At 38.2% G+C, this 144179-nt stretch overlaps 4 protein-coding genes across 6 annotated transcripts; 2 read left to right on the top strand and 2 right to left on the bottom strand.

The window, feature by feature from the left end:
• Positions 1–10835: 10835 nt before the first annotated feature.
• Positions 10836–50087, bottom strand: TEK (TEK receptor tyrosine kinase). 2 transcript variants are annotated; one of them, XM_059873925.1, is made up of 23 exons: positions 49697–50087; positions 37709–38020; positions 32201–32311; positions 28836–28988; positions 27804–27935; positions 26518–26658; positions 26178–26306; positions 25068–25222; positions 24669–24810; positions 24141–24302; positions 23199–23333; positions 22113–22406; positions 20570–20869; positions 19914–20071; positions 18445–18655; positions 17401–17511; positions 16872–17062; positions 16314–16427; positions 15353–15423; positions 14732–14772; positions 13538–13634; positions 12943–13042; positions 10836–12801 (listed from the first exon to the last, which is right to left on the bottom strand). In XM_059873925.1, exons 1-23 carry the CDS (start codon positions 49746–49748, stop codon positions 12727–12729), a joined length of 3387 nt encoding a protein of 1128 aa, XP_059729908.1. In that variant the 5' UTR covers positions 49749–50087; the 3' UTR covers positions 10836–12726. The 2 variants fall into 2 exon arrangements, with proteins under 2 accessions (XP_059729908.1, XP_059729909.1); XM_059873926.1 differs by lacking the exon at positions 22113–22406.
• A 7600-nt stretch (positions 50088–57687) lies between these two features.
• Positions 57688–94509, bottom strand: IFT74 (intraflagellar transport 74). 2 transcript variants are annotated; one of them, XM_059836533.1, is made up of 20 exons: positions 94356–94509; positions 93713–93862; positions 93120–93255; positions 92562–92610; positions 91694–91792; positions 91466–91526; positions 90976–91035; positions 90008–90069; positions 79262–79400; positions 78143–78205; positions 77353–77496; positions 76187–76227; positions 74917–74996; positions 71822–71875; positions 69264–69361; positions 68211–68337; positions 64203–64366; positions 63488–63613; positions 61067–61127; positions 57688–59404 (listed from the first exon to the last, which is right to left on the bottom strand). In XM_059836533.1, exons 2-20 carry the CDS (start codon positions 93833–93835, stop codon positions 59289–59291), a joined length of 1803 nt encoding a protein of 600 aa, XP_059692516.1. In that variant the 5' UTR covers positions 93836–93862; positions 94356–94509; the 3' UTR covers positions 57688–59288. The 2 variants fall into 2 exon arrangements, with proteins under 2 accessions (XP_059692516.1, XP_059692517.1); XM_059836534.1 differs by having other exon boundaries at positions 93713–93859; positions 94356–94500.
• An 85-nt stretch (positions 94510–94594) lies between these two features.
• Positions 94595–111381, top strand: PLAA (phospholipase A2 activating protein). The gene is made up of 14 exons (XM_059836531.1): positions 94595–94796; positions 96775–96968; positions 97907–98007; positions 98091–98211; positions 98546–98713; positions 99738–99873; positions 100358–100527; positions 101974–102131; positions 103861–104080; positions 105823–105891; positions 107474–107545; positions 108370–108471; positions 109053–109217; positions 110664–111381. The coding sequence occupies exons 1-14, from the start codon at positions 94648–94650 to the stop codon at positions 111227–111229; spliced, it is 2391 nt and encodes a 796-aa protein (XP_059692514.1). The 5' UTR covers positions 94595–94647; the 3' UTR covers positions 111230–111381.
• Positions 111382–116434: 5053 nt separating this feature from the next.
• Positions 116435–133792, top strand: CAAP1 (caspase activity and apoptosis inhibitor 1). The gene is made up of 6 exons (XM_059836535.1): positions 116435–116731; positions 117698–117898; positions 119422–119506; positions 120135–120210; positions 127915–127988; positions 131879–133792. Exons 1-6 carry the CDS (start codon positions 116450–116452, stop codon positions 132220–132222), a joined length of 1062 nt encoding a protein of 353 aa, XP_059692518.1. The 5' UTR covers positions 116435–116449; the 3' UTR covers positions 132223–133792.
• Positions 133793–144179: the final 10387 nt, after the last annotated feature.

Raw genomic sequence — 144179 nt, 5'->3', positions numbered from 1 at the left:
ACTTCTGGTCATTGCTGAGGCACTCATTTGCTCTCAGCTGGTGTATTCAGGTTTCCTTGGTAGCAAAGGAACTGAAGTATTGCAGTGCTGGGGAAGGAGGCCTGCAGTGGGGCTTGAAGAACATAACAAAAGCAGTCCCTGCCAAGCAGTTCTAGATTGATCTATGAGAAGGTGGGAGCTTTGTGGGAGCTGACTGTGACCATCCGAGGGTACCCGGCTTGTCCCTCCTGCCCCTCTCTTAGAGGTTTCTGCCAGCCCAACGGGGACAGCTGAGCAGGATTTGTGCCAGCCCCATGAGGTGCCTGGCCCGCTCAAGTAGATGAGAACCGCTGCAGCTTTGCTGCCACGTTTTGAGGCAGACAGGCAGCTGGGGACCGTGCCACTTCCTCGGCTCTCCCTGCTGTGAAGGAAGATGCCAGCCAGCCCAGGAGGAGGGGGGCATGCCAAGGCAGACACTGCTCTCCTTGCAAGCCAGAGCTGAGTCCATCTGCGCTCTGCTGCTTGTGTCTGTGTGCTTGTGGGTGCTAGAGGAGCCCAGCTTGACCCTGTTAGAAGCTCAGTTTGGAAAATAATGGCTCATTTTCCCTTTGTCTCTTAATTTGGTTGCTTTTGTTTCTTTTTCCCTTTGGGCAGCATCCATTTCTCAAGCTAGCGGAGCCTCTCTTCAGCCTCTTCTGAGTGCCTGATTGCTGTCATCCCTGCAGCAAAGCAATGCAGGAAGCAGAGGACATGACAGGGACCACTTCAGCACGTAGAGAATGGAGCCTCTGAGAACAGGCAGAAATCCTGAGGAGAGAGGGCCCAGGAAACAGGCAGACTGAGACACGAGTAGGAAAAGAAGGTGCCATCTCCTTTTCTCCCTTCTGCTGATCCTTCTTCTAAATTTCTGCTTAGGACAGCATTGCTGGAGGGCACAAAGTCACTCCTGATGTGCAGATTTGAGGAAGGCAGGAGTGGCATTGCAAGCCTGAAGAGAATGAGAAGGCCAGAGCTGTGTCTCAGGAGGAGGGAGCTCCCACAGGAAGGCACCTGCAGAGCCAGGCTAGAGCTGTGGGAGAGGGCTGGATGTCAGGCTGCTGAGGAGGTGCCTGAAGCTGCTGGGAACATCCTGTGCATTCCTTGTCCCATCGAGCAGTGGACTGCGTGTGTGCTAGTCTGGCCAAATTGATCAGAATGGTTGGCTTCCTGGATTCCCTTTAGACTCCTGCCTTGTCAGCAGTCATTGGAGACAAAATACTTCACAGAAATGGATTGCCTTTGGGGCTGGTTTCATACTGCTCTTGTTTCATGACTGTTTCATGACTACTGCTATTCCTTCTACAGATCACCTGGGCCCACACCATGGGAATCTCCACTTGAGGTGCTTTTCCAAGGAAAAGGAAGGAAACTTGCAGTGATTCAATTGCAGAAGTGGAGGAGATGACCAGGAGCACTTCAGGATTACTTTCTCCATTGCCAGCTCGGAGCCAGACTCAGAAGAAAAATCAAAGAAACCCTCAAGCCACTTGGAAGATTCCCTTCCTGGACCATTACAGGCAGATCTCTGTGGCTCACTGGTGTACCCATGACTGGCAGCAAAAAGGAGGAATGTCCAGTGCCACACCCAGGTTGGGCCATGAGTGGTTGATCCACGAGATGCCTGGACCGGGAGCAAAGCCCTGGGTGGGCTCACCTACAAATTGTGTGCAGACTTGGAGGTAGGTGCCACAGGCAAAGTCCATCAGTTTTGCCTGTCCGTAGCCAGGTGGAGGAGGATGTTGTCTGCTTTGATGTCCCTGTGCAGGACCTCACAGCTGCTGCAGAGTCTCACTCATGGCCTCCAGCATGTGGTGGAACAGCCCCTGCACCTGTCTTCTGACAGCAATGCCCACACAAGAATGAAATCAAAGAGGTCCTGGAATCGCTCTGGGCGCTTCATCACCAACAAGAAGTTTTGGCAGAGCTCAAACCAATCCAGGAGCTGGACAAAACCATGCAACCCAGTGTACACCTTGTCCAGCAGCTCGATCTCCAGGGGTGTGCGTGTCTCAATGGGCTGCTGGAAGACCACAATGCCATCAGTGTGGCCGATGCTGTGCCAACGGTCTGGAAGCCCTCCAGCCTGGGATACTCTGTGCCCTCTCCTAATCTCACTCTGCTCTCCCTCGAGGCGTCCTGGAGGCTTCCACCCTGGCGGTCCTTGGCTTACCCCGCCCAGCACGTCCGGGTTTCTGCTGCTGTCCCCACTCCCTCACGAACTCACCCCAGTGATGAGTGCAATCCCCTTCCACACAATTGATGGCCACCTGCTAGCCAAAGGGAGCAGCGGGCTGAGCTTGCCGCCCGCTCTGCCGAGCCCCACTCCGCTCCGCCTTCACCCTCGTCTGCCCCCCGCCACACCCCCACTCACCGGGGCGCGGTCCGCCAGCCACGTCTTTGCGTAGACGCTGCCGAAGCCGCCGCGCCCCAGTAGAGAATGCAGCCGTCTTCGCCTCTGCAGGATCACCTGCACCTTCCCTGCGGGCCAAAAGCGGCTGGCGGCGCTCGGCCTGGGTCCAGGAACGGCCCCCGACCGCCCCTCAAATGCCCCGGGACATGCATCGCCGTCTGAATGGGGCACCGGCGGCTCGGGCCCGGCGGCCGCAACGGGCCGGAGAATCCGCAACGGAGGCGGCGGGAGCAGCCGCGAGTGTCCTCCGCCCGCCTCCAGAGGAGTCCTAGAGAAGACACGGCCGAGGACGCAGGCGGGGCCGGAGTCGGTACAGGCGAACCCAAGGGATGGCCCTTCTGCCCGGGACCCAGCTACTGATGCCCGCCCAGCAGCGCCACAGGCAGTACGGCAAGGGCCGGCTGAAGGCGAGACCGCGGCGGCAGCCCCGGCCTAGTGAGGGTGCAGCTCCGCCCGAGGCTGGGGCGGACCGGAGGCGTGGTGCGGCTCGGCAGGTGGACGGAGAGACCGGGAAAGAAGGGGGTAGATGAAAGGGAGATCGGGAGAGGGTGCGCGACAGCGGGAGAGGGACAGAAGGAGCTAGAGCAAGAGACGCAGAGGCTCAGCAGAGTTGCTGCCGGTGAAGTGCCGCGACCGTTTGTCCGCAAGTCCGTTTGTCGGTTCCCCGCTTGTCCGTTCCCCGTTCAGCCCCGCGCGCCCCACGGCCGAGCCCCGCGCGCCCGGGGCTGCGCTGGCCACTTCGCTCTGGGGTCGAACCGGGCTCGGCCGGAGTCATGGAGCAGCTCTCTCTGCCCCTCGTGCAGACGCCAGAATCACCTTCTCGTTTAGCTTCACTACTTCACAGCATAACTGTTATTTCCGGCAAACCTGCCACTTTCCTCTGGTGCTCGCATCCCCCGGGCCTCATCCCGCCCACTCGCCCCGCGGCGCCATCTCTTCCTCCCAAGCAAAGCGCTCTCCGGACTTTCCCCTAGACCATAAGAAGGTGCTGAATGAGGAGCCTGCCTGGCCGCACTGGCAGCGTGGGAATGCAAAGCAGCAGATGAGGAGGGAGAAATCCAGCCCCTTCAGGACAGCGCTGCTCTCCCGACCGCTCGGGGTGGGGAGATGGGGCCGCGCCCGCGGTGCTGTGTTCTCGTCGCCAGGGCTGTTCGTGTTTTATTGTCCGGTTCCAGGTGAGAATCGGAGAGTGTGGATAGGATTAAAAGAAAACAATTAAACCGCTATTCTTGCCGCAGTTTGGATGCCAGTCCAATGTAGCAGCTCACCTCTCACCCATCTCCCTCCTCCCTTGCCAATCCAGTACTGTCACACTGGAGCAAAAGTCCTCTTTGCAAAGAAACTCTTGCTGGTTTATTTCTCCTGCTCTTTAGTGACACAGATAGTAAACCAAACCAGGTTGGATCCCTAGTCTGTTTAAACACGTTAACTTTGCCATGTTCATCTAAGACAAAGAATCTTGATCTCTGCACAATGTCATACTAATCACCTTTGTTGCTGCTGTGTATTTTCACTGCTGAGGGTAAAATACTATCAGAGCCTATTCCCTGTCTCTAGAGCTCACACTCGACCGAAGCACTGTACTCCAAGGTCTTACATTTGCATGTTTCTTGTGTTTCCAGCATTGCTCTCAAAGAAAAACAAAAGGAAGGCAAATTGTGTGTAGCTAATGATTGAGTCTAAAACTTGCTGAGTCGTGGATCTTTAGCGGTAAGATGAATTTGGAATTTATGCCATGTAGAACTCATGCAACACGGAAAAGGGGAGCATATCAATAAAGGATATCAATATAGGAAAAAAGCATATCAATAAAGGAACAATCAATCAATAAAGGAACAATGTGGTCATGTAGGATTCTTTCTTTCCATTTTCATTTCACTTTGGGAAAGCTGTTCCAGTTTTCCAAGAATCTTTTCCACACTCATGTTTACTCTTTTCAAGCTCTTTATTGGAGAGCTGCGTTGAGCTTCTGTCACAAGATGTGCCACCAATTACAGCTTCTCTTGGCTTTAAACACTGTGTATGCAGCAGGACTCTTGCAGCAAACCAGGACAAATGGTTCGAGAACTTGACAACTTGTCCAATGGTTTCCTTGTGGACTTGAATATGGTGTGCCATTGGCTAGGTTTTTATTTAGACTATTGTGCCCCAAGAAAGCAGGAGGTGGTACCACGAATTGTTAGGGAATACAACCCTGGATGAACTCAGAGAGGAGCTCCAGAGCCAGCAGTCACAAAGGCAGAGTTGAGCAATAATCCTTCAAACACCTCAATGTACATCTTGAAAGTGATCTAGAATATGAAGATGGTCTGACAGAGGTAGTTTGTTTCTATGTTCAGTTTAGATGATTCTACACCTTGTGCTTTTGGAGAAATGTGGGGAAATACTTGTTTTTATCTGTAAGAAAGTAAACTTTTCCTAGGAATTTCTAATACATTCCCTGTGCTTTTGACCTTCTTAACAAGGCCCTTTGCATCACAGATTTATCAAGAAGTGAGATCCCTGACCTTCTGCAACTGCAGGAAAGACAACCTGTTCCTCTGCAGTGACACTCAGGTGGAAAGAAAAGCAGGGTGCCTGAGCTCTTTCAGCATGTGAGAGTGCAGACCCCATTTCCCACATGTCAGTGGCTGGGCTGAAGCACTAAGTCATGGCAGGACTCCAGCCCTCAGCACCTTTAGCCACAAAGGGCAAGTTCTGCCTGCTCAGAAACTTGCAGCTCTGCACTGCACCAAAGCTTTGCACTGAAGCAACCAAAGCTGCCACTGATTGGTGCAGGATGCTCAGGCCCTGGACTGACAACATGTGGAGATTTGCTGACCTTGGCTTCCCCTTTAGCCTCTGGAGGAAGAGAGCGAGCCAGAGCAGGTTCTGCTGCTGTGTTGCTGTGGTGCTCTGCAGGCAGACAGCAGCGTGAGGGACAGGGTGTAAGCTGTCATAGAGAGCCTTATTTCTCCTGAGCTCCATCACCAGCTCTCCTAAGGAGAAATAATAAATTTTGAAAAAAATTGAAATCTAAGTCTTTAAAACAAACTTCAAATGGGTTCATGAGACCACTTAAACAGTATTAGGTGTGCTTCTAAACTAGATATTTCACCCTGGCTCCAATAAGCAAGCAATCTTCTGTATAAAGTTTTATACCTTTATCTGATTAAAGCCTCTGAAATGGAAAATTTGAAAATAGACTATGATCACTTTATTCCTACCGATGCGGACATTGATGTTTAAGAGAGGCTGCTGGCTTCCCAGGTGAAGCCAAGGCAAACGCCGCTGCTGCTTCTGCTGTGCCAGAGAGCCGGGGCTGGGCAGGGATGGCACCACTCTGCCCGGGCTGTTTCTGCTTCCAGAGCTGGGCAGTGATTTTGAGCAGCTGGTGGGAAAACGAAGGGGACTTTTCCTGCGCCAGCACTTATGGACGTCCTAGGGCCACCTTCAGGGCAGAGTTCCTGCCCCAAAAAGTAAAGCAGAGGGACACAGTTAGAAAATGCCTCCTTTGAAGCCTTCCTCTCTCTTGGAAAGGAGGGAGCCAAGGCCCAGGCCGAGCAGCAGAGCCCGACGCCGCCTCCGTGCCTGCAGTGAGGGGCGGCTGCTGCTCGGCGGCACCAGAGGAGGGGAGCGCCCCTGCGCGGGAAGGGCGGGGCGGGGCAGCCGCCAGGGGGCGCCCGGGGCGGGGCGGGGCCCCTCTGTGAGGGGGGAGAGCCTCGGGCAGCTGCGGAGCCACGGACGGGACTGTCCGGCCGCAAGGCACAGCGCCAGCGCGATGGACAGCGCCAGGGCTGGGCACAGCTTAAGCGCAGGCTGACCGGCAAGGGAATGTTCCCAGCGAGTGCAGCATTTAGGCCAGTCCTTCATGCCAACCAGGTGATCCACAGAGACATGAGACATCAAAAGCAAGTTGGGTGGGTATTCCCGGTCAGGCACAGCCCTCTGGTGTGGGGCTGCTTTGTAGTGGCTGCAGGTGCAAAGCAGTGGCGCTGGTGAGAGTGCAGGGAGCATTCCTGCAAGATCAGGGCACAGCTGTAAGGTGCTGAAAAGTCTAGACAGCAAGAGGGTAACAAGAATAACTTTGGTTTGTGTCTGTCCATTTCAGAGGGAGGGAGGTTACAGTGGAAAATTTTAGTGTAAATGAGGAAAAGCCACCACCCTGAGAATGGTGGTGCCTTTGTTCGATGGAGAGTTCCAAGTTTCCTTGGCTGCAGCCCAGAGGAAAGAGAGCACAGCTGCTTTTCCAGCTAGATTTAACACTACATTCTGAGACTTTGAGTGAGGAAATCTTTTCCTTGGTTTCCTACTTGAAGCTGTGTTTGTTTTTCTCCTCAGCTGATTTTGGCCTCTGTGCTCTGCTCACACCTGAGCAGAGTAAGCGGAGGTCGGTGGTGGGGACAACTTGCTGGATGGCACCCGAGGTGGTGAGAAGAGAGCCATACGGCCCCAAAGTGGACACCTGGTCCCTTGGCATTGTGGGAGTAGAAATGGCCAAAGGAGAGCCTCCCTATGTTTGGGAGAGCAGTGACAGGGTAAGGGGCAAATATGGTCTCATACCGGTGCCCTTCTGGTCTGTCTCCATTACACTAAATCCCATTCCCACAGCTTGGAGGAGTTCCAAGAAGGCCCACTTCTAAAAATGTCCCTGGGGCTCACATCAGCTGTCAAGGCAAGATCTGTTGCCCCTTGGAAAAGCTGGGCTTGCACTGGGGCCTTTTTCCTTTTGGGAGAGAAGGCTCATCTCTGGCTGTCTGCTAGGCAAGAAACTGCTGCTGCAGCCTGGAGCTTAAAAGCTGGGGTCTAGGTGAGCCCTGAAGGATATGGAAGAATCACGTAGAGTCTCGTGTTTCCTTTCACTTCAGGCTAAAGAGCTGATAGCCAAGCAAGGCGTACCAGATCTGCACAAGCTCAGGCTACCCCCCTGCTTGTATGACTTTCTGGGCTGCTGCCTGCAGATGGATGCGGACAGGCGAGGCTCTGCCAAGGAACTTCTGCAGGTACGAGGCAAAGCGGCTGCAGGCCAAACAGCTGTTCCTGTCAGGGTTTGCTCCTCGGCCCATCTCCACGCCATCAGATGGGCCCCCCACATAGTAATCTCCCCTCTGGCCGCTTTTCAAATGAGAACCAAGTAGGATCCAAGACTAGTTGAGGTTAGAATGGACTGGTGAAGGTCATTTAGTCCAAAGCCCCTGCCACTGGCAAGGACATCTTCAAGTAGATCAGGCTGCTCAGAGCCCCAGTGCACCTGACCTTGAATGTTGCCAGTGGTGGGGCACCTCGCAGCTCTCTGGGCAGCCTGTGCCAGGGTTTCAACACTCTCCTCATAATGAGTTTCTTCCTTGGAGCCTATCTGAATTGTCTCTCTTTTAGTTTGAAACCATTCTCCCTTGTTCTCTTGCAATTGGCCCTGCTAAGAGATGTGTCCCCATCTTTCTTCTAAGCCGCTTCAAAGAGTGAAAGATCTCCTCGAGAGACCTTGCCATTTTGCAGGCTAAACAAGCCCAGTTCTCACAGTGGTTCCTCAGAGGAGAGCTCCCACCTTCTGGTCATTGCTGAGGCCCTCATTTGCTCTCAGCTGGTGTATTCAGGTTTCCTTGGTAGCAATGGAACTGAAGTATGGCAGTGCTGGAGAAGGAGGCCTGCAGTGGGGCTTGAAGAACACAACAAAAGCAGTCCCTGCCAAGCAGTTCTAGATTGATCTATGAGAAGGTGGGAGCTTTGTGGGAGCTGACTGTGACCATCCGAGGGCACCTGGCTTGTCCCTCCTGCCCCTCTCTTAGAGGTTTCTGCCAGCCCAATGGGGACAGCTGAGCAGGATTTGTGCCAGCCCCATGAGGTGCCTGGCCCGCTCAAGTAGATGAGAACCGCTGCAGCTTTGCTGCCACGTTTTGATGCAGACAGGCAGCTGGGGACCGCGCCACTTCCTCAGCTCTCCCTGCTGTGAAGGAAGATGCCAGCCAGCCCAGGAGGAGGGGGGCATGCCAAGGCAGACACTGCTCTCCTTGCAAGCCAGAGCTGAGTCCATCTGCGCTCTGCTGCTTGTGTCTGTGTGCTTGTGGGTGCTAGAAGAGCCCAGCTTGACCCTGTTAGAAGCTCAGTTTGGAAAATAATGGCTCATTTTCCCTTTGTCTCTTAATTTGGTTGCTTTTGTTTCTTTTTCCCTTTGGGCAGCATCCATTTCTCAAGCTAGCGGAGCCTCTCTTCAGCCTCTTCTGAGTGCCTGATTGCTGTCATCCCTGCAGCAAAGCAATGCAGGAAGCAGAGGACATGACAGGGACCACTTCAGCATGTAGAGAATGGAGCCTCTGAGAACAGGCAGAAATCCTGAGGAGAGAGGGCCCAGGAAACAGGCAGACTGAGACACGAGTAGGAAAAGAAGGTGCCATCTCCTTTTCTCCCTTCTGCTGATCCTTCTTCTAAATTTCTGCTTAGGACAGCATTGCTGGAGGGCACAAAGTCACTCCTGATGTGCAGATCTGAGGAAGGCAGGAGTGGCATTGCAAGCCTGAAGAGAATGGGAAGGCCAGAGCTGTGTCTCAGGAGGAGGGAGCTCCCACAGGAAGGCACCTGCAGAGCCAGGCTAGAGCTGTGGGAGAGGGCTGGATGTCAGGCTGCTGCGGAGGTACCTGTGGGTACCTCCTGGGAACATCCTGCGCATTCCTTGTCCCATGGAGCAGTGCACTGTGTGTGTTCCTCAGCATGTGCTGTAGCACATGTTCCTCCTGTCTTTGGTTTCAGAGAGACATTTTGGACTCCCTACAGAAGCCATTGTTGTGCTTGGAGGCAGCCAGGGAGCACCTTGGGGCTCTCCTTTTGCATCTGAGGGCAGCTGGGAGTGGTCAGGCTTTTCCTGAGTTTCCCTGTGCAGTAAAGGCAGAAGTCAGCATTGTTTCCTGAGCAGAAGGCTGCACACACACCTTCCCTGCAAATGAGGCAGGGAAGGTGTGTGTTCTAGTCTGGCCAAATTGATCAGAATAGTTGGCTTTCTAGATTGCCTTTAGGATCCTGATTTATCAGTAGTCATTGGAGGCAAAATACTTCACAGAAGTTGATTGGCTTTGGAGCTGGTTTCATACAGGTGGTGCTTTCATCATGACTGGTATCACTTCTACTACTCCTTCTACAGATCACATGGGCACCCACCATGTAAATCTCCATTCAAGGTGCTTTTCAAATGAAAACAATGGAAACTTGCAGTGAATCAATCGCAGAAGTAGAGTGCATGACCAGGACCACTTCAGGATTACTTTTTCCATTGCCAGCTCAGAGCCAGACACAGAATAAAAATTTTAGAAACCCTCAAAAGGTCGAAAGATTTCCCTCCTTTTCACCCAGGGAGTAGTTCCCAATGTTCACTTCTGAAGTGCCCATTCTTTCTTAAAAATAGAAAGTCTCTCCTGTGGCTGTTCTGGTGTGGCTTGGAATTGGGAACGGTCTCCTTCCTTTATCAATTCCAGTCTACACTGCCTTTGGAATACAGCCCACTGCCCCATCTTTGCCCTGGCAAGGACTTCTGGATGAGGAAGAAAGTGCCCTTTTTATAAAGGACAGAGAAACTAGTTAAAAAGTAAGACAGCAGGAAATGATGGTTCCAAATATTTGAACAGTTGTGGTTTCTCTGTTTCCCTAAGCCCTTCTTCCTGTAGCCTGTCTAACTAGTCTCTGCCTCACATCTCCCATTTCTGATGGTGCTTGTCCATTTTGAATGAGTGGTTTCCTAGCACCACCATTTACTAAGTTCCACATTCTGTTTAAACTGTTTTGTCTGGCTTTCTTTACATCGATTACAGCCAGTTCCCTACAGATATGTCCAGGGAAGAAATGTAGAAAATTGTTACGTGCTACACTGTAAAAGAATATAAGAAGAATATTTATAAGGAGACCTAATTGTCCTTCAGGACAATTTACAGTGAGACTTAAGCACTTAAAATGCAGGCAGTATTAAGAGCTATTGAGTTGGTGAATGACACTCTGATGCTTTAATTATGTGACATAATGTTCCAGGTAAAAATTTCCCACAGATGCCAAAAATTTGCCACGTTCACATCAAGTAGCAAAACAGTCATTTGTGTCTGCTTGTTAGAAATGTATAAGAGTATGAGGCAAGAACCTCTTTGTACCTCTGAAAAATTCTGTAAAGGAATTGGAGCAGTTCCAGCAGATAGTTTTAGAGGTACATTCTTAGTCACCTCACTGATTGGTAAGAATGTACTTCAACTGCAAATTGCAATGCCCACACTTCAAAAACCACTGGCCAAGTAGTCTATTTTGAAAAATGTGGTGGAATTTTTTTTGTTTTGGTTTTTTTGGGGTTTTTTTGTTTGTTTGTTTGTTTTTGGTTTTTTTTTTTTTTTGAGCTGTGCTTTGGTTCAGTGAATCTGTTTGCTCTGTGTAAACTTCAAAGAAGAGACCGGACCCTGGATTCTAAGGCAGAGTTGGTTTATTTCAGTTTGAGCTGGGTGCCACCAGAGAGGGACCCTGACCAAAGAAATCCCTGGGCCTTTATACCCTTACAGTCTGTGCACCCGACCTTCACGCATTTGTCACATGCCCTGAATGAGCCTCTTAGTCCTATGGGGATTTATGGTCTGGGGTCTTAGAATACCTCATTGGATTGTCCATGTTCATGTGCCATTAAATGCTCTTATATTCCAGCTTGGGGCAGTCTTGGGACCCTCCAGGGTCTCAGCCATTATCTGAAGATAACCAGTCTTTCTCTGTTTTCTCCACTGCTTAGCCATTATGATAAGAGTTCATTTAAAGTTCCCCTATGTTAAGTTTTGAGCAGGGCCCTCTCATGCCAAGGTGAAAGCAAGTTACAATTAAATTTAAAACTACATAGATAATTTCTAATATTCTACAAGTAAACTTATTTTAATCCCCAACAATAAACTCCTAGTTTACATCTAGCACCTGGTTTACAGTGCAAGTTCTGCCTATCTCAAGGCCACACAAGTCATCTCAGCACCCTTGTTTGTTGGCTTATTCCCTTTTAATAGGGAATATTCTATTTGAGTCAGTCTGGTGTATGTCATTAATGTTACTCTATGCTCTGCTGTGATACCCCCACCTTGTAACCAATCACATACCCATCCACAAAGTAAGAATCAGGAGAAATCTTGCACTCTGTCACGCATCTTTCTCCAAGTCTGAGGGGATGACCTGTTGCACCCAACTGGGACATTGTGGTCTGATGGACAGTTGTGAGCTGGTGAGTCAAGGGCAAGAGGGGGGCATATGTGCAAAACATGAAGTTGTCTACTATGTGAAATTTGGGTAGGGTAATCCACCAAACCCCTTGTACTTGGCTTGACACCAGAAGTTCAAACCAGTCCTGCAGTTATTTGTCTTACCTAAGGATTGGGAGCTTTCTGGCAGGACAAATATCACTGTTTTGAAGCATTTGAGTATGATATTTTTTAAGAAGCCATACCACACTACAGACAGAATGAAAGGGTAAAATAAACAAAAGTAAGTAAGCCCTGCTTGTATATAGTAGGTAGTAATTTATAATTATGCATTGAAATTATTAAATGAAATACAAATTGAGTAAGTCTCATGTATATCCAGGCAAGTTGTAAAAATGTGGTTTACAATATGTAGTATGCTCCTCAACACTGCGCTTCATGAATATTGCCGTATGGCTGCCACTGATAACATTAAGCACTTCAAAATATTTGTATATTTTGTATATGGGCAAAAACTGACAGTCATGATAGACAGTGAAAGAACAATAGCATGCCTTTTAACTTACAAGTGTCAACAGAGCTTTTGACTAGATTACTTCTACTAGCTGACTTTTGCATTCAAACAGGAGTCTGTCTTAATTATCCTTGTTGAGGACACTGGATTACAATTTCCATTGTTGCACTGCAACTGCCCAGCATTTTTGTTTCAAACACAATGAAATGTATATGGAATACTGCAATAAGTTACCACTTTGCTATGAGTAGCTCTTCGAAAATATAAAAAAACCTCTAAGATGTCAATATCTAATGCATTACAATATGTATGTAGACATTATATCTACATATATCTAGGAAAAAAGAAAACCCTGTGAATGAAACAACAGATTTCATGATTTTAGTCTATACCTGCTTTGGACAGTATATACACTTCTACAGCCTGTGAAGGCAGAGGTGTATGTCACTGTGTGATATACACACGCATAACTGCGGTAAAACAGTATTGCTGTATTATATATAGTTAGAGCTATACACAGTTCTACACAGCACATCACATTTTGGGCTCCAGCAGATTGAATTTTGGTTTTCTGTAATACATCATTGATGAATGAAGATTTTTTTTCTGTCTTAAGCAGCTTCTTCAGCGGAGCAATCAATGCCTGCATAAGTAAATTTCTCATATAGTGTAGTATTCACATAGGTCTGGAAAGGAAATAAGGAGAGAAGATGTGATGCAAGGTGCATTACCTCAAGAACCCTAAATAATATTGAAATTATGCATAGCCTAATTATTTATATCATTGTAAGAATATATATTTTCATAAAATTGAGTTTTATTCTTACCTTCCTGTCTTCTAACATCCTGTTCAGTGAGACCAGTATCTGAGCAAATGATGGTCTTTCATATGGTTTCTCTTTCCAGCACTGTCTCATTAGGTCATACCTTTAAAAATCCAACAACAGCATTTGATAGTTTAGATACTTACATTAAAGTTACAAATTTTTGATAATTTAAAGATTGTGTACATTCCACTTTTCAGAAGGAAATGGATTTCTACATAGCCAAAGTTACATTTTCCATAGTTGGTTGTTGTCACAAAAGAACTTTCTTTTACTCTGGAATAATCAAAAAGCTCTCTTTGAGCTAAAACCCTGGTGCTTTGTGCAAACAACAGGATAACTGGCTGGAACAGAGAGCCTGAGATAGTGTTCATGGCAAATTACCATGTGTATGTTGTATACAAAAGAACTTATGCACTTTTTAATTTTTTTATGTAGCCTTTTTGTTTTGTGTACTTTTAAAAATTTTAATGTAGTTTTTATTTTTTCCAGTAAAAAAAAAATGTTTGCTAGTTTCTAGTAGAAGTCATGTATTTTCTATAGCTAAAGTTGCTGTTATTCTATTTCTGTTTTGGTATTTTTCTGAGGCAATACTCACACTTCATCGTCACAGTTGAGAGGCTTTTCCAGTCGGTACCCTTGAGGGAGTTTTTCATATAGTTCTGCACATGTCATTCCACAATATGGTGTTCCACCTAAAGTTTAACCATTGTCATGGATAGAAGCAGGTTTTAATAAAAAGAAGTTTAATTTCATAGCAGAAATTGAAATTACTAACATAGTAACAGCTAAATTAATCCAAAATTAGGGGGTATTTTGCAGCTACATTTTTGTTGTTAATGCTTCCTTACTGCATGATGCACAATATGGAGGAGAAAAATAAAATTGTCAATTTTCTCATCTGTGTGGCTGGCCTAATTTTCTGTACAAGTCTGAGGGCCAGGATCTGATAGTATTCAAAATATTTTTTCAATAGCATTGATGTCACTGGGCAAGTCATTCTTTCATTAGCATCATAGTGATAAGATTTGGTATGGACTCAGAGAGCTCTTACTATCAGCTGGTTTGGCCCCTTTCTGTAGGTATTTGGTTGCTTAGACTCTTGATTTTCCACACTGCATCCATATCTAGTGCAAACCCATTTAGTAAGGAAAGCCAGGAACAAATCAGAAATCCAGAGTCCAGTTGGCAATGTGCATCTCAGTCAGTAGCATCTCCTGGCCAGCAAACCATGGGCACATCTCCCGGGCAAATCACAAGAGAGGTGTAACACAATGATTTTGAGTGGTGCAAGGCTGTATCACAATCATGATGAGTAGAGGTATCTGCAGAAATGAACTCTAAATTTTATTTGAAGGTTAATGTTCAAAAATTTTCTTCATGAATTTTGGAGTAGGAGGTGATTACTTCCCCACCCTGCAATATCATTAAAATATAAGTCTTGACTTGAAATGCAGGAAAGCTGAGGAAAAGCCACCCACCACATTCAAAACATGTTGTACTTGAAGGCTGTATATCATATGATATTCTGGAATTTATATTTAGGTTTGGCTTGGGTCTTACAGTGTAATGAAAACATGGTCATTATGGTTCTTTCTCATTTAAAATGGTATCTGGATTGAAAATTTGGTAATTGCATTTCCAAGCATACTGAACCTAAATAAAATGTAGCAGAATAAAACAGAAAGAAAATTGAAATCTATTGTGAAGCAATATTTTTTAAAAGACTGAGTGAATAGAACTGCCTTGGTGCAGATTGTTTATTTGTGCAATACATAATTCAGATACTTACCTAAACTAACAATTTCCCATAAGAGGACACCATAGGACCATCTGCAACAGAGGGATATTATGAAGTGCAACAAGACTTAATATTTTAAAATGGTAGGTAGTTTTGCTAGCATTCAGGGAACACAGGGAAGAGTGATTTTTTTTTTCTGGGTTTTTTTTTTTAATTTTGTATAATGATGGGGCTTGTAGAATCAGAAAGTAGGAAAATTAGCAAAATTAATTCAGAGTCAACCAAAGACCTTTATCAGATTGTGAGCTTTCAGCAAATACTGAAATCACAGAATTTCTTTTCCAAATACAATTTCTAGTTTCCTAAATAAAATACAAATTTCTTCTGGGTTTCCCAAATATTCATCAGGTCTCCAATTTTGAATAAGAAGTATAGCTAAAGTAGCAGGGCACATCCAAGGTTGTGAACACAGAACTTGATCAGACCCTGAGAAAGAAATATAGGTAACTCTTTTGTTATGGGTTTTATTTTTTGCTTCCATTGCTAACTTATGCTGACATTACTGCTGAGTATTTTGAGTTGAGTGGATGTCTCATGCTAGTTGTCAAACTTTCCTTCATATGGAAAAATATATGTATATATTTTTTTAATGCCACTTGAACACATACTTACACATCACTATTTGTGGTGTAAACACTGTAATTGAGAGATTCAATTGCCATCCATCGCACTGGAAGCCGTCCCTAGAAATTATTTAATGAAAGTTTATTTTTCGCTTGCTGGAATAGCAATTTTGCAGTTTGTATGCCAACAATCATTCTGTTGCCTTAGTGAAAACTGACTTGGTGCAAGTAAACTTTATCAAGTAAATGAACTTACTAAACTTGAGCAGTTTTACAGAAGAAATTCTTTATTGTGAGCGTGGTGAGACACTGGAACAGGTTGCTCAGAGAAGTTGTGGATGTGGGAGTGTTCAAGGCCCAGCTGGATGGGGCTATGAGTAACCTAGTGTAGTGAAAGGTGGGGTAGGAACTAGATGGTGTTGAAGGTACCTTTCCAAACAAATCATTCCATGATCCTATGATTGTATGATTTGCTTCCCAAAGGAACAGTTCACATGAAAGTTAATAAAAAAATTATCCAATCAGCATCAAGGTGAAATGTAAATAATGCCTCAGATGATGCCTCTGACCATCATGTTGCCTTGACAACACAGTGCTATTTCTGGTCTTTAGCTACGTGATGCTAATAGCATATCTTCTTTCAGATTTTCCAAAGCATTAGTTCTGATTAGTTACATCCTCATGTACATCTGGTTACCTTCTTGCTAATTTTGGCCTTGTTCAATAGAATTAGACCAGCTTGACTCATCTATTTTACTGTCATTGATATTCATATAAATAATTTTAAATTCCATTTTATATTATAGACATGGTATAGGATTTTTTACAAGTAGATGCATTCATTTGTATATTAAATAAGCATGCATATTTTACATGGTAATTACTAAAATTTAAATAATCAGTTTTGTAATACCCATAAGTTTGCATTTTTGTTCATATGAAAACAGAGATTAAGAAATAAGAAAGCAAAAGTAAGGAAACAGACTGTATCAGTTTGTTTTGATCCTTACCATGGTCTTCTTAACGTAGACTTCCTGACCTCTTGATAAGCCAAAGTCAGCTATTTTTGCAACATAATTTTCTCCAACCAAGATGTTTCTTGCTGCCAAATCTCGATGAATAAACTAAAATAATGATGATGATGATGATGATTATGATAACAATAATAGTAGTAATAATAATAATAATAACAACAACTATAATGTAATAATGTAATAAAATAAGATAATTAGTATAATTGAGTTTTACATGTATTACTTTACTGCTATATTGAAAATTGCAGCCCTTTGGAATCAGAACATAAAGAAATTGGCTTGGTATGTCACTACCAAAAACATTTAAATTTTATCTGAAAATGAAAGCAGTTAACCACCATGTTGTTTTAAGTTTTAATGCCTCTTCCATGATTCCCCATGACATAGTATTTGATAAGTTTAAATAAAGACAACAAAATAAATCTCATTCAGTGTGTGCTATAGAAGCTGAAATGAAAAGTTAAGTAATTAAAGGGCATATTCCCTGGAAAAGTATTTTCCATGCTTTCAGTGGGTAGAGAGTTGAAGACTGACCTGTTTCTGGCTCAAGTAGTCCATCCCTCTGGCAACATCTGCTGCAAAATGCAGAAGTTGCTGAGAAGAAAGTGTAGATGCAGTACTGTTGGCAATAGCAAATGCTGGGTCTGTCTCTAGTACTCTGCTTTTCCGAAGGAAGTCCAGTAAATTTCCATGGGGAGCATATTCAATAGCAAGGTAAAGATATCCTAACAAAACATCAGATAGTGAGCATATCACCAAGTAAGAGATGATCGGTAATAGTCTTGGGAAATTTACACTACCTTGAGTGAAAAAAGGAAATAAATGCTGGAGGGAAATGTCAAACAGGCTAATTTCTAGAAGTAGAGGAGAATTTAGAGCTAGTGTTGAACATCATATCTGGAGTATTAATGTGGGCTTGTAGATCTAAACACAAGTTTATCTGACCTTTTAACAAATGTTGCACAGAGACCTGCTAGTGTTTCTCTGGACTGTGTGGGCTGTATTGTGAGAGGGTTTTTTTTAAAACTAATTTTTAAAGTAAATACATTCAATAGCATCTTACCCCTATGTTCACATGCTCCCAAAAGATTTATGATGTTGGGATGATGACCAAGTTTACAAAGAACTTCAAGTTCTCCAGCAAAATCTCTGTGATCATCTTTTGAGGCATACTCTGAAAACCAAAAAAGCACACATTTATGTTTTAGTTTGAACTGAATTTATAACAATGTATTTTTTTAATTATGAGGACTCCATGTTGATTGGGTCGCTACTGTTCCACTCCAGTAAAAAGAGAAAACCTGTAAGGTATTTTATTATTTACAGAAAAAAGTAGGATTTTTCAATCAGAGGAAAAAAATGTGAGAAACAAGTGTCTGTAGAAGCTATCTGCAGAGAAAGGAAATATCTTAACACACCCTGTCACTCTCCTTCTTACCTGGGAGTGTAAAATGTTGTAGCAGATCTTATGAAAAGTAGCTGCTTAAAAATCCTTCCATATGTGTGCTGTTGGTCATTTCTGCCTGTATGCAGATCTTGGTTATTTTTAAATTAACCATCACACTTAAAAGTATTTTTCAGTTTGCCTAGGTAATTACCTGGTGAATTACAATAAAACATGTACATTCTTGCAGTATTGTATATTTTGTAGCTCTGTCTGGAATGTAGCTGTCCTGACCAGTGAAGAAAAAGAAAAGCAATGATCCCCATGGTATGTGCGTATGTAGATGCTTAGATGCAGTTGTCTCTGAACAGCTATAGTGAACAAGATGAGCTAATGCTGTGCCCCAAGACTAGCTCTCTGCTGCTATCTATCCAATGCATCTTGCCTTGCAGATGAACTCATGTGAAGCTCATACTGATCTATGAATGGAAAAATACAAGATAGTTAATCATATCAACCACTGAGGAGAAATGGAAACCAACTTTACCCAGCAGAAATACAGTCAAATCTTGGCCTAGTGACACCTGATACAATTTAATTAGCAATTTTGAATATTTATTTTATCTTTAAAAGAGGGCTACTAAGCATTTTGTGTAACAGAGAAACATTTGAAATACACAATCAAGAAAACTCTTTAGTCACAGAATCCCTGGTTTTTACTACCTTTCATCCTTTTTATTGCAGCATCCATGCGTAAGCCATCTTTCTTAATGCGTGCTTTCAGGACTTGCCCAAAATTACCTTCCCCAATCACATCTTGAAATTTTATGTCATTCCATTCAAGAACTGGATAAATAGTAGGATCTGGACTGTTTTTGGCTTTCCTGCTCAGAGTGAGAGTACCAGAGTTAAACTGCAGAGCTGGCTCTTCTCTCTGCAACAGAATTAAGAAAATGATATTAACTGTGATTTCTACTTCACTGAGCAATGCAATGCCCTCATCATATTTCCCAAATACCTATGCTCATTCATCTATACAAACACACACACACACACATCCCCACACAGAGCTCAATCCATCTCTTACATACTCCAGACTGGGTACCTTTAACAGTTACATCTACTTTACCTGCAACAAGGAGTTCTGCTCAGATCCACAAAATTAATCAGGCTTCTAATTTGTGTGTAAGTACCTTTTAGATCTGGACATCCTGAACAGTTTATAACAATTTTGAAGATGAAGGACATGGGTAAAAATAATGGGATAAAACAAATCTCAAAACCAGTTATAAGTCTCAGATTTAAGCTTTATCTCATATTAGGCTTAATTAAATCTTGTGTTGGTCAGGCTCAGCAGGAAAGATGATCCAAGAAGCAAGAAAATAAAAAGAGCAAGGAAATTATCTTCCTCCATGCTTAAGGAGACATCTCCTCTTCAGTTACACATTCTCATGAAATACTGCTGTGGGAAAAGTTTTAGGACTAGAAGACAAAGCTATTCTGTGTGGCCTGCAGACTGATCATATCACTGGGTGAACCCCCTACCCCTGTTTCTGAAACAATCTGTTTAGATATGAAGGACCTCTTTAGACCAGCTTCATTCTGCCCCACAGGTTCCCCTCTGAAGGCAGAGAAAAGCAGCAGAAAGCAGAGTGATTTAGAGACTGCAGCAGGGTACAAATAAATATGTGTGTATAGAGAGATATTTCCATGTGATGTTAAAATCTTCAGCAATTTCCTCACAGCCAAAACTATGATGTTGCCGTTGATAGATGCTGTTGAGGATCTGCGGTTGATAGATCCCTGGTGTACTGTCCCCAGGCTGAAAATGGATGAGCATGTATCAGCAGTTGCTGATGCTCAAAAGCAACATTAAATATTTGGTAGTTTTCAAAATCAGCATGATTTCATAGAGTCAGAACAGGCTCCTCTGTTCTGTCTGGCTTGGTATTTGTCAAACACAAATGTGACAAAGCAGAAGAGGGAGCACAGCAAATGGTCTGCGAACTTTTTTTCAAGTCAAGTTTTCTACCTCCTTACCTGTAACTGTGACAGCTTTTGCTTTGGGGTCACTAGTAGAGAAGCTTTACAACAGTGTTTGGGAAAGCCAGGAAAAAGAAATTGGAAGAAAATACAGGAAAAGATGAGCTTAAGTTAATAACCAAACTGACACAGGAAAGCTAGAAACCCACCACCACATTTTGGAAAGCCTGAGCCATTCGACGCTGGAAGTTGGCTCGCTTTAACTGCAGCATGATGAGAAAGGCCAGGAGAATTGTTACACAGGTCATCCCTGCAGATCCAAGGATAGCAATAAGCAGCATTTTGCCTCCTTTTGATTCATATGGAGCTGTTGAGGAAGGACATAAAAATTCATCATCATTTTCAGCTTTTCTGAATTTAGCAATACATTAGCGATGTGTAACTGAATACTCCTCTCTTATAAACTGTTTAAAGAGCTAAGGATACATCCTTTTGTTTTCCAAAAACATCAGAAACATCGGATGCTCTAAATTTCAGGTGTATAAGCACCTACATATTCTATTGAATTCAGTCAGAGCAGAGATGAGGCCACATTCATTGATCTAGTGGTCTTGCTGTATGCAGCTCTTCAATTTTTGAGTCACTGGGCCCTTTTTAGTGCATATACACAAACGGCGCATTTTGTCACTTCATCAATACCATGCAGTGAAATAAGAATTAAATTTTGGTGGTGCTGTGCTGTGAGTCAGAATTAATAGCAAAAGAAAATTCAGATTAAAACATTAGTATTATGACAGTGCCTTAGCTAGCTAGTTTATACAACCAGTCCTGGTTTGTGGAAATCCAGTGTGGTGAATTAACTAACCTTTTGTTTCTGGAAGGGTCTTCAGTTCAAACGATGTGTTTGGGTTGCTCAAGCCAATGTTGTTCTGAGCATTAATCTGAACCTGGTACACAGTGTCTGGCTCAAGGCCCTTGAGGTGATATTGAGTAATGCTGGTGTTCTTTATGACAATATCAATGTGGTTGTACTCAGCCTTGCCATAAATTTTGTAGCTGATGATGATGGAGGAGATGGAATGACCCTCGGCAGCTGTCCAAGAAATGACTGAGGATGTGTCTGTGGTGTTAGAAAACCTGATGTTGTTCGGTGCAGGAGGGATTCCTGAGAACAAACACAAACACACAAGGCATTGGCGTTTCTCCTTTCCACAGAGAACAAAACATTTTCCTGGGTGCTTTTGCTGTGCTAAACAGAATTTGTTGATGAGCTATGGTAACTGAATGTAATAATTTTATGATCTTGATGTGCGGTCATCCTTGTAGCAGTATTCCGTATTTCCAGCAGAGGTTGGAGTGGCATTCAATATACTGTCTTGGATGAAGATACACATCCTCTGAGCTGTATGCAAGTGCACCATATTTCCTTTCAGATTAATGCAAAAAGGATTAATTTCTTCTATACTGTATCATCATTTCCTTGTAATTCCCATGTCCTGTACTTTCACTGCTTCAGAGAACAATTACCTGTCAGGCTGTTAGAAAAAAAGGAAATTGATACCAACACTTCCAAAAATCTAATCAGAAAACTACCAGCAGGGTTGAGTGCTACACTTGTGGACACAGCCATGAATATTAAGCTAAGTACCTTCTCCTGGGAAACAGTACCCTTATGTGTTTCTCAGTGCAGTTTGGTGTCAGAGCTCAGGAAAGTGGAGAGTCCCATGACAGCCATTGATACTTCCACTAACACATGTAGGATTTCAGTGAGGGCCTCCTTACATGACCTATAAGGAGGAAGAAGCCAACCTTTCTAGTGTGTGGAAAGGGCAGTGTCACCCCTCAGCCATTCAGATGGACAGCTGTTCACATGGTACTTCATTCAGATAGGGCATTTGTTGTGGTGTTGTGAAAGCACAGTGCTCACACTCAGGGATTTCAAGGGCAGTCTTCAGTGTAGCCCACTTAACTACTCTTTGCTCACAGGTGTTTTACCTTGCATTGTATCTTCTCTTCTTTCAGGGCTGACTATTTCTGTATTGTCATAGCCGAATTGAGTAACAAAAGAGCTTGGAGTAGTGAACTCTGATGGCTCATCATTCTGAGGAGGAAAAAACGCTACTTGTGTCAGAAGCATGAGTTGCACTGAAATGAAGATGTGGGTTCTCGAGCTTGTTTTTCTCCGTTTAGAAGAAACCCACATTAATAGTTCCTGAAAATTGCCAGCAGAAGAATTCCTTTGGATGCTGAGCTTTCCAAATTATACCAATAACAACCATAAGTGATCATCAGGAACTAAGCATTACCAAAATAAAGGATTACATTTAATGTAGTCATCAAGTGACAATTAGTCTGATCACTGAGGGTAACATGAAGAATTAAACAGAAGGATGTGAATCAGCACTTACTGTCACTGAAAGTCCATGCATACAGATAGTTGCTCCATTCTCCTTGGGACCTGGTGTTCACCCGTACCCTGCACATGTATTGCTGTCTAGGCTCAAGATCTTTAATGATCAAGGTGGACATATTTCCTGGCACTTGAGTAATAACACTGCTCTCGTCACCGTTGTCATTCACGCTCTTCCTTTCCACTTCAACACGAATATCATCCTCTGTCCTCAGTGTTAAGGGATGCCATGACAAATTCAGTGATGTCATACTTTTTGGAAAGAGAGTGATACCTTCTGGTGGAGGAAGACCTTGGAAAAGCCACAGTGAAACAGGGAACAACATTTCATGTCTGGTATCTAAGCTAAAATAGGGGTACAGTTATTCCCAACCACTTGCCCCAGTTTGGGGTGACATAGTGTAATTCTCTCAGCCATCCCACATATTTTGGCTGAAGTTACATCTAAGAGATGTTGATAGTCCCACAGGATCTTAGCAACAGATGATGTGCCAATAAAATGGCATCTTCAATGAGCTGGTGTTGCAGATGCACTTTTTAGATGTGAGAAGCCAACAGTTGTTGTCTTGCTAGATAGGTCCTGGTGCCATCCTCAATTATTTTGTATGTCTGTATTCAGTTTATTTAGTTTGGGATCTATCCTAAATGAACTAAAAACTTTCTGGCTTGCTAAAACATCTTCAGTTTTAAAGTAAATTGATCTAACACTAAGAGGAAGGACTGCAAAAAAGTGATTCTTATCTCCAACTTTGTTGCATAGCCAGACAAAATATATAATTTTTGCTTTCCTAGATCCCTCATCTCTAAATCAGGGAAAATAATAAGTCTGCCTTTTTCTGGTTTTCTTTACCTCTCTTTTTTGATTTGTTAGGTTTTTTTTCTTTTCCTTCTCTTTTTTTTTTTTTGTTTGTTTTGTTTTGTTTTAAATATCCATTTGCCTGAGATTCTTTTGAAAGAGTCTACAAAGTTTTCAAGTGCAACTTTCTTTGCTTAAGTGAAAGTGTTATGACAGAAATCAGGGAACAGACAGCAGAGAAAAAGAGCTGAAATACCCCATTTGTGAGAAACCATGGTGATCCCTTACCAAGTGCAGCTGTTGTGAAGCTGGCCTGTGGTCCAGGATGGCCTTCCCCACCTTCCCCTTGCCGACTCAGCTGAACACAGAACTGATACTCAGTTTTGGGTTCCAGATTGTCCAGTCTTTTAGTTGTGCCTTTTACTGACAATAAAAGTCAAAAGTAAGTAAAGCCATGGCCCATGTTGAAATATGTTATAGAAGAACATATTTGGAAAATACAAGGTGAGATACACAGGCTCCTTTTTTTGTTGTTGTTCTTGATTCAGTTAGATAAACTAATTTGAAGTATAAAATAACTATTTCTAAGTTGAGCTCCAACCCTGTCCAAAGGTTGCTTCTGCCATTCTTTCAGGACAAAGCAATCCTGGTTGCTTAGTCAATGTCCTTTCTGTACCCAGATCTTGGGTTGTACTGATTTAGTAACAACTGTTGTTAAAGGTCCTGAAATGTTTCCTGTAGTATTTTAGGCTATGCATAAAATTTGAAAGCATAGCTGGAGGACGTCATCTAACTCATAAGCAGATCTCATTTTTCCTATACCATTATTGATAAATATTTTGGTAAGTTTGGTAAGTTTGTCTCACTAGGGCCACAAGGAACACAACGCAGATGGTAGATGCCCCAGCATGTCTCCACACTGCCCACTGCTTTTGAAAATCTTCCATTTACATGGAAGTTTAAAACAGCTGGGCCCAATACTGAGTACACTTAATCCAAAGGAAGGAGGGGAAAACCTTTTGTTCCTGAAGTGAATATACGCTTTCAACAACCATGTAACACATCCACATGAGCATTATGTGTAGTGATAAGCAGTCATACGTCCAGTCACAAAAGGTTTAATTTCTATGCATTGTAGAGTCTTTTGAGGCTAATCAAGAACAGAAACACATGAAGTTTCAGTTGGTAGGTGAAGTTTGTCTTTAAGGGAATTAAAGAACATCCTCTTACCTTCCACAGACATCCAGGACTGATAACGGTTCGCTGGCTTGTACAGAAGTTTTGTTGACACAACAGGTCCATCTCCATTGTGTAACTCAGCATTGATATCAATTATGAGAAAATTATGTCCTCTGTCTGTCAGCCTCGGGGCATACTGTGGCACAGGAGGAACTGAACAAGAATGCATGTATTAAACTAACCTTTTAGCTCCCTGTATCAGTAAGACTACGGTTATTCCTAGATCTGTAGGAAAATGAAAGGTGCTCTTCAAAACTCTCATAAAATAAATGGGCCTTTATGCGCTAAAGCTGACAGTTAAGATACTTTAAAAAAACCCTTGGGTGTTCTTCTAAACCTTATCATCACACTTATTCTTTCAATATACATAATTAGTATGTTACTTATAATGGGTTTCTGTTCATATTCCAACTGTAAATATTTATTCCATCATTTGCCAGCAGTGCAGAGAACAGAAAGCTAGAGTATAAAGCTGTGCTTAAAATTAGAGAGACAAGGACACTTGAAGAAAGCTTTTACCTTTGACTGTAACTTGAAATGGTTTCTCTGCCATTCCTGCTACTGTCTGCACACTGCAAACCCAAGTTCCTGTATCGCCGGGCAAGACTCTATTTATTCTAAACATGGCTTCAGAACGATTACTGGTAGAAATTTCATCAGGCTGAAATGACAAAAGATGTACAGGACCTGAAAAATTTGGGCATTTTGGAATATTCCAATGATGCTTTGAGTTTAGTGATATCGATAAAAAGGATCTATTATGGTCAACTTCATATTTTCATATGTGCTGAGAAGTTCATGAGGTACCCCAGAATACCAAAATTTCATATTATGCTTGAAAACCATAGTATGCATTAACTACAGATAAAGTCAATATAAACATTAGAAATAGCAGAAAGCAATTGATCAGGAGCCTACCCTCAAGATAGTTCCATCTTGCTTCAAGAGTTTGAATTCTTCAGATTTAGGAAGCGGCATCCCTGTTGCTATACAAAATGGCTTGAACTCGACGCCAGAATTGAGTTCCACGGGATCTAGTAAGTTTACTATCTGAGGTGAAAGATCTGCTGAACCTACAGAAGATGTATGGTAGAATGTCACCCTTCCAACAGATATTTTAAAAGACAGGTTTAGGTGTGCAGGTAGTGTAAGTGTCTGGTTCTATCTTCCCTCACATGGGCATATGCAGGAATCACACTTCGCAAAGTCAACATTTTTACATCATTTTATATATAATGTGAGAAGTAACAAGCCCTGTGTTCGCTCTTCTTTTTTTTCTAATCCTTCTCCTCTCTTTGTTGTTGACATTTTAAGCACAAACACTCTAGCCATGGCAAAATCATGCACACATATTGTTCTGAATGTACAGTACCCACTTGCTCTCTATTTTCAATGTTTGTAAGACCAGACAGATTGCAACAGTATAATTTGGTTGGTTGGATCAGAGCCTTATTTCTCTATTCGGTTTTGTTCTTGAAAAGTTTCACAAATCAGCAGTGGATTTGTGACTTTATTTATCTAGCTAAAATAATAAATACTGAGTGCATATTACAGAATACCTTGCCTGAATCCAATGAGACAAGGTGTGTTCAGCTTTGTAAACTTAACTTTCTCCCAGAGAGACAGAGCAGTTTTAAACTCTGGTGTTGTCTTAGTGTCTCAGTCATCACTTTCAGGTCGTGAAGCTCTTGGTACAGGAATGTATGCAGCCAACTAAAAGGTAGGTAATGGTAAAATACCATGAGTTTATACAAAAAGCTGGATGTGCAGCTTCTGTCAGGGATTAATGTTCAGATCAATCAAGTCCTATGGAGTAAAGCTTGAAAATCTAATGGTATCATCCTAATAAATGCAACATATAGGTCAGAGGCTCAAAAATACTGTATTGAAAGGAGGCTGTAGAGAAGTGTCCACGCCCCTGGAAAGTAGTGGGTGGAGCAAGAATACCAGCCTGGAATGGTAATGCTGTGCAAACATTGAGATCTGTTTTAGTTACACTGGGAACAACCATTTAGTACCTTACTTTACCTTTTTTTTCACATTGTGGACCATGCCATCCAAAGGAGCAGATGCAGCCCTTAAATCTGTCGCATGTTCCTCGATTGTGGCAATTACATTTGAGTTTGCAATCTGACCCATAAAACCCAGGTTTGCATTCTGCAAGTACATATGTTGCAGTTAGTGCAAAGGTGCTAGAAAATGTCTTCCAGTATTTTTCAGTCTCATTACAGAAAAAAACCTTTTCACATGACTGTAAAATATATCATCTATTACTCTTCTCTGTTGATTCCCTTCTGTATTTCCTGTGTGTAAAACATTAAGGATTCTCCCATTCTTTTTTTTTTTTCTTTTTTTTTTTCTTTTTTACCTTTATCACATTCCAGTCCCATCCATCCCGTGGCACAAGAACAACCATATGGATCTGGTAGACAGAACATAAAGTTTCTGCAGCCAAAATTTTCTTTACAGGTCTCTTCACATGTTTTGCCAAATGTGTTGGCTCCGCAAGCTGTTGAAGGGAGAGAGGGAAAGAATAACCCAACGGCATTGTCCGTGAAAGAGTTAGTGCTTCTAATGATACTGCATTAGACAAGAGAAAACATGAATTTAAATTAAAAATAGCACTTTGATCATTCAAATATATGAACAACCACAGCAACTTAAGCCACAGTTGTTCTAATAGTCAAGTATAGGCAGCTGAAACAATTTTCTCACTGTGAGGATCTGTCAGCCAAGCACCCTTGCTTTAGGATAGGGACACAGATTCAGCAATAAATTGTGCTTATGAGCCTTTCTAATGTAAAATGGACAATCAGTGCAATGAAACCCAAATGTTCTTAGTGGTGAATGCACATGAAACTGCTGATGAAAACGTTTTGCTTCTGTGATAAGAGCAGTGCTATGCTGGAGTGCTTTGAGTGCCAACTATTCCAACAGCTTAGTTGTAGTATTTTCAGTGCTAAAATTAAGTCAAATAAAAGGATAAATATTTAGCAATGAACCCAAAAGATGCTTGGAGAAGTCAAAACAATGTGATGCCAACTCTAATTTTTCCAGAATCCAAACTACTTGCTGCACTCACAGATTTTCCCAAACAGATACATACACTGTTGATGTCCCTATAGAGACAAAGCATCCTGTGAGCACATTAGAAGCTTCTTCAGAAGCAGCCAGGGAATCTCTAGCATATTTCCTAGTGCCAATGTATTCTTAAGATGTCCACTATGCATTTAAGTTAGTCAGCACCACTGAGCATACTCATTTCAAGGGAGTCATAGCACAGCCAAGATTGGAAGTGACCTCAAAAGACCACTTGGTCCAGCCTTTTGTGAGAAAAGGAGCCTAGGAGATATTAGGTAGCATACTGTCCAAGTGCATATTGATCAAGAAGTGTTGGAAACATTCATCATCCCTAGCAAAATAATCTCTGCTAGGAGAAGAGAAAAAGAGAGAAATTAAATCACAGCTGCAAGAGCAGCCAGAACTTCAGGATTCATCTTACCCAACTCTGTCCTGTCTCTAGCACCAGCTGTAAATTCTGCTGCTTTCAAGTGTAAAACCAGGTACTCCATATGATGCTTCCCTCAATAAGATGCCAATTTCTTTTACTGAGAACAAATTAATAAGCAATTGCTGAAAATATTATTTACTTACCTTTCTCACATGTTTTTCCCATAAAACCTGGAGGACAGATGCATTCCCCAGTATCTTCATGACAAATGCCATTGTTTGTGCAGGAAGGGCAGTGGAAGCTACAGGAAGGGCCCCATTTCTCAGCTTCACATCCTTTCGTGGAAAAATATAATGACATATTTGTTGTCTTCTTATTCAGTAACCCTTCAGGTTGTAATATTCTTTTTAGAGCAAACAGTAAAATACATAAAAGTACAAGATATATGGAACCCCACATGCCAGTCAACTGGACCATTGTTGCTATTAAGGTAGTAGTAACTTCAAAATCCTAATTTGGGGCATTACATTTATTTATTCACAACTCCTGGAACTATCGTGTGGATATTCATCAAAGAAATATGTATTACCATCATAAATATTTTCTTTATAATGTGAGATACTTGAACAGCTATTTTTTCAAATAAATTTTATATTTTATATATTTTCACATATATTTTATATTTCCAAGTTAACAGAATATAATTTTCTTTATATCTGATGGGCACAGCAACATGAGCAGCAAAGTATGTAAAATGTTTGTCGGAAAATATCCCAACTCAATCTTTCATCCAGTAGGAAGTGAACCTTAAGAGCTAATTAAAACTAAGGTAATTTGTGAAGTTATAATAATGTATGCTAAAGATGATGAACCTTAGGATAAGTGAGGTTTGGATATAACCCACCATAGAGAACAGGGAGACCCAGTGAAGAATTACCTCCTTTATTCATTTGTGGTGTTTGAAAAGCTGAGATGCTGACAAAAGAGCTAGCTGTCCTGGCAATAGCTAAGATGAGGTCAACTGAAATATGACAGGGTGCTTTTTTTTCCTCTCAGCTGTTGACATCCATATCAGCTTTTACCAAAGGCCCTTGGTACAAAACTTTCTTCTAACATAATCTGATAGCAGCAAATGTCAAGAAAGATTTTGGTCCTTATTTGGGCACAATATTTTTCATTTCAGATTAATTTTTACTTTTAATTATTAATCATCCTGACGCATTAATGGAACTTACGTCTTACAATAAGCCTCGTGTAAGCAGAAGTAAAAAGGTTTCCTCCAATATATCTGGCAGAGTAAACCCCTGCATCCTGTGGCTGAACTTGAGGATAGGAGACTTCCAGCTCTCCTGGCACTTCATGCCTGGGCACAGAGTGGATGAAAGAGCCTGAGGAAGGAGCACATAGATACCACAGACAGATGTCATTCACCCTCTAAATAAAGACGTGAGCTTGCATTGGTAACTGAAGGACAGTTGGGGCAAGCTAAGCAGCAGAATCTTTTTTTTTAATTAACTAAGAATTTTCTGACAACCTAGCCACACTGGTTTTCCATAACTGGAGAAGTGCAAGTAAAAAGGAAGAGAGATCTTGAGGAGATTTAGTAGATAAACAGGACAAACAACTTCACACTCAGATTTGATCAGAGCTAAGTGTTTAGAAGTGTTCATTTTGTTTCTTGGTCTTTTCTGAAGTAAGGATAACAATCCACAAGGATTCTAGGTTGGCTGGAGTTGAAGAGCAAATGCCAATCAGGTCTAATTCAGTCTGACTAGCACAAAGATTTACTAAGGAGACAAAAGCAGGAAGAACTCAGTATGTCTTTATCTTTTCTTCCCAGATTTAACACATTTCTGTTTCTTCCAGGTTTTTTACCAAAGACCAGTTTTATTTTATCCGAAGATTGTTGTGCTTGGTCATACATGTTTGTTAAATAAGGCAATAGTATTTGGTCTTCTTCCATCCCTCTGGGTCACCAAGGAACAACATTTGAACACTGGTTGCTGTCAAAGAGAAGCTGCATCCATTGAACTGCAGGACCCCCAGGAGTCTTTCCACTCCAGTCTGTTAGAGCAAGGCTGCTGCAGTAGGTTGATGCCAGGTCCAGCTACATCTCACTTAAATATTTGTGCACATGCTCATCCACACTGTACAAACAAAGTCATCCACCAATATACCCACACAGCACAAGTGTGATTTTATGACTACTGCATGTCCATACAACACTCACTAAAATAGCTTAGGTTGGAAGGAGTCTGAAAGATCATTCAGTTTCAAACCCCCTGCCATGTGCTGGGACACCTTGCACTAGATCAGGTTGCTGAGGGGCCCATCCCATCTGGCCTTGAACACTTCCAGGGATTAGTAATGAGTAATCAACATTTCTATGGGCAGCTTTTTCTAACAATTTGTTACACTCACATACAAAAATTTCTTTCTTGTACCTGATCTAAACACACCCTTTTTTCAGATTAAAGCTGCTCCCCATTGTCTTGTCACTGTCAAAAGTCCCTCTCCTGGTTTCCTTCAGCTTCCATTAGTACTGGAAGGCTGCTATAGAGGTCCCCCTCTGCACTTCTCTTCTCCTGGCTGCAAATCCCAACTTGTTCCACATTAACAACCCAGACAGTCTGATCCTGTTCTGATTCACAAGCTTGCATGGCTGAATGACCATTACCAATGGTACTGTCATGAATCAAACTGTTCTCATCTTCTACATTCCCTTACAGTCACGTTGAAAATGCAACAGCATTTTTCCCTTTTTCCCCTTTTTTCACTTTTCTTAAATTATTTAGAAGGTAAACAGCATCAGGTAGGACCTCTGTTGTCTGTGACCATGTATACTATGAATTTGACTGTTGTCAAATTTCAGGCAGCCTAGAAACGTAGAACTTTGCTGAGGATCATAACCAAAACAGGAGAGAGACTGTGGGTCACTTTTGTCCATGACAGAACATGACAACCACTCTCCATGAAAACAGAGCTAAATTAAAAGAACAAATAATTAAAGGGATTTGTTCTGAAACTGTGGGGCATTTTCTAGTATCTTTTGAGTTACATGCTGCATAAAAAACTTGACAACAAAGCGTTAAGAAAGCCTTATGCTTACAATCTGCTAAGCAAGGCTCAATTCTCATTACTTGTTTTCCAAGATGTTATGCCAATGTCTTAAAGCAACCCTGTTTAGCAGAACCATTTCTTTGTCTGGACAGCCATTGTGAGATTCTGTAAGGGGGAAGCAGTACTTGAAACAACTGAAGAGAAAGACTGCAACAGCTAAATATAGTAGAAGCCTTTTCTCTTCTTTTCCAGCTGCTGTATCAGGACTTCTCAGAAATATTGTTTCAACATCAACATCAGCTGGAAAACATGACCTACTGTCCAGAGGCAATCTGAGATTTTTTGCTGCATTTCTAGATGAAATTGCAGCTAAGGGAGTACCATGATGTAAGCAGTCCTGCTCCAATATTTCATCTGGTTCTTTTCTGAGAAACTGGTGATAAGAGATCACAGAATTTTCCTAGGGACCCTTTAATGACAAGTGATGGCAAACTTGTCTGCTGTGCTCTGACACAGCTAAGTCTCTGAAGTCCAAAGAAACAGGTATTTGTGAAAGTCTCCTTTGCCTATTGCCTCTTTAAAAGACACCTTTTATCTATTTAACTCTTCCAGCCTGTTGAGGTGCTCCAGGTAATCAGTAACTGGGGTTGAGGCTGACTCACTACATGAGTTCTTTTGCAGTGTGATGACACTTCCTTACCTAATCCAGCTCTATTTACTCCCTGTTTCCTGGTGGCTCACTGTAAGCTAGACTGTCAAATATGGAGCGGAACATTACAGGTGCTTCTCACAATCATAATTTATTGTGGTTTAACAATTTGATTGTGAAGGTACTGTGAGTTATAGTGACATCTATTTTTGTATTTTTCTACAGAAGGTAGATAGCAACCTCACATATCTCTAAGCGTCAAGCAGGAGCAATACACAGGTAAACAGTGAATACATGTCATTTAGGTGCCATGCTAGATAGATAGAAGATTTGGTGTTGCAAAATGACAAAATTTTCAACCTGACTAACTCTTGTAGTTGAATGAGATAAGCACTAGATTTTGTTCACAGTTTGTTCTTTCTAGTAGCAGAGTACTGGTGATTAATTTCTTAGATTGAAGGGCATTGTAGAAGGTAAATGGCCTCAAAAAGCCTTCTGAAGAATGCAAAGTATCACTTGAAAAACTGTAGAAATGCAATGAAAGATACTCTAACTGGGCTTTCACAGTGGCCCAGAAAGAAAAACAAAGAGACAATCTAAAAACAACCAGGCAAATATATGAAGGGATGTAGAAGGAAATCAGAAATTAAAACAGAAAACAAAGCCGAGATATAAACAGAGGGGGATTGAGCATTTTGGTGCAAGAGAAACAGGTCAGATCAACATATTGGATATGGAAATTCACCCCTTTAGGAAACATTAAATGTATGAGGAATGATGTCTGCTACAGCTGCACAGCAGGGCATCAGCAGCCATAACTTTAAAAGACTTACTTGGCCCTCAACTAAAACAATTATAGCAGAAAGAGAAAAGACAAGAAAGATTGAATACCATTCTTGTAGATCACTGCATCTTCCTCTTTTGATGCCATTCTGATGAAGGAGATGTTCACATGCTCTCCCTTATTTGCTGTAACAGTTAATGCCACTGGGTGGAATGAAGCTGAAAACAGAAGTAAGTGATAAATAGCAGTTACTGTCTCTATCTGGTCTCTGGCCTGATAGCTGAGAATGGTTTGCAGCAGGAGCCTCACTCAAATTTTGATACCTCAATTTCTTTAGAGCATAAAGTGATTCTTTACCATCAGCAGCCTCAATCTATGCTCTGGCAAATACAGAGGACTTGCCTATACCCTGGAACAGCAGACTGCCCCTAGAACCTGAGGCATGAAAAAAAATAATTGGCTTCTGGCTAACTGGAAACAGTTTCTAACTAGGAGCTCCAGCTGGCTGTAAAATCCTTTCCAAAGTTTCTTCATCTCTTAATAAGTTTTTAAAGCAGACTGGAAAAAGTATGGAAATTATACTCTAGGGAACAAGCTGTCACTGGCAAATAAACACCTAAGGTGATTTAAGTTCTCTTCTACTTAAGGTTTATAATGCAGAACTGTGAGATAGTTCAGGAGACCACAATCATGCAGGGCTGGGAGGAGGTGTGGTAGATGTAGCAGGTCTGTGTTTGTGTTAGTTCACCAAATTCTGGAAATACAGAGCGTGTAGGATTGAACTAAGAACCAAAGCAAAAAAGTCATATTCACAGGCTGTGGTACTTCTACCAAAATAGTCTCACCGGAAAATATGGCTTATTGAAAATAAAAATTCTATATGAGAGACTGATATAGATCAGCAAGTTTTCCAGCAGTGAAATTCATTTTCCTACTTAAACAGAAAGGAACTTTTATACATTTGTTTGTAGATCTTGATTTAAACAAAAAGAAAGCAATAGATAAAATTTTTTTCAGAACATTTCTGTCTATTTCTTATCAGTACATCAGAAGATAACTAAGGAATGGACAGAAAAAACTCAAGAAAAAACTCTTTCTTGAAATGGCAGCTTTAATGAAACTAGTGAAATGGTAATTTTAATTACCACATTACATTGAAACAAGACAGAAGTTAAGAATGCTTCCTTTAATTTACTTGGAAAATTCAAAGGGAATGTTGTGAAGTGTTTTGAGGACAAATTCCGGTTTTCTGGCCATTTTTTGCTCTGAGGGTTTATGCCATAACTGTCATTTATATGTCCTATGGAAAAAAAAACTCTTCTAGAATTAGCCAAATTGACTTCCTAACTATCAAGCTCCTTACCTGACGGAGAATTTGATACCTCTGTACTTTCCCTTTCAGAGCACTCAGGGGAATGATGTTTTGATTTAAAACAATCCCTTTGCTCTTTCTAGATTTGAAGTTTTTTAGCCTTAAGTGTTCCTCCTATGCAAGTTCCTTCATGTAAGTCCATCTATCTTTGTTTTTCCTTCTGCTGCCACCTGCCTCCCCAGCCAGGAGTGGGACTTTTTTGACATAAGACCCACCTGAGTTTCAGCTGAAAAGAATCCTTGAAGACCCATTCACACTCCTAGACAGCTCTGCATTTTCAGAGGTTCCATTTCACAGCAAATATTTTCATACCAAATATTTAATTCACAGCAAATATTTTTTAAGGAACATATATGCAAGTTAATATAAACTATTAGACAACTTATTAATAAAAAAAAAAATCCTTTATCTAGAAGCATGCCTCTTTTCTTGGTTCATTTTCACAAAACTATCGATAAAATATCCTTTGGTTCATACCAAAGGATTGGTATGAAATTGGAGAAATTTAATTTCTCCAATTTGGAGGAAAATAATTTGGAGCTTGTGGCTGGCTAAAATTTGGTGGGAAAGAAATACACAGAGATGGGATCAAAAAGCAGAGAAAAAATTATGAAGTAACTTTCTGTCATATTTTATATGTATCAGAACCGTAAAAAATGAGCAGACAGATGCTACATCAAAGTTTCTATGAGGCAGATATTCTGCCACTACCTCCACAACATTATTTTGCAAAATCTGAGGAAGTAAAAAGGATGATATTCTTGCAATAAAAGAAAGAACCCTTTGATATTTTCATTACAAAATAGATTTTTAAGTTAAAAATAAAAATGTTTGTATCACATGATGTAAAACTAAAGAAAGAAAATCTGAGCAAGAATGAAGACATTTTTATCAATCCAAGCCAACTTCTCTCCTAGGATATTATTTCCTTGAAAATTTTGACATTTTAATGTTTTATTTATAGTTGGAAACAAGACAACTAACAAAAACACACAATTCTTTGCAGGATGGAATTTCCATCCCCTGCACAGTTCTAGTGGTTATGCTCTGAGACTCTGCCACACGTTTTCGTTGCTTTGTAAGCTATATACAATTGATTTCAGCAGGAGTCTTCCTGCTTCACATTAAGTACATGCTTTTGTCATTTTACCTAATCATTGGTATCTACTCTTATGTCTTAGAGAAATAGAAAATTCTAATATAGAATGATGAACTAAGTTTTCATTAGTTTCTAATGAACTAGTTCATTAGAATAATGAACTAGTTCATTAGAAACAGGCAGCAAAAACTGAAAGCAATTCCAATAAGTTCTCTCTCAAGACCTTATTTATTAGTAACAAATGCATAGTGAAAAAACATTATCTATTTAAGAAAAAAAAATTCAACAGCTTTTGCAAAAAATTAATTGTTAACTACAAATGATCCTAAGGGGTTTCATTGCAGTCCTTTTTAGACCAAATTTAGTGAGACAATGCTAATTGTTTTAACAAGATATTGAACTTTTTTATTTCCCTCTACTTTTCTTTGCATGTTAGGCTAAACCACAAGACTTTTCTACAGTGTATTGTTGCAATGGAAAGGAATGCACACTCCCTGTTGGGCTCAGCTCCAATGTATTTTTAGATTGTGACTTGTATTACATGATTTCACATCTCAAGTGTGCCAATTCCTTATAGAGACATAACGAACTGAGCTGCAGGACAAGTGCCATAATACTCTACTGCTAGCATTTTCCATTATTGTCCCTTTGACAGCTCTATGGTTGAGTTTCTGTGGGGAAAACTCAATCACATACATGAAAACAAACATTTATTGTGTAGAGAAATTGAATAAATTGTATTTGACTAGAAGGAGAATGCTCTGTGGTGTTTTATTCTAGAGATGTGTACTTACACAGAATAAGGATCACTCCCCATAAGTAGAAACAGCATAAACTGTTCCTTCTCATTGCATGTATGAATACTACATGTGTAACTATAATGTTTCAATATAAAGAATCCAGGAGAATGTACTTGTTACTTTCAGAATAGCAGATAGTAAAATAAATCAGGAAAATGAACCTGTTTCCATATTACACAGCAAAACTCTTCACTATATGTTCATATTTTATAACAGGTATATAATCAGGGAGATGGCAGCTCCCACTGAGTCAGTAGGGCTACCAAAATGATTAATGCTTAGTGAGTGTTTCACCAGCTTATTGCCAGGAGGATGCAAAACAGTGTCTGGGTTTCCAGAAGTGCTGCTTCTTCCTTTGACTTTGGTGTCTCCAATGGGAAACTGCACATTTCACCTCAATTTTTGCTGTTGAAGAACATATTCTGCCTTTAAAAATTATGAAGACAACAACAAGGGTATGTGGAAAAAAGTCTGTTTTCCAGATACATATGCTTTGCCAAACCCCACAATCTTTCCTTAACCTCTTTCTTCACTTTCTGTGCACTTTAATAGCTATGAGGATTTCTGGTGTACCTCTCTCTCACCCATCTAATCTGATTAGATTATATGCTTTCACTGAGGACTTGCTAGCTTGAATGTTGTTAGTGAAAGCTTTAGCAGATAAAATCTGAGAAAGGTATTCAAACCTAGAAATTAATTCAAAACACCTATCAGCTGCTGGTGTGAATGCTACTTCTGTTTAGAGCAACATCTGTCACAAAAGAAGACTTCAGAATTTGTTAACTTGAAATTCTCTGCTCCTAGGCCCACAGATACCAAATGGAAAGAACTGATCGATTCAGAGGACATTTTCCCTCCCATGCATGTTGCTCTACAACAGCTAGAAATGTGCTCAGCTTGCTGGCAGACTGCCAAAGGCAGGGTCACATTGACATTCCATGGACTATTATCTTATCTCCTCCTCACTGCACCCTCCTTTGAAACAATGGAGTTGTCAGTCTGCATCTGCAGATCTTTCTTGGTGACCAATCCAACACTTCAAAGACCACATTTGGTCAGAGAAAACATAAGCCAAAGAAAAATGTATATGTCCTACTAAACTTGCTTCCAACCTACCCATGTTCAAGGAAATAATAAAGGGCACTAGCTGCAGATCTTACAAATGAAAAAAATCTCCTTTTATAAATTTGATATGTAATTTCAGGAGATACCTACAACAAAAACTGCTCTTACTAAAATCTTATAAACAAAGATTAAAATTGTCGAGCATCCTTACAGACCAGTTGCCATGGCACAAAACATTAGCAGTACAGTAAAATCTATTTTAAATTATCTTCAGCTTTGAAAATGTGATTTGCTGCAGAAAATTACTCTAAATTTCTTGTGCCTTTCTGTAGTTGATGGTGATCTCTGCTTTGGAAATTGTCCCAGAAGTCTAATGATGTCCAGAAAGAAGAGAAATTTTGAACATACAGAAATGCAATGTAATGGACCTTAGAAATCTCACCTTCTTGTCCTACTATATCCCTGCACATTTGCTTTTACTATTGTACATAGCCTAAAACCAAAATCAAATGAATAGTGGAATCTGTAGTGGATTTTGTGAATAATCTTCTCAGATTTTGGAAAACGTCTCTGGACTTCCTTTCCAGTGCTGAGAGGAATGCCTTTTTTTTTCTTTTTCCCACATTGACACAGACTATGCAAATCCAGTGCTGCTGATCTGTGGTTTTACTAAACCTTAGGCAAGGCAATTATTTTCTGGGCTCAGGTTGCCCACTTACTTAAGATAGATAGAAAAGTGATGCTTAGCTATGTACAACTCAGACCTGTCAAACTTTAAAAATGGAAGCTTATTTGAAGTCAAGTGTCTGGCATGCAAGAAACCCAGTGCAGGAGTTGCCACGTATGTTATTCCATGGGGTCAGTGAGGCCACTTTAATTGCTGACTTTATGTTCTTGGCAGTAGCCAGATGCAGGCAGAATACTTAGAGATGTCTGACTAACTTCCACAACGAAGTGACTAGCACCTGGTACCAACCAGTTTCTCCCCATTGCAGAAAAACAAAACAAAACAAAACAAAACAAACAAACAAAACCAAAACAAAAAAACCCCAAAAAAACCAAAAAACCCCCACAAAAACAAACAAACAAACAACAAAAAACCACAAAAAAACCCAACAAAAACAAAAAAAAAACCTGAACCAAGTCAGTCCATTTTTATTGACTCAGGACTGCCTTGCCTGGTCTGGGACCATGTTTGTGCCCACTTGTGTCAAACAGGGGTAGCTGCCAGTCTGCAAGCAGTGCCATGGCAAATTCAGATCTGACCACTATACTGTACCTCCCAGTGGCATCTTCATGGTATGTATCCTTGTCACCTCATCCTTGAGTTTCCCTTCACAGTAATATGCTCCAATAGTTTCACTGGCCTGTTCCCTCTTCCACACCACTGTTTTGGCTGCTGCTCTCTTGGAATCTTCATTAACTTCCAGTGGTTCTCGGTGCTGGTTTGCCACATCCTCCTGGTCCCGGCCTATCGTGATAGACTCACGGGAACGCCACTTGGAAGTGACACATATAAGTGATGTCTCGGAATTGCCCACCAGAGGGAAGGAATTGATCAGTATGAGGTCCAGTGCCGCTTCTACTTTACCTAAAAAAAAAAAAAACAAAAACCATCAAATGAAAAAAAAATTTACTGTGGAATATTATGCGGCAAATCAAATCCCCAGGTAAGCTGTGTCGCCCAGTGGTCAGGGTTTCTCTGGCTGGTGCCATGCAGAGCATTCATGCAAAACTGGATGAACACAGAGTAATTATTCTGCTACAATGACTTAAGGGTTTGTTTTTATGACACAAACAGATGGAATTTTCTCTTCTTAGAAAAGGCAGTATGTCTTGCAAACATGTTGAATTTCTTTCAAGAGCTGTTGTAGAAGCCCAAGGAAAACCGTAGGTTGCCAAAGCAGATAGATCCGTGTATATTAGACATGAACATAAATGCCTCAAGTACGGTACTTTTCTGGTTACAGAATTGGTGAATGATAAGGTTGTCAGTTCAATAGTGTTTCCTCAATCTCCTTCACATGGATTTAGTACATATGAACCAATGTAAAGCAGGTATGACTTCAGTTATAGGACATTGTAGTACTTTGAACATTTGGGGTATTTATTTGCAGCTGTTTTATGAATTTGGACTAATGATTTTATAGTCAATCACATTAAATATTTGAAGACCTAACAGACACTGACAAGACCCATGGCACAAAGCAACTTGTGCAAAAACAAAGAGCAAGTGGGCACGGCTAGTTAAGTGAGGTCAGGTTTAAATCACTCAAAATTGCTTCTTTTGATCAATAGGACTGCCAGAAACACAGATAGGTGAAAGTTTCTTTGAAAATTAGAGATACAAGCCTAATTAAAATATCCTCTAGCAGACTGTCACAGTTTTAGCTGTTCAAATGTGCATAGTTGGAGGGAAATTCAGCTCTCCTATACTGAACAATTGGCAAATAATAGGCGTTTCCCTTTATTTTTTAAGTTCAGGGTAAGGAGAAGGGAAACACCAACATTTTTTCCAGCTGAAACAGGAAGAATAATTGATTTCTTTTATTCATCACATCTATTTTCCTGATTTGGATACAAGTATATTTTGTATTTACATAGAGAGACCTAATATTTAGCACCGGTCAGCTTCCAAATGTTCTCTGATGGGAAGGAAGGGGTATAGTCTTAGATAAGGAAGGTCAAAAGGTCGCAGTGCTGACTGCAGTCTTTGCGTGTGTCTCTGCAGTGCTCTGGGCCAAGGGAGGAGGTCCTCCTCTGCTTTCAATGCAAGCAACCACTCTGGGGACTGAAGTATCTTGACAGCACATTGACACTCACCACACCCAACCAGTCTTCCACAGCCGCCACCCTTTCATGTGCCAGCCCAGATAATTTGCAGTTACATAATGGAGAAACCAAACCACCTGGAAATGTTGCAGCAAACATTAAAGTAAATATTGCATAAACGTGCAGGTCAGTAAAGTCAGTTCATCCTGCTGCACATTGCAAACATTAATCAAATGTGAAATTGAACAAATTAAAGAGGTATGTGATAGAAATGAGGCCAATTCACACATTCATTTTATGGGACATTTGTCTCAAGGCTCTTAGTTTCATATGAGGAACATTTGTGCTTTTTCTATGGATCTGATGCATCAGCCAAAGGCCAATATAGTTCAACAATCATCAGCACTGAGAGAAGCTTCAGTTTAGATCAGCAAGGATCACATGCCAGGAAGATATATTCTTAAAATCACAAACTGCAAGATCTTGGTTTCTTCAAACTTTTGCAAAGCTCAGAATCAAATCTGTGAAGCTCAGGATTCAAATTCTGTGACTTGACATGACTTTCTGCATTGGGGTAGGCCCAGTGTTAGAGAGAAGAAGAGAAATATTTTTTTCTGCCTGGCATCCACAGGCCACAGAGCTACAGCTGCCTTTCCAATACAAAGGTATGAGCCCAAGGGCTGGTGTCCTTCAGAGGACAGCTGGTCACCCAGGGCTCCAGTTCCATTTTCCCGAGCATTTCTCCATTCTTCTGACTTCAACCAAAGATTGAAAGGTGAAAAAACCACCTCTTTCCTCCCCTGCATCTCAACCTTTTAATATTCTGAGAAAAAAGTAGTAGGAGAAGCCTGAATTTTGAGGACCAGCTTTCATGCTGCCTTTGATCCATATTCAAAGCAACATTCTACCAAATTCGGGGTATTTGCTGCATATTTTTTTCCTTGTAATAAAGTCAGGCAATCAAGGTGTAGAACAAGGAGACATATTGCTTTTTTAAACTTGAGAATATTCTGGGTGAATCAAAATCTAGCCACCAGGTAATGGATAGTGTTCTGATTCACTGTCTAAAGATAGGTGGCTTTTTGTCATACTAAACACTGCAGGGTAGCCCAGACACCTCAATGAGGCAGATGGAACACAGATGGAGTTTCTTCCCAGAGAAACATAAGAATTTTCTGCCTCTAAAAGGAATTTATATCTATGCATATATGGAATTATATGTCAAACATGACTTTGCAGCTAAGGTTTCATGGCAGGAATATATTGCAAGCAGAATTAAAATAGTGAAAGTTTTGCACTAAGAAAAGCTATGCTTGAGATATTATTCGAAAAAGAAAAAAAAAGGCATTTTAGCAATATACGGCCTTGGAGATGATAGCAATGTTTTCTTTGACTCCCCTTGGTGGGGATTCATACAGCATATCTTTATGATAATGCAATTTCAAATAAAACAACTGCTCTTGCTAGAAAGTAACTTATCTAGTCTGGCAAAATTTAGGTCAACCATGTCCTAGATGTTAATGAAGGTTTTGAGTATGTAAGAACCAAATAGGGCAACAGAATTTAGCTCTGAGAAAATGACAAAAAATAGAGACAGGAAGCAGCCTATCTCAGCAGCAGGGACAATCCTCTGTGCTGGCTGGAAAAAGTCTTTTCACTCCTGCCCTGCTTCTCGAAGAACAGATCTTGTCAGGAAGGCAATTTGCTGTGTGTGCAAATAGATTTTGAGAAGAGAAAGAGCTTGCAGAAGGCTAATGCTGTAAATGGGAAATACCATGCAAGGAAGACCCGTTGCCAAGTATTTATGACACATCACTCGCTGTGATGCAGTGCTTTGAGTCTTTCCAGCACAGTGAAAATGGCATCCTCTATAGACGTTTAAATAACAGCTCACTGACTATGGCCCAGGCAGAAAAATAAACCGAGGGAAACACTTATAGTTCCTCTTAGCCCACTCCAAATTACAGGATTGTCCTCTCTCTTGCTGGGTGATACTCAGCTGCATCTTTCACATCTTTTCTAGTACAGATTTCTGCTGCCCAGAGAGCTAATTGTATCCTGTGCTGCATCCAAAGCAGCGCAGCCAGTAGGGCAAGGGAGGGGATTCTGACCCTCTGGTCTGGTGAGAGGGGAACCCTGCATCCAGCTCTGGGGTCCCAACTCAGGAAGGACATAGACCTGTAGAAACAGGTCCATAAGAGGCTACATAGATGACAGAGTGCTGGAGCACCTCTCCAGTGAGGAAAGGCCGTGAGAATTGGGATTTTTCAGCATGGGGAAGAGATGACTCCAGGGACACCTTATAGCACCTTCCAGCTCCTAAAGGGGCTACAAGAAAGTTGGAGAGGGACTTTTGTCAAGGGCAGGTAGTGATAGAATAAGGGGTAATAGCTTGAAACAACAGGAAGGTCAATTTAGATTAGATATAAGGAAGGAATTTTTCACAATGAGGGAGGTGAACTGCTGGAACAGGTTACACTGAGAAGTTGTGGATGCCTCATTCCCTGGAAGTGTTCAAAGCCAGGCTGGATGGAGCAGCCTGGTCTAAATGAAGGTGTCCCTGTCCATGGTGAGGAGGTGAGATTGGAACTAGATGACCTTAAAAAGGTCCCTTCAACTCAAATTATTTTATGATTCTATGATATTGACCTGGGGAAATTGTGCTGAACAGAGAATAAATTTGTCATGCTGTGTCTGTAGTCCCTGTGTGTTCTTATTCCCTACCAAAATGCCATTCATACAGGCACAGTCATCATATTTTCTGTGCGGCATTGCACCAGCAAAACTCAGCTAGGATCAGCCAAAATAAATAGTTCTCAGAAATTCCCTAGAATACATCCCAGACATAGTTCTACTCAAAGAGCAAGCAAGTCTCTGATAAAGAATAAAATATCACTGCTCTAGATCATTATTGGTGCTAGATACTAGGGTTCATGAGTAAATGTGGCAATCTGGAGCTGAGATAGTTTGATGTTATAGATGAGTACATACAGCAACTCTTAGTTCCACAAAATCAATAAATCAACAAAAGTATTGATTTTTCATTTCCTCTGACAGTCCCTGCCCATATACTTCCACTGTTAACTCTCGTCTTGTCTCTAGAAAAACATGGGAAAATTCTAAGCACCTTCTATCTAGTGTGAGGCTTTTGCAAAATTGTCTGTTATTTGGAAAAAATGTTCAACACAATGGCTTATGCTCTTCTTCCACAGAAAGCAGCCAGAGTTGTCAGGTCCATCACGGAGTCACCACACCTCACTGTCCTTCAAAGCTCATATAATATGGATACAGGTCATATTTGCAAGGGGTATTGAGAATTCAAAGTTCTGAGGAAGGCTTTAGTTGTTAATAATGACTGGTAGCAGAAGAAAAGAAATTGTTTAGACATTACACACCTAAAGATATATTTATTTCCTTCTATTTGTAGAGATTTATTACTGATTGCTTGAAATTACTATAAGGAGGAAGTCTTCCACCTGGTATCAAAGTGAAGATCTGTTGTGGAGGTAGAAAGCAGAAAGATTAATACTTTTAAAGTACTAATTATTTAAGAGAAGATGAAGGGGCAGAAAATTTCAGTAAATTCCACTCCATTTTTCACCAGGTGAAGTAGAGAATAGATGTAATATGTAATGCTTGTGTAGTTCTTTTTTTTTCTTTTTCTGTTAGTGCTTGGAACACAAATTTTTCCTGCTATTAGGCATCTGGGAACAGGAATATAAAACATATAGATACTATATCAGTGGGGAAAAAGTAGAATCAGTAGAAAGTAGAAACAGTCAGTTGCATATGACACTGCAGGATTTAAAAATAATTTAGAGACTGGTGAAAACTTTTAAGTCATCAATCCTTCTTCCTGCAGGTTTCTTAAAATATAACAATGAGCAATCCATCTGCTTGAAATAATACGGTTTTGATTTAGAACAAACCCAACTTGCCAAATAGCCTAAACCTCAGTATTTCTCATTGTGTCCTGTTTTGTAGTTATAACTTCAGCTGTACCCTCTACAGTCTTATTTTTTAAATAAAAATAAAACAGTGTATCAGATTAAAAGAATTAAATTATTCTATTTAGAAATACGAATGGCAACCATACAAGCAATTTTACTGAGGGAGTATAATATTTGATTAATTCTTGGGGAAGTAATGAATAAACAATGATTTTTCAAAAATTAAATAACTAGACAATATGGAAGATAATCAGGCTGGAAATAATGCAAATTAAATATGAAGAAATAAATAAAATAGAGACTAAATCAACATGTCTCCTCTTCCAAAGAGAAAAAAATTAAGTACTCCTTACTTAATATTAAAGCCAACCGAAACCAACTCAAAACATTAACTGTTTGGGCATAATTTTCATAGGAAGAGTAGAACATACACCAAACCAGAATCTGGAAATTTTGGATGTTTTTTTCTGGGGTCTCAACATTTATAATATTTTTTGTTCATTCTCGAAAAAGAAAAAAATCTGGTGGGCGTTGAAACTATGTATTCATTTTGTGGGCTCAGTGATCTTTAAGTGTCCTGGAAATGTTGTCTGGAATGCAAAGATAGCAGCAGCGCAGGTAATTTCTCCCAGTGAGTCAGATTCTCTTCTGACAGCTCATTCCTCCACAGGAAAACAAGGTTGAAATTATTGTCCAAAGAGAATAAGATTCTCTACCATAGAACTGGAACAAGAGGGGTGAAAAAGAAAAGACACAAATGCTCTTGGAAAACAGCTGATAAATGAGCTAGCAACCAGGTTTCCCAATAAAACCTTTTTTGTTGTTTATGTAAAGAATCTTGTTATATTTTACAAGATGCTACTGTGCAGCTGTGGGATGCTTCATCGTTCCAATACCAAGATCACTTGCCCTTAGAAATAGGGCACTGTTAGTAGGGGAAGGTATTGTGAAACTAATAAGAGATGAAAAATTGCTGACAGGCTATCACTATGCTACTCTAGCAGTAGTGGGAAGACCAGAGCACATGTGTGAAAAACAAAATAGTTTCAAAGCTCTGGGGGCTGCCTATCTCGGTATCTGCTCATCTGCCTTTGGGTACCTCTGGTGCAGCTGAAGGAAATACCACTGCCTTCTTGTTTTCTCTGCATGTCTGCTGTCAAAACAATATTTTAAGATGAAAAAGTCGGAAGAGAAACAGCGCTGCAGCTTTGTTGGGGTTTCCAGGGAAGAAGCCATACCGAAATATGGGGGGTTTTGTGTGTGTGTAGGTGTGAGTAACCAAAACACAAAAAAAAACCCAAAACATGGTTTGTCATGATTTCTCCTTAGGCCTGGTTGACCACAAGTGAGTAAAATGGGAAACAACATAGCAGCACCAATGGCTATTTGAATAACTAGTTGACAGCATGCCAGGTAATGCTGAAAATGTTGAAAGAGGCTGAAGAATGTGGGAAAGCTCCAGTAGGACAGGCTTGTAGCTCAGATTCCTATGGTTGGATTTGCAGCCAGCAAAATATGGGTATCATATCATCAAATGTGTATGTGCTCAAGAAAATAAATACATCCATAACGAGGCTGGCCCTTGCATTATGAAGCTCATATTTGTACTGCAAATGTGCCAAGCCAAAGAGGGTAAAATCACACCGGTAAACAATCAGTCAGTGCATACTATAAGCATAAGGTTGGCTGTCCATTAACACTGACTGCTGGGAGAACACATTCTAATACACTCTTGCCTGTATAGAAGGGCACCCTCACTTGGCTGATTTTTCTGACTAAAGTAGCTGGGAGGTTTTTCTGGTGCTAAGCACATTTTGTGACTAAGGAGGCCAAGGCCCCTGAGCAGTGGCTTGTCTGCGATGAACAGCCAGGAAATAACACAAGGGAAAATCATCAGCACAATCAGGAGTGCAGTTGGAATTGCATTGTCAAGGAAGGCTTGTTATACTCCAAAGGAGAAATTAACTAAATCTCTTCATTAGTCATGCTGACAGCACAAAAAAATAAATATCAGGCAAGAAAAAAAATACCAGCCTTGAAGTAAAAAGTTTGCATTTCCAAAAAGAGAAATGTAATTTGTTAATGAGTCTTTCAAAAATCCTTTAAGAACATAGCAAATTCCTAATATCTTTAAATTGTAAAGGTGTTAATGGTTCCAAGTGACGAATTACAAAATGTATTTTGATAACTTTTTAACTTCTTTAAGATATGACCCTTGTTTAACTCTTGGAGAACAGTTATCTAATCTGTAATATAAACATTCACCATTTTAAACTCCTTATAGGAAATTCTCTATTTTAGACATGGGTTACTCTTTGCTGTGTGCCTCCACTAAAAACACAGTGGAACAGCATCCTAAATACAACCTACCCAGTACAGGATAGAGACTGTCTTTGGAGGGCAGTTCTTTGCTGCAGATTCTCTAAGATTTTCATCCCTCCACTCCCAGATAGATCTTACAGAGGGACCTGGTCATGGAAGTAAATCAGTTTCACACAAGTAGTAGGTGCAACCATTTCTGGTTCATTGCTGTTGTGCCTATGCAACACCCTTCATACCTCCATGACTTCTTGGTCTTCCAAGAGAGCTGAACAGAGTTTTTGTTTGTTCAAGAGATGGGTCTAGGTGAAGCATGCTTGTGTGTGTGACTGATATAGAGTCAGTTTCCAGCCCAGGTAACTCTCATTGAGCACATGAAGGACCAACTGCATCTCCCTCCCCTAGAGACAGCTGTTCAGTGACAGTCAGTATCTATGATTTCTATTCTCCCTCTTGTACAGTAAAGCCATCCAGATAAAATTCTTGTGGGTATCAGACAATCTGCGCAAAACATTACAGCTTCAGTTTTCCCTTAAATGAAAATTCAGCAAAAAACAATCTACCCATCTTAATTATGACTAAATATAAAAACCATAGAGTACATGTGTGTTCATGTATCTGTATATGAAAATTGTATCTAAAACAATAGCATATTTTAACATTTACAAATGTAGTGTGGCTTCACTTCACCCTTTCAGAGCTGATTCCTTTGGTCCTGATGTAATGCCTTTTCACTCCTGACCACTCCCAGCTGTTGAAATTACTTTCGGGAATACAAGCCTCCTGAGAGCTACTCTGCATCTCTGTAGGTGTGAACCAGGCACGGTACGGCAAGCAGATGCAATTTCTGTGTCTCACAAATCAAATACACTTCAGGAACAAAAGATGAATTTGTTTAAAATTCCTTTAATTCACATTACTAGTTGGATAATTTAGGTGTCAGAAAGGTTGTGCATTGGTGTAATGTCTGGCCATGTGACAAATACCTGATATTAAAACCTCACAGTTACAGTTATGAAATACCTGAGATTGAAAGGTCAGAAGTGGTTTTTCTCCATTTTTTTGTGGAAGTTTAAAAACTCCAGCACTCAGCCACACGACACCCTGAAGTTTAGCTGCCATTTTGATCTGACAACAGGCTATTTGAAGACGCTCACAGAGGCCCAGTCCCTTTAATTATGGGAAGAATGACATTCTTGTTCACTGTCACAGGCATGGGTTAGCCACTGGTTAATACAGGTTTTCTTTTGGTTAAGTTAAGCTTGAAAAGAGAAATAAAAGTCTGGAAGCAGAATTGTTAGAACTTTCCAATCCAACTAAAAATTTTGACATGTCATTTGAAAAGCCTACAGCATTACAAAGGTGCTTGTGTCTCTGGTAATGTGTGTTAAAAGCTGTTCAACTTTCCAAATATGAAAATGAGTCACATAATACAGATAATTTAGATTTTTATCATAACACCTACTGATCCCAAAGAAAATGCATAGAAGCCATACGCATAGATGATAGAGAGCAATTGAATGCTACTGCACTGCTTTGCTCCACTGTTACCTTTTTCTAAAAAGACTATTATAATCTTTTGAGCCTTTTACCATATATGGGTCCAACAGCTAAATCAAAAAAAAAAAAAAAAACTGTATTTTTAGAAAGCCACTGGATCTAAGATTATTGGCAGAGCAAAATTGCAGGACAGAAAATTCTGTCTTGGGAATGGAAACATTTGACGATATATTTGTTTCCTGATACAAATAGTCAAAGAAATGTTCTTTGAAGTTAATTGCAGTTATTGCTGATTTTCACCAGTCCTTTACTGATAAAAGATAACTAAAATAAAGCTCACACTTGAACATTTCTGAGAGTTAGCTCACTGTGAGAAACTGCAAGCATATTTCTAGACCATCTGAGTACACCTGAGGATGCCAGAGGCATTTCTGTGGCAAAATGCGAGTTGTGACACTCATTCCTTGCCTTTAGTGGAATAAATAAATCTGCAGCTCTTCTTTGGTCAGAGCTCAACAGACTGAACCTAGCCACAATCTTGGCATTCAAATCCATACTTCAGGATAGATGTCAGCATAATTTTGCTAGTCTAAAATGTCAGAGACATAAACAACCAAAAGAAAAAACATGTGGTGATACTCAGTCTAGTTTGAAGAATCCCAGCAGGATTAAATTCAACTCCTTATCAGTTTAACTGAACATTTGCTGAGAAATGTATAGACTGTAAAAGTGAGCATTTGTGTATGCTTTGAATGCCACCTTCCAAACTGGATCATTTGTTCTAGCTGCTAATGAAGTACTGATATTAAAAATAAAAAGACATTCAATCAAAGGCCATTTCTCCTAATGGGAACTAAGTCAGTGGTTTTCACCTTGGAAAAGGGTGGAGTGGATTTTGTGCCTACCCAGCAACACACCCAGAGAAGCCCACAATCATCAGGGACAAGGTTAAGGCAGTTCAGTGTCTGTGCTCAGTATAGACCCTCCCCTGCTCAGGGAATGTCATTCCTGCTTTCCTGAACTCCGCCTGCAGTATCTAGAGGAAAGCAGGCTCGCATTGTCTTCCACTGCTAGCCCCAGGAAACATGATATCATTCTCAAACAAAAGCGGGAAAGCTGACAGATCTATTGAGATGGGTGTGACTACAGCACACACCTCGCTGGTCAGCCGCTGTGGAAAATTCAGTGACTGGCAGCTCATCGGCGATGGGCTGTCTGTGGTCTCTACATTTTTATAGCTAATCTCTGCAAATGACTTGTTTCTCCTGTACTTGTGACTTAATGAACGTCATTGCTGTCTGTGTCAAACACGTATATGACACCATGCAGAGAAACAGGAGGGACAAGGAATAACTGGACTTTCTTTTCTTCTCCATCCATAATGCTTACAGCACCAGATATTTTCAAAATGTGTAAAGCTGGAAGTGATCTGAGGACTAAATAGGTTGAATCCATGTGCAGCTAAACAACCAAGAAACTGAAGCCACAGAAGAGGAGTTGGTAATAACAATACACAGCCTATTACAGCAATTGCTAGATAAGAATATTTCCAAACATGACTTCAACAGATTAAAAACTTTTTCTTTTATGGTCTGCATTAACCTCTAGCCTTTTATCGATGCCAAAAGTAACATCTCAAAGTTACTGCAATTTTATTGTTAACAGCTGTTAGCATGCTGCTAATCAGGAAGATCTGTGCAAAGCAATTGTGAAGATAGTTGGATGGAAATGAGGACTTCTGCCTTTTCTTCCTACTTTCTGGTTTTCATTGCAGGACAATTTGCTGTTCTACAGCACATTACATTTTCACTGTGAGATGGACTGGAACAACCTATATATATCTCAATACAATGCTCAAGGGTGAGTTAAGAGTCTAAGGTTATCATGTGACTTGTATTTTTCTTTTACCTATTTTTACAGAAGAAAATGACTACAAAAACAAATTGAGGATTGTAAAAATGATACTCAAATGTAGAGTAACTCTGAATCTGATGGCAGGAAGACAGTCTTCCTCCAGGCTCTGCATGTGATAGGTTTGGCAAGGTAGCTCAAACATTAATGCTGAAATTACTATAAACTAAACTTGAATCAGTATAATATTTCTGTATACCTTTCTACAGATAGCTCTTGTGATAAATTCTGGCTTGCTGAACTAATGACATTTGCTGATAATACTATATAACCATATTTGAAGTGGTTTTAATTCATCTTGTATTTTTCCCCTTTTTGTTCACTGACTTTCATCTAAATTCCACTAGTGAAATCTTGTCTAAAATCAGATACTGGAATAGCTACACGCATCAAGTGTATAGCTAGTTCATAAAGTCAGTCACAGAAGAAATTGACATTTAATCTGTATTTAGAACAGATCTCTCAGGGAATTGCACCAATGGTTTTAAAGTTATCAGCTGTATGAAAAAAATTTGTACCATTAGACAGAAAAAACCCCTCTTGCAACATGTTTCAACAAATTCAACAGTTAAAAGCTGCAGCAGTGGATTCTATATGTAGTTAAATCACCCCCAGTTGCTTGGCCCCAGTCCTCCCCTCACTGGCTGTAAGAGCTCTGCACGTAGAAGTGGACTCACTGAAAGAAACATGAGTACTTAAATCATTAAAGGAAAACGCTGGAGTGAAGGGTAGGCAGTAAAAGGGTAGGCGCATACTGTGTGAAAAACAAAGAAAGGCATGACAGGTCCACTGCAGCTATTAAAGACAAAGTTTACCTGAAATCAACAAGCTGAATCCATAGAGAACTAGGTGTGCTAGAGGGTCCATGATTTCCAAAGTGTATCCATCCAGTTCTTACAGTTGCTCATGGAGTATCCTTTCCCCGGGGTAGACCTTTAGCAGTTACTCTTGTCCTGCATGGTACGCTGTTTACAAGTCACAGGCAAGAAATCAGAGCACTGGCGCAGGCTGGAACAGTCTCATTGCTGTCTGAGTACAGGGAGTTTAAGTTCCTTTTTCCTGTTTCCTTTGTAGATTAGGATGGGAAAGGCAGGATCTTAAAGGCATTTTTGTATCAGCAGGACTGCAGGGCAGTGCAAATCCCGTCCATCCAGCAGTACATCAAAACAATTATCTGGAGCTGCTGGAGAAGCAGGGGACTGCTGTTGTTCATAGTCAGCAGAATAGGAACAATGATGGCATCCTCCAGTAGGCGGGAGAGTGCAAGTAAAACATCCTCCGCCTAGGTACAGTAGGTGGAAAGTGTTATTATCTCCTTCTTGAAGACCAGGACTGCTAACTTCTCAGGGTGCTATTGTGTTTTCCCTTATTTATTTAATCCACATGTAAGCTGCTGGCTGCAATGCATTTCTGCACACAATAATGAAAATATGAAGTAAATGGTAACAAAACAGCCAGCTGAATCCAGTATAGACCAAAGCCATCCACAATCCAGCTAACTACTCCCTCAGTTTATATGTTTTATTGGAAACAATTTTTCTTTACATTTGACAATTGGAAACAGACTGAAAACTTGTTGCAATAATAAATCTCACACAGAGTTATTATGACTTCAGTGGGATTAAAATGCCCATATCATCAGGGAGGTCTTGGAAGCTAAAACAAAACCCAAAGAAAAAATTCAAAGGAAAGCAGAAAAAAAATTTAAATAAATGGAAAGGCAGCACTCAAATATATAAACCAAATTGAAAAAAAAGAACAATCTTATTTACCATTTGACTAAACATGATCCATGGCAATACAATATTAGGAAGTTCTGTAGTCCTGCCAAGATGCCAACAGCCAGAATTACTTTTATGGAAATACAGAAAAAGGAATGTTCAGCATAGTTTTGGAAAGGGGGTATGGGTTTATCCTACTTTGATTTAATTTCCTTTTAGCTCTTACTTGTAGTGTAGATTTCACAGAGGAAGTCCTTCATACCCAAGATCTATTGCCATGTGGAGAAGGGTTACAACCACAGCAAATGGGAAGGCAGCAGACCAGAGTTCCTTACCTGTGTGCCTCCTGGCCCTCCATATAAGTGAAAGCCAAAGCAAGTAGAAATTTATACTGAAAATACCCTTTGGGTGCAAAAACACAGTATGAGGTACAAACACCACCAAAATTCCTTTTAAGCGTCCAAAATTGACGCTTAAAGGAAGCAGAATATAAGACATTTATGTGGTTTCATTTCAGACTAAAAAATAAAACATATATATTTTGTCCATTTTAGATTTTGGAGAACATCTACTCTTTTTCTACTCCTAGATGTGAAGAAGCAGTGATTACCCTTTTCCAACTGCACCTTATCTTTTGTAAGTCCGCAAGCAGCGATCCCTCCAATATCAGAATACTTAGTGCATTAGCAGATACTAAGTATTATCATACTTCCTATCTAGTGGATAACTGTTTTGTCATTCATTTAACCTGTTTATAAATTGGCCAATCCTCAATTATTTTTTAATGTCTTTTGGTTTGTTGAGGGATGGGGAGCAGGGAGGAAGAAGAGGGGAGTTAAGCAACTGCAGTCAAGGCTGTGGTTCTTCAGATTGCTATTCTAAGTTTAGAGGGGTTTTTATAGTTTTCTTAAATCTCATTTTCCTGCCATAAAGAGGTCACTGAGGAGAAATGTGTCATATCTCCATTTGAAATACACCTAAATACAAAGCAATGCTCCTGATATTCATTTTGCAGTATGAAAAATGGGCCAGGTGAGCTGTTCATTCTTTTTTGAAGAACAAACTTGTACTACTGATCATTTCATCTGCCATGATGACAACGTAGTTATTAATCTCCAGGACCAAGTGGACAGGCTGAATATGCAGCATTCCACTAATTCAAGAAGGTTGCAAAGGACTGCTGAAGCCAGAAGAGAGGAGATACATACTAACCCAAGTCAGAATTTGTTTAGGGTACCAGCATCAGCAAGACTGTGTATTTGACTTGTCTTTCATTAAAAAATTTCATTTTTGAAGAATTAAAGAATAGCATCTATAATTCAGCCAATAAAAATATACTCCACTTAGGTCTGTTTCTGTTTGGAAAGCTTTTCAGTGCCACAGTTTAAATACTCCTCCCACTGAAATCAAACTGAATCACACGATAAACTTTTTCTACTGCAGAATTTAAAGGATATCAATATTCTGACTTACTCTGACTCAACATTAGGTGTCTGCTAGGTCTACCTTTTAATTTTCATCCTTGTATTTAATGAGACTAGAATGTAAGTATTTTTAGAGGTAGGTGACATCAACTTTGTGTCCCATCAACTAAAAACTGTATGATCTGACCACCCTCTGATTGGTGATTGTCTGTCCCCACCACCAAAGAGACAGTGCTTAGCTAACGGAGATACTGAGTCTCAGCCTGCACTTACTATTAATCATCTGAAGAATTCCAAATAGTCTTTGGCAAAACCAGATGGCCAGTAAAACAGACTGGGCTAAAAGGAAGGATGGCAAAAGGAATAAAATAATGTTAACTGAGTAACTCTAACTTTTATTCCATGTGAGGCTGTTGACTACCAGGCTGTCCAATAAACATCTTTGCTACATCCTCAGGCAGGTAGGTAGCTGTACTTTGGCCCTTTAGGCCACACTCTCATCTTTTCTAAAGGTACTTGGAAAGACTCCAAAAGTTTCAAAAGAGTTCCCCTCTAAAACATCAGTTTGTTTGGTTGTTAACTGCTGATTCAAACATATTCACATCTTAACCCCTAACACAATGGCATGCACAGATTCAAATTAGTTGCAGCAGGGAAACAAACGGTCTTCCAACATGTAAACAAAACCCTAGCATTAAACATGGCTTTTCATAACTCTCTTTGCTGAAGGCTAATTTTATGATATGTCAAGTGCCCTGAACTCCTGACACCAGGCTTTCCTCCTTAGATAAGCAGCATAGTTGTCTCAAGGACAACCCATTCATACATGCTGTACCACATGGAAATATGTAAAGAGGAAAAAGAAACAATGCCACTATACTTTTTTAGTCAGGTAGATGTATTAGCAGAAATCACATATCCTCTTGCAATGTCTGCTGTATTCTATTTTTTGGAACCAAGCCATTACTTTGGCCTTGACGTGATGTTAATATGTGTTAGCAGGAGGCACTAAAGAACTTCAGGAATTATCACTCATCACAGTCAGCTAATATGAAACAAAGGTTCACAAATGATGGGGTAAGTTTAATTTCTCAAACAGATCATGTTCTCCTCTGCAGCATGGCCTATGCCACTGAGGCCATCGGTAGCCCCTAAGCCATCCATCTGGGACCACCTGGAAGTGAGAGGTAGCAACCAGGAGGCCAGGAAAAGGACATGTGCAGCTGCTGGTGCAAGCACTGAGGATGAGCACTGCCCGTACCACTTCAATTGCAGAGGTAAATGGAGGGAGGTAAAGGTTTCTGGGGTGCAAGTCATGCAAACATGGACAGGACAGTATGGAGGAATGTCGCTATTGTAACGGGTGGTTCTGAGAAACTTTAAGGTGAGGTAGAAAAAGTAACAGTGCTTTTTGCTGCACCTCATTCTGAGGAGGTGCAGTTTCTTTATGCTTTTTCTACTGCTTCTCCTGCACATGCATAACTAGAAGGCAATTCAGGGCTGTAAACAGAGCTATGATCCACTTTTTTTGCTCTGCATTTTTGTTTTCTTTTCTAAAAAGAGTTTCTCTTGGAGAACATAGCCTGGAAAATGGCTGAGTACTGAGCAGTATACAGAAGAGCTTCAGCCAAAAAGAGCTGGTGTTTTATCCTGTCTTTGTGATGCGGAAATGAAAGGAAATCTACTGAATGGAATTAAACACAGGACCTGATGGGAATTTCAGGTTTCTTTCAAAGGGAAAGCTCAGATGATGAAAAAACACAGGAGTACTTCAGAACTTCTGTATCAGTAAAGTCATTATGAAGGACATTAGGCCATTTGTCTAACATGTGTGCTCTGAAAACTTTGACTTTGCAAGTCACTTGTATTCCTCTGAAAAATGCTTCATGTATGTTTTAGAATGGCCTGGCTGTTGTCAGCTGAAGGACAAAAAAATTTTGCTTCTCTGCTCTACTACTTTCATTGTAATTTTTTACACCATATTTTGAAGTACAAATGAGTCTGTGTATCTATGTTTAATGGCAACAGTTGAATATCCAAATATCTATCAGATATTGATATCAAATCTCCCCAAATGATGCACAGCAATAATACTATTACCGCTTAAAGTAAAAGGGCATGAACAAGGCAAATTTCATATTTTTCCATCTGGAGAAATAAAGATTAATTTCATAAGCCTCTTAATACATGTGATCTTTGAAGATCAGACTATTGTTTTCAAGGACCAGGAAATGGGTCATGTCAACTGGATCACAGGGGTAGTGTTCTCAGCCATTAGGGTTACAGAAATTCATTCTTAATATCGTGGCTGCAGGACCTACTGTCTTCCACTGACTTATTATCACTCTGTTGGTATGATTCAATGGTGCTTTTTATTAGTGATATTAAGCAAGTACAACTTAGTGATTAATTTGCTGTCCACCTGCCTCTTCTTCAAAATTTGTGATTGGAAATCTTGGAAATTTGAAGGCTTCATTTAGAATTTTGTCTCTCTTGCATAACTGTTATCATGCAACTGATAATTTCTACTATAGTCAATATATTCTTTTTCTTCTTAATTGTAAGAAGTGTTGGGCCGCCCTTACATCACAAGTATTTGTGGGCAAACTTGAGCTGTATGTTGGAGACAGAGGTCTAGCATCTTACTCATCCTTTGCTGCACAGTGGAAATCTTGGGGCTGATACAAAGATACCAGTGTTCAATGAATCAAGTTCAGTCACTTTAAATGAATGAATGTAGCTTTCAATGAATTAGCTCTACAAAAGGAAACAAGAGTGGATAATTTACATTTCTGGCTCTAGTTCTCTCCCCCCCCACACCATTTTTTTTTTCTAATGTGGAGCACTTCTTCCCATTTCACACATTTAGCATATTGTCCAGTTAGTCCTCCTTCCTTAAAGGAGGACCTCTAAGTGTTGAGCACAAGTCAGGGTAAAACCATTTCTTCCTCTTCTCCAAGATTCTGTCAATCACAACGAATGATTGATCAAAGCTGGGATTTGAATTCAGATAATCTCTACAGCAGTGAATGCTTAAAGGCTTCCTTCCTCTTCATTCAAAAAGAAAAAAGATGACAACTATTTTGTTTGGGAGGAATCCAGTTCCCTTCTGAATGCTTGACCTGCGTTTCAGAGCCTTGCTCTGCACATACAAGACATGTATCATTTGATGCTCAGCTGCTCATTCACACCATGCAGGTGTTCAAGCGAGCTCCAATTTTAGGACCACTTTCAGAATCTGAAGGGTTTTCACTCCAATTGCTACACCCACCACAACCATTATTACCATGACAGACATTTCCAAGGAGCATACTCAAAGCAGATACTTTAAGAACAGTTACAAAGGAAACCTTTAATCTCTTTCTCCTCAAACTAAGACATTCTAATGGCTTGCACCTCTTCATAAGGCCTGCATTACGCCTTGTATTTTTGTTTTATGCTTGCAGCAGGAAAATAGAAGTGTACAGAAAGAATTTATGAACACTTCACCTTGGAAACATGTCCCTACAATTGTGAAACAGCACATGCTAGCACTAAGAGCCATTAACTAAAGTTGTCAGGCAGAAAGAACTCAGTGTTCTGCCTGTCTGGAATTGCTCACAGGAGTATTGGATTGTTGTCTTCTAAGCTCACTAAGAGAAATTTAAAAATAAACTTATATTGAAAGAAAAACAAGCTTTTTAAAATCACCATGAAAAGTAATGAATGCAAGATGAAGCAGGAAGACCAACCTTTGCATGCAGCAAAAATGTTTGCTTGGAGATATGATGATATCCCTGTATATATGGGAATGAGCTTGGTGTACTGTCATGCCATCATGAGCTGGGAACAACAGCAGTAATTCCTGTGCTCGTCCTCAAGAACAAATAACATGGCAGCAACAGATGCTTTGACTGAAGGCTTTGAAATGCTTCTTTTCACACAGTGTGCCATTGAAATGGGATGTGGAAGTGACGGTAATTGTCAAACCTGGTATCCTAATGCCACAGTGGCTTCTTACTGAAGGGGGATTAGGTAAGGCAACTTTTAATAAAGTGCATACATGTAATTACATGGAGCTTGTTGAGATACATCCACATGTGTAGAAAGATAGCTGACTTAAGGCATTGCAAGGTCATTCCTGAATACCTTTTTTATTTTATGGTGGTAAGGGAGAGGCTTCTGAGTACTGAAAGCTAGAATGTGTCACTTCTGCCCTCAGGAGAGCAAGAAGATCTGTCCAATGACAGACTGGTCAGCCTCATCTCAATCCTTGAGAAAGCTGTGAAGCAACTAAGGCTGGATACGTTCTCCAGACACATGAAGGATGGGAACTTGATCATGAGCAGAGAACACACAGTTATGATGCAGAAATTATGCTTAACCAACCTGACAGCCATTCACAATGAGGCAACTAATAACATGCAAAGAGAGAGATGTGGATGTTGTTTACCTCAGCATAAGCAAGGTGTTTACCAGAGTTTTCCATTAAATCCTCACAGATAAGCTGGCAAAGTATGGTTAGATAAGCAGGCTTGGGGCTCACTGCATGGTCAGTGGCCTGAAGTCCAGTTGGAGACCAGCCAGTAGTGGAATACCACAACCATGGATATGAGGGCAATATAGTTTAACCTTTTCACTGATGACCTGGATGATGGGTCAGACATCACCCTCAGGAAGCAGATGACACAAAGCTGGGAGGAGTGGCTGATACACCATATGGGTGCAGTGCTGTTCAGGGGGATCTAAACAGGTGAAGTGGGCAGCCAAGAATGTCATGAAGTTCCACACACTGGAATTCCACACAGACACATGCACAGTTCTGCTCCTGTGGAGGAACAATCCAGGCACCCATGCACACTGAGGGCTGAGTGGCTGGAAACCTGCTTTACTGAGAAGCCCTCTGGGGCCCTTCCTGGCGTACACTGAGCTGACCAACAGCAACAAAGCACAGCAAAGAAGACCAGCAATATTCTGGGGCAAATTAGGAAAAGCATTGCCAGGCAGGCTGAGGGAGGTGATACTTACTCAGCCCTGCTGAAAAAGGTGAGCAGAAGAGATTTTAAATATCTCCACTCTGCAGATGCTGACAGTTAATTCATGTCCTCTCAGTCTGAAGTCATAGCAAATAAAGGATAAAAGATTGTCTGGGTAGAGAGAGACGTGTGTTACTGAATTCATGTCCTGATGCACACACAGGAGCTTCACTGAAAAAAACATAGTCTGGGACTTACACTTTATTTAAAAAAAAACATATATATATCTAAATCTAAGGAGTTAAAGAAAAGGTAATTTCCACTGACACTTGAGGAGGTACATAAGGGTACAATTTACACAGCTCACTACTAGGAGTGAGTTAATAATCTTCCAGAGGGAGATGAAACACTTGCCACACAGCTTACCACTCCGAATCTACACAGTTCTTTTCAGCCATGGGTACTATGACTACTATCAAGGACCACAAGGGTGAATTGTTAAGAGAAAGAATGAGTGATGAGATTCTTACACAGAATCAGGTTATCTGAAGATCCTTCAGTAGAACAAGGATCAGAACCACATGCTGGAGAAAAGGATTTCATGACAGGCATCTCCTGGGAACACAACAAAAACCTGTAAGCTTTACCATGCTATCTTATAGAATTCCTCCCAAGGAATAAAATCTTCCCCTGCCCTGAGAGAAAGCAAAGTCAAAGAAGTCTGTTTATTCAGTCTGCAGCTTTTTTCCATTGTTCATTGCAATATGTTATTCCAGCACAAGTGGCATTCAGGTGATGATCTCTCTGGCTGATGGTTCAATTGGTGAGAATATTAGACTTCTACTTTATCTCTGCAAATAATAGGCTTTCTCTAGAATAGCTGAAACTCTGACAGGAAGGAAGAGACTTTAGTGGGAATTTCCCCTAGATAACAGTCCTTAGTTTATAGAAATCCCGTTCCATTATCTCTAAGTATTCTAAACATATAGAGCAACACCATTCCATGTGCTGAATTAGCAAATACAGAGCTTTCTGCACAAAACTGCAACATTTTTAGCTTAGATATTTTTTTTATACTCCAAAAACCAATCACAGATTTGAGGAAATTAAGTGACAAAAATACAGAACTATTTTAATGGACTCAGAACATTTCCTAATAATTTCTCTACTCCAGCTTCATGAAGTGAGGTGAATAGTCTACCTATTTTCTAGAAAACTTTTCTAAGAGAGATGAACAACTATAAATCCAGATCCCACTGCTTTTTCGTAGTTTCTTTCTATAAGACTAGTTTACTGTTCAGCTAAGATTTCCATCTACAGTTAACTGTGCTTTTTCTATTTCATGAGGACTAACTTACAATATACCAGGTGAAAGAAATTATCAATAAGCAGTTTATAAAATACATTATATGTAGAATGTGAGACAAATATATAAATGGATTTTTTTTTAAATTTAAATGTTTTCTGAAATTTTGGTATCATAAAGCATATTGTTATTTTTTATATAAGCTCTGTTTTTGTTCTATGTTGAAACTCTTCCTTGTGGATTTTTGTCAGAGGTTTCATACGACACTGCTGCTTGAAAATGGAGGGAAAAAAACATTGCAGAAAATACAAATAAGTTTGTCTGCTATTTCTTTTACTGGTGAATACTACAGCAGTTAAATGCTTCACCCAAAATCAGTGTTAGCTATGTTTCACTACTTTTTATCAGAGTTTGCTCTTTATAATTACATCTTAAAAAATAACAAAGTTAATTCTCCATTAGGAAATGAAAATTTGCTGGCATTTGCTTTTATTGTATGATTTTACACCATGAAGCAATTTTGACTTTAGAAGATGTTTCCCATCCTTAAATGCATTCCTTACTTGGTATAAATTGCTATATAAATAGGTATGGTATGTTTATATTACCATTTATCTTATTATGCACTTAATTTAAAATAATGCATATGACAGCCTGTCAAGCAGTCCTGTTCTGTTTGGAACGGGTAGGACTACAAGGCAATTAGAAATTCAAGGTGTAAAGCAGACAAAAATTTCACATTTGAGATGCAACTCAGCAATGGGCCTCAGTAACTTGTTGGGCAATATTTCCTTTTTGTTACTACAATCCAGATGATAATTTAAAAAAATTTTAAACAGTGCAAAAGGAAGGATAGTATTAAAACCTGTAACTTCTAAAAACCTGGAAAAAATATCTGTCATCCTAGGGGTGAATAAATTATCTCAGTAGTCCAGCTTTCCACACGGCCTTTGCACATCTCTCATTGTTGGTCCATTCGGGCAGGAAGGAAATGCCTGGGTTCAGTTCTTGGTGTTCTGTAAAGCTTCTATGAGAGCTTTGTTGTATTCTTTGACCAGCTTTCTCGAATTCTTCATTATTGGCTGGTAGTCACTCTCCTGACTTTTTGTTGCTATGACTGATTAAAAGAATTAAGGAAACAAACTGCCAGTATAAATATGAGCATAATCACAGATCACAAGGGAACCACAACACCATACACATCCTTCTGTGAAAACTGTCAAGGGATGAAAATAGTGGAAAAAACTCAGACTGGGGCTAAAAGATTTACACTTACTTACTAGCTGCTATCTCACGACAAGCACTTTAGAAAAAGGAAGCGATTACATACCTAAGTCACTTTTGTTCATACATATACGTGTGTGTGTGTATATATATATATATATAGAGGCAATAAGTCCCTCATGAAGGACTCTGCTTATTGTTACATTGCAAACCAAACCATTTCAAGGCATTCAGTTATGTACAGCTGTACATAACCGAATGGCTACAGAAGTCCCAGTACAAGAAAGCAGCCCCACTACAGTAGCCCAAGAAGACATAGGTACTCTGTATAAGGGTCTGCACTTGGATAGGCAATATTTTGTACCAAGTTAGGAGATACTTTAATATCCTGATCAACTTTTTCTCTTGGTTTGTCTTAAAGTCTTTTCTATTGACAAAAATTGTGTTTAAGAGTATTGCCTTAAGAAAATATTCCTGTAGAGCCTCCTTCAAAGAGGAGATGGCTCCAACTATATCACACTGTCCAAGACTTTTTTCAGATATTTTTCTAGGAATTGGAGCACTTAGCAGATTTGAGAAATGGGATATTTGGTATTTGCAGAAAACAACATTATATGTACACATATACATATAGCTATATGTACATGCATTAATTACTAAATAATTATCATCATCATCAGTATTATTTCTGTGATGTCTAGGCTAAGAGAGAATTGCCTGAAATATATCACCATGCCATTTTCTGAGACATGAAGGAATGTTCATTGTTCAACACACTACACTAGATGGTGGGGTCTAGTTTTGATGTTACCTTTACCAATTACACTTGCACTGTAATCATGTAACAGTGATTTTGTGCATCTTAGAGATTTCATATTTTTAAAATAACAATATATTTCTGAAATAATTTTAAAGAAGTAATTTTATTGCAGTCAATTCAGTGTCCCTAGAATATAAAACAAAAGCACAGCCTGGTCCTATTCAGATCTCTATAATAAGGAGAAAATTAGAAAAATTGTACCAGATGAGAAGAACCATCAATTCTAATTAAAAGAAATTTCAGTGCTTTTCCTAATTTCAAAAACTATCTTATGAAAGCTATTTGCAAATCAGCAAGTAATGATTTTGCTGACATGATTACTGGAATGCAATTTGTTAATCTGAATCCCATAAAGAGAGAGCTACAAGACAGTTCTCCTACCCCAGCATGTTTTCAAAAATGGTACGCTGGCAGATTAATATCAGATAAGACTGGAGAGATGTGAAGATAAACTTTATATGTAACCTAGTGGAAAACCTGAGAGAGAAGGGAAAATTCCAGACTGCAAGGCAAAGCTTATGTTTTAGGACTCTGTAAAACTCAGACAACATATGCAGGTTTTGCTATATATAAGATCTATCAGCTAAGCAGATATTTGCAAAGGATTGCCTTTCCCCTCCTCCCCTGTCTTTTGCAGCCCATTCCGTCCTGTCTTATTTTGCTGGAGGAAACAGACTTCTTCCTCAATTAATACAGTGTGTGAATTTGACTCTTACTTCTTAAAGAAAAGGATACACTCCTTCATCATAAAGTTATTTTGCTCATGGTGCTGCCACTTCCTCTCCAAATTTGTGAGCTGAAAACACAAAAACACAAAAAGAGCCAAAACCAAAAACGGTAATAATTACACAAATATTTTACACAAATAATTTTGTATCAGTACCTTGCACTCTATCAACTGATAAGATCAAAGTTATTTCACATAAAAAACACAGAAATGAGAAACAATGGCAAAATGCTTTTAAAGCTGCTGATGATTAACCTGCATATATAATTTAGCACTTCATAATCCATCTGTATAAAAGCACTGTATGCAACTGCAGTGACAGATAAAAAATCAGATGAGAATTCAAGATTTGTCATATAAGAAAGTTAACAGGCAAGTCAGAAGTAAAAAGGTGAACAATTCAGGGAGATACTAATTCTAATTATGCTCCATATCATTTAGATGGATCTCTTCTTAGAATCAGTAAGATCTAAAATCACCAAAGATACAATATTTCCTGACACTGTCTTGGAATTGCACTACACAGAAGAAACTTCCTTACTTCCATAGTTAAATTTCCTGTCTGATGCCAGAAGTTGTGATAAGAACAGAGCTGCAGCGAGAAGATTGTAGGAGTGTGGGTTCAGTGCTGGCACTTCTTCAATACTTTCAGCATCAACAGGAAACTAATGTGGACATTATATTGATGGCTGCTTCCTTACAATACAATTTTATATTTGTTTTTCTGATGCTACTGTTCAGGGTTCTGCATTTCAAGATATGAAGATGTTATTTTTAAAAGTAAAACTAAAAACCATTCTGAGACTAAACTTTAAGTGGTAACTAAGGTAATAAATAAGGAAAATATTGCAGTATTTTACTTTAAAGCTTTCCTTAAGCTGGAAGAGATGAAAATAGTTTCCCTATAATTCAAACCTTAACAGTAAAGAATCAGTTATCTAGTGTACTAGTCTGCAGCAAACAAGGCAATAGTTTGTTTCCAAGACTAGGTATTTCTGGCTAATTAGAATTATTACTGTCCTTTTGGTAGACATGGCTGCACACAACACAGCCAGTAAAGGAACTGAAATATTTACTATCTTGCATACAGAAAAGGAAAGATTCAGGGTATTTTTATAGTAACTGCTTGAAGACCAGTTGAACTCTTGCAAAACTGCCCAAGTCCTCCACATTTGTGAATGCTATCTGTACTTCAAAATGCTTGATGAATGTCAAATAATAAGTTATTATAAGACATTCCTTAATTCACCCTCATTTTTTTACACTCAGGACATAAAAAGTAAAGAAACAAATCCTTTTCACACAGATAAAAAGAGAACTGACATAGCTAATGAACTGAAGAAATTCCATACAACTACTATTTTATATAAAATGTTTAGCCTCATTATGCAAGTATCTTAACACTGTTCAGGTATGCATTTCTAATTTACCTAAACCCTAGAATTTGATCTTGGCAAAAAAGATTCACAGTATCTAAAGTCTTCCACACTTCGGCATGTAGCTTTGAGGATTTGTATCATCACCCTAGAATTATTACAATAATCCTATGCTACAAATGGACACATATGCCTCAGTCAGAGCTATGTCTTCTCATCAGCTCCACAATTCATTTCAACTTAAACATGTACAATATGATCTTCAGCTTTTAACTGTATTAGAAAAAATAACAGCTCTAAAGGAGAATATATCAACAACCTCAATCAATAAAAAACAGCTAAATGCATTAAAAAAAATCAGTTTCCTTTTCCTTATTTTAAGGTTATCTATTTTTCTTCTGTGCATTCAAACATATATACCAGTAAAGTTCTGCTGCCAAAATGACAGGAATCTATGCATGTTTATAATGAAAGAATAGAAGCCAATCAAGAAGTTACAAACATCTTTTTTCCTGATTCACTTTTGAAATGTAAACATACATATATACCAAAGTTGTTTAAATGCGAACAGACCCTAAAACTTCAGTGGCCTGCAAGGAGCTGGAAAAAGAAAAATGGAATTAATAGCACAGATTTAAAGGAAAAAAAATATCACCGTGACTTTAAAAGCAAAAGGGATCTTAGCTAATTAGTAGTGATCTTTTTTTCCCCTGCAGTTTCTTTCTAAGTTTGTCCTCAAACTACTTAAGAAAAGGAAGGGCAGAAGGTAGAGAGTTCTGAGCAAGATTAACACGAACACTTAAACAAAGAATTCACATAACTTTTAGCTCAGAAAGATTTCTACTAATAATCCAATGCTTACAAGCCATTTGTTGGCACAATACTACCTTTTGTTTGAAAATAGCAAATACAGTTATACACTTCCAACACATGACTTGGAAAACTCAGTGAGAAGGAACAAACAGATTCTGTTTGCGCAATGCTTTATGTGTATGAGAAAACCAAAACCAAGAAACAAACAACTGAAGGAATAACATGCAACTTGACCTATACCTGAGAATGGGTCTCATTTTCTTGCAGCTCCTTCTTTAGTGTCTCATACTCTGTATTCAAATGCTCCATTATTTTCTTAAAAGCACGACTGCGTTTTGTTAATTTTTCTTTGTCATCCTCGAGTTTCTAGTTAGGAAAAAACCCAACACAACTGATTAATGGATGAGTTCATTTGCTGTAGGCTTCAGGCACATTACTTTAATTCACCTTTCAAGATGCTTCTTTTTTTCCTTTTAGAACAAGACCACATGCATATGCATAAAGAACTCATATGCTTTTCTCTAGCACTGCATGCTCTATCCCAAAAATAATAATCAATGATTATGACAAAGTTGTATGCTTAGATTATACTGTATGAGAACTAATGGCAATGCTGTTATTAAGAATTTGTAAGAAATTCTCTTTTGCTTGTGTTCCATGTTAGATTGCTAAATTCAAAGCTATGGGTAGTCATAAATGGCATAAGACTTTAGCTGAATCACTAAAATAGAATGGGGAGATTTTGTGCAAGGAGGTTATCAAAAGATACCCAGCTGAATACCTGCTACATGTGCCCAGTTAACAAGTCACACATATAAGCAAATTAGTATTTGGATTAATTTGCACTGATGTACAATCCTGTTTTTCAGCTGTCAGAAGGACTGTCAGTCACAAACCTGGATTCCCCTCCACTAGCTGTTCAAAAGCAAACATTTTGTTTCATCCCTCTCATTACCTTTTTCTTTTCTTCTCCTGATGCTTTCAGAGCTGGCAAATTATTGTAGATGTCCAACTCTGCTTTTGTCTGTTCAATTTTGTCTTTAAGAGAAGCCAGTTCACCAACCATCTTACCCTCCAACAGTTCCATCTTCTGTAGGTCCAGCTGCAGTTTTTGACTCTCTAGATCACCAGAAACACAATCTCTAATTAACAGTACTTTTTGTTTCAAAATACAAAGCCCATTACATAAAGATTGATGCTATATTTAGCCAATATAAACACCTCCTAAATATACTTCTGATTTTTTATATTTATGGGAGCTATTAATGTGAAGGAAATGAAAAATTGATCTTCACAACCATGCCACAAGTCAGACTCATACACTACAATTACTGTATTATAATCTGTAAGTGAAAAGTAATGAAAATGTAATGATATGCATCACAGTATTTCTATTTGTAATGTTTATAGCATCACACAATTAATTATAGCACCACAATCTTAAAGAAGTGGTGATAACTTACAAAAGGTTTATTACAATGCAATAGAAGTGCAGACAAATCAAAGAAGTATTTTTACGAGTTTTTTAGCATCATGTTATTTTTATTTGTGCTGCTTGAATATGGATAAGGCTTAGTTTTAGGGCAACAAATAGCAAAAACTTGCTGTAAACATTTGCTTTGTACAGGAAAAAAATTTCATATATCCTTCATACATTCTTCAAAAAAGAAGTGTCACAGCTTACAACATCAATGTAGGCTACAATAGACAGCATTTACTTCTGAGATGCCATTAAAAACATAACAGAGTTGTGTAATTAAAGGAATTAGAACTGTGGGCAGATTATGACATAAAGAGGAATGTAGGGACTGAAACTGTCCAGACACTTGGGAGAGAAGAAACAATACAGATCCACAAAGTAATATAAATACTTTGACTCAGTCTTGGGGTAAGTTACCTACCTGGAATCAGGAAGGATTAGTTGGCTAGACTTAGTTTGGATGATTTTGTGATCTGACCTGTCATTGTATTTCATTTACATTCCTGAACATTGAACACATAGCTACATCATTTTTTGTTTCAGATCTGTGTCTAACTCAGAAGAACAATAGAAATAATGCAGTCTTCTTCCTACATTCCAAAGTATCAGGCAACAAGGGCTATTGAGAGGAATGAGACTGCACAAAAACCCTTTGCTTGGAATAGGTTTGCATCTTGAGATTTGTGCTGGTCTGCTGAAACAAGGAGAGAAAATTTCCTCCCCAACTTAACCAAGGCAGTATAAATCTTTAAGGCAGAAGAAAAAAGATGTGTCCATGTGATAGAAGGAGAGTTCACCTTTCCAAAAACTGTGGGTATAGTTCTATCAGTGGACTTATATGGGAAAATTTCACCTGACAGAACACTCTCAGAGCAAGATTTTGCTACTCATCTCTCTGCTTGTGTATTTATGCCATATACTTATATTTTAGAGAGAAACACTTTTATCAACATTTCTGGCATATTACAGAGCACTTTCATGATTTCTTTAGGAACCTCAAAATAAAAAAAAAAGAAGACAAACCAAGATTTTTGTACCATTTGCAATTATCCTGAGGAAAGCTTATTGCATAAGGTAAGACTGAAAGTGTCCTCTATGTGCAAGAAGCATTTATATAAATATGAAAAATTCCCATGCAAATTAAAATGATTTAAAATTATAATATTTTTGATTGCTTCACATGTAAGTAATTCACAGTCTGTCTTCCACTGCAAAGGATTTAAGAAAACACATTCAGTGTGCCTAATATTTTATAACTGCTCAGTCTTTCACAATGAAGTTTCTGGCATTGGTCAATGACAGATTGTAAACTGCAACTGAACAGATCACCTCTTTACTTCGCTTGGTCCTAGAGCACTGTGGTTTAAAGACAAATGCTTAAGGACATCAATAAATGAGAGTTTAAAATCAGAAACAGTAAAAAATAAAATTAAAAAAATAAACTCAGATTGGAGACAAATAACAGAAAAGAACTACAGAAGTTCATGAGGATTTACCTAGGGCTCATCATAGCATTTTCACTTTTTATGTAGTTGTTCTAATATCTGTATTTTCTTATTTTTAAATTATACATAGTTGACCAGTTTGAATTTATTTCACATGTAAAGAGTAGTACCAACCTAAATGCCATAAAGGCAAAAAAATTACTTGGACTGTTCTGTCTAATACAAGTATGATGAGACTGCAATGGATATTCCTATCCATTCATGCTTTCTGGAGAAAAGGAATGAAACTGGAAGGGGAAAATTTTATCCTTATCCAGCAGCAGACTCAATGAAAAAAACCTCCAAATTGAAAAAAACTCAAAATTCCTCTAGGGGAAGAGACAGGAAGAGGATGCAGACCAGTTCCTTCTGATAGGCCATGAAGTTGCAGCATCTAGCATGCAGTGTGTACACAGTGGCAAATTCTCAGAACAAACTACAGTGACCCAGGGAAATGTTTTTGGGAAACTATGCCATCAGCACTTTTGTTTACCCTTCATGATTTCCTTTTTTATTTTTTTAATGGTTCTGATGGTGGACTTTTTATATCTTTGTTACGACAAGAAAATATGGAAATCCAGATTTTAATCATAACAAAAGAATCCTGGAGATGGTTGTGCTATAATTCAAAGATTAGAAGGAACTTCAACTGTACAAACTGAGAATTCCCTATATTTCTGAAAGGATCTTGTTTGTTATACTATCTGTGAATCCCAGCTGTCTGACATTTACTTAGGAATAACTTAAATTGTCTGCTGAAAATTATGTACTCTAACTTCCTCCTCTTCCCTTTCTTTCCCTTTCCCACAGAAGAAATTTTTCTTTCAATAATGGCTCTATAGCACTACCTGCTTCTAAAACATCCTTATACTGGAAAATTGTAAAAAATTATGCTTATATGGAAGAACAAGAATGAAAGGGCCTTTTAATATAAGACCCAGAAATTCAAACTACACTACGACTGCAAAATGAGTATTTGCAGATGAGCAAACACTAGTGTTAAATCACACAAGAGAAAATCAAATTCTCTAAAATTTTGTGCCAAACAACTTCTTATTTGCTCATAACTACTTTGAAGTCACAATACTGGCTCCTATTTTGAAAATTACTGTGAAGTACAACATGAAACAGCCTTCTAAGAAAAATGATTTATCATTCTTAATTCCTGCCCCTTCCTTTCAACCAAACAAACAAGGAAATGTTTGCTGAACCAATCATGATATTGGCAAAGACACAGAAGCGTGAGGATAATTCTACCATAAACAGTGCAAATAATGAACTGAAGAGATACTTCTGACGGGAATGAAAGAAAACTACTGTCTGCTTCCTGAAATTACAAAGAACATCCCCAAGATGCTAATAAGTATTTGAGTGTTTAGAAAATAAAGTCAAAATGAGTATTCACTCTGCAGAACCGAAGCCTTGGGATTTGAGAGCTATTCACTGTTGTCAGTTAATTGCCTGTGGTACATATCCATTAGGAAAAGCATAAACCATAAGTAAGTGATACGAAGAACTACATTCACAAATAATACATGGTTAGATAAGTGGGCAAGACTCTGTTTTATTTTATTAAAAACTCTACCAAGATCGTGAAAGATCTTATTTTGAGGTAAGTATTAGTAAAATTAAATTCTAGCTCAATTCAACCCCTCTATTGAAATACACTCGTTAAACACATATCTGTTCAAGGAAGATGATAATACAGTGATAATAGTAAGGTAAATATAAATAAGTATACATGCCTATTATAAATATGTAGTATACAATATCTAATAGATAATAGGTATAAATAAATAAAACAAAGAGAAATAAATTCATGAAAATAAATAACTTGTTACCCAGAAGCATTTCCATTTGTGAACTTATCACAGTATTTTATTATTGGAGATCACTTGATATCTTATATGTTGAAATCTTCTATGTGATATCAGTGTAACAATGAAGGTAGTCTTTATCATTTTAAGGAATTAATTAAAAAATTTGCTGCTGATCTCACCTGTAATCAGATTCTTAGCAGTGCTCTGTGATTTCTGCATTTCGTTTGATTTGAAAGTGAGGTCTTCCTGCATAATCTTCAGTTCTTGATTGGTAACAGATGAAATTTGTTTCATATGATTCAGATTCTGTGTGTTACCAACAACAATGATATTTTTGAGACAACAACTGGTAACTGGACAAGTAAGAAACTCTCCTGTTTTATGACACTGACTGTCATAAATCATTTGAGTGATTTAAATGTGAATGACTTGCATTCTGCCAACTTCTGATAAAAGATGCATTGACAGGCCAGTACAGATGAAATAAATATGCAGCAAATATAAACTGTGCTGCCATATAGGTCTGCTGTAAACTAAGTGACACTGCCTAAAATATACCTTATAGTATACTATATTGAAAGAGGTAAGAGACAATTAAAATAATCATAGAATCAAAATATTACTCAGGTGAAAGTTTTCTAAAACTTTCTAAAACAAACAATCCATGGGAGCAAAAAACATTAAAAAGAATACAAGTCTTGAAAGTGAGAAAAATGGCAGACTGGAAATGGGAATGGTTTCTGAGCTGCTACATTATTAATTTATAATATTTACATTAAATATTATGCATCAGGGTAGTTCAGACATACTTTTGGTAGATCAGAGGGACAACTGAAATATTTTTAGTTCAGTAAAGTTAGTGACAGAATACCCATGAACTGAGATTTACAAACTGTGGATAAACAAAATATTGCAGTAGTTTTATTTGCAGGATTTGGAAATGTTTCTCATTATTAATGTTAGTTATAGCAGAGATGAAGAGTTATAGAAATTATGAAAATATTCCTTTGTTCTGGTTACAATATCACATACTGTTCAAAACTCTTCCCCTAGAAAAAGAGAGAAATTAACTCCAGCTGTACATGGTTTAATGTTTAATCATTTTAAGAGACAATTATGTAGATAAATATAAATATATAAAATCCACCATCCTTCTTTATCCAGCCACTCTCCTGTTCTATGCATCTAAAGTCCTAGCTTGCCAATGGAGGATAGAAACACTACATGCTTACCCTGCTCGAGTGCTCCAGGAGTGCAACAATGCTGGCTTCTATTTGGGCCTTTCGTTCCAACTCCTGATTCTTCACATCTTCAAAAGTCGCTAGAAAATCTAGAGATTAACCAACATGAAAAAGAAGGCTCTTACTTTTATGGTTGCAATGTTGTTTCCAGACAAAACTTTGTATTAAATTGGAAGCAGTACAAAGCAGATTGGAAGCAGATTGGTTACTTTAATTGTTTATTTAAAAGCCAGGTGATAGAGACCTTGAAACCTGTCAGTTTATTGACCTTGTTTCATTTGAATGCTGTGTATTTCACAGATTCACAAAAACTCTTGAATGCAAGGGAGTGCAAGAGCTCATCAAATTAATTCACTTGTTCCAGGACAAAGCCAGCTCTATGTCTGTAATACAGATGTTTGTATGTATTCTTCTCACACAGAGCTCCTGATAGATACTCTACAGTTCTTCTGGACAATCTGTTTCAGTGCTTGATAAGTTTTATTGTTAGGAAGATTTTACTAATATCCAACCTGAAATCTTTCTGCACCTAGTGGTATGTTACTCCTTTTCTATCCTCCATATATATGTAGAAATAAATTACTCCGTTATTATTTGAAACAGCCTTTTTACACATTTGACAACAGTCATAAATTTTCTAAAATAAAAGACAAATTAATTTTATATCTCCTCGCAGGGCATGCTTTCTGCATACCCCCATCAGTTTTCTTAAGGACTGACAGCCCCCTTTTTTATGAGCAGAACTCCTATCTGAATGATTTGCTGCACAGGGAAAAAGATTACTTCAGATGTCAAAAAAAATTACATTCCAATGTACAACTACTGTTGTGGTATTTTCCTTGTTTGATACTGCTCAGCCATGTTCACTTTGTCTTTCACTCTCTGAGCCATACCACAGAGCTGTACCTAATGAACCGCTCCCTGCTCTGCATTTTTGCTGATTACTCCATCCATGTGTAGAAACTTACACTTAGTTCTTTCCAAACATTTTTGTAATTGATTTCTAACATAACAGATGTATACTCAATTCTAACCATGTCCTCCAACATGATTTCAGCTTTTCTGATGGACCATTTTTTGTAACTGTTCTGTCAGATACTCTCTCCCATCATCCAACTGATTAAGAAAATACTGACCAACATGAACACACTGACAATTTGACACACTGCAAAACCCCATGCAGTACATCCTTTCATTTTGGCACGGTATCTTTCAAAAATTAATGATTTCTTAACTTAATGCACAAAATAGATTAATAATGGACAACATTTGCCTAGCTTGCTTCTAAAAAGACCACAAGGCAGCAGAAGTTGTATTGAAGTTAAAGTAAACATAATCTGCTACACCTTCCTTTTTCTGTAGTATTTTTCTGACACAAAAAAGGGAAAAAAGTTGTTTGCACTTGCCAAATCAATACTAGTGTTATTCATATTCCCATTCCTATAACATTTACATATTTAGTGTTATTCATATTCCCATTCCTGTAACATTTACATATTGTTAGCTTGCATAGTTTTTCCAAAATATTTCTGGTAACTGATACTAGTCTGACTGGCCTGTATTTCCCTGTCCTCTCTTCCTCTACATAGGCACCATATTTCCTCTTTCCCCATCCTTAAGACTCCTGGCATGTTCCCCCAAATCTCTCAGGTCTCAGGTCCCCCAAATCACTAACTGGTCTGGAACTTTAGCAACAACCTTTAATGAAGGACAGAAGCAGAACCAAAACCCAAAATGTCAAGCCCTGCAGATCCCACCTGTATTAATATGGAAAATCCAGATCACGTGAGCTTTTCTCTCTGCTTCTCAGTAAACCTGGCAATTTGAAAACACAGGAACTCGCTGTGTTTTTTTATTAATCTTCTTTTATTATCAGCTAAGACCATTCTCTCAGTATCATGATAGCCATAAGTTATATAGAACATTTTTAGAGAACACTTAAAAAAAGGTATTATATCCCTTGAAGCTACATGGCATGTTTACTGACCATTATCCCTTTTGCTGAGTAACAGACCAACTTTTTTTGTAAGCTGTCTCTTACAGTATACAAGGAATAAAGTATACTTAAAATCAGTGGTTTTCATCCTCTGTTAGTTGCTACTAAAGTCTCTACAACATTAAAACTTTTTGACATGTTAACAAAGCTTTAGAAACTCTCATCTTGACTAAATAGATATGAGAAGTTCTAATTTTATAGAATCACATTTTGTCTACAGTCTTCCATCTTGAAGTTCTGCTTTAATCACCCAATTCATTAATTACAACTTTGCTTTCATAAAATTGTGTTCCTAAGATATTTAATGGTTGAAGAAAAGCCTTGAAAGACGCTATGAATATTTGTGACTGTCATGTAAGATATCAATTATCTTGTCCGCAGAAAAAGACCGCAGACCTTTATGCAAATATCAGCATATCAGTTATTTGCAGCTATAAATTAACTTTTTTAACAGTAAAACAAAACCTGTAATTTAGTGAAATTAGGCTTAATAATATATATATATCTATATATATATACACAATATTAGGCTAAACAATATTAGACAACTTACTGTCCATGCTCTCTTCCCTCTTCTTCAACTCCTTGTATTTCCAATTTTCTTCCCCTACAAGACATGTAACATTGATTTAACTTTATATTGTCTCAGGCCTGAATTCCTTCAAGAAGGCAAAATGTCTGTTTTAAAAATAAAATTTCTACATGCCTAGGAACTACAGGATTCATCCTATTTCATTTAATGTAATCAGTTCAACTAACTACATCTATCTTAATATTAAAAAAAAAAAGGTAGTGTAATAAATCAGCCTCAATGCAATTCTGACAACCTTTTAGGGTTACAACTTCTGATAGATAGGAGGGAGATAAATACTTTGTTTGGACAAAAGAAATTCACAGGGTTTTTCTGAAGTCAAGTGAATTTCAGTAACAGAGAACAAATGCTTCTTTGTATTTGGGCACCATGATTAGTTAAAACTTTCTGCAGCCCTGTTTAATATATGAGCCACTTCAACTGCATTTTCATTTATCAGAATGGACTTTCATAAGGCTATGCAGCTTGCAAGTGATAATCTCAAGGAAATAACAGGAGAACTGTACAATTAAGTTGGAAACATTTCCATACACCTTCAATATACTGGTATTAGAAGTAAAGAATAACATTCATAGACACCCTATTTTTAAATTCAACTACTGAGTATAATTAATTCATAATTTATATGTATTGGTAAACTGGGACACCTGATACATCTGTCACAAGAAGATGAGACAATTCATTTTGTAGAATTTTCAGTTTCAAACATCTATATTTTTAATTGAGTCTGTCTTATTTTTAACATAATTTTTTTAATTTTAAAGGATACAAAGTAAAAGAATCAAATAGGTATAGATAAAAGCGAGCAAACAAATTTCTCTAGGACTTTTTATTTGTGCACCCCCATGCTTTCCTTTTTATATGGTATATACAACAGTAAGAACACCTGAGGGGCCATAAGGGACTTAGATTCTGCTTCAGCTTCCTTGCAGCTGTGGATTTGCTCCTTGCTGGACTCTCTCTTTCATTTTACAAGGCAAAGCTCCTATAGTTAATGACTTAGCCTGTGCTACTCTTAAAAATTACAGAATTCCAGTAATGGTGAGCCATGAAACAGAGTTACATGATTTGTCAAGTGTTTATAGAAAAAATATTTGAAGTCCACAATTTTGAGATGTCTTCTCAAAGTTTTCTTTCAAATACACTACCACTACACAACTATCTTAACTTCATCTTCAACGTATGAAGGGTAAAGTCTGTTACATTATGAGTTAATGCTGACTTTGACTGATCATTAAAGTCTACTCCTAGTATATAGGCCAAGTAATAAGTGGGTGAATTATTTACTTATTTAGATTTTTTCAAGTAAAACCTAAAAATAGTTATTTCAACAGGTTTAGTCTTTTTCCTGCTCAGAAATATTTCTACACTGAAATATTTATCCTAAAATATTAAATAATCCTTTGTTAAAATGTTTTCTTTTTTTTTACTGGCTGTTTCACCTGAGATTTACATTAAAAACTTTAGAGCTGAATTTTGGGAATGCTGTGTAATACTGTTTAAATACTGATCCAGAAGTAAAGTCACTGGAAAGGGAGAGAGCACAGGAATTTCAAGGACACACCAAGATACTGATTTAAAGTAGAAGTATGAATGGCCCTCTGAGATTTTCTCTCCATTCACTAGGGAAGGCAGCATTGGGAGTTTACATTTCTGTGTCTTAAAGCTACTCTTTATGAATATCTTTAGTCCCTCTGTGTTACACAAAGAGGTAATTCCCCCTGTATTATACCACAAAGTAACTTGATTCTGAATATTCTGACTGGTTCTGATATGCTGACAAAGAACGTGTGCTTTCTCCTACATATGCTTCAAACTCTTCTTCAACAGATTTCTTTTTCTAAAACAGTGAAAGACACAGTCCAGTAATGAATGATCGTGTGTGTGCACTAAACTATAAAATGTAAAAAGCAGCTTGCTTCTTACCTTCTGTACTTCTCCAAAGTTACAATAAACAATGGTTGCAAGCCAAACAAAAAGGAAAAATTAAAGAACAATAAAGTTCACAATGATACTATCTGGAAACACAAAGCTAATTAAGCAGTCTTAATAAATTATTAAAAAAAAAAAAGAAGTATCTGTAGAAATACAAAATATTTTGCCATGCAAAAGATGAAAATCAGATGTCTAAAACATTTATTTAGAGGCAGATTTTTAGATATTTATTCACCTGGAATAAGCTTACAGCTAGATTTTACATTGATTGCACAAGAAAAGGCATAAAGTAAGAAGAAAATCAATTCCTTAATCCCACAGAAGTTAAATAATTTGTTAAAGACTTTTAGAATGCAAGCATATATTTTTGTAATTCCTATCTGAACAAGATTTCTTATAATCAAAAGAAGGTTTTCCATTGCATTGATCTTCCTTTAATCTAAACCCTTTTACAGCTTTCAAGGGCCCATGCTCAAACTGAAGTTACTTCGTCCAGAAGAGGAAGTAACCACAGAACCGTAACTCCAGCACTTGGACAAATTCCAAACTAACCTAGCCTAAGCACCAGAAGCATGTGCTTGCTGGAGGTCAGTATAAGCTAAGGCCATTACTGGGCAGCTTACAAACTCTTCTTGCCAAGATCAATACAAGAAGTTTCAAAGACAGATAAAAATAATACTGAACTCAGTCTACTTTACACATTGCTATTAAATATCCTCAATTCCCCATTTGCTGACAGTGTAACAGATAATGTAGACGGTAAAATTAATGAAAGCATTTCTAAATATGAGTTTGTACTGCAGTGCTTCCAGTAAGATAAACTTCTATTCCCCAAACAATATTAAAAATAAAATTGGACAGAAAACCAGTCAGCTGTCATATTATTTTATATGGTAATTCTCAATATGGACTTGTTGAATGCATCACAAAAGGTGGGTACCCCCCATTTGTTATGTCTAAAAAGAAAAGGCTGTACCTGTAGGCACAGAACTGCTCATGCTGATGAGTACTTGACTTACTGCATAAGCCTCAAAATTTTAAGCAATTCCTAAGTATAACAGTTTGTTATAGAACAAACAGATGCACCTCTGAATAGTCTGCTACAACTCGAATCATATTACCTCGATGGTTCTCCAGATCCGTATCAAGTCGCTGAATGACCTTTTTAAAATAATCTATTTTTTCTTTTACTTCTGCCAACCTAACAAATAGATAATGAAAGTCAAAGTTAAAACTGTGTTGCAAAAGACTTTATTTTAGACAAAACTTAAAAGTCAAGAATAAAACCAGAAAATATAGATTTAATCAAACCCAAAAGAATACCAGGATGATTATTGTTATTATAAAAGTTATATGCAAATCATCTGTTACTTAGTCCTCTGTTTATCAAATAGAAGTTCTGTTGCTCCTTTTTATTAAAAAACAATTTTTATTGAGTCATCAGTAATTCTTAACTTACTCAACTAGTCCCTCTGCTGGTTGCTATTCAGCTTCAAAGAGGTACAACATAATTATTAAACTGCAATATCTGTATTCCTTCAACTGTATTTAGTAAAATCCACTAAGAAATTTCCAAATAAATCATTCTGCTACATAATCACAATGTGAAACGAAACTACCTTTAACATATTGCTACATAAAATCTCAAATACAATTCTTTGTTATTTTTATTTATTAAAAAATTCTGTTAAGCAACTTCGTATCCAATAAAAATGCATTAAAAATTAACCAATAATTACAGTTGGGAATATTGCTTAAAATAATTTAATATTGTTTCTAATAGATTTTATGAATTATCTCAGTTTTTCTTTCAAGAAAAAGAAATCAAAAGGCTCAAAACCAGAAAATATTGTACTATTTTATCTCCCCCTCAGTACATTACTATTTATTATAAAATTTACTTGACCTTCTTCCAGCCTTTGGAGAGGCCCAGTACCTAAGAATCAAGAAGCAATGCCCTTCTACTCTTTAGAATGGAACTTTTGTAACTCTTAGGTTTTAAGAAAACATAAAGAATCTTAAAAATGTGAATGCAGTGTAATAACAGTTCAATTTCACAGCTGTGTCAGAGGAGCATCTCTTACAAATAAATGCCTTATTCAGCCTTAAACAAGTTTAAGTCAGTGCTATTATGAATTTATATTCTCAAGGTGTGCTCCTAAGGGATGAAAGCATCTTATTATGCAGATTTAAATGTCTTATCACTACAAAACTTGGTTACCTGAAACAGAAGAACATATTCTATTCTCTATGGAAGGTTTAGACTAGTACAGTTTTGAAGATGTGGTGATGTTCTAAAAGTCTATAGAAACAGACTTTGTGAAGGAACACATCCATGTGTCTTTAAGGTGTACATGTAATTTATAGCAACAGTATAATGGGGTTACTCACTGTCTTTCCATGCTTGCAATTTTTTGACTATCATCTTTCACCTATAAAAAAGTTCAACAACTTTAACATACAAAATAAAATCTACAAATGAAAAAAAGAAAATTGTAAAAAAAAATCTGAATGCAAAATACAGGGAATAGAAAATTAGCATCTGAAATCACAAATTTGGGACAGAGTTCAACAAAAAGTGATGATTTAAACATTATGTCTTCCAAATGTTTAAAAATCACACTTTAAAAAATGAAATACACTTACCATTGGTCATTCTGACCAATAATTTATAAAGTATAAATGGCCAGTTGCAGCATAGGCCATTGTAAACTGATCCAATTACTCCTGGCCTAGTATACTTGTTCAGTACCTCACAAGGATATTCTCTGAAGTAAGGTTAGAAGAGCTGTTCAACTGGATCAGTTTTTCCAACCAACATGTCTCAAGAATAGGAAAAAGCAAACCTCCTGAAAACCTCACCATACCAATTTTGTTTTGTTAAAATAATAGAATGGTTTGGGTTAGGAGGGACTTTAAAGATCACCTCTTTAAAGTTTCCAACTCACCCTTCCCCCTACTCCTCAGCCCTGCCATGAGATGGAATGCCATCCACTTGATCAGGTTGCTCAGGGCCCCTATCCAACCTGGCCTTGAACGCTTCGAGGGATGGGGCATCCACATGTTCCAGTGCCTCACCATCCTCATGACAAAGAATTTCATTGTAACATCTAGTCTAAATCTTCTGTCTTTTAGTTTAAAACAGTTTCCTCCATCCTATAATTTTCTGCCTGTGTAAAAGTCACTTGCCCACTTTTTTACAAGCCCTCTTTAGGTACTGGACTTTGCTATAGGGTCTCTTCAGACCTTTCTCTTCTCCAGGATTAACAGCTCCAACTCTCTCATCTTGTCTTCATAGAAGAGGTGCTCCAGACCTGGGATTATCTTCACAGCCCTCCTCTGAACCCACTACAATAGGTCTCCAGGTTTTGGCTGGACCTGAAATACCCCAACGTTCCAATTCATTAACTATTTTTAATGTCAGATCATTTCAGATTATTTGCACTGCCTAGAGCACAAATAAAGGCAAAGTTCAAACCTAAGTATTTTCAAGTATTATCACCCCTAATAATACTGACATGGAGAATCTTTTACATAACAATATTTTCTATTCTTGCCTGCTTTAGTAATCTCTCTCTTTCCTCCTGTGGAGATTCCATGTTCTTATCCTCAGCAATCATTCGATCTCGATGTTCCTTGAGCTCATGGAGCTTTTCATACAACTGCATAGCTTCCTGTTTCACCGCAGAGTGTGCTATTTCCTGTTGGGAAAAGCAAACACCTACTAGCTATTTTCAGATGGGAAGAGAGCATTGTGGCGATAACGTCTTAGTTAAGCAACACTTACATATACATTGCAAGTGAAGCTTATTTCTAACAAAGAGCACAGATATTGTAAAAAGCACTTTATAAAGTACTTTATAAAAAGTAAAATTTATAATCCATATTGTCAATATTGCATTTTCTGGAATAAAATATCCCAATCAGTTACTTCTTGATTTACAAGAAGTAACTTGTAACTTCCTTAGGCCAATTTTCTGAGGAGATTTATTACTTCACATTTTCTAGGGGATTTCAAACTATGTACAGTATTCAAAATGACCGAAAAAAATCTAGCAGTATTTGAAAATTATACTTTCTGACAGTATGCTTCAGGTCACAGATCCTTTTATTCATGAAAGACCCAATATAAATAACATTTCCCTCAATAAGATATTTTCACCCAAAACTGATTAGAAATTATTAGTGGAAACCAGAGAGGCAGATTTGCTTTCCCATACTAGAGCATGATCCTACAGTATCTGAAAATTTAAGGAAAAGAAATTACAGGTATTTTTTTGACTTTATTATTCTTTACACTAGCATTCAGCGAAGGTTAGTATAGAGACCACTTGTTATCATACATACAGCTCTTAGACTCTCTTCCTTCACATTTAGTGCATCCAATTCCTGCTGTTGAACAACCAATTCCTAAAGAGGAAGCAAAATGCAAAATTCAGATAAAAATTACTACTTAACTACTTTTTTGCTCTAAAGCTTAGTATGTATCAAATGCTGAAAACTGTCCCATTGCTGCTCTTAAACATTTGAAAGACAAGACTCTGTCCAGCTCCTTCACATAACTCAGATGTAGTGAACACTTGCTTTCAGCATCCAACTTTCCCATTACTCTTATCATTGTTATTTGCAGTGGGGCTACTACCAAAAAATTGTTTACACTTTTTCTACTTTTTTTTTTTTTAAACATCAGTACCACCGGTAGAATTTATTATCTATACTTCAGGAGTTAAGAGTCAAATTTTAAAATCTGAACCATGACAATTTCTTCATAGTCCAGAAAGAGACAGGTAAGCCCTGACTACTGATTCAGCTCATTCTAGGACAGACAGGAAACATGGAACTCATCTCTGTAGAGACCATAAAGAACAACTTTTAAGACAGTATGCTTGAACTAGATCACCCCAGAGAGCCTAGAAGTGTTACTACTGTTGTTAATATAAGGATTAGCGAAGTAACAAACATTTTATACAGCCCTGTTATTTTTTTCTAATACATTCAGACATGCAGCAATAATAATAATAATAATAATAATAGAAAAAGCTAGTCAGATTCACTTTTGTACACAAGCAGAAACCTTTCTACTCAACTGAACTACAAAAATTGCTGGGGTTATTTTTCCTTTTTGCTTGCTTTTTACACATGATGAAACATCTAAGTATTGCAGTGGCTTTTAAAAACTGCAAGTCAAACCCCAAATTCAAACAGAAAATTGTGAACATTATTTCTTCCTAAAGTATGAAATATAAGAAGGCAAAGTACTTGGTCTTAGCCAGTTACTTTATTTGCAGGGGTTGAGAAAATAATACAATTGATTAAATTTAATAAAATAATACAATTGATTAAGATACCAGCAAGCATTTTTATTGTATTACTCTGTTGTCAAGTTCTTCAGTATTTAAATTTTATTTAAACTCCAAGAAGCCAGTTTAGGAAATATTTTAAGTAAGCATAATGGAACAAGCCAACCTGGGAGAGTTTCTCATTAGCAGCTTTTATTTCCAGATATTTAGCCTGATTTTCCTGTGACATGTCTTTCATTATGTCATCTGCCACAACCTTTTCATGCTCGATATCTTCTTCAACAGCTTGAATTAACTTTTCTGTGCTGAAAAAATAGAATATTTTTGTAGCTTTTACTAAAAATATAAATAAATATATATTGTAAGCACTCATTTCAAACTCCAGTATTCCTTCAGCCTCACTGAAGTGTTCAGTGTAACACAAAAGCCTAGATGCTATAAAAGGGTGCTACCAACTTGTATCTAATCTTCTTGGAACTGAATTAGCAATACAAACATTCACAAAATGTAGAGAAGATGAAGAATTCTCTGCCTTTATAATACCCATATGGTATTTTCCAACACTCCCACGTGGTCTATCTGAATTGGTCTCACCACTGGCAAAAGTATGGCACTACCTTTCAATCAGTGAATTCCTGGAGTAACAACAAACAGTTTGAAGTAATGAAGCAGATATGCAATTTCTGAATGCACATAAAGAAAATATAACACAGATATCAGGACGTGGACAGCACCAGATGATGATGAACAGATTACTCTTTGCAAAGAATTGTTGATTACTTTATAATGGAGAGCGGTTTCAGAGGTCTGAGCAGCGCAGTTTTTTAACTATGCAATAACTAAGAAATTAGGTATTTTTAACGCTTTTGATTCAGGACTTTATTCTTGTTAGAAAATCAATAGTTTGCAAATACAAAAACTTTACCATTCCAGCTATAATGAGCTGCAAGCAACTGTCACAGCAGATTTAAAGAACACGTAAAGAACTGTTCTCACTGTTTTATGATAAGTCTAGCAATTTCTATGAAATTCCTGAAAGCTAGAGAGTCAGCCTGAGAACATACTTAAAGACTGAGACCCTGAAGAGAATCCCTTAATTCTCTTAATTGTTCATGAAAGATTGCTAAAATGGTTTGTTTGTTTCCAGAATGATTTCTCCTGTTAAAAATGACAAAATCAACCAAATACCTTCTTTTAGGACTTTTTTTCTTCTGTTTTTCAATAACTTTTCCTGAGTTGCAAGATGACAAGTTGCAAATTGTGTAAATGACACTACTGGATCAAAGACTGCAGGCAAGAATGCCCTCAAGTTTACGAGATGATGCAAAATAATGGAACTGCATAATGATAACTTCAGGGTAAGGAAATAATGAAAATATTGTAGAAGCAGAGTAGAGTTGACATTGGAATGGACTTCTGAAGGTTGTCTGGTCCAACCTGTGCAAAACTTGAAGCACTGTCACCTAGAGAAGGATGTCAGTGTCTTTTTAGGTTTTCAGTATCTTGAAGGATGGATACACCACAACGTGTTTGGGCAATGCATTGATGTTTGTTCACTCTTACAAACAGAAGAGTTTTTCCTGATATTTAAAGGGACTTTGCTGTTCTTCATTTTCAGTCATTGACCTGCCCTTAGGCATCACTGAAATCAGCTCAATTTTCTCAACCCCTGTCTATCAGGTATTTACTTTGATAAAAAATCCACTAAGACTTCTCTTCTGGAGACTAAACAATGCCAGTTCTCTCAGCTTTATCCCACAGCATTCATCACATACAAGGAATTCTCAAAAGAGCCCCAAAAATGTAACCACTTCCAACTAGCTTAAAAGAAAGATCCATAATCTCCAGGAAACTGAGATTATTATGTAGCAATTCTGTCAGGTTAGCAGGCCATGCAGCAAAAATGCTTTGGACCTGATGATGATGAAATCAAAATTATGGCAAATTTGGAGTGCACTGGGACTGCATAAGAAATACTGGATAGTTGTAACATTAAATTTAATTTAATGAACATTAAATTTAATACCCTCTTGAGACTATTAATAATTTTTACCGACCCAGTCCATATATGAGGCCCTCTTTGCATGAACAACAGTTTATAAATAATTAATCATGTTTCATGTTGCAATGGAAAGGACCTTTTTTTTTAAGCTACATGGGTACTTTGATCCAAGACCTTTTGGAAGGCATGGAGCTAGGAGATGTCAGGGAGCTTTCACGTTACTTGTTTATTGAGCGCACCTCATGCCTCAATGCTGTTGCACGGTCTCAGCAGTGATAGTTCCTCTCAAATCAAGCCCAGCTGTGGACATGGAAGAAAATTGAGAAAGTGCAGTAAAAAATTCAACAAAATTCTAAGATTTTCAGAAGAACTCTCCACTCTAGATGTAATTCTCCTGGAGACATTGTAGTACGGCATAGAGGGAGCTTGTATTTAAATACAAACACAGTGCCTTTCCTGGAGATCACTGTAACCTTCAAAAGAGCAATAATACAGTTTGCTATATGTGTAGCAATACCACTCTTGAAGGTAGGGGCGTCTCCAAGCTCTATGGGATTTCTCTCATCTTTGCCTGAGATTTAAGTGTGCAAGGCAGGACAAGGAAAGAAACCTACTTTTCCAGCCCCCTCTCTTTAAAGTGTGTGGACACATTAAAGAGAAGCCTCTTTACATGAGGCAATTCCCCTTTTCTTACATGATATATACTCCTGGCTAAATACTTCAAGATGACCCAGCATGTCCTTGAGACTAGAAATGTCTGACTTACAGTGATGCATCTTCTCTGGCAGAAACCTTGTGAGGGGAGGCTACAACTTAGTGATTTTTCAAGAGGCAACAAAAATATCAGCAATGGCTGTCACAGAAACACAATCCATTACCAGAAATATGTTGAACACTATGAATGAAGCTGGATCAGGAATAAGGCTTGGAAAAATTGTAAAATGTTTTGAGATATTATGCAAAACAAAAGCACCAATAACTATAAAGACATAGTGAAGTAAAACAATTTATACTGTTACATATTGGAGAAATGGAGAGGAATGGAGATGGAAAGGAGATGAACTGTTCCGTAGTTTGGTGATACATATTGGACAGAACAAGCACTAATGCAAGTAAAAATTTATAGGACACAGTGCTTGTATATCAATACAATCCCTTTTTTTCAGCCTGTTCATAGAAATTCACTCCAGAGCAAGTATGACTTGTTTTTATAACTTCCTGAAATACAGCCCTAATTACAGACATCCTTACAGTGCACATAATTCTCTGTAAATAACGAGCTTTATCTCTGACCCTGCAGCTCCTCTGACAATGATATTTCCAAAACACAAGCATTAAGACAGAGTTAACTAGGTACTAGGAAGCTTTACTTCGGTATGCAAATATCCTGACATTTTCTTCATTTGATGAACGATCAAATTAAAAATGCAAGTCTTTTTCTATCTCCAGCATTTCTTTAATTGACTATAACTCAACTTGCTTGTAAATCACCTGTGCCATTTAAACTCACTGCTTCCTCTACGATCTGGAACTTGACACTTCAGCATATTACAGTTAGACTTTCCTATTGGCTGCTGATCCAATTAAATCCAAGATGATTATAAGAAGTTGCTCAACTTAGTCAATCTTTTGCTAAGGATTTTCTAGGTTTATTATTTTTTTTACACTGCCTGGTTATTCATCAGGTACAAAGGTTGAAGAAAAACAAAGTGCTGTTTCACCATATTATTTCTTGTCAGTGCACTGAAAAATCTACACATGTGTACATATGATACCTCTCAGAAGCAACCAAAAGGTAAGACACTTGGCAAGCCTAATTCAAAATGCAGGCAAAGATTTATTACTGTAAATTTGTTGCTAGACTGGAAGAAAACACATCTCAAGGTACATTAAAATTTCAGGAATTAGTATGAACCTTGGACATGCTGAGCTGTTAAGTAAATTCTACTCCATTAAAAAGCTGGGGAACAGACTCTGAAAACCAGACCAGTTCTATAAACACAATTACCTCCTCAGAAAAATAATTACATTATTTTAAAATCATATTGTTTTCAAAGTTCTCAGATGGAAATTTTTAAGAAAGCTCTTCTAATTACAAGGAAATACCAAAGAACTACCAATGTACTGCCAGTGTATTGCCAGGCTAAGTCTCTTTTCAAAGCAGTTAGTTTAAGTAGCAGCTCATAAAAACTGGCTCTAGTAAAAAGCTAAACTGCAACTAAAATTACAGATTCTTTCCTGTTCTTTTACTGATTATACAGGTTCACACACACAAAATGCAGGCAGTCACATTTGTAAGAAATCCCTAGTTTTTCAGCAGAAACTTAAGTAAGAGCTAGGAGTTATGTTTTAGACTTAGACCTATGTACAACTTAGATTTTTCAACTTGGTTGTTATTAACTTACAGATTAACATTGAAAACAATACTTAATATATTTTCCTGTTCTATTTAAGACAGCTCTTGTCTTGTAATCTGAAAACTGCAATAATACTATTAATCTGTATTTATAAATTGCCATGTTAAGACCTGCTCTGTTTTTGAACTTCTAGGAAGCAGTATCTTTAAAGCACAAATATGCTGCAAGATCCAGCTGTTAAAATGGTCATTTTGGAGGTTCTCAAAATGCATCACATCTTCCACTAACAATACACAAACTGGCTAAAAAAACATGCATGCCACCAGTACCACCACTGACAAGTGCAAAACTTAATATGGAACATAATTCCACAGGGGCTGCTGCTGCTAGCACCCCTTGTCCCTGCCATGGATAATGGCAAAATGGCAAAAAGTTTATGAACTCCCTCTGTATTCAGTATAAGTTTCTGACAGAAGTAAAAATACACAATGGATCAGAGCATTTTAAGTGGCATTTATCTTCCTCTTCTTTCCAAGAAGTTATGAAATTTCCAGGCTGATTCAATTAAAGTGAATGAGGTCAATTCTCTGGCATGCAAATATATAGAAGTTATCAAATAGACTTAATCAGTTTGCTCTATGACCTCATTTATTTCATTATGATGAGCAAAGGCCTTCTAGCACTCATTTTAAGGACTGGTGGGGTTTTGTAAATCTGACAGGCTGCCTATATTTAGCACTGTCTGTAATTAAATTTCCTCATATAATTTCCCCTACTCTTTTCTGTTAAATTCAGTGAATGTTCTGTACAGCTCACTTTAAACAAGTACCTTACACTTTACCTTTTGGGTTTTTATTACTTTGCAAGACAGAAATCTGGCAAGGAGATCCTAAGATTAACTTGACAGCCTATCTTTTCAGATGCTTAAGAAAAACTGGAAAAATTATAGGTTCATTACCTTTTACAGAACATTTTCATTCAAGTATAATGAATGGCATAAACAGGGACTAACTTAACATCTCACAGATATGGTGTAACATTTCTGCTCAAAATTAACAGATACTACAAATAGGGTCTGATTCAAACCCAATGACTGAGAGACCCTTTCTTTGAGAGATGTTAATGTCACAGTAAATACCATTTGTAGGACCTTTCTTAACTTTCAAAACATTAGCCTTGAATCTGTACAAGAATTCTGTCACTAGAGATTGAACCATGTTTACTTAGTTCTAAAGATCAGAGCAACAACTATACCTTCATAACAAAAAAGTGCCAGTTTATGTCATGTTATAGGTTATATTATGGACAAGAAAGAGATGAAAAGATTTATCTTCTAAGTAAATATTCACAAAAATGCTTAATAACTTACATAAAAATTTAAAAGAAATCTGACTGGAGAAACCAACAATTGTCGAGGAGAGCATTCTGTCTCTGTGAGAGCAACATGAGAAATTGTATGGGGAGAGCATGCAAGCATCAATACTTTCTGCAGTTGACTCCAATCATAGTCTCCCAGTACCCATAATTGCTTTAAAAGGGATAATAATGAGTACAGCCCTACCTATCTATTTTATACATTTATGATACTTTTCTCTCTTAACTTGTCTAATCAATCCCTTTTCTATTTGCTGATACAGTCTGCATATTGGATTTTAGGTTTGGCTCAATTAAAGAAAAGCTGAATTCATCTATTCTGATAACTCCTTTTTTTTCAATTAATTTTACATTACAAAGCATTTTTGTAGAACAAAATTTATTAAACTATCATTGAAATAACTGTATCTACTAAGTTGTTAAACTAGCACTACAGAAGACACCATTAATTCTGTTCTTGATATGCAAAAGTGTTGTTTTTTACTAGGCTCCAAACATGAAACTCTATTGGCTTGTGATCTGGGCTGGAACACTGCTTTTGAATCCAGTCACTGCTGACTGCAACATTACATCCCAAACTGTAAGTTTTACATTGATCTGAACTACCCTTACTTCTGAAAGATACACTTGAAGCAGAAGGCATTTTAAAACCTGTTTCATAAACACAATAGTCCTGAAGAAAGAAATACAAAAATGCAAGTAAGAAGTGGTTTTCTGTGTAATGGATAATTAGGTGATGGTAGTCATTGCAAGTGGGTGAATAACACTGAAATATATTTGAGATTATATTCTATCTCAAATTCTTCCAAGCAACAGGAATGCCTCTTTATATATCTAAATAAATATACTCTTTTCAGAAAACAAAAATATTTCAAGGTATTGAGAGCAAAGACTCAAATCAGAAAAGACTCTAGCTATGCTAAACTTCAACACCAAAAACCAAAATGAAGTAAAGTGCTGTAGCATATATATATAACAAAAATATTTAGTTGAAGGTCTGCTCTAAAGATGTTATTTTAAATTAGGAGTAAACATAGTTTTTTTTAAAAAAGAATTTTATAAAGTATATTTTAATTCATTTACAGTCTTGAATAAACTTCCTCTATGACACCTTCTTTCCAGATTATGTAGGAAAGGAATTCATTTTTTACCCAACAAATAATACATTCCAAATATTAATTCCAAAATGGTATGACAAACTGGTTGCATTTTGGATGACTATCACATAAAGACCCATGCATCTAAGCACAGAGCTCAGCATTAAGTCCTCTGGAACATCAGGTCTCTAGACACTAGGAGGATTCATTCCACTCTCTCAAGAGACCATGAGTTAATTAAGAAAGATGTAAATAAAACTTAATGAAGAGTAATAGAACTTTTGTTTTGAAGTGACAGCATTAAAAAATAGAAGATAGTTTTCTCTTGCCTTTAAGAGTCCTCACTGAGACACCATCTTTAATAGATTTTTCTATAGTATTTAATTGTTGTCATTCTCTTTTTTCAACAGGTTGCTTGTGAGGAGTCTGCAAAGAGCCTCTTTAATTTCTCCTTCAACCTTTTGCAAAATGTTACTAAATTAAGCCTCAAAAACAATAAAATCACTTTAGAAGATCATGACAAAGAGATTCTTGGACGTTTTATTAACCTCACCGAACTTCATCTGAATGAAAACAACATTACTGTACTGAACAATAACAGCTTCTACAATCTGAAAAATCTCGTAACTCTGGATATTAGCAACAATTGTATTAGCACAGTTCATAAAGCAGCATTTGCAGGATTAAATCAACTCTCAGTGTTGAATCTATCCTATAACATGATTGCTCAACTGGATTCAGATACATTTACTTCTCTAGAAAGTCTGACAGTTTTAAATCTACAGCATAACTTTCTGAAATATTTTCATATAAAATCACCTTTTAAACTGATTAAAATTGTTTTAGCTGGAAACCCATGGATCTGCTCCTGTGACCTCCTTGACTTACAGATATGGCTAACTGCCTCCAATGTGACATTGGGTAAGTTTTGGTAAGAGCAGCATTTAATATTTTTTTTACATCAAATAACTACTGCATTTTTTTTCTCCTGTGGATAAAATCAACCATCAATTTACCCATATTATGCAGTAATACAATAGATATCCATGAGATTTTTTTTTTAGAGTGCCAAAAAATTACCAGCATCTCATAGCCTTTTCATTGCTCACATTCACAGAAAATGAAAGCAACACTACATGTACATTACCAAACATGGAAAAAATCTCCATCAAGATGGCAGCTATCCAACCAGATGACTGCAAAACTGAAAATACTCCTTTAAAAAATACTGTAACTTCCACTCCTGCTGTTAATCTTAGAAGTAGTGCCTTAACAGCTCTGACTCCAAACAACATCACTGGAAACAATGGAACTCGTGCAGGTAATACACAGATATTCCACTTTACTGCTTATGAGCTGTATGATTTGCTGTTCAATGACCTTATACTGCTTTGCACCCCTAGTACACTCTGAATCTTCCATAAAAGCCAGGGCTACAGAGCAGACATATTTCCATGTCCTGGTAGACAGTCATTGAAGTGAATGTAAGGTCTACTGAGTAAATGTTCAAAACAGATAAAACCCACAACTCTCAAATGATACTAAAAAATGATGATGAAATTTCAAAGCCCTAAAATTCAGATAATTGTCTAGATCTTTGCTTAACAGAACTAGGGAAGCGGCTTTCAAAAAAAATTTACTTTTTCCAAACTAACTGCTTTCTAGATGTATTTGTCTTCCTAAAATGTGATAGCATGAACTTACAGATTTTACTCCTGTCCTATCTGTGTTCAGTATAAAGGATGTGAATGTTCCTGTTACACATTCTCTGGAAATTTCAGTGATGGTTTCCTCACCTTTCATTGTTAATCTTACATGTCAGTTAACTCTTCCATCCTGAAATGCTTTACTTCTTTCCTCTGGCTAAAGTAAGAAAATTATCTACAGATATATACACAAATTATAAGCTACCACTGTGACTAATTTCTTTAGCTGTACCACTTTATAATTTATTTTTAGGGTAGTGGTCAGCACACAATAGCAGCTTCTAGATAAAAACTACTGGCAACTACAGCTTACTGAAATTTTTATTATTAAAGAAGCACAACTGAAAGGACATGCCAAACCAAAGCCATGATATTTTAGGGTTCAGACATTATCATCATATAAAAAGTAAAGCCTGGGAAATAGAATTTGAAGTCAATTACCTGATTATTTTTTCCAAAGGCTAATCTTGGAATTTAACTTTTGGAAAAAAAATATTTATATGTATTTATTATTTTAATCTTTTATATGCCCCCAGAGCTTTGTTTTTGAAATAGATTTTTAAACAATTATATGCTATGCACATACATTATTAGTCCCTGTGATGTTACTGACTCCCTAACAACACAGCAACAACAAAGCTCTGGAGACACTCAGTCATTCCCCTATCAATGTTTACTTTGCATTTAACTACGAAAAAAAATCATACTTGAGCTCTTGCTAGTATTCCCCATGAAGATTACTCTTCTTTTTTTCCTGTTTTTTTAAGAGTTACCGCTCGTTGGCAAAAGTTGGACCTTCCTAGCAGGTGTCGTAGGGTTTGTCCTAGGCACTACACTCCTGATTTTGACTGCTGTAAAATGCCCAGCATGGTATCACTACTTGATCAGCTACCGTCACCGTCGTCTGGAAGAAAATGACTCAGAGATGTTTGAACAGGAGTTCTCAGCTGACATGAGTCCTTCTACTTCAATATCAGGCACAAGCAGTGAAGAACCCATTGTAGTATTTGAGAAAGTTCATGCATGTGGAGATGAAGAAGATGGATTTATTGAGGATAAATACATAGATATTTATGTAAATGAGGAGCGTTAATGTCTTAAACAATGGATGTTGCACTGACATTTCAAAAATCTAGTACACTTGTACTTCAATTTTATGCTTTATTACATACAATACAAAATGAAGTTATGCAGTCTATCTCCTTTCATTTTGCTAAATCCTTAATAAGATTTTGCTGCATCAGTCATGATGTTAAAAAAATGGGGTCGTATGCATGCATTATTGGCACAACAAATACTTTACAACTTGCAAAAAATACTCATAATCCACTTTTTATAAAAATGTATTTGGCTACTTATATTGGGCTTACTATATATTCTTTAACATGAACAAAGTCGCAAGTGAAGCTGGCATAATCATTAATGCTTTCATTGTGAAGAGGTCTAGAAGAGAAAAATAATTTCTCTGAAATGCTGAAGCAGACCACAGCCAGATAGGGGGCTGGCTCCAAATCAATGCTGTAACAGCTCTGAAGTCTGTTAGGCAAAACTAGTGCAATAAGAGAATGGAGCATTTGGGTATTTTTTTACCCAAATTAGCAGAGCAAGAAAGACCAACTGTTGTATTCCCAAAAATGTGTATATACAGTGCAATGACAAATTACCCTTACTGCATTGCTACTGAATCAAGTATTTTCTCTTAATATTTTCTTAACACTTAAAAATTCATTCAGGGTGCAACAGAAAAACTTGTGAGATGTTGAAATCTACATTATTAATATAATGTGACATTATTAACTGGTAAATTTTTTGCTTTGGAGTGGCTATTGATACATAAAATCTCATTGCTGGGATGGCTTTCACTAGCAACAAGCAGGATCGTACCTTCTCCTGCACCTCTCTTGTGCCTAAATTAACTACCTCAAAAACTCACCCTCAGCTTATCACTACACAAGCCATTCTCATGGCTTACAAATTCTTATTTCAAGCATCTCACCATCCTCATGTTTCCCACTGCACAAAACTATGTCACTAGCCAAGCAAAGGTCTAGTTCCCACTCCTGCTTGCTTTCCTCACTCTGCTACTCCACAACAAAACTCCCAAAACTTGACAGCAGACTGTGAAAAGACAGGAGTCTCTACTGCCACCTAACTCTTCCTGGATGGCAGGTAATTATCTTCAGAAGAGTAACTAGAGTTTAATGCTAAGAACTCCAACTGCAACCTGGCACTAACGTATCATCCTGAAATTGTTCAGGTATCACTTGTAATATGCATTACACTGGTATGGTAACATGTAACACCTCAGTTTTCCCAAGCTGAGTTATGAGAAGTTGAGTTATTCAAAAATGAAAAACATACACTTAATGTACTTACGCTTGTCTTTCTGTGAAAATTTTATCTATATTCTGAGTGTCTCGGTCATTCTGAACCTTTAACTTAAAAAAACAACAAAAAAAAATTAAATACAATCAAGTTTGTAATAAATCATGGAATCATACAGGTTGAAAACGCCTCTTAAGATCATCAAGTCTAACCCTTAACTCAGCAATGACAAGTCCACCATTAATCCACAACAACATGTACACACCTTTTAAATACTTCCAGAGAAATTGATTCACCTATCATTTCTGTGGGATCTATTCCTGAAACACTTTATAATATACTGTTTAAAACTACAGATGGGACGAAAAGCATTCTTCTCTTTACGACACAGACATTGAATCTTTTTTATTCAACCAAATGCAAGCAAAAAAAGAACAACCTTTACTGAAACTGGTTTCTTTTGTTTATGAACAAATAGACCATAAGAAATAAAATCCGCATAATGTTATTCATGCCTTAACACTTAGAGGCTGTATTAGAAAATAAATAAGGAAAGCAAAGAAGAACAAAACTCTTTGATTTTGCGGTGGCTATGTCAGAGACCTATTTAATATTTTTTACACTGGAGACACTTAAAAGGCTGAAGACTTAAAGAGAACTTAATGTCCAGAAGATCAGGCAGCTTTACAAGGCAGTGCAGTCTGCTTAAATTTGCCTCCCTGAGACCAGTGCTGTGTGCTCCCAAAAATTAAAAAAGATAATTTAACACTCATAATTTGGGGTGATACCACCCTTTGCAAATGTAAATCACAAAAAACTATCATGGGACAGTTAACACAAGACTTTAGGCAATTGTCTTACTGCTAACATGTTGCCAACATTATGAATATTTTAACTGGAAAAAAATGGCTAAGTTTTAAGTTAGTGCTATGCTTTTTCATATATGTCACTCATTCAAAGCACCAAGTAAGTAACACATCCTTTCACTGTTAAAGCACAGCAGATATCCTAATTCTTACCATATTGTAATCACGGATCACTTCTGCCATATCTGTACTGGTATTAAGTATATCCACAACCTGAAACAAGAAAGAATTCCAACCTGTTACTGCTCTCTGTTTCATAAAAAAATAAAAAAAAACCCAGAAGTCAGATAAAAGGCCCATGAAAACAGCAAATTTTGGTTATTGCAATTAGAAAAAACATGATTTGACAACCTGAATAGATTATATGTAATTTTTAGAAATAATCATTCATTATATGTAGCCGTTCTAAGCACTGAAATATTACCCAGCACCAGTTTCTTAAATCCATATGCAGATGCTTCTGCTAATGTATTGTACACTTTTTGTTTTCCTGTTTCCATCTTTTTCCTTTCCAATAACTGAAAAAAGGCAGTATTGACCAGTAAATTTTCACATAGAAATGTCAAAAAATTATTCAGAATAAAGCAAAAGCAGCAAGAGAATAAATAGGAGCATTCAGCATCAAAGTTTGACATGAGCATACCATGTTGTAGTCTGCTAGTTGACCTTGAAAATCTTTGATTTCACCAGCTAAAGCCTCTGCCCTAAATGTGAAACAAAAAAGTCGAACTTCAGATGGTAAGATTTGTATATGTAAAAATAAAATAATGAAAAAAAAAAAAATTCATTGATTCCTTGAAGCCTGCCCAATACTTGAAAACAGACTTGGGACTTAGAAAGTTAGCACTGCATTATCTGCAACTTATCTCACCGTTTTTCATAGGACAAATAGACAGATTTCTCTTGCTTGTACATTTCTACTTCTTCCTGCAGCTTGCTAATTTCTGCTGTAATTTCATTTATTTTACTTCTGAAAAAAATAAAGAAAAAAAATCATTAACATTTGGATATCCAACTAAAGCACAACTAAAACAGTAAACATATTTTACGATAGGAGATATGCAATTAGTATCTCTCACAGTGTACTTTATTTCAACTCAGCATTTCTAAGAAGAGGTAAGTGTAGAAAAAAGCAAAATGGTTGTATCAGATAAAGTCCTAAGTAGCTGCTAGAAAACCTTGGTATGAAATAAAATGTTTTAATTAGCTTTTTGTCTCTGCTGGTAAAACAGATGTGGAAATAAAAAAACCACAGTGTAATTTCACAGAATGTGGGTACCATCCATATTTAAAATGACATTTTTTAGAACTAATTATTCAAAAGTGTAACATGAGCAACTGATAAAATCCTGAATGCAATAGTTTGCACAAGGTCTTGCCTTTGTCATTGCTAGCTGAATGTATAATCCAAGCAAACCATCTGAATGTACAATAAAAATTTTTTGTTTTGCAATGCTACTTGTTACAAGCGGAGGTATCAGACCTAATAAACATTGGACCCTTCCCTTACTAACACTGTGAGAGAGCACTTAACATAGCAAGCCTAACAACAAAAGCTCAAGGGAATCTACTTCCTTTCTTCCTACAGAATATTTATACGCAAGATAGCCTTCACTTTTACAGCAGTACTGCTATAACAGTTCATTATAAGTGAATACCACTTATTGCATGCTATTTTCAAGCTTCAACTCTGTGTCCGAAAGGGAACAGACCATTAAATGTATGTTGTTAAGACATACCTCAGCACGCCAAGGTAGTATGTTTTATCCATTATCTGTCTCTGAGGACCTGATAAAAGAAAGTGATATGATATTTGGTTTAAAAATCCCTAAATTAGATGAACTGTAAATTAGGAAAACAATCTGCAAAAATTACATCAAAAAATGTACAACTAACATCTTTTAGAGTTCCTATAGAGTTATTATGTAATTTTTAAAGAGAAGACATTTATGGACTGCTGTGAAGATAAACATTACTAATGCAAATATACAAATAGTTAATACATAATAGAGTATTTTAAGTATTCTGTAGAGATGGAAGAAGACACAATAACCTTGTTCTATTCTTTTGTATTTTTAAAGACAGCTCAGTTACAGAAAAATGCTTATCTTCTTTGGCTATCAAGACTAATGACAGAAAGAAGGATGCTTTAACTTTCTCTTTCTTTTTGCTTCTCTTTTTAATCACAGCTCTTCACTCTGCGATTTACACAGCGATTCAAAGCTTTCCTTTAAATACCTAAATATTCTTTCAAAATGTTTGCAGACATCTTGAGGGCTATTTTCAACAAAAAGCACCTTTCATTGCAGTTTTTATTCCACTTAATCCCTGTTGAGTCACTGGACGGTCTGCAACTTTAATCTGAGATGATAAGACTCCTCCAGGATTCAAAGAACCACCACGAGAACCAGGTCTTGCTGTGCTAGGAGGCATCTATTAAAAAAAACAAATGAAAAATCTACCAAGTCTGAATTAATACTTTATTATCCTTAAGCAATTGCCAAAGTAGTTAAAAATTTCAGTTAGTCTCTACACACTTTCTGTAGGAATTATTTAGCATTTACATCTCTTCAGGGAAGCAAGGCTTCACATGAATATCTGCTGTAGAAGATAAGGGATTACTTTTGAGCAGCTGTCCACTGTTCCATCTGTCTGCAACATTAATGCTATTTAGGTCTCCCAGGTGAACTCTGGATGCAGCATGTCCCTGATCCCCTCCAGACAAGGTTAGCAAAACTTCATACAAAACTGAAATCTTAAACTCTTCTTAAACAAAAATTTCTCACTCTGGTCTTGGTACTGGAAAAATAAGGTTAGCAAAACAAACAAACAAACAAACAATCTAAATACATATAAATTACTGATAAATTTTTAATATTTTCTAACATACCGCTGTTCCTATTCTGCTAGTTGATGGAGTCCTTGATGAAGAGGCAGGCCTTGATGAAGTGGTCAGTCCTATTCCTGCTCTTGAAGCAGAACGAGCTGTGGGAGGTCTGTTAGAGCTGGCCATATTGATTTCCTTTTTAACTTCTCTCTGCTAAGAAAAGAAATCATTCTTTGATTTGAACAAGGTCCTTAAAACTATGAGAAACCGACTCTTTAAAGCATAACTCTTACTAGAATGTTATTGGGGGGGGAAGGTTGGTTTGGTTTTTTTAGCAATCTGCAAAGTACTTCCTTACTGGATGGCACGAGACAGCGGCAGGGCTCAGGAAGGACCTAATAACGTAAGCTGAGGCAGCAGTCTCTTTTCAGTGTTTAGTGAGCTCTCAGCTTATTCTTGCGGCATTTATTGCTTCAGTATCTGAATGCAAATCTTTAATGAAACAAACTGGAAGCGAGCAACTGGCGCAAATACTCGGGTTATCTACAGAGGGTCCGTAAGCCATCACCCATCACTACAGCAATCCCAGACTGTGCTATCCCTGACGAACCCCGGGAACTTTCGCCACCCCCGAAGGAGCCCACCCCAGCCGCACAGCAGCGCAGAGCCAGCGCCGCGACCGCCCGGGAGGGCCCTGTCCCCTCACCGCGCCCCTCAGCCACCATCAGCCCACGGGCAGCGCCGCCGTATCGCAGCAACCACTCGCGCGGATATCGCGATGGCCACAAATCTCGCTCCAGCCTGCCGTGTCTCCCGAAGACTACGACTCCCAGAAGGCCTGGCGAGAGAAGAGCGGCGGCACAACAACCTGCGTGAAGCGCGGTGCTTGTCGGGATAAGAAGCCTCGTCTTGGTCCGGCGGCGCGCCCTGTGACGGCGCTTCCGGCACGACTTCCGGCGGCGGCGCGGCCCGTGCTGTGTCAGGTCGGCGGTGCCGCCATGGCGGGTGAGGGCAGCACGTTCCGGCTGCGCTGCTCCCTGCTGGGGCACGGGCAGGACGTGCGGGGCCTCACCCGTGGCCTCTTTCCGGAAGGGAGCTTCGTGTCCGTCTCGCGGGACAGAACCGCGCGGCTCTGGGCCCCTGACGGGTGGGTGCTGGGCCGTGGCGGATGGTGTGGAGGTGGCGCCACAGGGGCTCCGCCCGTGCCCCGCCGAGTTCGTCTGTGCAGCTGAGTTCTACTCAGGGGCTGCCGGCAGAATCGGTGGGGTCGAGGGAGGTGGCGGGCTGCGGGAGCCTGTTCGCAGGAGGTGCCTGTTGTTGGCTTTGTCACTTCTAAAGAATCACGCTAGGGGTTTAGAAGGGACTTCAAGATCAGCTAGTCCCAGTCCCTCAGCCACGGACAGGGACACTTTTCACCAGAACAGTTTGCTCAGAGCCCTGTCCATGCTGGCCTTGAGCACTTCCGAGGATGGGGTATCCACAACTTCTCTGCAGGGGCCCTGTAGGCCCCCTTAGATACTGGAAGGTTGCTGTGAGGTCTCCATGCAATTTTCTCTTTTCCAGGCTGAGCAGGCCTAACTTCTGCATGTCTTCGGGGAAAGCTGTATGTTTTTAAGCAGTTTGCTGTACATCGATGTAGTGTGCTTTGGAAATGGTAACAATGTCAATAGTTCTAGGCATCTTTTTTCCTAAGTGGTATTAATAATGTTGTTTCTACCTCATGGTATTTAGTGCCCAAGTAATCCTGCTAAGTAGCAGTGCTGCTATTTTGACAGTAAGGCAGTGTGCTTTGAAAAAAAGCACACAAAAAACCTCCATCCTTTCTCAGCCTTCCTAAGCAAGCCTCTTTGAAAGTAAAATGGAATATGAACTAAAAACTGTACAGAAAATTAAATACACAAAGACATAAAAAAAGGAAAAAGTACGCCAAGATTAATTTTTCTGATATTCATGTTGCACAGGGTTGTCTCCTACTAATTTGTGTAGTTGAATTCAGAAAGTGAATTTTTCAGCATATTACCTTGACCAGAAGCAGACCAGATACACTGCTAAGCAATGTGTATTTGCTGAGTGCTTTCATGTGTCTTCGTATTGATCTCTGGAGCTCTGTGGCTGAGGTGAACAAAAACTGTCTTATTACGTGGGTCTCGTTAAGTCTCTCATCACAAGAGAGAGAACTTGTTAAATTGCACAGCAATTTGCAGGAGGAAAGGAATTCTAGTTGTAACCCACAGGTTTTGAGAACTTTGTGAGGAGGAAGACATAACTTACTTGTATCAACTTATAATGTTGATACTGATTATCCTCTGCTTTGAAGGCTCAGGGACCACGGTTGTCAGGGTTCAGTGGGTGAGCACACGGCTGTGTGCTGTTTTGGTTTAGCTTTTCTAAGAGAAAAGCTGATTTGTTCTATGTGCCTTATGGGGAGATCTTTTAGAATTTAGAAGAGTATTGTGATTTCCTTACGTCTTTCAAGCTTGCCAAGCTTTAGGGCTTGAAGGATAACAGGATGGTATCATATGATAGCTTATGTTTTTGAGGGCGGGGGAACAAAGACAGGAAAACAAAACATTGCAAACAGCACCTGCATGTTTATTCTATGGCAATAAATAGCTTCTTTCAGTTAGTGCTGTAACTACTGAGGTTGGCTGAGGATGAAGAAATGAGGGTGCTGGTTGAGTCAGTTATGATCTGTTTAACTTTTATTCCTCTGTAGTGCTCCTAATGAAGAGACAGTGAATACACTTGGCTGGCAGTAAACTACATTTGTGTGCTCTTACTTTAGCATTTACTTGGATATCATTTGAGTTTTTAGACAAAAAAAATGCCATAAAGACAAACTGTAGCTGTTTCTGATCAAATTTGGCATAGTGTTTGCCAATGAGCAAGAAAGAACAAAATTCCTTCCAGGCCTACTGGTTTGAAAAATAAGTGGAAAGCTTTAGTATTGTGTACGGGGAGGAATTCCGGGATTTAATTTTTATCTTAAATTTCATCCTTTCTCGGCCATTCATAGTACTTATTCAGCACAAGGCAAGCATAGTTATTTATTAAAAAACTGTAATTTACTCAAATAAAGTACTGTTTCTGTCATGATTCTAAATTGATTATCATCTATTTTTAAGTCTTAACAGGGGTTTTACTGAGATGCACTGTATGAGTGGCCACTCAAATTTTGTATCTTGCGTGTGCATCATACCTCCAAGTGACCTCTATCCTCGTGGGCTCATTGCAACTGGTGGCAATGATCATAATATTTGCATTTTCACAGTTGACAGCCCAGCTCCTCTTTACATCCTTAAGGGTCATAAAAACACAGGTATGTAGTAATTGTACTTTGGAGTTTTTTACACAGAAGTTAACGTGATTTACTAGAGAGGAAATGAAATGAAATTTATGAAACTCAAATTTTGATTTATTTGGTATATAATGTAGCAAACTGTGTAATTATGTCCTCTGCAAATCTGAATTCATGCAGTGACCATTCATTGCAAGGACTTCCAAGTTGGTCCTGATGAATGTTTGAACTTTCACTGTCTCTGTAAATTCCTGACAATTCACAGAATGATTAACGTTTTGTCAAGAATTGCACTTTAAAGAAGCAGTTAGTTCTTCATGTATTAATTTTTTTGTCAAAGCTGATACAAGTGGAAAAAAAAAAGAGCTTCCTAAATAAACTTCCTCTGCACATTTTGTTACTTAGATGGGTATTTAATATTGATTGGTGCTTTAAATACAGAGCTTTACACTGTGTTAGTGGAGCATTTGCAGATTACCTTTCTAGTAAATCTTTGAATCTCACCACAGTTTCTTGGTGGTAGTATTTTGCCCTCCAAGGAGGTGAGCTAAGTATTTTTCATATGAAATAACTTCTTGAAGACATAAATTAATACCTATAGACAAAACTTTTCTTTCTCTTCAAAACTATACATTTACAGTAATTGTGTGTCTTGACTAGTTATCTCACCTGTTTGTCATCATATGCTAGTCCAAGAGAAGAGATCTGTGACAGAGAGAAATTTAAAAATATGAGTGGCAAAAATATTTCAGTTTTTTAAACCTAAAATGAAGAGAATTTTAAGCAGCTTCTTTCTGGGTTGCAGTGCAACTACAGTTCACTTAATTCTTCTCTAGACTCCTCAACACTAAATATGCTACTAATACCAAATAAATCCTCTTAAATGAATCTCTTGAAATTGCTTAGGATTTGTGGCAGTGCAGGGTACTTGTCAGTTCTGACTTAAATGTCCATTCTAGTTTGCAGCCTCTCATCTGGGAAATTTGGCACATTATTAAGTGGATCATGGGATACAACAGCAAAAGTCTGGTTGAATGACAGATGTATGATGACATTACAGGTATGAAGTTCCTCTGCGTGAATATGAAATAAGTACTCTGAATTTGATTCTGACATGTCTTAACAATGTCACATTTTTTGCAGGGTCACACAGCTGCAATATGGGCTGTGAAGATACTTCCTGAACAGGGATTAATGTTGACTGGTTCAGCTGACAAAACTATAAAACTATGGAAGGCAGGCAGATGTGAAAGAACATTCACTGGTAAATGTTGCTGCAGTTGATAATTTCATTGGTGTGGTCTGCTCTTGTCAAAAGAGAACAAACATTAAAATCTTACAAAAGCATGGATAAACTGAACAATATTTAGGCAGGATTTTTAAAGTAAACTACTTTTTGAAGTAGTTGTATGTCCAGAGACCACATGACTTCTAAAAAAATAAGATATTTTTCACAGAATTATGAGCAATTAATTTTTTTTTCTAACTGTTCCCACAAAGATTTGTTGCCTGGATTTAGATGTGGGCTATACAAAAGTGGTATACTGCTGCTAATGGAGACAATAACTGCATTAAAATTTTGTCTTCCTTATGTAAAGGGCATGAAGATTGTGTGAGAGGTTTAGCTATTCTCAGTGAAATGGAGTTCCTTTCCTGTGCTAATGATGCTAGTGTTCGAAGATGGCAGATCTCTGGCGAATGTCTGCAGGTGTATTATGGACATACAAATTACATATACAGCATTTCTGTCTTCCCTCGATGTAAAGGTAGGATTCCTTCCTGACTGTTACACAGCATTCTTCAAAATTAAATGGCAGGGTGTGTATTCTGATGTTCTGTGCCACTGCCACAAATGAAGAACATCAGTAGCATTTATTTTTTTTCTTACGCCTAGTGTAAATAGATTAAAAAATACATTGAGATTGACTCCAAGTTGCACTGCTGTCAAAATTGCTCTGGCAGTATATGGGATAAAATGTCCTGGGTTAGGGCTAATTGAAGGCTTAAGTAAAACTTGGTTGAAACAGTAGGCAAAACTATTGTCTTAGCTGCCACCTGTATTTCAGTTCTTTGCAGAGTAAAATAGTAATGTGTGGCATGCCAACTTGAGAAAATGTAAATTTAGATACTTCCACAATGTGCATTATATGTAATTTAGGTTAAGAATTTCATGTTATGAGGCTTAATTACATTTGTTTTCAGAGTTATAGATTTAGAGGTTCAGAACTAACTGTTGAGCCAGGTGCAGAAGAAATTCCAAGTCAGTGACCTTTGTGGAGTGTATTGGACACTTGCACATTTGTTCAACAGATCAAGTGCATGTATATTGGTTAGTGCATATATTGTAGATCTCCTATGCCATAAAATTCCTAATTGAGAAGTTTGTAGACTTTTGAAAATGCTTTATATGTGTTTCCTGATAAAGCAGGCTTACCTTCCAAAACTGAGTTTGAAACAAATGTGAACTTATGCAACTATAGTGCAAGTTGAAACTATGATGATTATAAAATTATTCAAACCCTTTAAAGCATGAAGGGATCTTTTTTGTCTTGGGCACAGTTTTATTCACTGTCTGGCTGCTTAATCTGCAATTTATGCAATTGGGATTTTTTTTGAGAAGACAAGTGAACAGTGGTTTTCTTTTTGCTCTCTACTTGTAATTGAGAGAAGTACTAAATTGCAGAAATATTCTTTTACTGTTGTGATTTTTTGATACCCAGTTTCAGAGTAGCATCTGTTATCACAGTATGGTAAAAAGATATTTAAATTTTTTTTTATCTTTATTTTCAGATTTTGTAACAACTGGAGAGGATAGATCTCTTAGAATCTGGAAACAAGGGGAATGTGCTCAAACAATCAGACTCCCAGCTCAGTCTGTATGGTGCTGCTGTGTCTTAGACAATGGTGACATCGTAGTTGGTGCAAGGTATCCCAAGTTTTACTTTCAATATATTTGTAGATCCAAATCTGACAAGCATCACTTTGAATGTCATTTTCATTTATATTTAAAAATAACGTCGTGACTGTGTATGTGTATTAAATTTAAACATGCACTACACTACATCCAGGAAGTAATTTTTTATGTTGTTCATAGAGGTAGAGTGAGTTCTTTGGAAATGTGGTAAATCATGAATAGACTTGAGAATAAATTTAGTAAACATGGTATAAAAAACTCTTTTGATAAGCATATTGTATTTTGATTTTAAAATTATTCTGAAGACAGGGTTACCTGCTTGATTCCTTCTCTGTATGGTTTTAGTATGAGAGTGAATTCCTTTCATAACAATAACTGGGAGGGGTAGTTTGAAATAGTGATGGTTTATTGCAACATAGAAGTCCCCATTAGAATTTATGCAGTCATTGTGATATTTAAAATAGTATTTCTATTTGAATGTTTTCTCTCCGTTCAGTGATGGAATTATAAGGGTGTTTACAGAGTCCTTGGAACGTACAGCAAGTGCAGAGGAGATTCAAGCTTTTGAAAATGAGCTTGCTCAAGCATCCATTGACCCTAAAACTGGTGATTTAGGAGATATCAATGCTGATGACCTTCCTGGAAGAGAACACCTTAAGGATCCTGGTAAGTTACTGTATTTCTGTCATGCTAGAGGTGCCTCCAAATCTTGGTTGGAGGTATTGAAGCTTCTGGTGGTTTCCAAACTTAAAGCTTTAATCCCTTTTGGTAGGGTTACTGAAGGAAATAGTTTAATTTTGCTCTGGTATCCTTTCACTGATTCTTTTGTAAAGAGGACTCAAGGTTTTTTGGTTTTGAGGGTTTTCTTATTCTCCTATGCGATAATTTAGAAAAAGATGGAATTGATGTTGCAGTATGTTTGAGATATTTTCTATCTGTTCTGCCAGCTGTACCAAGAGTATGTGAAACAGGTAATTTGTAAAAGGAGTACTGAATGTGCAGGGTTTTTTCTTAATAAAAGGAGAAATGCAAATTTTCTGCTTTAGCTTTTGTCTTGAAAGATGGTCTTGATGGGCTTGGTTCACACTTCATAGGTACTTGAGAATGCAGTAGAAGCAGTAGTAAACATTATTCTTAAATACTTTTTGCCAAGGTGAAGTAGCCCTTGCTGTGATCAGGAAGTGGCATAGATCTTAGATCCATATGAAACTTTGCGTCTTGTTAGACTATGGGAGAAGATCACTTTTCTTAAATGGCATCTTACTGAGAAGCTGATAAACTTCTAAAGTACTTGACCTAAGTATTGGTTTGGCTACTTAGTCTGCTGGCAGATACCGTTACCATAATTGTAAGATGCTCATTAAGATTGCTGATATTCTTGTTGTGAGAGAAGTATTTTGTCTGGTTTTTGCTGGGATAGAGTTGATTTTTTCCAGTAGCTCTTACGGGGCTGTGTTTTGGATTTGTGCTTGAGAACAGGGCTGATAACATAGGGTTGTTTTTGTTATTGCTGAGCAGGGATAACACAGAGCTAAGGCCTTTGCTGCTCCTCACCCACCCCACCAGCGAGGAGGCTGAGGGTGTGCAGGGAGCTGGGAGGGGACATATCTGGGATAGCTGATCCCAACTGACCCAAGGGATTTAGCCATACCATTCAACATATAGACTAGGGGGAAGGAGAAAGAAGCGAGAGGGGGGATGTTTGGCGTGTTGGCATTTGTCTTTCCAAGGAATTGTTGAGCCTGATGGAGCCTTGCCCCTCTGGAGACAGCTGAACACCTGCCTGCCCATGGGAAGTGGTGTATGAATTGCTTGTTTTGCTTTGCTTGTGCATGTGGTTTTTGATTTACCTTTTAAATTGTATCTCAATCACCAAATTTTTCACTTCTCTTCATCTCATTCTTTCCTGACCCCCAACCATGAAGCCAGTGAGTGTGTCTGTGTGGTGCTTAGTTGCCATCTGGGGTTAAAGCATATACCTACTTAATTCCTGTGCTGTTGTTTCAAGTGTTGTTGAACTATTTTTAAATTTTTAATGCTGAGCACCATTTGAATATTTTTCTCTCCCAAAGTGAATCATATCCTTGAAATTGTTTCAACTCCTGCCTACAGGAACAAGAGATGGACAGACACGGCTTATTAAAGATAATGGGAAAGTAGAAGCATATCAATGGAGTGTTAGTGAAGGAAGATGGATAAAGATTGGTGATGTTGTTGGTTCTTCTGGAGCAACACAACAAACATCTGGAAAAGTTTTATTTGAAGGAAAGGTATATGCAAACTTCGATTTGTTTCATTCTTTCTTTAGTAACTGGTCTTTGTTCAGTTAAAATATAAGTTAGAAAACAGGTATTTGAAAAATACCTGTTTTGGAAAACAGGAACTTTTTTGTTACCTTTGATCTCAGAGGTAGAAGTGTAAGTACAGTTTACTTTATTACTTACAAAACACATTTTGTAAAATGAACAAGCCAATGGAAACAAATTATTTTGGAGAAAGGCAAACCATTAATAGAGAAATTGTCACGTTCTATTGTATGTAATGTTAATACCTTGAGAAGTTAGTTTTAATATCCTTCCCAAAGGAAATGAACTTTATAATGCAAGGTTTACCTAAAATGTTGGGTACCAGCTCTCTATAGTAACTTCTCTACAGTACCACTTCTCTATAGTAACAATTGAACCTAAGGACAGGTAAGCTGACCTAAAGACATAGAAGCTGAAAAATGTTCCCTTTACTGAAGTATACGCAGAAGAGCTTGTCGGGGTCCACCACAGAAGAAATGCCTCCAAAATACTGATTCTCACTCTCACAGATTTTAAAGAAACATTAGGAAATCGTTTGCTAGCATTAGAAGTGTTCTTTTAAGACTCAAATTTCTTGAGGTATCTCATTGCCCTATAGCTTTGGAGGGAGCCAGAGGTGTCCATGAGAGTGACCTCATGCATCTTCAGTTTGTAATATATCTGTGTCCTGGTTTAGGGCAAATTTGGGAGAGAATCCCCAAAAAGGGCTTCTCCAAAAAACAAACCCACATGGCCCCTCCCCCAACCGGTTCGGGAAGAATTCCTCAGAGAGAAGTGGAAAGAACCTGTTTATTTGACAAGCACCCCCCAGCACACACAATAATACCGGATGACACCACTCTTCCACTGCTCTGAAAAAGATGACAAATTCAGAAAAGTCTCTCCTTGGGGTTTGCTCTCTTATCAGTCCCTCCGGCGCTGAGGCAGCTGCTGCAGTCACAAGGTGTAAACTCTCTCTCCGTGTTCCAAATCCCAGTCCGGAGCAGTCAGCAGGTCCAACGGGGTGGGGGGATCAGTCCAGAAAGGAATTTGGACTGTTTAGCTAAATTAACTAATGAAGTGAGGGGGGGGGGGGAAGCAAGAGCAAGCGAAGCAGGAGCAAGAGCAAAAGCAAAAAAGCAGGGGCAAGAAGCAAAAAAACAGCAACATGCACTGGTGCTATCTGGATGTCCCACCGAGGGGCTGATGAGAGGCCAAAACAAAACCTTCACTCCACCAGTCTTAAAGGCACAGAACATAATATCCAGCGTAAATTACACACACATGAATGGGAATAACAGTCACCCTAGGACAATCTGTACATACATTATAATGATATCTTGTTTTACTCTGCTCTTCTTGAGCAGAGAATTCTGGAAAATACAGGTTTAAATCTGACACGGTTTTGGCTGAAACAGAGTTCGTGTTCTTCTTAGCAGCTGGTACAATGCTGTGTGTTTTTGATATAGTATAGCAACAGTGTTACAATGCACTGATGTGTTGGTTGTTGCTAAGTGGTGTTTAGTGTTTACCCTGAATCAGCAAATGTTTACTTGCAGGCTCTCAGGAGAGTATTGCTGATATGTTCTGTAAATAACAGTGTTTTAAGTTTTTAGGCTTAAGTCTGGGTCTCTGTTAGACTGCATTTAATATATCATTATGTAAAAAGTGCTGGAAGCCTTCTAATGTGTTTTCATTTTTATTCCACTTAAAGGAATATGACTATGTTTTCACCATTGATGTAAATGAAAATGGGCCTTCCTACAAACTGCCATATAACATCACTGATGATCCTTGGCTGACTGCATACAACTTCTTGCAAAAGAATGATCTAAATCCTATGTTTCTGGATCAGGTGGCCAAGTTTATTATGGACAACACTAAGGGACAAACACTGTTGAGTACAAGTAATCAATTTTCAGATCCATTTACAGGTAATTATTTTATACTTAAGTGATGACATTAGATAGTCCCCCAAGTTTTGTGTCTTTGCGCACTTGCTGAGGATGCACTCTGACTGATCTTCCACACCATCATTAGTGAAGATGTGGAGCAGGACTGGATGCAGTATTGACTCCTGGGGTACACCACCAGTGGCTGGCTTCCAGTAAATGTTGTTGCACAGGCCACCAGCCTCTGGCCGTGGTTGTTCCATTAGGTTTCAATCCATTTCACTTTCATAGAATCATTAAGATTGGAAAAGACCTCTAAGAATATTGAGTTCAGCCATTAACTGACTACTTCCATGTTCACCCCTAAATCATATCCCCATGTTCACATAGTTCTTTGGATGCTTCAGACACTTCCCTGGGCAGCCTGCTTCTCAAGACCTGTGCTCCAGACCCTTCACCAGCTCCATTGCCCTTTTCTGGACTTGCCTGCAGCTCCTCATTGTGTTGCCATGATGGGCCCAGAACTGATCACAGGATTTGAGGTGTGGCTTCACCAGGGCCAAGTACAGCGGGACAGTCACAGTCCTGGTCCTGCTGGGATAAAAGCCAAGATACTATTGTCCTTCTTGGTCACACAGCCACACTCCTGGATCATGGTCAGGCAGATGATGATCAGCACTGCCAGATCCTTTTCTGCTGGGCAGCTTTCCAGCCACTCTGCCCCCAGTCAGTATCTCTGCACAGGGTTGTTGCAACGCAGGGGGAGGACCCTGCACTTGGCCTTGTTGAACGCCATAGAATTATCTGTCCAGGCAGACTTCAGTGTTGTAGCTCTTGAACTTCTTCGACAGATACTTTCATATCCTTAAATGATTGAGGGCAAAGGCACAGATAGTTCTTGGAAAAAAAACCCAAAAATGAAAATTATTCAGCAAAATTCTAATCAAGCCAGTTGTATTTTTCAGTCTACTCTTCTTTTTTTTCTGGTGAAAGAAAGGTCCGTTTTTTGTACAAGAAGTGCCAGATGCTGTTAAGGCAATTGGTAAAATACAAAATTTAGCCAGAGAATTAATCAAAACACATAAATGTGAAATGCATAAATGACCTTTTTCAGGCAGGAAATGGAACTAGAACAAGTTGATTACTGATAAGCTAAACCATGTTAATCAATTAGATCCTGCTTATCACATTAACAAAACAAACAGAGAAAAGAAGAAAATAGCATTAAAATAATTGAGCTAAGTCTTTTTCTTGCAAGGGACTGAAAATGGGAATACAGGCTTGTTGGTTTATATGTAACTCTGAGAGCTGCAGTTGTCACAGAAGTAATTAGATTGGAAAAGACCTCTGAGATCGAGTCTAACCTATGACTGAACACCACCATGTCAACTAGACCATGATACTAAGTGCCACACAAGCAGTCTTCCCTTTAACACCTCCCTGGTCAGCTCATTCCAGTATCTAATCACCCTTTCTGTGAAGAAATTCTTCTTCATGTCTGACCTAAAGCTCCCCCAGTGCAGTTTAAGGCTATTCCCTTTCTTCCTGTCACTGGTTGCCTGGAAGAAGAGGCCAATCCCCAGCTGTCTACAGCCTCCTTTCAGGGAGTTGTAGAGTGTGGTATGGTGTTCCCCTGAGCCTTCTCCAGGCTAAACAACCCCATCTCTGTCAGTTGCTCCTCATAGGATAGGCACTCCAGACCTTTCATCAGCTTTACCCCTCTCTGGATTTTAATAACATCAAGGTGTGTTTAATAGTCATTGCTTTTCTTGCTGTATGACTAGGTGCTGGACGTTATGTTCCAGGCTCTTCATCTGGATCGAGTACAATACCTGGAGCAGACCCATTTACAGGTAATGTAAAATTCATATCTGTCTGGCTAGCACTTAAGATACACATTTCTGTCGTTTTCTGTTGCATTCCATGTTTAGCCCCAGAAACAGCTGTTTCTTGCAGTTCTCTGTTTGGGGCAGTAGTATGGAACAGCCTGGTAAGGTGGGCTCTGCCACTGCAAAGTGTACTAAGATCTGTTCAGTAGAGGTGAGCCCTCTGCTGTTGGGTCTGCCTCATATCACTCTGCCATTACAGCAGAAGAGTAAGGACCTAAACCTTTTGTTTTGCCAGACTTACATGCATGAACCACACAAGATTAGGTATATCCATAGAGGTAGTTTTCTATTTTAATTTTTTTCTTGGTTTTTTTACATGATCTTTATTGGTACCAACCACCCCATATTTTAGGTTCTGATCCTCACTGGTATAGCTATTTTAAAGTCCTCCTCATCGATTTTGTAATCTTGTTTGCAAAAGCATTCCCAGTTCCAGCCCTGCATTGGCAGACTTCTCCCATCCCTGATTAGGAGCTCTTGCTCCTCAGAGAGGTTCCTGTAATCACTTGATGACAAAATCTTGTCTGCAAAACCAGCCATGCAGTTAGTTGTGGACCCAGTTGATGAGTCCATTTGCATTCAAGCATTTCTGCTTTGTTCACTGTAACAAAGAAATGCCCTAAACTCCTCAGCCTTGTTCTCAGAGCTCTCTAATCACTCTTGAAATCCTCCAAGACCTCCTTGGCAAAGCCATTGATTGCCATGTGGAAGAGTATCAGGGAAGCAGTCTGAAGGCCAGGCAAGGCTTGGCAGTGTCTCTGTGGCATCCAGAATCCTTGCCCCAGAAGACACATACCTCCCAAGTTACCAGGCTATATGCATAGGCAGGTCCCTCACTACTCTGCAGGAGGTTACTCTGCTTCCCATCGCTGCTGCTTGCCTTTCCTGTTTTTGCAGACATGAGATGCAGTCTCAGCTGGCTTTTAACACATCACTGGTGGGTGTTTGTCCACACCAGTGCCAGGGCACTCTCTGCCTTCTCTGCAGTTGCAGATCCACAGGTAGAGCAGAAGCCTTTGTGCTGTTACAAAAACTCAGAGCCTTCAGTCTTCCCAATCTTGACTGTTTCTGTGTCCAGCTGTTTCTCCTCCGTGACTTTTGCGGCTCTGTGGTCTCTGCAGATGGAGGCCTCACTGAGGCCTCAGTGCAAGAGAGTCTGACTCCCACAGGAGAGACCACTCATGGCTCAGGCACAAAGAGAGTCAAGGCCAGGGAAGTGTGCCCTCCTGCTGGAACTTATCATGGATAAGGTATCTGCTGTGCTGAAGCCCTTTTCACCTGTGAGTGACAGAGATCCCACAGTGTCCCACAGTGATGACGCAGTGTCTCCCAGCTGTGGGCTCACTTAGCTTGTGAATGCTGTCATCACCAACATCCTCACACAGGCATAGATTTAATCCTTAAAGAAGTGTTGAACACTACTTTGTAATTCCTTTAGTGCAGAAAAATCCTTTTGAATAGTTTTGTTTGAAAAGTAGTAACTAAATACAGGTATACATTACCTCTTTATTGGTGGTGGTGTTTAAAAACTTGACATCTTTGTTAGGTGCTGGTCGCTATGTTCCTGGTTCAGCATCAAACACAGTACCTCCAGTGGGCGGGGTTGATCCATTTACGGGTAAGAGACAATGTCTGCCGCTGAAAAACATTCCTGATTGTTAGGTTTGGTTTTTTTTCTCTGACATGAGTTCGGCATTGATGAAAATTCATACTTTATTAAACATAGCTGATTGAAGCTGCTTATACTCTGAAATTAATCATAAAATAGGGATAACAGAGCCTTCCTTTGCATACAGGAATCATGCACACAAGCTTTAAAATGTATAATAATAACCTGAGAGTATTATTGATCTCCTAGTAGTTATGTTGTTGATCAGAGAAACTGATATATGGGCATTATAGAATACCAGCCACTAAATGACCTGTGAGTTTAAGAAATCATTATGGGTAATGATAAAAGCTTTATATTGCTCCTTAAAAATAGACATTTCAGGCTTCTGTTCCATGTGCCATAACTTCATCATGTCTGTAAATCTTCTACTATGTAAACAGTTTTATTATGAAAATAATAAAAATACAAGATTTCAGGGGCAAGAGGGATATTTTTCCTAGAAAGATCCTTGCATTTTTGTGTGAACTACAGTAGCTGTTGCTATAAGTGACTGTGTATTTAGTTAACATAATTAAGAAATGTCTGTTAATAATTTCAACTTGTAAACTTTTACATGAGGGGGGAACAGTTTGTGAAGGTATTGCTTTCAGTTTTAACCCCTGAATGTAAAAATAATGTAAGGAATGACACCTATTTGCACAGACATTGAGGATTTTTTTCAAGAGGTATTTTTCTGAGTAATGTCCAGCAGTAGAGAGTTACTGCTAGGACATCATTCTACATCAGACATCTTGATACACTGTTGAATGCTCTGTATTGCCCTTCTGTAGGAATGGATGCCTACCAGTCAGCTGCAGCTAAAGTTGAAAATATTTATTTTCCGAAGAAGGATGCTGTCACCTTTGACCAGGCCAATCCTACACAGATACTGGGTCAGTGTTTTAATATCAAGGATTTTTTTTAATGTTTTCAAAGTAACTTGACTAACTGAGCTTTTTAAAAAAACATTTCCTTAATGCTAGATCCATTATATTAATATAATACTTGGATTTTTAAATCACACTGAAGATTGAATATAGCACATGTCATAAGAAAAACATGATCACATGACTGAAGTAAAAATAAAAAAACTGTGATCACACTAAGAACATACAGTACCTTTTTTATTTATACTACTTAATAAGAGAGCAAAAATAAATTGTATTTCAGTTATAAAAGCATTGTTCTTATGACTTTTTTCTGCATTTTTATGTATGCATTTTCTAAAATTTTTCTACAAATTCTGAATCTTTGTGTTGCATTGTTAAAGTGAAATTAATAATAGCAATCATTTTGATAATTAAAATCTTAAAATGAGAAATTGGAAAACATGTTTAAAAATCCACCCCCCAAAAACCACTCAATTGCAATAGTTGTTACTTGTTTATAAAGTGCTTTTGTAGCATTTCAGTTGAGATCTCGATTTCTGAAGTTCTGTTTTGGGAAAGTTGTGCCTCTTCTTTTGGTATTACAGGCAAATTAAAGGAACTTAATGGCAGTGCAGCTGAAGAACATAAGCTTACTGAAGATGACTTGATAATCCTAGAAAAGTTACTGTCTGCAACATGCAATACCTCTACAGAAACACCTACGGCACAGCAACTTCAGACTTTATGGAGAGCAATTAACTGGCCAGAAGGTAAACTCTTACAATTGTTTTTGCATCATTTCATCAGTTCTTCACCATGAATGAAAAGACTCGTCATGCTCTATGTTACACTGAGTCTGTCCCAAAGACTTGATAGCCCAGGTAGAAAAGAGAAGATGAATAAAAGGTGCTGACAGCAGTGATCAGCTTCAAGGGCAAATTTGGTAATTGGTTGTCAAGTTTTGTTGGCACAATAATAAACATAAAGAGGAATCTTGATATAAAAATCAGTTATAATTATTTCATTAGCAAGGCCATCTTCAAAAAGGTGTGAGACTTGTCAGGAAACGGAGTAAGGAAGTGCGAACTTGGCATCCTAAGCTGTTACCAAACGAGAGATGAAATTATGGAGATAAATTATGGGGAAAAAAATCAAAAGTAGCTCCTGTTTAATATGGTAGAGAAGAAGTTACTGATGCTATTCTGTATGATCAAAACTGCATTAGTGAAATGACATGCTGGAAGAATGGAAGTGGAGGTGATATAATTACATTTAATAATACTGTCAGCACTGATGGATTGGAAAAGCTCTTTTGGTTGTTACAGCACATTCTGGAAGAAATGATTGTTCGCATAGACAAATATTTAACAATGGTTAAAATTAACTGCTTTTTTAAAATTGCAGTTAAAGATTTACTAACAGAAAAAATATTTCAATATTAAAAATTCATGTTCATTTTTTAATATCACTTAAACTGTGTTTTGCATAATGAGGAGCTGGTGATGGCCAATGTCATACCTTCCAGACTCTTTGTATTGTACAAAGCATTAATTCTAAAGATTCTGCATATCTGCAGGAAAAACCTCTAATAAGATAAGTAGTTGGGCAGGTTCACCTTTGGTTTGGCTGTAAGCATTGGATACCAGTAGTAGATACAAGGAGACATATGTATTCAGAATTTGGGAAAGGAGGGACATTACAAGTTTTCAGTTCCGTTTTCTTACAATGATTTCCAACTCTTCAGTCGAGAACATATTTTTTTATTTTCTTTTCCTGTAAGCAGTTTTGTAGATATACTATACTGTAAGTTACGGAATGAGGACAAAGAGAGATGCTGTCTATGTAGGGGTGTTCAGTCACTGAACTTTCAGCTTTCAGAGACTTTTTTGGATTAGTTACCATATCTGATGCTTGCCTTCAGTGTGACCAATTAGAGATTTTAGAAAAGATTTGAAGATTTTCTGCAAAGCCTTAGGTTAATCCTAAATTAAGGATTATGGATTTTTTTAATGATAAGTGAAGCGTTACTAGATTGGATTTGTCAATATTTTTCTTTATGAATGTGAAACAATTTATGCTTTACTTGTGCATGAAACTGTTACTGTCTGTTCCTAAACCTGCAGGGCTAAGAAGGTCTGCATCTGAAAGAAACTCACTGAAAAATTTACACATACTGGAGTATTAATACTAAAATTTTGTTTTGTTTTGTTCCTTAGATATTGTCTTTCCAGCTCTAGACATTCTTAGATTGTCTGTCAGGCATCCCACTGTGAATGAAAACTTCTGCAGTGAAAAGGAGCATGTACAGTTTATCATCCTTCTTCTTAAATTTCTGAATCCTAAAGGCAAACAAGCAAACCAGCTGTTGGCACTTAGAGCTCTTTGCAATTGTTTTGTCAGCCATGCAGGCCAGAAGCTTATGATGGAACAGAGGGATGAAATAATGACACAAGCAATAGAAACGAAATCAGGCAATAATAAGAACATCCACATTGCACTGGCCACACTGACATTGAACTACGCTGTATGTTTACATAAAGTCAACAACGTTGAGGGCAAAGCTCAATGTTTATCAGTAATCAGCACAGTTATGGAAGTTGTTCAAGATCTTGAAGCCATTTTTAGACTGCTTGTGGCTCTTGGGACGCTAATCAGTGATGATACAAATGCTGTGCAATTAGCTAAGTCTCTGGGAGTTGATTCTCAAATAAAAAAGTATGCCTCTGTATCAGAACCAGCTAAAGTAAAAGAATGCTGTAGGTTTGTTCTTAATCTGTTATAATAATTTTTTCTTAGCACTTGGAAGACAGTGTATGCAGAAAAAAGATGCTTTTGCTCATATTTTATGACAGACTATACTTGGGGAAAATACTGTGGATTAATTACACTTTACTTGTTGCAAGACACAGAGCAAATAAAACTTTTTTCACTGTTTGTCATTGGACTGCTTTTCTGAAGTGATCAGTGCACAGAAACTTCGCAAGGAGTCTGACATTGCTCAAATAATAATAGGTCACCAAGAAATCAAACCATATCGGTACTTACAGGTGTCATCCAGGCAGAAAGTTAGGAAATGGCTGTTATTTAGTGACTGTCAACTCTGACACCCATCCCAAACACATTCTGTGTTCCAGCATGATTCGTCTATTTCTTGACTGTGGGGGTTTTTTTTGCAGATGAGGGGCCCTGAGTTCTTCTTAAGTTCAGCAGTGCATTTCACAAGCTTCTTAGTTAACCTTACTTAATACTGACCCTTGTCAAATAGCCTGATAAGGAAATTTTTCAGCGGCTTTCTCCTCTTGCTTTTGAAACTTAACTTTTATGGCTCTTACATCTTTTAACTCTAGGGCTGGATGACTTTTTGAGGGGTAGAACCTCTACCTGCCATATGGACATTGTGCTTCACTTACAAATTTGTATCTTGCATCTAGTAAAATGGCATGAACTTCTAGAGAAGCCTTTAACTTGACTTCTTAATTTTTAAGGACAGGAATACCCCATTAGTTAATAGCAGGTTTCATACTCTGTGTTATAAAATCTAGATGATTAAAATAGGACACCTTGAAGAGTGGGAGAGCAGTCTACATCCGGAGAAGAGACTGAGCAGCAGAAGCTTGAAGAAGCTTCCTAAAGGTGGTTGGTGTACCCTGCCTGTCAGTGTTTGAGGCATTTGGACAATGTCCTTGACGAGAGGCTCCAACTTTAGTTCAGAAGTGGTCAGGTCCTTTTGCAACTGAAATACTCTGTTGTAAACTGCACAAATTTAAAGTTTTATGAAGCAGCTTTAATTTCATAACTGTTGAAAGGGAAAATAATACTTTGCAGCTTATTCCAGCAGATGTAAGATGTTCACCTGAAAAGGGAAATGTTATTTTCTATTACTGCAAGTGTTACAGTTGGTTTCAGAATTATGAACTAAAGAGAGTCAATGTTTAAGTTGCATTTTTCATTAAACTAATAGAATGGAAAACAAGAAAAAAGGGACAAGCTTCTGGCACATGAGCTCCACACACCCATGATACCTGCCTATGTTATGTGAAGAATTTTGTGACCAAGAGCTCTTAACTTTTGTTTCGCTCCAGCTACCTGAACTAAGTTACTACACTTCTTCCAGCAAACTTTGTCTTTCAGATCTGTAGTTACACACTTGTACAGTTACACTTTGGATGGATTTCCTGATAAATACCCTCATAGTCCTGATCATGGTCTTAGTCACACACTTTCTGATTTGATCTATTGGAGGTTCATATATGAGGCAATCCAACAAAGTTTTTGTGATTTACAGTGCTTGATAGATGAACTCCTTCCTGGGAAAGCATCTAAGAATCTACTTTTAGGAAACATGTCTGTGAAATAATGTGCCTGTCTGTTGAATTTTGGTTGCCTACTATACAATTGTTCTTGAAGCTTCAGCTTTCTAATGTTGTGCTCTTCAAATGTGTTTGTACCTGTGCTATTTTAAGAAATTATACTGGTCTTAATATTTTTGGTTTATTATTGTGGGATTGCTGTGTTACAGATTATCTCTTTACGTGAAAATTGTTATGAATTTCCTAGACCAAAAATTAATGTTTATATTAATAAACATACTCTGGCAACTCCCAAGAAATGGTATATTAAAGATATTACAAAATTCACTTAAACTTGCAGAGAAATGATGAGGCACAGCAAAAAATCCTTTTGGGGACTGTAGCACTAGGTGTTAGGCATCCTAAACAAAGCAGGCCAGGATTGTTTTGAGAGAAAGATAACTGCTGCCACAGGGTATGTGATACCAACCCTTCCATGATCTAGCATAATCTGAGGAAATGAGGAGTGGGGAATTGCTTCTGCTTTTAAATGGCACTTTTTAGAACTCCATTGTGGTTCATGTCAGCATCCACGTGCATAAACGCATAAATGCATAAGGGTATGCAGTATTCTGTTTTTTCCTGGGCCTTATATGAGTCCAAATCCGGCTAGCTCAGACTGTAACCCACACAGAACTGCATAGACGAAAGTAAAAGACAAGAAGCACTCTTCAGTGCAATACAACAAGGGCACTGCACAATCTGCTGCTGAGATCACCAACAGGAAGAATGCCTTAGGAATGTCAGCAGGATGAAATTCCTGTTGCAGTGAAAGAATGTTATATGTATAGTGGGAAACGTGCCAGACATGAGGTCCACAGGGTACAATCAAAAAATTGTGAGAAAAAATTTTGAGACCAGAGGCCATTGAAAATAAGTATGTGCCTGGCACATGACTGGGAGCTGGCTTACTATCTACAGTAGTACATTTTGAGTAAGTTTATCTGTATGTTAAGGGCTCTTGATTTCATTTATCAGGGGAATAGTTAAAGTATGTGTGAGAGATTTCAAGACCCCCCCTTGAAGAGAAGCTGTGTCTTCTGCAAAGAATTCAAAGTCTCCAGTAGATGAGACAATTCTTTTGGCAGCTTTTTCTGAGATAGGAAGGTTTTTAGAAAGAATAGCTAACAGCACACAGTAGCATCTCACGTTAAAGCATTGCTGTTAGGCATGGCTCAGGTTTTATAAAGTAGAAAAACTTGAGAATTACTTAGGCCAAAACTCAGAACAAGTATAAAATGCCTTCCTAAGAAACTAAATAAGGAGTCAAAACAGACTTACGTCAGCACCAACTGCTGTACTTTCCAAGATAGAAGAAGACTACAGTAACACAAATCAGTCTAATTATCACAATGTTTCTTTAATGTCTATTATTATGATGCACCTTGCTTATATCAGGACCTAATTAAGCAGTGTTAAATGCTCAGTCATGTTCAGGCTACAGCCAGAAATAGACTAACTTCAGTCTGCAAACCTATTTCATTAAAAGCAGTATACACTGAGCTGTACATTCATGAATAATTGGATGCAGTGACTTTTTTATAATGTAATGATAAATTACAATGCATTACATTTTAAAATGTTATAATAATCTACAAGAGGAGTCTTACCATAGATCAGTACTACAGAGGCAACTCCAAATGCTTTAGGAAATGTTGTAGCCTGCTGGTTTCAATTGTGTGAAGTGTTTTGCTTAAAAATACTTAGCTAAGCTTCTTAGCTGAATGTAATCCATTACTATATATTGTGATCACTTGCTTCTTTCTTTTTGTCTCTTTCTCCTTAAACTATCAACAAATCCTAAGTCTAGGAACAGTAGATGTTTCCCATCTTTTCAAAATGTGTACTAAATAGACTGAAATTAAATGTTTGGCAACAAGAATCCCTCTGCAGCTGTTGAGAGCCTGAAGACTATCTGGGTGTTTTCAGATGTCCTGTTCTTACAGTGGTTTTTTGATGCTTATTCACTGTAGAGATTGAGGTTTCAAATTTGGTTGGAATTTTTTTTCTAGACTTTCCAGTTGCAATGATAAATTTGCAATGTTCACGACACCACTGTTGGTCCACACAAAACACATTAAAAAAATAGTTTAAAGTATGAACTATCCCTTTTTGACAGTAGAATTTGAAGCCTGTGAGCACGTAAATTTGAATATTGTTACAAATCTTTTAATCAACAGCCCAGTTAGCTTTTGTATTCTGTATTCATTTAAAACACAGTTTGCATGCCTAAGCATATACTGCTAAACTTTATTTTCCTTGTAGTTGCTTAAGGGATCCAATTTTCATCCCAAACTTAGACTCCTCCTCAATGTTGCCTAATTACATTACTTCTGGCACCTTCAGAGTATGCTGAGGCTGTTATTTGCTGATGATAAATATGAACATCTATTCCCACAATTCAGGTAATCTTAACAACATAGACTAATTAGGGTTCACTCTGACACTAATCTGCAGAGACTCAGGCTTGCTGAAAAAAGAACTGATGGTACTTAGTAAATTTTAACCCTTTTGGAAACAGTGTCAGCCCATGCAAATATGTGTCATCTGCCCACAGCAGTTTTGATACCACTAGCTTTGTACAACTTGCATTCAGCAGACCTCTGCCTAAATGGGCCAGTACCTCCCATTTGAAAATCCAACCCAATATGGACAAACTGGATGGCAACATGTTTGAATCTGGGAAAGAAAGCAGACAAAAAAGAGCAGTCATTCCATTGTGTTAAATAAGAAAATTATTGCATATCTTTGCACAGTAAAGAAGATTTTTAATACAAATGCTCTCGGCATAATTATGGACATTTGTCTACCCTAGTCTTTAATTTTGACTAACCTCTTTAGGATAAAAGACTGAGTTCCCTCTGTAACTAATCTTGGTGGCAGAAAGCAGATCAGTGTCTTAGTGAATTATACAAAACAGCCACCTGCATTAAACAGGCTTCTTTGCTGCAATTCCTAATTGTTTGCATCCCATGAAAAAAGTTCTCCAGTACTCATTAAGTATCATGGAAAAAGTTCTTGTTGTTCCAAAGTTATTGGCAATGCCAAACAGCTGCCAAGGGAGGAGTTTGCAGGTCCTTCCAGCAGCGAAACAGTTTGAAAGTCAGGGAAAAGGTCAGAATTAAACAGTAGTTACAGAGGATGGAACTGTGGAATCATCATAGAATCATCAGTGTTGGAAGAGAACTTTTAAGTAACCATCAAGTCCACCATCCCCCCCAGCATTATCACTGCAACCACTGAACCATTAAACCACACCACCAGCACCAGATCCAGACATGCCTTGAACACCTCCAGGGATGGTGACTCCACCATCTGGGACATCTGTTCCAATGCCTGACCACCCTGACAGTGATAATTTTTTTCTAATATCTAATCTGAATCTCCCGTGTTGATTGACTGAGGCCATTTCCTCTTGTCCTCTCACTGCAGGCACGTCAAGGGAGACTGACCCCCACCTCACTACACCCTCCTTTCAGGGAGTTTTAGAGAGCAATGGGGTCAGCCCTGAGCCTCCTCTTCTGGAGATTAATTAAACAACCACAGCTCCTCGTAAATGTGTTTTCCAGGCCCTAGACCACCGACATTCGTGTAAACAGGTGGCGTGCCCACGTGCGCCTGCAGTTTTACCGGGGCCTCGCTATCCCCAAGCTATGCCCCCGCACAGTCACAGCGCCTCCATCTCGAGCCTCGGCCGCGGCCCCGCTGGAGGCCGCAGCGCGGGGCCGGCAGGGGGCGCTGCCCGCCAGTCCCGCCGGAAGCGGCGCTGCTGTGGCGGCGCGCGGTGTGTGCGCGGCGCGGCCATGCCGGGCAGGAAGTCTTCCAAGGAGAAGAAGCGGCGCCGCTCGCGTTCCTGCTGCCCGGAGGGAGCCCCGGGGCCGGACGGCAGCGACAGGAAGCGGCGGAGCACCGAGTCCAGCCACGGCGCCCTGGAGGTAGCGCGGGCAGAGTCGCGGAGTCTGGCCGGTGCTGTGCCGCCTCTGCCTTCCCGGGCGCGTCCCGATCGCGCGTCCTGGCGGCAGAGGCCTGGCTGCGGGAAGGGCCGGGCTCAGTCGCGCTGGTCGGTGTGCGGCTGCAGGGAGCGGCCGGGAGGGCGGCGCGAGGATGGGCAGCAAAGGCAGAGGCAGCGGCGGGGGCCGGCCGAGCCCTGGCGCGCATCCCGAGAGCACCGGTCTGTGTTTTCCATGTGTGAGGGGTGTGGCGTACGAGCTCGGGTAGTGCCCGAGCAGTCGTGGTTCTCATACCTGTGGCCTTGTGAGTCTTCTCAAGGATGTGTTGGTGTGCGAAAAATGGTTGTGACATGCACGCCTAAGTGAATTCTGAGCCTGAAAAAATACATTTCTGGCTGGTGGTTTGGTTTTGATTTTTTGTTTGTTTGGGGTTTGGTTTTGTTTGGGTTTTGTTTGTTTTAATTAGTTTTTTCTATTCTAGAGGTCCTCCGCTGGTGTATGGAGGATGTATTTTCTAATACGAAGCCCATTTTAATTCTGTGAGGGCTGCCACACAGGGGATTGTATCCCAGTTTCTGTCTTAGCAGGGTAGCTGTAAATGATGAGCTTTATGCTTTAACTGCCCAGCTAATCAGATGGATTTCTTCTGTGTTAAAGCATGCTTTCATGTATAAGCACTAGCTAAGTATTTGCAGATAATATTTCCCAGTTAATATTTAGGAGTACTTTTCACTTCCTGAAGCTTTAAAAAATTTTCCTAGTGCAATAATGTTTTCAGTAGTAAAATATGTAGCTTCTGTAATGCAGTTATCTTGCAATATGAAACACTGGAACTTGAGAAGTCCACATTAAGATGCACCTTGCATTTATGAAGAGAAAATTATTGCAAGATGAAGCTGTAATTTTATGTCTTCTCCAATTCACTAGAAAATGTGCCTTCCTTGATTTTAGGAAACAAAATGCAATGTACTCTCTGGAGAAAAAGTGGAAGAAGCTGAACAACCCAGTGATATAGAAGAAGGAGGATTAGATCTCACTGTGTCACTCAAACCTGTCAGTTTCTACATTGGGGACAAAAAGGAAATGCTTCAACAGTGTTTCTGTGTCATAGGGGAGAAGAAACTACAGAAGATGCTGCCTGATACTTTAAAGGTACCGAAATACATTTACCATTTATATACTTACCATGATCTTGAATGCTTGTGTAACAAAGAATACTTATCTCTCAAGCCTAGTGCATTTATGTTTTAAAAGCTGCCTGTGTATTTCTCAATTAAAGAACTTTCTATGAAGTCAAGTACCTTTCTTCAGTAGTCTCCCAGTCATCTGTCTAGAAGTGAGACAGAAATTTTCTTAAAGATTTGCTGTTGTTATTCCAGGTTACTCCTTTTCCTACTGCTCAACCATTTCTAAACTTCAGGTTTTAGCTTTAGACTGTTCATCTGTACTGGTTAGTTAAATGCACGGTGCCATGGTTATGAGGAGTAAATACAGTATTGTTGTTCACTAACTGATGTGCTGATTTATAAATAAAATACTGATTTCTGCTCGTGGCAACTGATTTCTTTGTGTGGTATGAAAGCAGTGTCTGAGATAAGAAAATAAAGCCCATTCTTTTTAAACCGCTTCTGAAGCTGTAACTCCTATGGATTAAAGGTGGTTCTACTGGCTTAGAGCATATGCTTTTTGAGTCTTGTGAACAATAGGACTTAAAATTAACTAGGCTAGCACCCTGTGCAGAAGAAGAGGCTGCAAGTGAAATGTCATCTGTGTAATGCTTGTTACTAGTTGTAAATTTTTTATCTCAAATTTTTATCTAATGAGTTGTATTATTAATATAAGTGAGACGGGACTTCTTCATTTTAAACACATGGCAAATTGCACACAGGCTTGTCCATTTCTCATCTCTGGCAGAAGAAGAAGAGGTTGAGAAGCTGGAAGGAAAGATGTTACTGAGTTTGTAGGGAAATTGCCTCATAGAACCAAACTTAAAATATGACTGAGAGTGTTGCAACCTTTTTAGCAGGTCCTAGTTTTGGTACTTGTACGTGGTATCATAGCTCATTTGAAAATGTGAAATTCCCAAATGTTACCAAGAGGTATGAGATTTGAAAGTAACTGGAATACCAGTAAAATCTGTGGCAATGTATGGTATGTACCAAGCATGAGAAATGAATCACAGTTTACATACTTTCTTTATTTTCTGTGTTGTGATATCCATCTGTTGGTATGTTGTCAATGGCATTATTTTCTCCAGTTTGTGGATTTGTATTCAGCAGTTGCCTCTGATCTTTGCAAGATTAATTACGTAACCCAGCTTCCCCCTAGCGATAGAAAACTAGGAATAACCCGGTCTGCAATTTTTTGCTGTTCCATGCTTCACACATATGGTCTGGTGTTTCTGGTGCTCAGTGTTGTAGCTGCATTAACAACTCTAAGCCATAGATCAGGTAACTGATAGAGTGTGTATTGCTTAATTTTTTCAGATGAAACCCACACATATGCTATTTCTTAACTGAAACACCTGGTTTTCTACAGCAGTTGCATCAATGCAGATCAGAATATGGGAGAGGCTTTAATCCAATTTAATTCTTCATTACAGTTAATTACATCTTTAATTACTCTCTTCTCAAAAATTTTTAGTAGCTTGTGGTTTGTCTTATCTGTCTCCTTAGAACTGTTCCATGGATGAAATCAAAAGACTTTGCATGGAGCAGTTGGAGCTGTTATCTGAAAAAAAACTGTTGAAGATACTTGAAGGTATGAATGAAACTTTAAGATTCCACTGTACACCAGAGAATAGACTGCCTCAACTGAATTTGCATTCTTTTTAGCTACTTTAAAAAAAAAAAAAAAAAAAAAAATATATATATATATATACATACACACAGACACACACTAGGAAGTATATATTAGTGTGTACATAATCGCTCAGTTCCACCAAGACACACAGTTCACGTACTTTGGTTAAGGATATAGTATTCCAGCTTTTCACAGCTTTATTAAACTTGCACTTGATATTTAATGAATATAGAACTTATTGGTAGACATATTTCTGTCTTATCAGTGAAGAAAAGCTCTTCGAGTCTGAGTGCTCCAGAGTATCTTGCTGTTAATTCTGTACTTTATTTTTAGCATGCACAGTATTGTACTAATCAGAGTAGCAAATCAGATTTTTTTTAATCCAGTATAAATGTGTGTGAAGCTAACAGAAGACTCCCAAATAAGGGTCTTGGTTTTGACTAAGTCTAATTATAGAACTTCTGCTTGAACTTGGAAAAATCCTCTTCTGATTGCAATAGAGTTAATAATTAAAAGTAAATTTAAGTATGTAGTATTAATTATATCACTTTCCTAAATTTTCATGTTTGAAACTGTGTATATCTAGGCAAGATTGGAGCTGATTCTGATACTGACGAGGAGGCAGATGGAGGAGACAAGACTGGAGGTGATTCAGTCAGTCAGTGAGTAAAAGACAAAACACTTAAACCTAATTTAAGGAGAGTGAACAATTCAGAGATTTTTCATGAGAAATTATCAAATATATAATTGAAAGATCCAGTTGCTATATCCTTAATTAATTACTCAAGTTGAATGACTATGAACTATGGCTGCTAGCAAGCCCGAAACTAACAGACATGATTTTGTCACTTTGTGACACGAGGTGTGTCTTGAGCACATAACTGGGTTTGTAGTGGCATATTACCTATTGGCTGAGTTGTGGTAATTAAACTTTCATTATTGTGTCCTGCAACAGAAGTGGTGTGATTTAGGTTAACTGTCTTTGTGTGAGCTAAAGCAGTAAACCCTTCCCACTTAGGTCGGTGAATTGTTTAAGTGTACTTTCAGTTCAGGTGAGATTTATCCCTTCTCTTTCAACTTTTCATTCTGGTCCTTTATTCCTGCCCCAGTTGAAGCAGCACTGACACCTGTTCAATGCACTTTGTATAAGGAGTGCTACAGAATGTAGAGTTTCAAGAACAGGCTTGAAACTCAAGGAGGCTTCTGGTTTCTTGCTCTTTTCTTGGCATCTGGCAGTTTTGTAAAAGACAGCATTTCTTAACCTTTTCTTAAAATGCTTCACTCTTTTTTAAAGACTGTTTCTTTGTCAGGAGTTCACCTCTTTGATAGTTTCTATGGAAGTAGTGAAGGGAAAAGGAAAGTTACTAGTAATCATGCACAATGCATCAAATGTAGTGAGGCGAACTTGTTTCTAGAAGACTAATAAGCTTTTATGTTTTCAGTACTGACCTGATTTCAGGTGGTCCACAGATTCAGGATACACTTAATAAACCTCTGAGACAGTACAAGACAATGCACCAGAGATGGCAGATTAAACTTCCAAGCTACTGGTTTGGTTAGTTTATCTAAACCTCCTAAGTAAGAGCAAATGGATGGGAAAAGTAGTAACACTAATTCAATTTTCACATTCTGGTCAGAATTTTGCTTTAGCACAGACCTAGTTTCTGATTCCATCTTTGATTGAAAACAAGCTATGAAGTTACCACATAATTTTCTTTGATGACTTCTCATTATACAAATATACTAGAAAATGGAGTGAATACAAAGTTATGTTTCATTCTTTCCCTTGTGACACAGTTTTAATACTCTTTGACTCTGTTTCTTCTAAGGTTCCATTTGGAGCCCATTGTTAATGTATCCCACTGTGCTATTTGTTGCATACATGATCTGTGAATGAGGTTGTTATTAGTCAGCTTTAAAAATTAGTTTTCCTATTTTGGACATTGCCCTCTGCTGGCTGTTTGGAAAAGCAGATAGAAAAATTTTAAAACTACTAAATGTACTAACTATTGGGTCTCTTTATGTAGTGTAGTGGTCTCTATGTGGAATAGTCTCTGTTAAGTGATTGATAATTTGCCAGTGAAGTTCTAAATAGAATGAGAAGACAGACTTGGTGGCTAAATGAGCCATAAAAAATACCCAAGTTTTTTGATTCTGTGAGACATTATGTGTTGTTTTGGGTTTTTGTTTAAGGCCTAACTCACAAGCTATTTACTATTGCAAAATATGTTAAATGTTCTTTATCGCCATGATGTATGGCAGGAGTATTGCTGCTGGATTTCAGTAAGGTTGTTCTGTGTCTTCAAGGTATTTCAAAGCTACTGTTGAGACAAGTATTTATGATCCTTTGATGCAGTAGACTGTGAAAGTTCTTTCTTATATGGAAATTATTTGAGCTGGTAAAAATCTAAAAAGAGGAAATTAATAAATAAAACTATCACATAAGAAAAATCAGAATTTACCAGTTTTTAGCTAGTGGATATCTGAAGACAACCTATTTTTCCATGCCAGTTAGGAAGGTTTCAGTAACTGACTGTAAACAAGAAGAAATTGTGTTTCAAAAAGGTAAAAGAAACTAAGAGATGTTCATAGCTGTAGAGCAGATTGCTTCCTATGACAAACAGTGGTTGACGTGCCCCTTGTTCTTGTATCTGTATCCTGATAGTTCAGGGTTTCAGACCCCTCCAAGCTGGGCAGGCAAGTTTTAGGAATTTGGGATTTTCTTCTCCCTTTCAAAAATAGCATTCTGTTTTGGTGGGTGCTATCTGAGAACCTTGACTCCACAGTTCAGCTGTGTGATAACATTAGCAAAAAGAAAACAAAACAGAAAAGTTGTTTGGATGATAGAAAAATAAAGGGATAGGAGAAAATGAGGAGAATTAATTAATGAAGAGAATGTATTAGAATAAATGAGGAGAATTAATTAATTTTATGTTAATCTTGAAATTCAGTGCTCAGTAAGTAGACCAATATGATACTTTTACAACTGTAAACAGTCACAAGCACTTTTTACTAAGTAGTCTAATCTTTGGGCCTTGGGTCAGCTTCTTTATAATCTGTGTGTAAATAATTATAAATAATTATAAAAGCAAGTTTTCAAAACTTCAGAAAACTCTGTTTCAGCAACAAGTCAGCCACTAGAGAGGCTTAAGGTGCATATGTGAAAAAACAGTGAAAACTGCATTGCTAAGACAAGCAAGCATTGTTTGTAATAATTAATTACAATTCTTATCTGGATTTAAGTAGGTAAATTTGTTTGCCCTGGGAATAGAAAAGACTTTTCATAACAAAAAAGGCATTTTCTCTATTTATATAATAAGTGTTAGTTCTTCTTAGGTTATCTTCATTGCTTGTGGCTTTCATATAAATTACTTCTTTTTCCTGCATTCTGTTATAACTTATTTAAATCTGACTTGTATTAGTTTTTTTCGTGGAAATGTAAATGTGGAAAGGGAAAAGGTGAGTAGCAAGTTGTACTTTATTCAAAAGTGTTTTAACTGATTGGAAACATCCCTTTGTTTCTATCATTAATGTCCTTTGAAAAAACTAAATTCAACAAACATACCTTTAGCTGTCTGAATATATCAACTGAAATGCAGAAAGCTTGAATCCATAAACTAGAGAAATTTCAAATGAAATAAGCAAATGACTCTCAGTCTCTAAAGAGCTGTTTCCTGTCTGTACCAGCTAAAAGTTGCAGGAATTTAGGGATGTTCCTCTGGTTACAGGAAATTTGCAAAATTCAGATCTTTATGTGAAGCTTTTTGATGCTATTGCATCTAACTGTAAATTGAATCTTCCTTTTTTGGTTTTTGCACATATCCTCATTCTGTTACTGGAAGTGAAAGTCCTGAAGCTTTTCTTGAATTTCAACTATGTAAAAGCTTCACGTGCTTACATTAACATGTAAAACATTCGCTCTTTTATTTTATCACCAGCTTGTTCTGTGTGAAGCATTAGAAATCTTGCAATAACCATGCAGAAGAACCGAAGAAGCAGGGCCTATATGTGCCAGTAACTGGAACATGCTGTTGCAATGGATAAATTGTGTTATTTGTCAGATCTGTATAGGTTTTTGAATATGCAGTTCTCAGATTTTTGTTGATGTTTCTGTGTTAGTCTGCAATAGAATACTGTTAAAACAAGATAGTTACTGTAAATGAAGCTTCCAACTAAACATCAGATATTTAATTGACAGGACCCAGATAATGTCTTGCAAAAACCAAGCAGGTATTCTTCATCTTGTTCAAGAAGTGTTAGCATGTTTTTGAGCTGTTTCTTTTCTTTTACCTGAATTGACTCTTCAAATATCCTCCAGAAGAAGAAGTGAACATAAGTTACATGCTGTATTAGTAAAACACTATTGCAAGAAAAAGCATTCTAATGTCATTATAATGATCAATGTTCATATGGGTCTGAGTAAATGATCTTTTGCCTTCAAAATCATATTGGTCTTATTTTTTTTACTGAGTGAAAATTTGCAGTTTAATATTTTCTCTTTTAAAAATTTATAGGCATTTTACTAGTTTGCAGTCAAAAGTGCGGTTTTTACTTGTTTTCTTTTGGAAAGGTTAGCAGTTAAAAGTTTTGTCTTGTTACAACGTGTTGTGCTCCTGGCGCTGGGCTGTTCACAAGCATGCAATTATCATCTGATATTTACCCCGTAAGACAATTTGGTTATTTTCAGCATTTGGAATCACTGAAACAACCAGCATGAATCACTGAACAGATACATCAGCATTTGGCTAATTTGCTTCACTGCCTTCTGTTCTTGTGGTGTCCTCAAACATCACCTGTAACAGGACTGATGGACTTTGCATTGCTCATTAAATTATTTGATTAACGCCTGTCTTTTGAGATACCTTTTTTGAGAAGCCCTACTTTGTAAGAACTTTTTTCCCTTTTGTTTTTTTAACTTGCTACTTAATGCTTGTTAATTATTTTGGTTCTCATTTGTCATTGAAAACTTGGAACAAAAATTTGCAGGAATCTTTCAAGGACTTGAAACTTCTGGAAATGGTTTTTAGGCCTGGAACTGAGAGCAAAGGCAAATTTTAATTCAGGAAGGTACATCATGTCAAAAATAACATAGGTCCCGATCTCAAGTCTCGCTGAAGATTTAAGTGAATGATACTTTTCCTTCTGGTCTCCAACCCCAGTGACCACTGAAACCTGATATCCCTGCCGCCAGTGTGGGAGAGCTACTCTCTCAATCCTTAGCCATCTGATCCTCTGCCAGTACCCCTTTTCCTAACCTTTGCTTTTTTTTTTACCCCACTTTGCATAATCTGCTGGAGTTGAGTACCAAATCACCTTCAAACCCTGATGCTTTGAGAGCTGTATGAATTCCTGCAGCAAATTGTGTGCAGAAACCATTTGTGTGAGCCCAGTTAGGGATTACACTAATGTGGTGCACGCCAACATGAAATGCATGCTCTATGTAAAATGAGGTAAATTTAAATTTACAACGTTTGTTGTCAGCAAATTGTAGCTGTAGTTAGCTTCTTTCTACTGAAAGATCATACTGTTAAAATGTTGTTCTGTTTAAAATAATAAATTAAAAGTGCTGAGTTTATTGCTTGGAAGATTGACTTTGAACTGAACTGTCATCTTGAGGGAGAAATATAAAGGCTGGCAAAAGAGAGACACTCCAAATTAATATTGTCACTTACCAGCATAGCATGGTATGCCGGTAAGTGACAATAAAAAGAGAGTATTAAATGTGTCTAAGGTCCCTTAATTTCAGAATAATGTATCTTCTGCTTCCATTGTTTGATGATCCCCCCTTTCTTAAATGTATACCACAGTACAGATAATTAGGGAAAAAATGTTTTTCACTAGCAAACAGATAAAACAAGGCTAACAAGTTAAAAGCCAAACTGAGCAATGAACTTAAAATGCATTTGTTGGGCCAGTAGGTGGTGCAAAATGCTTGCCTACAAAGCAAAGTCATGAAGGTTCAGCAGCAGTGCAGTCCAATACAATCAATTCTGAGACAGTAAAACATGCTGTAAAAGTACTTCCGTGTTGTAAAAATTCTTTTTCTGATGGTAGTCTCTAAAGGAATATAAGTTTGCTGTAATAATTGTTGAAGCATCAGGAAGAAACTTTGCAAGTTTCAATGTGTGTTTTTTTTTAAAAGTTGGTAATTTCTTTTTACAAGACTGTTAAAATGGTTGTGGATAATTTCACAGTCAATGTTTGAACTATAGTGGTCACTTTGTTTTCCCTTAAAGAGTTGATTACAGTTCCTCATCAGACATCAAGGTGATACCAGAGTTCTGAAATCTACTGTCTGAATACTGCTGGTGCAAGATCAGGCTTTTTAAAGTGACACTGCTGTCCAGTGCAGACATGACTACTAAGTTTAAAATGGTGAAGTATATGTGTGAAGGAGAATGGGACAGGAGCAGCCAAAGCTGCTTCTGCTCTTAGTGATGATCAGGGTATATCACAACCTACTTTTGGTCAAGAGTTAAATAACTAGATAGAACAAATTGTTAGGAATTGCTTTAAAAAAAAAAAGCCAAAAAAACAAGTGCTTCCATCCACATCTGCTGACCAATAGCTGGTCTGAAACCCACATCTCTCCCTGGCTGCTGGCACAGAAGTCCACAAGGTTTGTATCCTTGTTGCTGTTGCTGCTCAGACCTCCGTGTGCATGCAGGCCTCTCTGATGGCAGGTGCAGGTCTGTGATTGCCCCCAGTAGCTGATGCTGTTCATCTCTGGGGTATCTAGTGCTCTATTATTGTCCCTCAATTTGCCTACTTGCAGAACCCAGTCTATTTTTGGAATTTTGCCTCTGATTTTACAGTCTGTTTGATACCTTAGTCCCAGACCTTGCATCCTGCTTCTTGTGTAGGCTAGCTTGTGGTTTGCTAGGGAATTACAAGCATCTGCTTACAGCTGCATGACACTGAAAATCCTGGAAAAGGTGTACATTTTTCATTCTGTCTGATTTCTATCAGCACAGTCCTGTAGGCCCTTCTGACCTGTGGTCCTCTTTGCAGTTGCTGGCACACATGTGTAGGCATATTTAGATTATTCTCATCTTGTTTGGAAAAGGAGTTAGTGTAGCCATGTGGCTCAGTAAATAGGCAGAACAGTCTGGTGTTCACGTCCAAGGCTTTGCTAGGCAAGTGTATTGACCTGTTTATTGTCCTTAATGAGTTATTGCATGATACTTTACACATTTTTCCAATGACTGAAAAAAAAATTGGGGGAAAAAAGGAGAGTCTGTTGATGTAGCCTTTGCCACTTCAGAAAAGGAAGTAGAAATGAAAATAACTTCTCTCATCTCAGGCCATGATTTCTAGAAATATTATGGCTTTTCTCCTCCTGATAAAACCATTGGGCGTATGGAAAAAACCCAACTTGTAAAGCACAACGAAAATAAGACGTGTGTTCACTTTCAGTAAAGCCCTAAAGGCCATTACCGAGAAACAAGTTGTTAGTCACTATATTTACATCTGTGACACCAGAATACTGCTTCCTTTTTATAGTGTTATTAAGTTCCCGTGGCCAGGAGAGCTGCATTGATTCCATATTAATACAGATGAAGCCAATGACACACTAACTTCAGTTTAGAAATTTTGCAGTTCTGTTGTCAAAATGCTTACTGGATGTGGCAACTGATCTCTTCATGTGATTCTGGATCGTTCCACCTGTGCTCTTCCTGTATGTTTTCACAGTAACTAGTATGTGTGAAGTACATGAAAGACATTAACCTTTCACTGAAGCGTCTCTTCCTTACACTTGATGTGTAGGGTTTCAACTCTTTACACAAAGGTAGACGTCTTTAAGTAGGAGAAATAGAGAAATGCAGGTACTGAATATGCTGTAATAGCTGAATTGTAAACAGTTTCATTTTAGGAGGTATCCCTTTGTGAAGCAAGAAGATTCTAGTTTAGGAGAGGTTGTTGATGGTCTGATGATAATTTCAAGAAAATAATTTTTTACTTTCAAAATAAGACAGTAAATAGTATTTGAGTGCAGCAGAAATTATCATTTTCCCAAACAATTTAATTATTTGACAATTTATTTTGAGTTTTACAGAAAAGCTCCTAATATGAGGAGCTTTTCCTTTATAACTGCTCAGCTGTGGTTCCTCAGTTATAGCCATTGAGGATTGTTGCTCTAAAAGGCAAGGATGCAGTGGAAATAATTGCTTTATCCTTGTGTATCACAAGGCAAAACAAAAAAAGTTTATTTTCGAGTGCTCACATTAGCTTTCTGTATTCCTTCTGCCCTTATTCCTACTGTAGCTGGCTTATTGGCCTACCACCTGATAATTTTTTGTTTCTAAAAAAATGTTCTGTTAAATTTTAAATTATGGTGATTAAAATGTGTTCTAAATTGTTTCCAGACAGGACAACAGTATAGACTCAACTTCTTCTCTGAGAGAAGACAGCAAGCTGGAAGGTCAGGAATCAAAGCAAGGTATGCTGTAGAGAAAGCTGAAATTTTGTGTTCTTGATGTTGGCCAGTGACTAATTCTAGGTAGCTGACAGCTCTCTTATGAACAGAGAATGAACATCCATTGAGAAAGAGTATTTTGTTTTGTGTACTTTCTCTTCTTAAATGCAAAAACATAGCTTGTGAGACTTTCAAGTACTACAGTGATTGGCAGCATAGAAAATGCAAAGGCTCCTAAGTTATTGGTGCAAATTTGCACTTTCTACACAAGAAAACAGTATTTTTAGTCTACAGTAGTATTTGTTTTACTCCAGTCATTAAATCAGCACATATAAAAACTGCCAATATTAGTTTGTGCATGAAGCACTAGATCTATAGGTGTTTCTGTCTCAGTCTGTTTATTTTCATTTTGACTGGCTCTAAGCAGAAAGATCAGAAATAGCTTGTCTAGTCAAGGAATGTTGCAAATGTAGCTCCTTCTAAGCTACATTTCTTTTCTGCAAAGATCTAACTTTATTTGCTTCTTGCAATTACTATTTTGCAATTCAGAATGTTGTTTAAAAGATGTCTCTTGGAATGACTTTTGAAATGTGTTTCTTTTCTGAATTAGTTAGTGAGAAGAGTTAAATGGGAAAGGAAAGAGTCATACATAATAAAAGCACCAAAACTCTTAGGTGTGAGTTGCTATGACTGTGGATAATCCTTTAAGTGTTGCTTGTTGTACTATTGGAGGAACCTTAGAACTGACAGATTTCCTGCAGATTTCTTCCGCTTCTGTGTTATCAAAGGGAATTGATCGTTACTGCAAGTGATATCATTGTTGTTTTTTATGACTTAATCAACCAGAGCATCATGATTTCTTTGGGCTATAACAGTGGCTCCACTCAAGATGTTAGCTTTTAAGAACTTTTGAGACTATTGTATAGATTAGAAAGTGTAATTCCAGTCATTCTCCTTCACTGCAGCCTGAGAAGCTGTGGGAAAAAGAAGAGAGAATGAGAGAATAAGCAAAAGTGTATAAAATTAATGAGAGAATAAGCAAAAGTGGATAAAATTAAAATTTAAATATGGAATTAATTGTGCTGAAATGCACAAAATTGTGCATTTCCTTCATCTGTAGATAAAGGAAAAAGTAAAAGTTACCAAAATGAAACAGATAATGAGAAATGCCAGCTATGATCCTTATTACTGTAAAAACACAGGTGCAAAGAGGGAAATAAAGCTTGTTAGGTTATTAAACATCTGTAGGACGAAAAGCCTGAATGAGCACTGAATTCCACAGTTTTAGAGGTTCCAATTTCTAAACAGAACCCAAGGTTGTTCTGCCCAGCTTCTCATACTTACTAAGTCGGGGATAGACATGAATGACTTAATATTTTGTTCCTTCTTAATGTGACAAATTGATTCCAAAAGGAATCCTATGGTGGGCTGACCCCAGCTAGCAGTAGGCCCCTGCCAACCCCTCAGTCACTTGTCCCCCAGCAGGATAAAGGTGACAGTCAGCAAAACAAAATGAGGACAACTTATGACTCAATATAAAGACTCTTCAATAAGTGAAGCAAGAGCTGTACATTGAAAGAAAGCAAAAATCAGAGACTTAGTTACAAGTTCCCATTGGCAGCCAGATTTTTAGCCACTTCCTGGAAAGCAGAGACTTGGCATGCATGACAATTACTTGGGAAGGCAGATGCCAGTGTTGTATGGTGGAGCATATCCCTTAGGTCAGTTTGGCTCAGCTGTCCTGGCTCTGTGTCCCTCCTAGTTTACTCTCTGTGGGGTCACAGTGAGAAACAAAAAGCCCTGAGGCTGTTCAAGCACTCTTGAGCAGTAGCCAATCTGGTGTGTTATCAACATGCTTCAGAAACAAATCCAGAAGCAGCATCATGCTCTCTGCTGTGAAGAAAATTAATTCCATCCCAGCCAGACTCAGTACAGGTCAGTTTAACTTTGGCAGTATATTAGCATGATCAGGCTCAGATGTTAAGTTTAAGGCTTTGAACTGTGATCCAGTAATGCAGCTGATTTTTTGATCCATGGGAATGCTGCTTGGTTGACCAGCATGTTAGGTAAACACTGACTGGTACTGTAAAGAAAAAATTACTGTTTCTTAATGCTGTTGTTTCCCATTCTGATCTTTTGCATACATTGTGGCTTGCAAGGTAAAGTTAAAAAGATACTGTTCAAAGATGACTAAATGGTATGGGAAATAGGGGAAACTGCATATGAAACTGAAATAATCTTGAAGTTACTGTCACAGTAGGAACATGCCAAGGCTACTTACGATCAAAGAAGACCTTTGTATGTTCATCTCATGAGTAGTTTTCATACACACTGCTGTGAGGAGAGTTTTTTGTAGCCTTGTGTATTTTTTAGGCTTTCAGATTTTATTATTTAAAAATTGTGATTTGTCTTGCTTTAAAAAAAAGGTTAAAAGTGATCTGTAAACTCCTTTTGTATGTCTTAACATACAAAAGATATTTTCAGATATTTTCATTATCTGAATTTGCTTTGCTGTTAGCTTTGTTTGGAATTTTTGAGGTGCCACATACCTTAGCTATGTGAGTGCATTTTCAGGGTGAGTGTGCAGAATTCTTAAATCTGACCTTAAATGCTATGATGATCACAGCCTGATACACAGTGATCACGAGTAACTGAATTTTTTCCTATAATACAAAAAAAATTCAATGCTGAATCAGCAAAACCCTAATGTTTTAAAATATTACTGTTGTTCATAAAACAATTTTGAGCTGTTTAGATCTTCCTTTCCTCCCTTCTTTTGTTTCCTTAAGTAGAGAAATTCCATTTATAGCTTTTGAAGTAGTCAGTATTGATCTTTTTTTTCCCACACCCTCAGGATAGGAGGAATGTTGTAAACATCAAGAAAAATAGGTCTTCCTCAGGTTTTTGGGCACTTTTCATGTATTAATACCAAGTGCATACAGGTACCATAAAGCATTTCAAATGTTTTTAAAAAAGGAATAACATTTTTCTAAAGCCTTTTTTTCCTGTGCAAGTGGTAAAAATGGTATTACCAAAAGTAATAACTTAATAATAATAACTTAAAAGTAATAACTTAATTATAAAGTCTGTGTAATCAGTAACTTTATGGTCTTCTGACTACACATTATTCATTTTAAGCTGGAAGTAATCCTGCTCTTAATTTCCACATTTACAAAAGCTATTGAAAGAGTGAACTTCTGAGGCTAGTGTCAAAAGCAAGTCTTGCTACAGCCAAATTGAGAGAATGGTTAGTTAGGTTTTGTTAGAGCTTTGCTTTGATTTTATTGAGCTGCTTCTTCTAATTATGTTTTTAAAAATACACTCCCAACTTTCAGCCACAATTAAAAACCAAAGTCCTAAATTCCTCCATGTTTTTACATGGAGTTAAATACATCTGGAGGACTAATGATAAATTCTGAGTTGTTGCACTATAAGTAGAGTTTCTATTAATTTTAATCTTGTGTCACACTAAAGTCCCCCCCCCTTAAAAAACATAACATAGTTGAGCATAATTTTTGAAGGTGCATTCTGAAAATTAGGTCTATTTAAGAGAAAAATGAATATCAGTTTTGCACTGCAAAAGCTTTCTTTAATAAAAAATTTTTTGACAATTTAATTAGGAAAATAGGTAATGTATAATAGCTAACTTCACAGGAAGGAATAAATTTTTCTGGTATTGCTGCTTTGCTGTACTGCATGTTCTTTAAGAATTGCGTAAAGATGCATTACAACTTGTATAAATTAGTGCTTTCAAAGTTGAAGGAGATGAGGAGCGTGTTATCATATAGATTTTTTTCTAGATTTTTTTCACTCTCTTAATTTGCAGAGTAACACTTCAAGCAGAAGTGATTTTGTAAGATGAGGTAAAAACAATTCTGTTAGGCAACTCTGTGATAGTTATGTTTGTGTTACAGGCAAGGGAGAAGATAGTGATGTCCTCAGCATAAACGCAGATGCATATGATAGTGACATAGAAGGACCATGCAATGAAGAGGATGGTCCAGATGTGCAAGAGAGCACTGTCAGAAGTGGAGCTGGCCAGATAGATGACCTTCAGAAGGACATTGAGAAGAGTGTGAATGAGATTCTGGGGTTGGCAGAGTCCAGCCCAAAGGAGCCCAAAGCAGCAACCTTAGCTGTTCCTCCATCAGAAGATGTTCAGCCATCAGCACAACAGCTGGAGCTTCTGGAACTCGAGATGAGGGCCAGAGCTATTAAGGCTCTGATGAAAGCTGGTGATGTAAAGAAACATCCCTGAGACTGTTCAGATTTCATTTTCACTGTTTGTTTCGAAGAAGGTCATGTCTGTTCTCTTCGGTGCTACAGTATGTTTGGGTTGGGTGTGACATTCCTCATTCAGACTGTATCGTGTATCCTGACCCGTGGTTCAGTGGTTTTGTTGCCTTTAGTGTGCTGCTTCCATGACATGCACAAACAGTGGTGGATGCTTCCCTGAAATGAGGTGTCCTTTGGCTGGGTCACCTCCTCAGGGAGTCACACCACATACGGAGCTCTGCCAGGTATCTGGTGCCTTCCAGAAAGGTTGTTGTAGAAATGTAGAATCATTGAATGGTTAGGGTAGGAAGAGATTTGAGACTGCTTAATTCTTCTTGGGGCCCATCTCATCATAATGTAGGTATTCCAATTAAAATGTGACACTTTGTGTAAAAGCATACTTAGTGTTTAAAATTTGAATTCCTAAAGGGAGGGATTTTTACCTTTCAAGTAAACAGTTGAACATGTTATTTTCAGAGTTATGAAAGTGCCTGAAAGAGACAGAGCAGAGTTTTTTACACTGCCATATAGTTCTGTCACTTTTCTCCACTCTTATCTTTTGTATTATAACTGAAGAAAGCAGAGTTTCTTCCTAACTGGAAAGCTTTTCTTTTGAATATTTGGCATAATATTTAGCAAATCCAACAGTTCAGAAGACCTTGAGCTTTTGACATTCAATTGATGTAGTCATTTCATGTCCCCTGAAAGTGGGAAAACCCACCTAATTTCAGTATGCTTTTTTAGAAAAGGCATTTAATTTATTTATGAGGGTTTAAAAAACAAATTCTATTTTTATCCATTTCAAGGTATTTCTTTATTAATAAATTGAATTCCAGAATGTATTTTCATGCTATAATTTCTTTCAACAATTAAAATTATTTTAATTTTTTTTGGACTAGTGCTGGTTTTATGTCTTGCTGCTAATCAGAGCATATTAAAATATTTGTGTGTTTGTTTACACATGCAGACGTCAGTTTATTTCTTTAAAGGTATGAAGTTTACAATTGTACTGTTTGTTAAGTAAAATAATGTATTATGGTTTTTTATTCGCAAATTTTCCTTGGTTGTTACTTAGAAAGCCAGTTTTACATGCTTTGCAACAGTAGCAGACATAATTTCCCCTACTATTGTGTAATATTATTTCAAACCTTCGTCTATTCAGATATTATATCTTGAATCCTTTTAAGGTTTATAATTTTCTTTTTTTTCTTCCATCTTATCCCTTTTCTTCCTTGTCTTTATTCCGTTTCTTTTTTACCAGTTTCCTTTTAAACCCTTTTCTATAGCAAACTGCTTGGATTTCTTAAGTATGATTGATTTCCTCTACAACCAAAATTATTGTAAAATGTTAGTGCAGTGTAAATTTGATAATAAACTAAAACCTTCATTAAATACAGCTGATAAAATTATAGTGTGCTTCTACTAAGTGATGTCAGTGACCTGGGTAAAGTGCACCTGACTCCAGTCTTATCCACATCGTCAACATTTTTTCTATTATTTTGTAGCAAATGGATGTTGTAAGTGAAAATATATACACACAATTCAAAAGGTAACTTTACTGTCTGAAAATCTATGGGTGTTTTCTTTGGTCAATTCCATTTACATGTTTGTTGAACTTGTGTTTTATTTGAGTCTGGAGAAACTAAAGAAGTAATCAGAGAAGGACAGCTGGCGAAACTTAAATGTGCTGTCTTCTCTTTTACAAAGTCATAGGCTGGTGGAGCTGTGTTAGATTTCAAAGATACACTTCAGTGCTGCTGTACTTTTGTCATTAAGGCACTGGGTGCCTCATCTTTCCTGCTGTGGAAGTGCAAATCTTGCTTGCAAGGACATTTCCTGCATCACCAGAAGAAGCCACATGTATGAAGTTTATTCAGTGATGTTGCAAAACAGCACATTTCTCTTGTTTGGCAACACAAAAATACTGGTGGAAGTAATGATAAACTAGAATGTAATTGCCTTCTACTGACTACTTTGTGAAGGTGTATGGTATTTATTTATTTCTCTACTGGTTTCCCAGGTCACCCTTAAAAGTTTGTTTTATAGCATGTTGAGCTGTTGAAGAGTATTATTTCAAGCTCTGAAGTAAGAAGTTTCAAATGCTAACTTTAACATGTAGTGGGACGGAGATGAAACAGATTTACTATGCATATGACAGAGAAGTTTTGTAATTACAGCCTAATTAAATTCAAAAGATGAGAAGTATTCCAAGAAAATTCAATTAAGCTGTTTACAAAAAATAAAATTTTAAAAAAAATCATGTGAGATACTTAATGTGATTGGTTACATCAGTGCTAATTCATTTGTAGGATATTGTGTTGTTGCTGCTTAGGTTAAAAACAGATCAGCTAAATTACCTGTGTTCTTGCATTGATTTGTGTCACTGAAGATATAAAAAAATCCAGTGTATTTAAAATATTTATTATACAGCTGTTTTGTTTTTCACTTTAAAATATGTCTGTGATCTTTCCTTGAAAAAATAAATTTATTATTTCATTTGGAAGGAGAGGCAATTTGTATTTAAAATATATTGAATTATTTATGAAATCTTAAAATAGTGTTACTGGTTTTGATCAACCATTTGGTGAGGAAACATATCAAACACTGGGTGTTGCTCAGCCTGAAAAAAGATCTTTTGAGGAGGAGGAGGGTTGATTGTGTGTCCTAGATGAATAAAAAGGTATGACTCCACAGAGCGTCAAAAGCATCTCTGTTCAGAGGATTTGCTATTGTGGTGATTTCATAGAGAATAATAAATAGATTTCAAGATGCTAGTTTTGAGAAGTGAATCACAAATATTTTGACAGAAAATAATTGGTTCCCCTTGTAACATACTTTTCAATATAATATTTGCTCTCAAAAGTATTTTGCCTAAGAGATTTTATTTTAAGCTATTTTATAAAATATGTTCTTTGCTGTTTGAAATTAGTGTAATTGTTAATTGTAGTAAATGAAATTTTGATCACTGATAACTACAGGCTGTTTCTAAGTGTATGTGAAAATACAGGGAGTCAGATAATCTGTGTAGGTGATGTAAGATGCTGCTGTTCTAACCAGATACTGTTGAGATGCCTGATGAAACATGAACAGTTCAGCACTGCATTGTGAGTCTTCCCAAAGGAGTCAGCTGGGTAGCACTACTGTGGCCTTGTCTGTGTTGAAAGGAGCCAAGTTTCAAAAACAGCAGCCACCTTGGGGAAACCTTGCAGTGGGACAAACTGACAGTCAGAGCTTTAAAGTTTGTAAATGGTTGTTTGGTTGTCACTATTATTTTTTAAATAATGTTTACAAAAGCAGGTACTGTAACTAAAGTTGCTTTTTTTTCCTTCTATGACTAAAGCATTCTCTAAAAACATCAGCTGAAGAAATACTTTATGTGCATGAGCGCATAATAAGTTATTATATGGCATTTTATGTGCCTATCTTAAAATTAAAAACACTGACTTAGCTTTATGAGATCACTGACACTGGTAAATATGCCCTTTTCACAGAAGATAATTGAAGATTAATTGTGAAATAAGCCCTTTTGTCATGAAGGGAGATTAGGTGATTAATTGATCCAGAAACATAAAAACAGCATAACTTTTGGAGCATAGGCACTAAATTAAAAACCGATTATAAAGCCCTGCAATTTAGTCCCAGCAGTATAAACCTTCATGTTTATTGCTAAGTCAATCTGCAACATACATAGAGAAGAAAAAAAGTTTGTTCACCTTATTTGTGGCCAAATGTAGATGTTATAATACGTGATTTTGTGGAGGAGGGGCTGAAATCCCATGTTTCTTGGCCCTTTTTTAGCATTAATATTGAAATATGTAAACACAATACATAAAAGGAGAAAAATTACTGCTTGTAGGAAGGGCTAGCCACATACCACTTAATCAGCCTGACTCTGTGGTCAGGTAAGGAAAGATCGCAAAAGTTTAAATCTAGGTATTACATATTTATTGCATTATGCAGCCTAATAATAGCGTAAAAAGAAACCTCAAACCAAGTATAAACAGAGAATGGAACATGTTCATTTGTTCATTCATTGCATCATCATTTTTTTAAACAGTGCATAAAGGTAACTTTCTGTCCCTGGGATCATTGATTACTGTCAATCTCAACATTGAATTTTTTTTTTTTTTAATCTAATGGTTCTGCAAAGCCATGAATTGTCTAATCTGAAGCCTTGCCTTCCATCTTGTGTTTCCAGACTCCAGTTAATCCTACTTTACTTAAGATGTCTCAGCTTCACTTCACTGGAATACTGTATACAGTTCTGCAAGACTGTATTGAAGGCCTATCCACTGGGAGTGGAGCAGATGCAGATAAAGTCATCTAACATTGCTAGATGAGTACAGGACAAGAGACACAAGTAGAAAAGTGTGTTTAGTCTAAGCATGTTAACACTAGCCTTAAAGGCAGGCAAAAACAGAGTACTGGGAAAGACATTTAAGCTGAATATGAATGCTGGTGAGGAACCATGCATACATTTTTGTGTTGTTTCTTATTCCCAGGCTGTCTCCTGGTCCCCTCCCTGCTGTTGTGCAGCAAGTGTTAATGTGGATATGTACAGAACCACATCAGGAAGCTTATTTACACAGGGAATCCTGCCCATCTGCTTCTTACCTGGGGCACTATTCTGATTGAATTTGCTGTGCTGGCACAACAGAATGAGTAGTGAAAATCCAACTGGAGGATTATATTACATAAGTGATAACCCACTTAAGTACAAGTTCTTTCTGCTCTTAAGATATGAGGCATCAGAAATAAGGTCCATGACTTAATTCTGTCTTTTTGAAAGCATGTAAATCTTCACTCAAAAATGTTAGCTGAACTGTTCCAAATATATAAACTATCTAAGCTATTAAATTTTTATTAAAACTACCTTCTTAATTATTGGCTGGTTCAGATTTTCTGTGTGTATGGTTTTGGATTTTTCATTTGTGTCGTCATTTAGTTAGAGATTTTTTGTTGAAGTCTGTGTAATTGTTATTACAAGTAGTCTGGTGAAAATTAGTGCCTCATAATTGTATGTGAATTAAACTTTTGGATTACATCCACACTAGGGGGCTGTGTTGCTTTAACAATGTCTGTTTGAAAGAGTAATATACTAAGAGCAGAGTCCAAACTGTATAAACAACTTGTAAGTGTACTTTTCCCTACATAATAAAGTGAACAGGAGAAGAATAGTAAAGGGGAATGACTTGCAATTTAGACAAATATAGTGTAGGAGCAAAGAAATTTTATTTTTTGTTTACTTTGTTAATAAGTTGAAAAGTTGAAGGATAAAATGATGCTCTCATTGTCATGAGATCAGTAGAAAGGCTGAGACCTGGTTACTTCAGTTGTAGCATGGCTCCTCAGATCTAGGATGCAATAACCCGGTTTGCTGGAACTGGGGACATGTAGGTTGCTCTTCATCAAGATTTAGCAACTTGCTGCATTTTTTCTTCATAAAGGGGGATTTTCTATACAGAGCATATCCCAGTTACACTGCATATCCCAGTGCTTCTGCTTTAGTCTCCTGTTTCTTTGACTGCCCCAGTTCATTTACCTCTACAGGGTGTAAGATTGCTTTGCTACAAGCATGACACTCCTTAAACTATCATTTTAGGAAGCCATTTGCTCTATATCCCAAACAAAACTGAGGTGCATTGTTTGATATCTTCTCCAACTTGCTTACCAGGCCTCATCAGGGCATTGACGTAGAGGTACACTGGAGCACAAGTGGATACAGTATTGGAAAATCAACTGAAGTCACCTCCTGCCACTGTAAAGGCGGGTAATACCTTTTCTATCCTCAATTTCTACTAAACCTTTTAAACACTTAGTGGATCTAAACAACTCTATTAATATATTCCCTTCTTTAAAATGTGAAAAAAATGGTACTTTAAAGAAACATGTTCTTATGGAATATATCTTTGCACTGAAATGCTGAAGGGCTTTGGATACTGTTCCAAGGAAGTTACAACAGACAGCATTTACTATAGTAGGACCTTATTTAGGCAATATAATTTTCCTTTAAATTACTGAGCCTCATCCTTTTACATTGTTTGTATATCTCTGAAAAGCTACAACCTCTGTTAGAATGAGTCAGGCATCAAGATCAGGGAGAATTTAGACCTTCAAATATGTCTCTTCCTACCAAATATTAGCATTCAATCATATAATAGTGGAGTTTCCTCACTTTTTTCACTAACTAATCTGCATATTGTTTAAAAAAAAAAATATGTACAGGAGAACACATTAAGAAAATTCCTGTGTTTTCATTGTTCATGGAGAGTGCCACCATACCTATCTTATCATAGTAATATTTGTCAAAAGTTAATTACACTCCTTTGGTGAAATAAACTGGTACATGGATTGGTAGATGATGGTTTTACTAAATTTCTGGTTGGTGAATCTCGTGTCCTTAGCATGAATAACAAGGGTCTCCAGGCTTTCTGCCTGTTTTGCTGGGTACAGTCCAGCCTGGTGAATCCTGTTTCTTCTACTTTTTCTAATTTGAGTTGTCTTAATAAAAAATATATCTAAGAACTGAGAAAGAAGTTAACTAAGATTTTTGTTGTCTTATGAAAATAATTGCATGTCAAAAATGTGAATGCCTGAAACACTCTTCGGCAGACCATTTTTAACAAAAACATATTACTTCACTGTCACCTAAATTAACACTAAAATTTGTATTGGGAAGCCAAACAAAAAAGAAGGTGAGAATAGGGAGCCCTTGGGCCCCTAATTATAACTCCATGCACTGCAGAAAAAAAGTAGTGTTGCCAGTATTTTTCACCACATTTCAACTCTAAAGAAATTAATTTACCCAAATTGAGGGCCAGTGATGAATGGCAGCCCCTGAAATTGTTGGGATATAGTACATACTTATCATTGCAAACTGGAATCAGGGTCAGGAATCAGTAGGCAGTGTTTGACAGAGTTGATGTGTAACTGTAATTGGAATTGCAATTCAGACTATCCCTTTAATCTTCTAAAATGATTTTGGGTGCAGTAAATTTAATTTATTGTTACTTCAGCTATGGTACTTACTAAGCAGATCTCCAAATGCCAATTTGTCCTCAGACCAGAAGATTTCATATTTATATTATTCGTATTTTATATTTATATTATTAATAAGAAAGCCTTCCCATGCTAATTGTAATATTAAGCAAAAAACAGAGAATCCTCTCATGAGGAACAAAAATTCTGTTTTCTGCTTTCATGATGTCTTAAACAAGGAGCGTGTAGGAAACAAAGAGCAGGAGGAAGGGTGGTACTGAACTGATCATGATCGGTTTTATATATCTGTGATTATATTGTGAAATGGCAGATACATTTACTACTAATGTTCTAAATGACATACTTGCACATGTACATAAATTAGGAATTTTCGTTTCCTACTCCTTTGTAAGCAGATGGGAGAAAATATTTGCTCTTTGGAGCTCCCTGTATTTTTCTTGGTAAAATGTTGCAATCAACACTTTATCTTACTATTAATTTCTTCCTTTTGTCCTCTCTCTACTAATATCTTTAGATCCTGCATAAGATTAATAATCCACATACTTTAGCTGCAGAAATTTAATAAGCAAAGTTTAATTAAAACAAGAGAAGAACAATAAACTTAAAGGGTTTAGCCTTCACACTGCGGATTCTAGTGATTTTTTACTGGTTTGTTGTGTGTTTTTAAAAATTGAGAATGGGAGAGGGCTGGAAGAGAACTTCAGGTTTTTGTATTTAATTGGACTAACAGCATGTGCTGATAAGTAATAAATAACCGTGACACAGTGACTAAATAAATTGGTTTCCTCAAGCAGTGATTCATTCACTGTCTTTCATTGCCATCAGGTTAAGAGACAGATTCTTTTTGTCAGCCTAAAGGAGCAATGTTCAATAGTGTAACAACCTCCATTTAATTCCAGCCACAGCGGCCTTTAAAATGCATTGAATTAATAATAATAAAAATAGAGCAATTAAACAAAACTTGGGCTCCTCATTGACTTACAAATAAAATCTGCAGAATCAGTTATGAAGAAAGCATATTGCAGTGATTCAGTCAACTTTTCTGGAAGAAACATTGCTGATGATAGGCAAGGTTCTTGTACTTTTGCAGAAAAAAAGATTGTTGGAATTGAATCTGGACATCAGGACATCAGAAGGAATTCTGGACACCAGGAGGAATTTCTTCACAGAAAGGGTTGTTAAACATTGGAATGGGAAGCCCAGGGAGGTGGTGGAGTCCCAGTCCCTGGAGATGATCACAAAATGATTGGGCAATGGTGTCTGGATGACAAGGTGGTAATCAATGAAAAGTTGGACTATATGATCTCAGAGGTCTTTTCCAACCAAAAGCTCTTCTGACCTTTCCATCACATAGTCCAATAGCAGTGGGACAGAGTAGCCTTGGAGGAATGCTGCCAAAGGGAAACTATGGGCTATTATAACTTGCACTTATAATTCAGACTGCATTTTCAGTCATTGATAATTTTTGCGCTTATACTCTGCAATTTTAAAAAATTTGATTCCTTTCAGGTTGTTGATGTTGAAGAATCCAGCTGATCCCAATGCCATTTCATCCAAGATCATTGGGGTGCTTGGAAGTGTATGCTTATAGAGGAGATGGCAGTTCAGAACTTGCTCTCATGGCAGGCTCCTTGTTGCATGGCTCTTTCTTAGAACTTTACCCTGACATCTGCATGGCAAGGCACATGACTTCAAATGTAGTAGAGTTTTTAGATAAAATAATCTTGCTACTTGGCTGCTTAAGTGTTACAAAAGGCTGTTTCAAATCCCAGAAGGCATCTTCGAACTTTTTTACACAAGAAATCATGCCTACTCTAATTTTTTTAATCAGTTCTACATTTTCCTTTGTCAAAGCTCTTTCACTCACCAGACCAACACCCCAAAGTAAGCAACAGCCAACATTGGCTGCAATACAAAGAAAAAGGTTTGCTAGCTATTTTTTATGTTCTTTAAAGAAGAATGAATCTGATAACACTGAAAACTCTTCATAACATGTTCCTAATGTCACTATGGTTTTAGAAGAAGTTCTGACTGTAGCTTCTGCTTTTAGCTCAGCACCAGACCTGCAAACAATATTGAAATTACTCATTACGTATGACATTTCCCTCAAACACCTGTGTTTTATGTCTACAAGTGTTCTTGATGCATTTTCAGCTAATCATTGCTCTTTTCTGTTGTGTTTGTACTTGGAAATAAATATTAACCACGTACAGGCTATTTGTCTCTTAACATTTATCTAGCCTTCTGATTTGTCTTTCCATCCAGTTGTTATGAAACTGCAAGGCCCTACACAGCATTGGTTCAAGTCCAGGACACAATAAAGGACTGCTCTGCCTGTGCATCAGCATTGGTCATGCTGTTGTTATGCCTTGACAACAACTCCTAATGGTACTGCCCAGTAACAAGAGGCATACCACCTCAACTCAGAAACATGGCTCCAAGTAATCTTTCTCCATGTGTACTGCAAAGTTATGGACATAATGCCTGATTTGCTGGTCATGTGAGTTTTTGATAACTCTACAGAGCTGTCAAAACAAAGCCAGAATGAACTGAATTAGTGCAGGTATCTCCTTTTTCAATCTTCTGTATCATGCCAGCTTATAGTTGTCACCTGTGCAATTCCATATGTTTGCTTCCTTTGGACTTAGGTTTCTTTCCTTCCATAAGCTCTACTCTCTTCCTAGACTTAATTTGTACCTCTTCTCACCCAATGGCTGATATATGTATTTTCTAATTTTTTTGGTTAGAATAAAACTTCTGACTTGTGCTGATTATTTAAAAAAAAAGTTATTCAGTGCTCAATGTTCTCAGAATAAAAGGCTCAAATACCAGCTGTAACTGAGCTTACTTATTTCTGTTGAGACCAGAGAATTTTCACAAATCCTGACTTAATTATGTTATAATTAATTATAACATTATTTTATAAATGTCATTTCTTTTTCTCTCTCTATCTTTTCTTCTGTCTTCTGTCTCAATCACTGGATCCCATTGTAACTTCTGGCAGACTGAAGAGCCTTCTGTTACCAGGTTTGTGCTTCCTAAGTCATCCTTAAGAACAGTGATAAACGCATCCACTGACCTGCTTCTAAGACGGTAAAAAGATCGAGATCCTTAAAATCTTCCTCTGCACTGCACCTTTTCCTGTTACTTAATTAATTCGTAATCAGGTCTTCCAGGAATCCTCTCCAGCATTCTGAGGCCCTCGTTGTCTTGAGAACATTGAATCAGTATAAGATGCTCAAGGTCAGCAGGAACCTCAGGATGTCTCTGCTCCAACCCCCCCCACCTCCCTCCAACCTGGCTCAGTCACAGAGTCAGGGCATTATCCCATGGGGGCTGGAAACCCTCCAAGGAGGGAGACAGGCCCACCACCCAAAACATACAGCCCAGCTGTGGCTTCTTCTATGGCTTTTCCCTTATCTCCAGATTCTCTGTCCTTGCTGGGCTTTGTGCCCAGCAAGACACAGGACCTTGTCCCCAGGTGTGTCCCGAGCCCCACTGGCATTGCTGCGGGGGCTCTGCCTGACTGGAGAGCAGCTGAACAGTGCTTCTGCCCCCAAGTGCATGGGGAGCCTGCTGGACCCTTACTTCTGCAAATCCTGGTCTCTGTGATGGACATGAGAACTAGAAACATTATTTTATTAGCATTAGCACACATGCCAGCTAGAAAGTATATCTCTGTTCTACACTCCTTGATAATTTCTTGTTAATTTTCTCCCCTCGGGCATGTCCTCCTGCACTAGTGTCCCACCTTATGAATTGCAGCTGTCCTGGTTGTAGGATCCACAGCGTATTTTGTCAATGTATTACTTGCATGGTAGATTATTATATAAAAATAAAAAATTCCTGCACAGTGTTGTGCTTGTTTATACAGTATAATGCTCTGATTCAATATTTCCTTTACATGTAATGTATTTTTGTTACTGAAAATATTTATTTTGCTGACACTGCTAATGAATACTCTGGTGCTATTTTTAGCTATAAGTTTCAGGGGCCATCTGCAAAGAATCAGGAACAGATTTCTAAATACTTTATTAGACTGCCTGAATTTGTATGCTAGTCATACTGCAAAATTAAATAGAGGGGTAATTTCTTTTGTCAAATCTTAGGCATGCTATTATTTCAGGTTTCCAGATATTTTTTGTGACTTAGAAATGCAGCAAAAGTGTTGGTTTGTGAAGGTTTTAACAGCTACAAAAACTACAAAAGCCTTTTTCTATATGGCTAAATATGAATAAAAGCACACTACTACTCGTTCCCATGTGTTTATATATGCACAGCATATATGTCTCTATGCACATAAAAAAGAAGCCTTTCCTTTTACCAGCAGATGGAGGTAGCAAAGGTTGCCCTTGGGAAATGAGCAACTGGAAAACAATATGGGACACTGAATGGGTGAGTTCACTGCAAAAATTGAAAGAAAAATCAGAAACATCTCATGGCCAGTATTGATGAACTTAGTGGCTGCCAATATTTTCCTTAAATAAATGTTTTCATTCCATGAAAATCCACTGCCATAGGTTATGAAAGCTGAGTGGACCCATTTGGTGAATATTCCTGAACTAAACACTCCTAGGAAGTAGGATTCTCCTCTGAATCCCTGCCTTTTGCTGGGACGGTCAGGGAGAATCATAAATTCTACAACAAATTGTTTATTTTAGTAGCTGTTTAATATGAGTCTCTCTATAGCTATAGTAGTGGGGCTAGAGGGAATAATAGACAAGACATTGTAAGAGATTTCATGGACAGTTTATTTCTTCATCTGTAAATGGAAAATTTTTATGTAAGGGCAGAAATAATGTTGGCTTATGTACTTTGATGTGAGCAAAGCAGGATGTATTTCTTTAGTAATAAAATAATTTTATGTAACAGCAATTAATTTTTAATTTTTAAGAGCTAATGAAACATTTAAATATAAGAAGAACACCTCTCCTGTGAAGA

This window comes from Haemorhous mexicanus, chromosome Z (assembly GCF_027477595.1).
Source record: "Haemorhous mexicanus isolate bHaeMex1 chromosome Z, bHaeMex1.pri, whole genome shotgun sequence".
NCBI classification, from domain to species: Eukaryota; Metazoa; Chordata; class Aves; order Passeriformes; family Fringillidae; genus Haemorhous; species Haemorhous mexicanus.
This window is presented reverse-complemented; position numbering and strand designations above follow the sequence as displayed.

Excerpts from the sequence above, each read along its gene's own strand:
- TEK (XM_059873925.1), bottom strand. The coding sequence starts at position 49,748 with ATGGACCCTCTAGCACACCTAGTTCTCTATGGATTCAGCTTGTTGATT. Across the intron at positions 20,072-20,569 it reads GACCCTTCCAGAAACAAAAG|CTCCATATGAATCAAAAGGA; the intron begins GTTAGTTAATTC and ends CTTCCTCAACAG. Across the intron at positions 14,773-15,352 it reads TACACCACAAATAGTGATGT|ATGGTCCTATGGTGTCCTCT; the intron begins GTAAGTATGTGT and ends CCTCTGTTGCAG.
- IFT74 (XM_059836533.1), bottom strand. The coding sequence starts at position 93,835 with ATGGCCAGCTCTAACAGACCTCCCACAGCTCGTTCTGCTTCAAGAGCA. Across the intron at positions 77,497-78,142 it reads AGGAAGAGAGTCTAAGAGCT|GAAATAGCACACTCTGCGGT; the intron begins GTATGTATGATA and ends TTTTCCCAACAG. Across the intron at positions 69,362-71,821 it reads GAGGGAAGAGAGCATGGACA|ATTTTCTAGCGACTTTTGAA; the intron begins GTAAGTTGTCTA and ends GTTAATCTCTAG.
- PLAA (XM_059836531.1), top strand. The coding sequence starts at position 94,648 with ATGGCGGGTGAGGGCAGCACGTTCCGGCTGCGCTGCTCCCTGCTGGGG. Across the intron at positions 94,797-96,774 it reads CGGCTCTGGGCCCCTGACGG|TCTTAACAGGGGTTTTACTG; the intron begins GTGGGTGCTGGG and ends TCTATTTTTAAG. Across the intron at positions 98,212-98,545 it reads ATGTGAAAGAACATTCACTG|GGCATGAAGATTGTGTGAGA; the intron begins GTAAATGTTGCT and ends CCTTATGTAAAG.
- CAAP1 (XM_059836535.1), top strand. The coding sequence starts at position 116,450 with ATGCCCCCGCACAGTCACAGCGCCTCCATCTCGAGCCTCGGCCGCGGC. Across the intron at positions 117,899-119,421 it reads TGCTGCCTGATACTTTAAAG|AACTGTTCCATGGATGAAAT; the intron begins GTACCGAAATAC and ends CTGTCTCCTTAG. Across the intron at positions 120,211-127,914 it reads GGAGGTGATTCAGTCAGTCA|ACAGGACAACAGTATAGACT; the intron begins GTGAGTAAAAGA and ends AATTGTTTCCAG.